The following is a 144179-nucleotide window of genomic DNA, read 5'->3' on the forward strand; positions in this document are numbered from 1 at the left end:
TTTGCGTTAACATCGATACTGTTGGATCTACATTTCTAGGCGTTTTTTTGAGGCACGTGGGCCTGCGTTTCTTGCATTCCCAATTCTTAATGCTAAGGCTTGCTGCTCTGGTTCACTGGGTGTCTGTCCTAACCACTGGTGCCCTGTGCAGTTGCGTCTACGCCAACGTATCCCGGACCACTCGGATTGTGCATCGGAGGTGGCTCTGCATAAATACCCAGCACACAGGTTCACTGCCCGAATCAAGCCCCGACAGCACGGCTGTGTTTGGAATAACATGCTAGCGTACGGTTACTGCAGCTGCAGTGTGTGGTATGGATACTGTGCAATGCACTTTAAATGGGATTAAATGTGACCCTGGACCACAGAAGTGTACATGCATGTCTTAAGTGTACATTTTTCTATATTGATAGTTATACATCATCTGAAAGCTGAATAAATAAGCTTTCCATTGATATATATATATATATATAAGACCTTATTTGGCTGAGGTACAGCTATTTGAAAATCTGAAATCTGACGGCATAGACAAATCTAAATACCGAGAAAATAATCTTTAAAGTTTTCCAAATTAAGTTCTTAGCATTGCATGTTACTGATCAAAAATTAAGTTCTGATATATTTATGGTAGGAAATTTACAAAATATCTTCATGGAACATGATCGTTACTTAATATCCTAATGATTTTTGGCATAAAAGAAAAATCGATAATTTTGACCCATACAGAGTTTTTTTTTTGGCTTTTGCAAAAAAAAATATAACCCAGCGACTTAAGACTGGTTTTGTGGTCCAGGGTCACAAATCTGAAAAACACCCATATCCAAGATGAACTGAATTAAACAATGTCATGAAATCACGTGAAAGATTAATTGCGGAATAATGCCTACCATTTCGCATACGCTAGCCTTCCATTCCGAACACAGCCTGAGGCTCGCGTTGAGTCCCTCTGATATGTTTTGTTTCAAACCAAGGTACTGCAGCTTCAAGTATTTTGCATTACATAGAATATTCTTTTTATAAATTAGTTAACGTATACATTTTTTCAATATTCAGACATATACTATCATATATACAGTACAATAAAATGCTCTCATTCTTTCATGACGATTTTTTTCTTCTTTTTTTCCTTTTTTTTTTTTCAAAGAGAATCCCTGAGATGTATGTCGACAGTCGCTAAGTTTCCACAAGCGCAAGCACAATGGGGTTGAAGACTGTGTGTGTGTGTGTGTGCGCGCGCGAGACATGCTTTTGGACGAAACAGCACTGCAAAGCCACGCAATTAGCCTGGTGAACTGAAAAGGAAACTCAAAAAATGGAGACGTGTTTTTGTTTTTCTCGTTTCTAACACTTCTTTAGTACACTGGTAACGTGTGACTGGTTCAGGAAGGAGTAAAGCTGAAGCCGTACGAGGTACTTGTCACTTAGGATGGAGGTGTTGTTTGGTTTAAAGCCATATTTCTTTTTCACTTTGAGGCTGTGAATGTTTAACAGAGAGATCTGGAGTGCTGTGTGGACTTTTCGCCACTGGACAACATATACTCAGTGTAAACCGAAACATCGTGACATACTCTCACACGCTTTCACACAAATAAAGGGGAAACGCACAAACTTCCACAACATGACAACGTTCCACTTTTTTTTACGGTTTTTTTTTTTTTTTTACGCAAACGTAAGTCTATACACATAATACCGGTGTGGTTTGTATTGTTTTTGTCGTTTCTTTTTTGACTTAAAAAGCATAGAAAGGCAGACTAACCGAAGCGCTCGCGCACGAGCATCATGAGTTTCTTTTTGCCTTTGTATATCTGTTTCAGGTTGTCTATGAACTGTGTGAACTGAATGTGTCCGTCGTGCGCCATGAGGAAAGTCTCTCTGGCTTTGCTGAGGAACTCGATGAACTCGCTGTAGTGCCGTGGGCTGATGTGCGTAAGCCGTGAGTGCGTTGTGTTGATGTAGGCCCCAATTGTAGCGTCCAAGAGCTGTCTTAGTGGGGCTTTGTCCAATGACATCAACTTCCCAGAGTTCCTGCGGCTGTGCAGGGCCACCATGCCGGGCGTGGTCAGCGTGCAACGCCGCAATATGTCCGACAGCACGGTGGCGCACTTAACACTCTTCACCACTAGTGGGATGATGGCAGCCAGCTCGTTCTTTCCCAGCGAGTGGCTGAGCGCACAAGCCCAAAGCACGTCGTTGATTGCAGGATGCGTGTCCTGGTTGTAGCTCAGGTTCAAATGCACCATCGCGAGCGTAGCTAGTTTGTAAGCGCGCATCGGGTAGCCGCGATGCTCCATGTAGCGTGCAATGGTGAACAGTTGCGTATAGCTCATGCCCGTGGTGGCTGCGTCCAGCACGATCTGGTAGGCCGTCTCGAAGGCGATGTGGTCCTTCTCGCAGAGTGTGAGGGCTGACAGCGCGCAGTTCTGAGGGTCCTTCATGGCGCACTGCAGGGCTAACGTCCGCGCGCTGCTTGCCAGGTTCTCCTGCTGATGGCAGTCCAGATGCAGCCGGACGATGGTGCTGTTGGACATGACCGTGGTGGCCACGATGCTTGTGGCTTCGGTGGGCGTGAAGAGGGTGAACCAGCTCTGCATGATGCTGTCCAGTGCGTAGACCCCTGCAGACACACGAGGAAGCAGATTATCACTCAACTTCCACAAAACAAATCTGTCCCCATTTACTGTCTTTATACATGTTCGAACTGTGCTCAATTTGTCAGAACACATCAGTTTCATCGAAAAGTCATAAATTATATTTTTATACACAAAATCTCATACTAATTAATTTGCCATTTCTAAATGATTTTGATTCATTTAAATAACGACAATTTAAATATATAATTTAATTTAACTGGCAGTATATAAATGATAGTAATAAAGAAATTTAAGTATTTTTTATAAATTATATCATTTTTACATTATTTTAGATTTTTTATGTATATATTTGACTTTTAAATACATTTTAGAATGTGTCTTATTAATATTAAATTAAATAAATATTAATGCGTTCATAATGATTTTAATGATTCATTTTTTATTATAATTTTTGCAATGGCTGTGGAACAATTATTATTTCATGGTTTAATTTAAGTAATTAAATTATATATATATAAAATAAATAAATCACTAATGGCATATATTATGGATATTTTACTTTGTTTTACTACCATATCATGGTAAAATCATTAAGTTGCAGTCTTGATTAGCTGCTTTTTTATTACTAGCCAAAACCACACAATAGTGATCGTTGAAGGCTAAAACTTACAAACTTATTAATACACTGAATTATTTATTGTACAGTCATTTTTAGTTTAAATTTCAATTGCTGCAATTTTATTTAAGCAGCAAGTCACTCATGGCTGTTTATTAGGTTATTCAACCCAGTTTGGCTACCATACCATGGTAAAATCATTGTAACAGCCTCGATTGCCTAAATGAGTTTTTGTAACTAGCGTCGGGTCTAATCTGGTAACAGTGAAAGCTGAAGGCTCAAACTTACCAACTTCTGTGGCACATGTGACTAGCCATCGTACCATCTCTCGCCGCCGCCAGTTCAGCGTTGAAAGCGTCATACGCATTACCTGCGATTTATTCGAAAAGAAAACATAAGGAAATGAGCAAAAACAGGTAAAGTTGAGATCACAGTGTGCTGATGGATGAAGAGGTGGATGAATACCTGAAGACCCAGCTCCAGAGAGACCTTCAGCAGAGTGATGTCCGGCAGACTGTCCATGAGCGTCGCTATCTTAAAGGCATCCTGCGCCAGTTTGAAGATATGAGACGAGGAGTGAATGTTCTTCTGTATGGACTCTAATACTGTCTCTAACTTTCGAGCATCACCTGCAAACAACACCGAATAATAATGCATGTTAAGATGTAAGAATGTTCTGTATGAATGTTTTCCAGACAGTAAAGCCATCAAACTATGAAATATAACACACAGAAGTATGCAAATTATGCATTGACCAAAAAAAAAAATTCTAATATATACATAATTTATGTATTTCATATATGTATTACATATGTATGTGTTTATGTATATAAGAATGCACCCCGAACTTAAACAAATCACGATACAGTTGGGGGTGGGAGGGTTTATATGAATACATCTCTGAGGGGAACTGACGGTCTTTAGAAAAGTTTAGATGGTATTTAAATTTTACCTCTGTATAATACATTTTTTTGTGTTCATTAGAGCAGTGCTGTTATATTTACAGCAGTAACCAAGGAAATGCTGTTCCAGAAGCGCCATCTGCTGTCAGACAGTGAATTTGCATTCTCTAAGCCCATCTGCTGTTTTTGTTTTGTGCAGAACCAGATATTTTATGTAGTATAGTTTCACAAAGCTAAGGTCAGACCATTCTGTTTTTGCTTCAAATTTCAAAATTAGATGAACAAGATTAGATTAAAAAACTGCTCGTGCTGCATTTATTCAGCATCTTTGTTTGGATCGTGATTAAAATGCAGTGGTTGCCTCTAATTTTAAATGGAAAAAGAGCCCAGACAAAGCCTTAGTTTGCTTGTATGAATATATTTCTTTTATTTGTATTATTTTATTTTATTTAGAATTTCAATCTAGTTTTGTTATTTGACATATTTGAGTTTCACAAAAAAGTGCAGCAATTTAAAAAGACAATTTGTCTTAAATCTCATTTTGTTATATGTAAAATATACTAATATATATAAATTGTTTATAAATAATATTTATGCATTCATGATTAAACATTGCTGTCAATATATTAATAATTGAATGAACATTAAGTTCATGAAATGATGGATCACAAAAGTGATGGAAATTGACATGACTGGCCATTTTTGTAAACCCTGCAAACAGTCACCAGTGACCTTGGAGAAACATCAAACACTCAGAAACCCTTTCACCCCGTCTACAGCACTGCATCACACACACACACAGCTGCATAATGAGCCGTGAGTCAGCACTAGCGCCAGACGCCCAACGTGAAGCAAGACGCTGAGAAAACCTTCAAACGCTCAGTTCTGGGACAGGATTTCTATTTATCGCCAGCATGTTGATTTCCTCTGATTTCAGCTTCTCTGCACTGCGGTGCGATTAGATCTTAAAAATAGTGCTGCGAATTTGCAACTTCTCCAAGGGTGTTGTTTCTCCAAACCGAGGAGACGGATGCAGGTTTGATTTTCCTGTCGGGGCTCGTTGTTTTGCAGTCTGCTAGCGGAAATGTGGTACACAGGCCTGCCATTAAAGCAAACATTGCTGTTGTCACAGTAATAGCGGCCTGCGTGTGAGTGATGGACGCGCTGGCGAATGCGACGCTCTAACCTTTGGCTGCAGTGAGCATGGTAGAGGCCAGCTCACACTGCTGGGACTCGATGTGGCTGAGGGTGAACCATCGTGGGTAACGATTGGGGACGACTGATACTATATGGTGAGGCCGGGACATGTCGCCCGAAGGAGCTGTGGATTCCAACACTGGTAACCTGCAGACAAAAAGAAAAAAAGACATACAGATCAACACCAGCGTTATTTTCCAAGTACAGTCAATCATCAATAAAACACAACAGTGGTATAAATTAGGGTTGTCAAAAATAGCGCGTTAACGACGTTAATTAGTTGTTTGTCGTTAATTACGTCAAATTTTTTAATGCATTTCACGCATGCGCAGTGTGACAAATTATTTAGGTCAGGAAAGTCTCGTCGATCTCTGAATTCTCAAGATAGTAAAAAAACAGCGGCGAGCGCTGCGACGAAAACAACGAAGAAGCTTAAGGTTTTACCCCAGTTACTCTCAAATACATTCATGCCAAGCTCAATAAACAGAGACGACTTTGGTAGTTGATACGCTGGAGCTTCTTCTTTTATAGCGTCCTGTGTTTCACACTGCGCATGCGCAGAACGCCTACATGCAATGCAGTGAAAATTACAGCTGTTTGGGAAAGCATTTGCATTTTTACTTAGTTTTACTGGCACTTGAAGCCTTCAGAAGGTGAAAATATCGATCCTAAAGTATTGTGGCAGAGCAAATGAACACCTCCCAAAAACAAGAGTGTCCAGAGTGCTGCTTATGTGATGGTGGCGCATGTTTGTGTTTCTGAGTTCATTCTTTCGAGTTTCTCTATTCATAATTTCATAGATATGTGGCTATATTTAACCACAGGTTCACCTAAAACTCTTACACTATCTGTAGTTAAATGCCATGGTTTGATATAGTGCTCAGGTAAATTTTGATTAAGTAAATGTTAAACTTTTGAAATTCAGAAAAAAAAAGAACCACATATTGATGAATCAATACATGAAAATTATGTATCTGTGTCCTGTTATTTATCTTTTGGTACGCATTTCAGAAAAAAAAAATGGTTAGGATTCAGGTGTAATTGCAAATAGTGATTAATCATGATTAATCCACTGAAAATTCGGATTAATTTGATTACAAATTTTAATCATTTGACAGCCCTAGTATAAATACATGTTGCATCTTTAGCCTAAAACTCTATTTTTCAGGCTTTTCCAACTAATGTGCATTCACAGACCGTACAAGAAAATAAATAAATAAATCTCAGGTATAGATTCATTAAAATGTGTTAATCAGTTTAAACTAATCATTACATGTGGACAATTGATTGGTGATTTTGAACATGAAGTGATCCAGCCATGGCTTCCTGTTTCACAGTAATATAAATAGGAGGGTAAACAAAGGCCAAATTCCCTTAAATCATCCATCACAATGAGAAAAACCAAAGAATATATTTCTGATGTGCAGCAAAACATAATTTAGCTTCACAAATTAGAAAGTGACTTTAAGAAAAGAGCTAGAGCAGTGAAAATTCCCGTTTCCGACATCAGGGCAATAATTAAGAGTTTCCAATCAACAGAAGATGTTACGAATCTGCCTGTTAGAGGACATGTGTGTCTATATCGTCCTAACGCACGGTGAGGAGGAGAGTTGGAGTGGCTAAAGACTTTCCAAGGACCACAGCTGGAGAATTGCGGAAAATAACCAGAAAACCTGAACAAGAAAAAAAAAAAAAATAATCAAACAGCACCTACACTACATGTTGTTTGGGAGGGCTTAAAGAAAAGAAACAAATCAAGAAAAGAAAACGCTCTTATCCAAAGACAATCCCAGCATACTCTGTTTTTCAGACATGACTGGAACTTACTTCTATGGTCAGACTGAAAATGTATGGTATGAACTAAAAAAATTAGCTTTTTAGCAACAAACACTCAAGATGGGTTTGGTGAACACTGGGTTAAAAAGTACCCCATGTGTACAATGAAATAAACTGCTGTATTTTTGATGTTGTGGGCCTATATTTCTGCTGGATGTCCTGGACATCTTGTTTAGACACATGGCATCTTTGTTTCCTGGATGAAGGAATGTTCTCTGATCTCTTGTCAGGTGTTCTCTAAACTCATCAGGCATTATAGGAGAACATTTAGATCTGTTAAATTGGCAAATGGAGGTTTCAAAGTATTGAATAAAAGGGTGCCAATAATTGTGTCCAATGTGTATTATGAGAAAACCATGTCATAATGATATTTCCCTCCATTTAAAAATTGTATTCTCCAATGAAAGGATAGATTTATGTGATTTTGTTTTTATAAAGATCAAAATGGTTAATGATGGAGATTTATTTTCACAGGATAATACTGAATATTTCACCTGCTCTAGAAGCACAGCAGTAGTTTCCTCAGGGAAAGGACAGCGTGTTCTTCTCAAGCAGAGGTTTTGCTGTATTGTTTTAGCCAGCTAACATGAGCCTGGAGGCGGCCCGTGGCCTTTACACGCTCCATTACTGACCATCCTGTTTGTCTGGACACTTACTGCACTTCTGAAATACTACAACAGGCGCATCCGACTGGATTCGACCACATATTAACCATGAATGATCTTCAGAGATCTTTCATACTCCAAATAGGAGTGCATTTTTGCTGTGCACTTACAGAATGGACATCCTCATTATGCACAGATGTCGAATATGACCTTGTAAATTGGCTGTTAGTTGCATGCTGGGGATCTTTGATGGGTTGCTGAGGCTACCCTGACTTTCTGATCATATGCTACTAAGAGTCATCTATCTGACCATGCATATTCATGTCAGAGCGGAATTTTGTCCTTTGCCTCCAGTGCAGTAGAAATAAGTCCAAGCATCATGTCCTGGCATGGAGCTAATTACCAAGCCATCTAACAAAGGGAATTGTATTAGGAGGAAATCAGCCCTCGTCTGAGCCAAAGCCATGGAGAGCAGTTATTTGGAGACCACGGTCTTTTTATAGAGAAAGTCAATACTGAGCCCGAAGCTCCTGCGCTGGTTACATTTACGAGGATTTTTGTTTGATACCATCGAGTTTATCCCCCCAGTAAACACAATCCAATCAAGATATAATACAATTCCAGACAGATTTGGTAACAGGGTTTTTTGTTTGTGTGTGTGTGTGAATCTAGGTTGGTCAAAAAAGGAAAATTAATAAAACATATGAGAGGAAATCCATGACAAGATGTCGATATAAATCTGTTGGACTGGCCTGAAGTTGAAAATCTTGCCAGAAACAGCCATAAAGCAACATATGATCAACGATAACACTGATATATTCACATCAAAATCTCCTGAGCCCACTGCGCTTAACTGCATTTAAACATCAATGCGATTGCATTGTGCAGCATTTTCACTTCCAGTGTGGATGGACAAATCATTGCATCACACCTACATATGACACAGTTTAAGAATTTCTGTTGCACATCGGCACTCTTTAATAAAACACGAGCAAAACAGAATTTCAGTGTAAATCATTCATAAAACATTCTTGCATAAATGTTCACAGGAGTTTCCATCAATAGATTTTTTTTTTATTCGCTGAGATGACTGGCTACTATTACCTTTCACTCGCATTTCTATTTTTGCACCAATTTTCCTGAAATTGACAATTTTGTTTGCTTGAACACATGGGATGGAATATTTGCTCAAGATCACAATTTTGCACATACATTAAATATGCAACCTGGATGGAAACATCCATATTTATGTATATAAGAACAAGCAGAACTCATTTCTGTGTTGATTTGTAAAGCTAAACATATTGTTGCTTTGAAATGGGTGTCTTCGATTTTGCGCATATATTAAATTTGCAACTTGAATGGAGACATACATATGGAAGTGGATGAGAAAATTTACATAAGAACAAGCAGAACTGATTTCAGTGTTAATAATTCATAAAACGAATCGCAAATTGTTGCTTCGAAATGAAAACACCAATTTACACACGATTCCAATTTTGCGCATATATAAAATTTGCAACTTGGAAACATCTCTACTTAGGTGAATGCAACAATTTATATAAGAACAACAGAACTGATTTCTGTGTTAGTTTGTAAAACTAAACACATTGTTGCTTTTAAACGAACATATAAATTTACTTTATCCAATTTTTAACATAAGAACACGTAGAACTGATTTTGGTGTTAATAATTTGTAAAACGAAGCATAAGTTGTTGCTTTGAAACAAATGTGTCAATTTACGCAAGAATAGTAGAACGAACGATTTTCATTCTGTTTGTGTTTCATGAATTTTATGTTGTGTGTGTGTATATGCTGACAAAGACTTAATTTAAATATTCAAAATATGTATTAAACAGGTTTTGTAAAGGCTCATGAATAACTGCTGCTGTTAATGTAAAACTGATGCCAACACACACATGGGGTTTGTACACAAACGGCCACAAACGCACACAGGGAGTTGAGGGGGGTGTGTGGGGTGAAAGGAGTGCTCTGCCTTACCTCTGCAGCCCAAATTAGACTCAACGACACATTTATTATTCACACTTTTTCAAAAACTCATTTTCAGTGGCCATGAATTATTTAGCAGTTTTCAAAGCAAAAGGCGCCTTTTGATTAAACTGTGCCCCAGATAACCTCACGCCCTACACACACACACACATCTGAGAAGCAGCGAAGACATAACCGTGCCTTCTCAGAGTGAGTGAAGACGGTAAAAACAAGATCCGCGAGGGGAAACTAAGCCACAGCCGTGGGTGTGTTCAATACTGTAGGTGGACGTGACAGTTTTGGCAGCAGAGTGTCGCCCGTGTGGCCTGTGGAAACTCACCGCATTGCTCTCAGTGCAATTTTGTACGCCAGTTCGGCATCGTGAGGTAGGAGGCATGTGAAGAGATACTTGGCATACGTGTGCATCGGAACGCTCTCTCTATAGATGAGCTCTCCCAAACCACTGTAGGGCCCACCTGCAAGACAAAAACAGCTGTTCAGATACACAAAAACATCCAGGAACAAAATCCCAGTTACAATTTTTGTTAGCCAATTTTTATATTTACTTAATGTCTCCCCTGATATTTGAACCCTATAAAGCCTACTATAATGAATATTTAATACACATATATACAGATTTCTTTATGTGTATATTTAAATATACATAAAACGCAAGACATCTAAATGATCAACATGATCAAACTTCACTTAAAAACATGCCTTCTGTCATCTGATTGAAGTAAAAGGCTTTTAACAACTGCACCAAGTTCCAAACTTTTGCTCAGCTGGGCCCTTTTTAATACAACTGAGGGGTTTTTTTGTTCCACTTTTGAGCTCCAATTTTTCACGATATCATGAAATCATGTCTGATTCTCAAATATGACACATCACAGATGCTTTAGATGTTTTTTAAAGGTTCAATAAACCATTGCATTTCAAATTTCAGCATTGCATTATTTTTCTATTATTTAATGTTTGCAGATTTAAGTTAATGACAAATTTAACATTCACATGTATTTGGTTCTTCAGTGTAGTCCTATGACATGAAAGTAGAGATTTGTTTTTCATTATGATTTAAATTACAGATTTATTTTAAGTTTACATTTTTATAACTGTAATTAAATATTAGCTTTGCATCAACTCATCAGTTTGGGAAACACCGATTTAAATGAACACAGTAATTTTAATTTATATGCACTTCTCAATTTATTTAGGTGTAAAACTTCTCTGGAATGTTTAAAACACATACAGACACATAAGATGTAGATAAAACCTAGAAAAAGTTATTTTGAACATTGTATTAGTTATTTCCATTCACCAATATTAACAGCAAGTCTGAAAATGCAAAAGTGTGAACAACTGACTTGAAGAAAGCTGTCGTACAACTTCAGAAGATACAGCACGTGCCCTCCTGAAGGTGTGAGATGTGGTTAGAAATGATCATATTTGTAGGTACAAACAGGGTGTAAGAGTGTGAGAAAGAAACACCTGCATGACACTTCAAAACTACGAAGTACTGTGGTGCTACCATGCTACCATAACTTTAACGGTGTTTGCATTCTACTTCAAATACTACTATGGTATTGTAAGTGTTTCTTTCCAACATAATAGTTTGTGCATACTGTAGGTCAAGAGTGAACACAGATAATATCTTCTCTGAAAAGCAACAAGTAACATTATCCATTTTCAGGTGAAATGCACAAAAAGCGAGTGCTGCATCGTGGGTAATCTGCTCACAGATCGTTTTATTAGACCCTCCCCCTCCTCATCCTCAAACCAGTTGAAAACCACACGCCCACTTTCAAGCATGTATGCTTTTTCACACTTGCCTACAATATCAACTGCAATGCTAGAAGCCATATGTGAGAGCTTAGCTTTCCCTGTCATTATATTATATTCATCTGAGAGGGCAGCGACCACAAGCCACTTCACAAATACACATGGCACTGGACATACAAACAGACACCGACAAACTAGCCAAAATAAACATTCATGAGAGGCATACATGCTGCACAGGCCGCTACCTAGGCAGCATCTGAACCAAAATAAAACCTCAAATGTGATGCTCTACATAGAGACTCACAAATAGTGCTCCTCATGTAAAGCTCATGAGACTTCACTAGTTAGCATATTGCTAAGCTAACTCTAAGAATAAAAACAAATTACACACAAACATTTTATAAAATTATATATATTAGTATAACTAAATATTGATGTATTTATCTCGACTAAGTAACCATCAATGATTCATGATCTCCACAAAGCTTGTTGCAAAGCATTTTGGGATTGCCGTATTTGCAGAGCATGATCATGCTGCCTCTTGTTTTGGTTAAATTATAAACACAGCACTGCATGTATACTTCAATCACAGAAAATGCATTCCCAAAATGCCTTTGGACAAGCTTGGAGGAAAAAATGAAATACAGGACATGTTTTGCCATTTTGCACATTGAAAATCTTCCCATATAGGCTAGTATACGTAGAGTGTTTGGTCAAACTCTGTTCAACTGAACTTTATCTGCTTATGTAGCCAGCTGACAGCAAGGCAGATCACTTGGGCTTGGAACAGAGCTACAGTCACTTCTTCCTGAATACACTAACTGAAAACACACACACTCACACACAACAGCTGAGCATGCTAACTTAACTATTACAGCTTGTGCTGGAAGGGGGTGATGTGCTATGGATGTCTCTCAGTGTGAGAATGCTCTTGTTTTGATAGATTTTCACATTTGGTTCCTCAAACCCTGTAGCCAATAGAATGCACGCCTTCTTGTTTATTGTGCCCCCGTCACGCTTTTGGCATATGCTGCGTGGAGGGATCCACACAGCGGGGCCAGTTTATCAGTTCTCTTCATTCTTTCAAAACAACCCAGTGGCGTTCAGAGGCGGCTCTGGTGGCAAAGACTGTTTCGTTTTACTCCCAACACCAGCCGCGAGTGAAACAAACAGCCTCGTCCACCACTGAGCGTCTTTACACATGCTGAACACCGCTCTGAGGGAAATGCAACTTAATGGAGTCTGAAACTTTGTTAAAAGAAAAAAATAAGAATGGTTCTTGACCCTGCAAAACATACCACCATGATGTTGAAGTTAATTTCGCAGCTAATATATTGCTTAAGGTTCTGAATGGTTTCTACAAAATTGCTATGCAGTTCTAGGTAGTTAAGAGTCAGTTGCTAAGGTATTCTTATGGTGCTTTTCCACTGCGTGGTACGGCTCAGTACGACACAGCATGGCTTGGCTCGGCACGTTTTGAGTTTCCACTGCAGTTTAGTATTGCTTTAGAGTGGGTGGGATTTTTCACATATCATTATAGTTGCGCCACCTCTACTGCCACAACTCCTAAAAACAAATTTTTCATTCCGTGTCGCTCGATTAAGCTCTCGCTGAATCCGCTCCTTGGCTATCAATTTTTTTGGTTGTTAAAAAAGGTCAACTCTTTCAAAACAGTTGCTTTCGATCTTTCGCTGGTTGTACTGATTTAAATTAGCAGTTCTATTGTGTTTGTGATGCAAGTTTAGTGATGCATGTAGTGATGATTCTCTCCGGTCAATCCGTGAACAAAAGAATTTACACATCACATTTTGGTAATGGTACCGTACCCAGTGGAAAACCCCCCAAAAGTGAACTGTACTGAGCCGTACCATGTAGTGGAAAAGCACCATTAGTGATACTAGGGCCTTGCAAAGTAAGCAACCATCTAACAAGGCCCAACCTTTGCATCTGACCATCATCCACCCAAAACACCCAACCAATGCCCTAGAAATTATTCAAAAACATTACAAATGGATTTTTATATTGGAAATGTTGCTAAGATAACTTCAACATCATGATGGTGAATTTTGCAGGGAAAGCATCCATGATGTTGTGATCCCTAGAAAGATTAGCTTAGCAACATGCTAACTTTCTCTAGTAAAAATGTAATTTGATTTTACTTTGTATTTTTCATGCTTATACAGTAGCACCAACTGAACCAGCTAATCAAGGTTTTCAAGAGTACTAGGAATTTTCAGTCAAGTGTGTTGAAGCAGTTTGTAGCTAAACTATGCAAGAAGGCAGCCCTCCGAGAGCAGAATTGGACACCCTTGGTATACAGTGCATGCTATTCTAGAGCAGATATTTAAAGACATGCTTCAGAAACTATTTGGCTAGATATTAAGCTGACGCATAAGGAAATCAGATGCACCTATTCCAGAATTGCTGGCCATGTCCAAATTGCTACCCCAGGCTCTTGCTTTCAGCCTCAGTTGATGAAAAACAAAAAGCATTGCTGTCATTCTCTCGCACTGTATACGTGCAAAATCGCCAAGACTTACCCTCTAACAGGAAGACGGCTTGCTTGCGGAAGATCTTGACCAGGGTGTCATCCAGGTCAACTTCCTGTAGCTTGGCGATCAGGTGCTCCTCGTTGCGGCACACCTTCTCTTGGGCGTAAAGTCCATCGGGCATGATTCTCTGCTGACCCAGTCCCATCAGGGCCGTTTCCACCGCCAGGGCCAAATATGATTCACCCTCCTCCAGGAAGCGGCGCGTGGATGGAAACAAGTGCATCTCGCTGTGCTTGCTCGAGCTCATTTTGCTGGCTGCAGAAGGCAAGAAAAAGAAAGTGCATAAGAAACTAGGAGGTGGTGACACCTCCAGAGTTAACCACTGTAGTGCGACCTCCCTCCCAGGCACTGGTTCTTAGACAGGTATTGTTGTATAATGAGGCACAAGAGAGGAACTGTGCCTGGACTCTGCCTGGTCTAATGAAGCAGCTCAGCCTGATAGGGCATCAGGCAAGGCATGCTCAATTAGGCTCCTCAGTGACTGAGGTAATACACTGTACCCTGGACTTACAAATGCATTGGATGGTTCATGCATCACATTCATTCTGTGAAAATGCTATTGGATATGACGAGGCCCAGGCTGTATTTAGAAACCAGGAGAGAGCAAGAAAGACAGGCTGAGGCCCTGCTCTCAACTCTTCACTGATCTCCAGCTATATGGCCTCCGACATGCAGCTCTGAGCCTCGCAAGCCTTCCTACCAACTCTGCGTCAAATCCAGCTTTTTAATTGGCTGCACTGGAGTCGATTGGAAAGGATGGTTTTTGTGCTGAGGATTAGCCCCTTAACCAATCAAAAGGCTACAATTAGTGAAGAGGGATCAACATCACAGCCAATTAAAAGACTGAAAATGGTATAAGGATTGATGCCTCAACCAGTCTTTCGGTTGGCTGTGATTTACTTGAACCAATTCGTTTAACTGGCTGAGAGGTTGATCCCTCAGCACCAAATCCAGCCTTATAAATAGGCTCAGAAGTCGATCCTTCGATCCAATCTTCTTACTGGTTGTGAGGAACAGAACCTTTTTCATGCAATTAAAAAGCTGGATTTGGTGCTGAGGAGGCAGCCCATCAGGACCAAACTGAGCCTTTTGATTAGCACCAAATTCAACCTTTTAATTTGATAAGAGGTCAATCCCTTAGGACCAAATAGAGCTTTTTAATCGGTTGGACAGTAGTTGATTGAAAAGGCTGGATTTTTTGCTGCGGATTGGCCATTCACCCAATCAAAATGCTGTTTTTAGAGCCAAGGGAATGACCTCTCAGCCAATTAAAAGGCTGGATATGTTGCTATGTATCGACTCCTAGACCAGTCTTTTGATTGGCTGTGATTTACTTTACATCAATTCCTTTAACTAGCTGAGAGGTTGACCCCTCAGCACAAGTCCAGTCATTTTATTAGCTGTGAGAAACCAATCCTTTACAGCCAATCAAAAGGCTGGATTTGGTGTTAGGGAGTCAGTCCCTTGGATCCAAATCCAAACTTATCCCTCATACTTTGATTGACTGTAAGCAACTGAACCTAAGAACCTAATCTACAAATCTGGTTGGCTGGGCATCATCAATCCCCCAGCACTAATTCTAGGCTTTTAATTTGCCCTAATGAGCTATCCCAGAGGTTTCTAAAGCCGAGTTTCCAACAAGCAAACACAAGGCCAAAATTTGGTGCAATTTGCATGAAGGCCTAAAGATATGCTTAGTTTAAAACAAAAGGACTTTTGCGCAAACCCCTCTCTTAAAACCTTGAGAAAACAGAAAATGGGCCATGTATTAAAAAACATCAATTAAAAACATCAACTTAATTTGTGTTCTGAAGATAAACAAAGGCCTTATGGATTACTTAAGATGACATATAGGTGCGTAATTAATGACAGAATTATGATTTTTGGGTGAGCTATCCCTTTTAACAGCAAAGTGAATCCAGAGCTCTCTGTCCTCGGTTAGACATTAATACCACTGGCGACTCATTTGAGGCTAATAATGAGAAGCATCATAATGTTTTAATGACGCCTCTTTGGACCTGTGCGGCTGGCTCCGGGAGGATTAAACGCCCTAATCAAAAAGGATCACAAAGAGGGAAGCTCGAGGCTTCACACCTTTTATTCTGCACACCATCAACCAAATCTTTTTCTTTCTCCTTCCCTAATAAACTCAAAGTTCAGAGCCAACCACAGCGAGAGAGATATAAAAGCCAGTGCTTTGGCTTAAGGAGTGCCTTGTCTACTCTTGGACTGACTGAATCTAAAGGTAGCCCTAGACAGCAAGCTGGGAGGTTAAGAGGGCTACATTGGGCAAAGTTCAGGCAAAGTTACAGCCTCTACATAATCCACAGATCCGGTATCATGCAAAATCCTATCCTCATCAAAATCCCTTTTGGACCAAGACTCCTAATCAGGTATAAGTTTGTTAAAGGAGCTGAATGTAGGATTGACACCGAGTGGTTGAACTAGGTATTGCATTCCAAATTAAAAATATTGGAGATTTTGGTTTTTGTTTTTTGTTTTTCACCCGATCCTCCTCAGACTTAACACACATGCAGGTTGCCAGATTGACGACACCAACACTTTAATTTTCCAGCTTCCATGACTGAAATTAAATATGTTGTGTTTCCCGCCAACTGGCAACCCGGGGTGCTGAAATACAATTAGGTAAACTGACAGTGGGCGGCTTTCACAAACCAAAATGGAGACATTTTCGGCCTGGAATTTTCAAACGAGAATAACTGACTGTAGCATTTTTTTTTTTTTCAGATAAACAAATGTTAACTTAGCATATTTCTTAAATATCTGCAAACATATTAAATTTTTATGCTTTAGTAAAGTCAAAAACTTGAACTTAGCACCTGTTAGGGGTTGTAGTGTGGATAGAACTTTGCACATACTCTAGACTAGTGGCTCAACGGTCTCTATCTCGAGTGGGCTTGCTCTAGATGGGTGAACACACCTACCCTTTCTTGTGCCAATCAGAATGGGCATGAACCCAAAAGCAACAATGATGTTTAATTGCAGCACCGTGTTCTCTGATTGTGATACAGTCATCTCTCCAATCAAAGCTCATGAATAAGAGATGGGAACTGAAAACATTAAAATTAAAAGTGCATTAAAAATGCAGCAGGGAAGAATAGACCTTTAGGCTCAGATAAAAGAGACTTATGCTTTACTCTTAATATATACCATATCTTTTTAATCAGAGTCTAAAGTAGTAGCATACGTGAGGTTAATTTGAGAGAGGGCTGATCGGTTCTACTACAGTGGTCTAAAACGTTGAAAACTCTTGTTGCAAATGGATGTCGTCGATACAGCAAAAACTCTATGTCTATGGTTTACAGACTGACTTTTCCTAAGTGGAGCACATGGCACATGAAATATTCTGTATATATATATATATATATATGTTTACATTAACAGTTTTAACTATAAATATTACAGAGGATGCTTAAGACGCCTAACGCTTTAACAAGGTGTTAATAAGACTTGACAGTTTTAGATAATTCATAAAAACACTCTGTAAATAACATGATTCATGCTGCGGCATCTCATGTCTATGTACCTGAGAAATCTAGGAACCCTCCCTGCAAAAGGTCTTCATCCCCGCGGCCCGTTTCCATCAGCGTGCTGAAGAGCGTTCCAATGGGGTCCAAAGGGTGGCCCACCCATCCCTCTGGATTAGTGATGGAGGTCACCCCTTTATGAAGCAGATCTAGAAAGAGATAAAATTGTGTGTTTTGGATGGTAAAAAGGGTGAGTCATTATTAATAAGTCATAATCTGGTTATTATTGAGTATTATTGAGTCATTAGTTTCACGTGAACCCCAGAATGCATCATGAAGAACTTTAATTCAAGATGAATCGAGAGAAATTATAAATATTTAGTTAAAGAAACAAATACATAACAGTGATAAAAATAGCACACAACCTACCGAGAGACAAAATCATATCTAGAGTCTGACAGTGTGTGGCGAACAATGGAAGACTGTGATTTCCTACAGCATTTGTCGCTTGTGCAAATCACTGCACTGGTGTTTTACATAAAGCCCAGAACCGGGCCACAGAGCTGCCTCATTTGAATAATATGAATTATGCGTGGGCACTTTCACCACAACAAGCAGTCATTTGCATTTAAATGCAATTGACCTGAGCCCTGCTGGGCATGAGTGGACATTCAGCTCTATTGAAGAGCACTGCTGCATGAAACCGTTACCTGCCCATTAGATACTGAGCACAGGGACACAGTACTGAAAAGATAATTGGGTGACAATGCTACCATTTTTGGCCTTTTCTGGCACTGGTAATGATACAGATAACAGAAAAAGAACAGGAAATTATAGAGAGAACATGTCAGATTTAAATCACATGTATAAGAGACAATGTGCAGCATCAAAGCACCTGTAAATCATTGTGTTCAATAAAAATTGTTGATTTCTAGGAAAAAGACTGGCTATTAGCAATGCAATGACGGTATATCCATTCTAAAAAATGGAAGCATTATGAGCTAAGTTGATCATAGAGACCGTTGGTGAATGTTGGCAAGTACATGTTAGTGCATCTGATTTGTCTCCTCCCACATACATCTACATTACCAGAAGATGCATGGAAAAGCATGCCACCATTGGTGCTAATGTAAAGATCATGCACTACTGCAATTTATAATCAAATGCTTTTCCCTACCAAATGTTCAATTTTAGCAGCAAGAAACCATTTCGACCAGCAATACAGCCCATTTGAGTTTAGAACTCACCTTTCTTGTGGTTTCGGAAGAGCTCCAGCTGTTTCTGCTGCTGCCGGCGCAGGGTGTTGACGATGGCGATGGCCAATCGCAGTGCTTCCCGTGGGTAACCGTGAGATCTCAGTGCATCTACCCTGGCGCAGGCCGTAGGGACGTGTTCTGTGATAGAAACCCCCCCCCCAAAAAATCCTTTAACAAACCTCAGATGGGCACAATAGAAACATATTCACACGCACGCAAAAAGCCAAGCAGGACAGAAAATAATAATGTCTTTCATATTATTAGAAATTCTTGTTCTCGCTCCCAATAAAGCTGCTATTCATTGTTTTTTTTTTTCTTAAACATTGCTGTGCTATTTTCCTTAATGCTTTAGCCTGCAGAACACAAAGAGGCGAGTCAAGCAAACGTCTTTTTCCGGTCGAGCCGCTCACCATGCCACAGGGGCCAGCCGCGAGAGTCAAAGAGCGAATTTTCAGTGTTGTCATGGTAACAGTAGTTGGTGTAGAGGTCGTCGTTGATAATGTGCTGTAAGTGGCTGTCTTGCCAGTGGAGATCGCATGCCTCGATGGCTCGTGTGAAAACCGTCCGGTGGGGCCGGGCGCCCAAATCTGAGGATGAAGAAGAGGAGGAGGAGGAGGAGGAGAAGGAGAGACAGGGAAAATGGTTAGGAAATTGCTCTGTCATTCTCAATGCGAGCTCTGAGAGCGAGGCCCCTGGGGGTCTGTCAGTCAGGGGCAAACAGTAAAACCTTTGGAATAAGTCTGTAGATTAGTGCAGCGAGCTGAACTGTCATTCACAGGTGCTGCAGATACCAACTTGACCGCTGCAAGGTGGCTTTACTCGGGCTGGGTGATATAGCTGTAATAATTATTACATTAAGCCTTTTGACCATATTCAATATGCACAAACTAAGTAAACAATGCCATGCAGAGACCCATTAACATTTTTGATTGATAACACAATTGAAACATTAAATCAGAAAAGTTTGGGGTCTTATTTGCAGAGGTCAGTCTCTTCTGCTCATCAAGGGCTGCAATGCATTTGATAAAAATACCGTTTTAAATAACTGCTTTTTATTTAAATATATTGTAAAGTGTAATTTATTCCTGTGATGCAAAGATGAATTTTCAGCATCATTATTCCAGTTTTCATTGTCACATGATCTTCCGAAATCATTCTAATATGCTAGTTTACTGCTCAAGAAACATTTTCTGATTATCAATGTTTTTTTTCAGTATTCTGTGATGAATAGAACGTTAAAAATAACAGCATCTATTTATTATAAGTAGTAACATCATAAATGCCTTCACTGTCACTTTTGATCAATTTAATGCATCCTTGCTGAATAAAGATATTAAATTCTTTCAACAATAAATACACATATTACTGACCCCAAACAGTCTAATAACATTTAAACAGCACATGAAGCACACTGAATTAATGAATCCATCGATTCATTCTTTTAATGTCAACGAAAACATACAATTTATTATAAGAATTTACTGTATCACCCAGCCTTAGTGCATCCCAGAAAAAAAACTCTAATTAAATCTATTCAACCTCTGTGCTAACCAGTCTAGAGCTCAAAATACCCATGCCTTAGGAAAAGGGGAAGTCATTTCTTTGCAATTACCTGTCTGGAGCATGAATATTTATAACAAAACACATCAAAAAAATCTCTGCAGACATTGTCGCCTCGGTATAAAAGACCTGACTAATCTAAAAGTTTCAATAGAGCTATTCCCCCCCCCGCCCGCCCCAGCCCTCGCTTTCGCCCAGAGTTATGATTAGCACAGCAAGGACAAAAGCCAGGGAGGAAGTACTGAACCGCTGTTATTAGGGGCATTCCATTAGTCACACAAAGCCTAATAAAAGGGGCGCACGGAGGCACGGTTGATTAAAACACCTCGTTTCTACCCCCACCGCCACGACACACACACACACACACACACGCATGCATGCTTACCTTGGTTGCCGTGTGCACCCTGAGGCAAGGCATTGGTTAAATTGGGCAGCTCGTTGCCATGGTTACCGTCCTCCAAGGGACACACGTCCACACTGTTCCACTTCTTGAGCTGCCTGAGCCAAGCGGCCTTCTGTTCCGGCTTACAGTGGGGGTTCAGCACGATACACATCCACAAGGCACCTGGGAAAGACAGGGAGCGTCAACACAAAGCAATATGGAGGGCTGCTTGGCGGTTTCTTAAGAAATAAATGATGTAGACCTCACCAAACAGCCTCCGAATCGGCCTGGGAGGTTGATACGGTACAAACAGACCGAGAGCTTCATTACGTCTGACAGACAAACAGATAAATAGGTCAGCTGACCGCTCCACTGAACGCTGTTACTTTTAACACACACACACAACCTCCAAGAGCTCGCCCAACTATGTCTTTTCTGCCCCACTTTAAATTTGATTGTAATCCTATAACCATGAGTCACTAATGACAGCAACTTCTCAGAATCAGCATCATATATTTTTGCTCATGCTTACTGAAATTGACAAGGAACAGAATGCAATTCTTTTGATTGGATGTACAGCTCTAAAATATGATTTTTGGATTTTTTTTCACATCCTGTGCATACACTGTTGACATATGTATTGTTGGGATTTAACTATCTATCCATCTATCTATGTATCTATCTGTGCGTTTATGTATGATGACATGTAATCTGGATTACATAATCGTAATCTGGAAAATGTAACTAGATTACATTACGCTGTAAAATACCCGTAATCAGACTACAATTTTTATTGATTACATGATTACATATTCACATGCAGATGAGTCAACATAATATTTAATGGTTTTATTAAGTGTTTAATTTTTAATGATGTCATTTCAAAATAATAAATAACCATTGAAATTGGTTTTCTTTCTCTTTGTATTTTTATATATGTAAAATATAATATTTTTCTCATCCGTTGACCAGCTTGTCAGTGGATTTAGGAATTGACAGGAGGAAAACCACTTCTAATTGGGCAAGCTGGCACTTTTATTGGCCGATAATCTCAAGTTAGTCTATAATAGCACAATATCTGTGCAAATGGCTGCTGCCAATCTTGATTCAATGAGAACAGCACTTCTGTTAACTGCAATAATCTAATGATGACAAGTCCAGTTGAAATGTTGGTTGATGAAAAAATAAAATAAATGATGGCAGCCAGCGACGTTTTTATACTCTATAAATACACCAAATGCTCACAATCCCTGATTAAAAAAATAAATAAAAATAAGTTAGATGACATCCATCAAGAAATACAGGCCTCTTTCAAGCCAAAGGTACAAAGAAGTTGGGCATAAAGCTCCGGATCGATATGTGTACGTTCCTCACAGGACAAAGCTGCAGAACGTCACCACCGAGCAGCCGTAACCCACGAGGTTCATCTCGCCTCTAATTCATCCCATTGGCTGCATTAGGCAGTGATGTATGGAGCCTGACGCGAGCGCCGTGCCATACGGGTTGTGTATGATGGTTTAATCACTCCCAGAGTGCTCCACAATGACATACTGAGAATACCTGCAAGAGCCAGCGGAGAGAACGAGAACCAGAGATGGAGGAAGGGCGGAGGAGAAAACAACGAGACAAGGGGAGAAGTGAAGCGAGCGGGAGAGACAAATGCATGGTGGCAGAAGAAGAATTAGATAGCGGCGAGAGAAAAGAGAGGAAGACAAAGGAGGAGAGAGAGAAGGAAAGCAGGAGGGAGAGATGTGAGGAAATCTGGAGGAGCACGGGAGACTTGTGGGGGGATGGGACCGAGTCTCGGCTCTTTGTTTGGGCATGAAGGACAACAGACGTGGAAGAGATGAGGAAACATGCACCACAGAACATGCAAACAAGACGCAGCGGTGTATCTGAAAAATGCAAATCTCAGAGACGTTAATTCCTCTCTATGACAAGAGAAGACTGGGGACAGAAGTCAGGGTGCAAATATAATATAATATAATATAATATAATATAATATAATATAATATAATATAATATAATATAATATAATATAATATAATATAATATAATATAATATAATATAATATAATATAATATAATATAATATAATATAATATAATATAATATAATAGGATTAGGGCTAGAAATCAATTGAATATTACAGAAAAACTAATTTTAATGAATTAATGATGCTTGGTTCATGAACATCAGCATTCTTCTGTGAAAAACTTAAATAATAAATAATGTAAAATAATAAGACGTCACATTCAATGTCCTTACAAACAACATCCCGACAACTTTTATAGCTTGATTTGTAAGTGAGTCGATTCTTTTGAATGAGTCATGGATCCAGTAAATGATTCACATCTGGAGTTCTATTTTAATAAATGCTACTAAACCAGTGCTTAGATTTGCTAAATTAAACTGATTCTAGATCAGACAAAAAAAAGTTAGTTCACCCATTTTCCAATCGCCCATAACTTGCCGATAACTAGCTAGTGAACATTCTTAGACGGCATCTTCAACACTTCCAGTGTAGGGAACCTCAAGTCGAAAGGTTGCTTATAAACATTGGTATAAACACGTATTAAGTGGAAATGAGAACTGGACGATTCCTTATTATTACCAATCTAGACAGGTAGTAATGAATCTGCTATGCGTAAGTCAGTAAATACCACAAACATCAGCAAATAAGATATAATAAAACATTTCAAAATATTTGTTATGGCTAAACCAAAGCTAAACTCGCACGTCCGGTCCAGTATCTCACGTCTGATTAAAAAGCAAAAAACAATTTTACAACAAGATCACAATAAGCAAAGTGACACATTAGGGTGGGGAGCATGCTACACGCTAATCAAGACGCCGCTGGCTATTTAGCCCGCCATTGTCTTAAACTTGCTGGCTACATGCCTTTGTGTTTGGACAATGTGAAGGATTAGCGCTCGCTAGTGTAATTATGTCAGCTGAGAGAAGTCGTGGCCTAATTTCCAGCCTCCTCCGTCATATGTAACCTAGATGAAAAGGAGTCGCTTTCAGCACACAGGCCCCTGTGCCCAGATTAATTAAAACAATATTGAGCTTCGCTGAATAAATTCATCCACACACGCACACAATCACATGCACACATACCTCCCCCTTCGCTCTGACCGTGTCTTTCACGGGCCTAATTTGAGCTTTCACTCTAAATCTCATCCCTGCTGTCAGCACGCCTGCCTCGAACCCAGAGCATCCCAGGGTTCCACTCTTTCAGAAACACACACGCATAAACATAGCGAATGCTCAAGAAATATGGGCTTTTCTATGGGGTCGACACCGAGCAGGGGTGTGTTTCCCAAAACCATAGTTGTTAACTAAGTTAGCAACTTTGTTGGTTGCAATGCAATTTCCCATTACCAACCAACTAAGATTCAGGTTAGCAACTATGGTTTTGGGAAACGCACCCCAGATCGACCAAAACAATAATAACACATACATTTTTTGTTGGAAAAATAAAATAAGTAAAATAATATATCAGAAACAATCATCATCATTGCATCTAATAATATATGAGGAGTAAATAATAGCAATGATAATATTAAGATGGACAATCTTCATCTTCAATTTAATATCAGATTATATACGAGTGCTAAGGTTTTTGCGGGGAAATAATTTATAATATATGATTAAAAGTAATAATATATTAGGAAATAATCATCATCAGTATATAATATTGGATAATACATTGGAAAAAAAATCAATCTTCTATATAGAATGTAATGTAAGATAATCCAATATAATATAATAGACGGCAAGGTTTTTGCAAATAAATAAAATCTGATTAATGAACTATGAATGCTAGGTTCTTGAATGTCGACACACTCTTCTATAATGCTTAATAAAATAATAAACCAATGTCGATGTCTTCACTGGTTGCACACAACAACAAACAAACGTCATCCACACAGCCAGTAGAGTTCGACTGGTGAGTGAATGACTCTTATGAGAGCATGAACATAGCAAACGCTCAAGCAGTGTGGGGCCAATGGAGAGCAGAGCGACTACCACTAGCAGCACCAAACCCAATCCTGAAAATAATGAATAAAAGCGATCCGAGACCTGCCTGATGCAAGCATGCCTTTGTTCCCCCAACAAAAGCGACTGGCTCGCAGCAAAGTGAAGGATGCTGGGAGGGGAGAGCGTATAAATCTGGGCTGTAATCTCTCTCTCACACTCAGTGGCAGCCGTCTTCCTCCGCTCCTCATCCTCAGCCTACCTGACCGCCGGTGTCAGATTAAGTGTCCGGGATTTAATGAAACGGTCTTCACATTATCGCGCCTGTCAGGGAGGAAGAGGAGGGGGCAGCCTTCATAACGAAGACTTCTCCAATTACGCCGGGGCTTAGAGGACCTGACAGGCGTAATGATTCATCTGAGAGAGGGAGAGAGAGAAGATGTGCCCCTCCGATCTCGCTCGCCTCCTCTATTTAATGAACCAGGGCCCCTCCACGGGTTCTTCAGGGGTGTAAGAACTCTGAAAATGGCGGCAGAGTTGAGGAGCTTGCCTGGAAAAAAAACACCTCCAGCGTTTATCTGGATCAAGTCTCAGCCTCGGTCCACACATCCACAGAAAGTTTGCCAAATCGCCCCAAAACACGAAAATAAAATCTTGAGAGCTTAACAAAGCTCCAGACAGATTGCCTTTATTGGCTAAGCAGCTCACAGAAATCAGGAAGCAAAAACTTTTCTATAAAATAGAAATAAAATAAAAAACATGAATGCAAATGATTTTTGTTGAGAACTTATAATAGTAATAATAATAATTATTATTATTATTAAAATTATAATATATATTATAATATAACGTATGCCCGAAGGGTTTTAAAAAGGTGTAATAATAATAATAATAATAATAATAATAATAATAATAATAATAATAATAATGTCCTTGTGGGCTGTTTTTGGCCAAAAGAAACCGTAAACCAGACCAGACGTGCAAATTAATCTCAAGTACACAATACATATTGCAAACTGAATTTCCCTTAAATCCTGTATGATGCAACATTATAAGCATTTAAGATTTGTGTTGGTTAGGAGCCTTCATCCAGGGACCACTCATTGAACAGCACACTTCCCTTTGACACACAAAGGGTCTCTCTTCCCCTTTCCTGCAGCCTTTCCTCATCCTCCGTCAAAAAAAATGTGAGACAGAAGGCCTCACTGCACACAAACACAGACTAATCTTGATCAGCCCCGTAAATTCTTCAGCTCGGACACAAACACATCAGCCCCTAAACTTTCAAACAGCGGACAGAAACATACTCTACACAAGTACTTTAACTTCTGCTCACCAAGGCTGCATTTATTTGATCATAAAATACAGTAAAAACAGAAATATTATAACACTTTAAAACAACCATTGTCTATTTTAATATATTGTAAAATGAAATGTATTCCTGTGATGCAAAGCTGAATTTTCACAATCATTACTCCAGTCTTCAGAATGTACAAAAGAAGAACAGAATTGATTTGAAATAGAAATCTTTTCTAACATTACAAAATGTCTTTTCTCTCACTTTTGATCAAGTGAATGCATCCTTGCTGAATAAAAGTCTTATTTTTTTTATTATGGTAATGAACATTATGCATTGCTTATTCTCTAACAGCAGATAAAGTACAAGTTTACTCTAATGCATGCAGCAGCACCAGTGCAAAAACACTGGGAAAAATCTCGCCTGCATCACATCATGAACTGCATTTGGCCACATTTCAACACATGAGATCAAGCATCGAGTATCTAGAAACGTTTGCGCTCACATACTAGCGTAGTTATCTCATCAAATGCTTGAACGTCCGATTTTCAGGTCCATTGGTCTAGTGCTTATCTCCCGCTCTGCTTCTGCGCTTGGCACCCAGGGACCTGGACGCCAGCAATTGTGCCCACTGCCGCCGAGTGCCAAGGCAAAATTGATGAAACATCACAGGATTTGAGAACTGGCAGGCTGACACGATGCAGTGAGCCAGTCACAATTAAAATGATTACACGTCCTTCCAATTTTCACCGCTTTCATTCCAATAGTGCTGATAGCAGGAGATTGAAATGGAAAGGTGGAAAAAGCATGATATATTCCTTATTTATACTATGCTAGGTGGAATAAATGGCAGTAAAACGACATTTGTTGTTGGCTCTGTGCATTTTGATCCAGTTACAGTAATTGAAGCAATGGAAGCAGGACGCAGCACTTCGGAAACGGCCTAAAGTGCGTCGCCGCTTTCTAGTGCTTAGGTCCGTTTGTGTGCTTACCACAGTATTTTTTAGACTGAAACACCCAAGAGGGTTTTAAGTGGGAAAAAAATATGCAATATTGATCAAGAGCAAAAGCTACGAATATGCAATCTGGCAACGGCAGCATCCTCTAAATGGCCGTCCTCAGAGACGCAGGTGGGTTTTAAACGAAGATCCGCACAGACGCTGAGTGCAGTGAAGATGGACTCGAAAAACACGGATAACCGAGAGAAACAACACAACCAACTGAGCCTGATCACTGCTGAACCACAACTTGCACGTTCCCATACAGATGTCACTTAAGACCTACATGCAACTAGCAAAATAAGTCTTACATGCAAAAAAAATAAATAAACATACAGCTGAAATTCTGCTGCTGAATGCAAAATGTTTGTTGTTTGTGTTGTTCTCACCTAACTCGTCCCACAGCTGCCGGTATTTGTCCGTCATGGTGGTTCCCTGCTGCCGCCAGAGAGCCAGCCGCGGGTCGGCCATGAACTGCTCTGTGATTAGCGTTAGCATGCGAGCGCCGTTCGAGTCCCGCATCTTCAGCATCTCCCGCACCTGAAGAACACATCCAAACACACACAAGATTTCAGCACATGCACCAAAAATGTCTCCAAACCGGATATGACTAACAATGAGAAGTCCTCCACGTTTAATGCTAATCTGCACTTTTGATGACAGAATATTTTATTCGATGCTTTGTTCAGATTTGAATCATGCAAAACACGCTACCATTTAGAAGTGCTTCATTAGATTGGGGATGTTATTTATTTTTATTTTTTTTACAAGAAGTCTCTTATCCTCACCAAGGCTGCATGCATATGATCACATTTTATTACAATTTAAAATAAATGAATTTCATTTTAATATCTTCTAAAATGTAATTTATTCTTGTGATGTGCAGCTGTATTTTCAACATCATTACTCCATTCTTTAGTGTCACATGATCCTTCAGAAATCATTCTGATATACTGAAGCACTGCTCAAGAAACAATTCTGATTACTATCATGTTATTTCTGTTTTTATTATGTTTAAAACAGATGTGCTGCCCAATACTTTGTGGAAATAGTAATACATTTTATTTTTCAGGATTCTTTAAATGAATAGAAACACCATTAATTTTTATAATATAACGAATGTCACTTTTGCACAATTTTAATGCATTTCTTTCACAGTAGTGTGGCTCCACCCACAGTGAAATCTCATTGGTCAAAAATGTAACAACTTGTGCATTAAACATGAAATGTTGTTTAACCGTCTGGGTATGATTTTGTAACATCTTGAAGTATTTTATTTCCAAAAAGAATATCTTTTATTCAAGGTTACGTCATGCATGAAGTATTTTGTTCTTCTGTTGTCCAGAAGAAAACGTTTAGAAATCAACAATTTGTTAATTTTTTCGGAAGTGAATGTCTACAGTCAACTGTTTGATTACCAACATCATCTTCTGAGCCGAAAAGAAACTCTGAGATGTCTGGAACAACATGAGGGTGAGTAAATGCTGACAGAAACTAGCTCTTCAAATCAGTGCTTCAGCCCACCTTGGAGAACAGGAGATTGAGCTGTTTGCCCGAGCCATGGTATCCCCCCTGGGACAGGAAGAGTTTGACCTGCTCCTGGACCTGCTCCTCGTCCAAATGCCAGCAGTTCTCATCATCCACGCTGGCTCCCGCCGTGGGGTCCGGGGCCCCTGGTTTACAAACATACAACCAAGTGATCAGTGAACATCATGGTGATGAGGTTTAAGTCGACCAAATGGGATTTTCGCTCAATAAAGTCCATAAAATGAGGAATTACAGTTTATAGTCATGGAAAAATCTAAACCAGAGATCATTTATCAGCCAAAATTCTTCAAAGCAATTAGTGCAATCAACACGGAGCCTTAATGCGATGCAGAAGAGTGACTGAGGAAACCCCCGAACGCCAAACAACGGCTGATGATTCAAGCGCCGTCAATAACGCTGAGGCTCTATAGTAAAGATTTATTAGAGGCCACATCAAACCAACTTCCTGCATTCCAGCCATGACCTCACACAGGCCCGGCCTGATGAAAGCACTTCCTTTCCCCCACCGTTCTGCAATGTGCTGTTTGCTTATGCGTTTTCCCCCCTATAATTGACACATCCGCTTTAGATTTCCCATTCCCGACAAAAGTGAAATATAATATGCCCATTGTGTGCCTAATGCCGAAACGATAAGAGAGATCAGAAGAGTCTTTCATTCCTTTTAGATTTATGTCATCAGAGTCTGGGACCATGATACTCAATCCAACAGCTCCAGAGCCTAGAAACAGATCTAATGCTAATGTACATGTGATTTACAATATCAGCCAACTCATTCTTGTTTTTTAAGGGTTCGATTATGGATTTTAGGATTTTGTTAGATATTTTCAAGTTCGGGGGATCTATTGAAGCGAAGCCTTCAGATGATCTCTTAATGTTTGTGATCCATATTTAGGAGCTAATTAATATTAACGACCATATTTCTCAGTGCTGTTGAGATGGAAAACTGGATAATCAATGGTCATTACTAAACAGAAATCTTAAAGGTGCAGTAGAAAAAAAAACACTCGTTTAATTTAAAGGATCAGAAAGAGGGGATGGGAAATTATTTATGTAAAATAGATCAATTAATTACTGAAGTAAAAAATGCAACTAAATAATAATGATAATGATAATGATAATGATAATAATAATAATAATAATAATAATAATAATAATAATAATAATAATAATAAATAAGGAATAACAAAAGCAAAAATGTATTAACCAAATTATAAATGTGGAATAGAATTACCACAAGAATAAAATAATGCTACAAAATAAAGAATATGGCCCCTCTGATGTTATATAAAAAAAGGACAATCTATTTTATACTCAACAAAAAAAAAGAAATATGATAAATTGTTCTGTATTTTATTTATTTGTATCTTTGTTTAACAAAAATGTATATAAAACTGCACTTAAAAATATCTATATTTTTTTTCAAACAAATACTACTGGAGTGCATTTTACAAGAAAATATTATTTCTGTCCTTCTACTTCAAAATTGTACATTTAATTCTTACTTGTGTTACTGAAATTTGTGTTGTGAAATTTAACTGTGAAAATAGTTTCATAATAATTCCTACACCATTTCAGGGTATGAAATAAATTAAATGTATTATTCTGAATAATATTCAAAGGATATTAAAAATATGTATTTTTAGATAAAAAACTATATATAAGGAATAGAATTATCTTAAGAAAAAAAATCAGAATATGGACACTCTGACATGATAAAACTAAATCTGTTTTAAACTCAACATGACAAAAATATATTTATTTCATATTCTGATTTATGTATTATATATATATATATATATATATATATATATATATATATATATATATATATATATATATATATATATATGTATATATATATTAAAATACAAATAATTTTTTTGAAATTTTCTTAAATACAGATAACAAATATTATATTATAAAAACTACAAAAGACAGCGAGCTTAGCCTGGTTCTGGTAGTTAGCGTTGTTAGACAGTAGGAATGTCAAGCAGTAATGCTCTTGATATGGAGGGTGCTTCAAGCGCGGTTCTTAGACGCAGCCGGAGCTCACCGTGCACTTGATTGATCTCTGAGTTCTGGGAGAGAATCTCATCGGCCAGTTTCTGGGCCGTGGGCAGCACTTCTGTGTGGTGGACGGTGATGAGATACTGCACAAACTTCTGCAACTGGTCCCTGTTCATCTGGAATAGAGTCTCTGAGATGGGGAGGTGAAGTTTGACCTGCTCAGGCCGCCGTACACGGTACAGGGACAGCGCCACCACATGGGCGCAGTAGAAGATGTCCTTGTTTCCACAGCCGCACGTTACGGAGGTGATCTTGCAGCGGTCGAAGCTAATAGCTACGCTGCACACCATCTCGGGTTCTGACGGTGTGGCCGGTTCTGTTACTGTGCCGCTCAGATGGAAACCTGAGAAACAGAGAGAGAAAGAGTTAATATTTTGGAAACGGTGTATGCTATATTTTTTTTCAACTGATCGGACAGTCCAAAAACATTGTATAAATATTTTCATCTATTTTCTCTAAGAGCTTTGATGATATGCTTAGCAAACGAATGATCAGGCTTTATTTTTCCAAACGGATAATTTTTTCTCTAGTCTAGTGGATTATCAAACAAACAAACAGAAAAAAAATAATTACAATTTAACTAAAATAAAAACAAAATAAATATTTAAATAAAAATACTTTGATTTGAAAACTAAACTCAAAGGCAAAATCGAAAAAAAAAAAAAAAAAAAAAAAAAAACAATAAAATAAATGTATAAAATGAACTAAAAAAAACTTGTAAAAATTAAAAGCAAAAAAATACAATTAAAATAAATAAAATCTAAATTAAATGTAAAAAATAAACTAAACAAATAAATCCCACTGACAGAAATGAATTCTTGAACATTTCAAAAATCAGAATCTTAAAATCTATCTGGCTGCATGATCAGACACCTAGCAACCCACTGGAACACCTTAGCAACCATCAAGCTTCAAATCTCTGTTTAAATTGCTCAAGTTATCAAAGTACATAATGGCAAATAAATTATTTAAACATTAAATGTCATTATAAAGTGAAATTGGATACAGGCTCACTGTAAAGAGAGAGAGAGAGAGAATGAGGAGGTTTCAGTCTCCTGTTGGTGAACAGATGTCTGTATATGTGTGTGTGTGTGTGTGTGTGTGTGTGTGTGTGTGTGTGTGTGGCGAGGGCAATGTGGGCGGAGCTGCTCTGTGACTGGCGTGTGCTACTACAAAGGCAGGACTACATAATACAGATGCTCATTTGAATACTTTTTGAAGTGTCAATCCAAAAGAGGCGGAGAATCGTACATTTAGTAGGAAGTAAAGCAGACATTAATGAGCGTGTCACAGCCGCCCAACGCCCAGGGAGTTTAAATGTGCCCGTCTACGACTGACTTCACTTCCTGCTCAGACTGTTTCCAATATTTAAACACTTAAAGCACCGTGTACTTCACATGTGCCTTTGTAATGAAAATAGAAGCAGTAGAAAAATGAAAACAATAGAACAGTTTATTCAAAAATGTATTCATAAAAACAAAGAAACATACAATAACCACATACAAGAACTAAAATAAAAAAATAACTAACTAGAAATAAATAAAATATCAATATTTAAAATATTCTCTTTTCAATTATCCCACTGCTTATAATTGTTACAAAAGTATACCTTAATAAATGTAGAAAGAATAACTTAAAGAAATTAAATAAATTAAAGTATTTATAAAAATTAACGCTAAATGAACAATTATAATTTTTTTATATAAAAAAAAAGTAAAACAACCAAAAATGACAAATAAAATCAATAACACTTTTAAAAATAAAAGTTATTTAAAAACTTGGAAAACTACCTATTTAAATAAAATATGAAAATATTTATAACATAAGTAAAAAAAAATAAGGAAACTAAACAAATTAACTAAAATTTCATAAACATTTATAAAATCTGAATCTAATAGAAATACATTTTTATTTATCACATATTACGTAATACATATATTTAAAAGAAACATTTACATAAAGCACCGTTCTTTATTAGTGTTTTAGTATTGTGACTATCCTACTATATACTATTACACATACATATAAAAACCATCAACCTGCCAGAAAATAAAACCATAAACTACTTCCATTTAATGGCTCGCTCTTTTCTAAAGGGTAAAAAGCCTCCTCACTCTTAAACAGCACATATCCTGTTAGCGGTGGGAACAGCCCACAACTGGTTCAAGAGAAAAAGAATGAATGTTCAAGTTTCACTTCCTTTCCCAAAGCGCTGACCCAGCAGTGTCCACCTATACGCCTTTCCACAACACTAAATATATTCGATCACTTGAGAAAAGCTTGAGCTTGTAGGATGTGGAGGAAGAAGACGCCAGAAGCGATTTCAAAACAGAGTTCAAGAAAAGCCTTTACAGAGGGCTGAACACAAAGGAACTGGCTGACGGTGCTCTAATCCAAGTTTTCACCAACAACACTTGCGTAAGACGCCGTTTTATCCTCTGTTTGCATGTGCAGGTTTGTGAGGAAACAAAACGACGCGGCTAATACACCCAGCTAGCGCGCTAACTACTCGCTTTGTGTCACGTTTGGACATGCATCATCAAACCCCGGTTAGTGTTTTAAGACGGTCTGATCCTAAATAAACACGTGACACACGTCTAGACTTCAAACCACCCTCTGCCTCAGGAAACAGCGCTTCTATTCATCTGCACGGGATGCAAACAAAAGCAGCCATGTTTCTTATATCACGCCGCAAATCAACTAATTACGCATGCGGTCTCAAGGTGGCCACTTCCAGTGCTGTGTTCATCACCAGACACAAACACTTTAAATCTCAGACGACAGGCTCAGCAGCGTGCTTCATAATCAAAATTATTTTCCTCTAAAACGCTCCCCGAGGACGGGGAAGGTAATAACGAAAGCAAGCGCAGATTTGGAAGCCAATATAAACGAAGGCAGAAGAGATTCTGCGATTCATCATGACCCAAATGAATCTGGAGCAGCACGTGGGCGACGATGTTGTGAATCGCTGCATTTACAGACGGACGCACCATTCTGGGGCACCTTACTTCATGAAATTAACAAATGTAGTTTTGATTTCGGGGTGAAATATGACCTGCAAGTTTCATGAGACTCGCCCATAGACAGACCCTGACGATACACACCAGCACACACACAAACACACACACTCTGAATGGTTTTCTTGGCATAGAGGCACTTCTGGAGACGGGAGAACTCTTTAACGAGCTAGCGGCGTCAGGAGAGGATGTCGTACGGGGAGAGTGCAGAGTCTCCAGAGTCCTGGTCTCACACGAGGAGCCGTGTCTCCAGGACGGTTCATCAGAACGGAGCCATCTGTTAGACCGGGTTAAAGGCTGCTGTGAGCCTCCTGCTGTTCTCTGACAGACGGATAAATCATTAGCTTCACCTCCACCAAACACCAGACTCTCCCTGCATCACACTGCTGAGAATGACATATCAGTGGAAGCTACTTAATTAAGATTCACTCAAGCAGTTGATTCTACAGCAAAGAATTTTAATGCTTTCATTTTTTTTTTTGAGTTTACAAATTTGTAAAATCCATATGAGAATGTAACACGACAAAAAAGTATATATAAAATTGTTAAAAATAAATACATTTCAAAATGTACATATTTATTTCAATAATATGTAAATATTATGCTCATGTAAGCATGAGGGGAAAAAAAGTTATTCTACAAAAATTTACATTTAAAAATTAAAATTTGAATCTAAATATTTTAATTACTTTTTTAAATACGTAAACTTGAGAAACATTTACATTTAAAAATATTTGCATAATTTAAAAATGACTTTTTTATATTTACATATTTTTGAGCTACATAAATTACATGTAAATGTTTTGAAATGTAAATTAATTTATATTAACATAGCATTAAATACAAGAAAAATATTTTTTAAACATTTACACATTTATATTTTTTCATATCTAATATATTTAAAGTAATTTTAACATTTACATATTCTTTTATATTTAAATATATACATGTAAATATGAAAAATATTAGAAATTATAAGAATATTATAGAATATTCTAAGAAATGTACAGTCAAAAATATTTTTATGCATAAGAGTACAGCATGTCACAGTACGCAGCATGTCAAGTATTTCAAGTGAAGATATTTTGTATTAGAATTAAACTAGGTACGCGATGCGATGGCGAAAGCAGCTTCAGTGTACCTTTCACATGCTACAATGACATTTATTGGGGTTTTTTGGCGAATCATTGTAGCTCATATTGTATATCATGCTTCTATAAGCCGGAGCTGGTGGATGCCCCTGTGAGTTATGTCAGCGCCCGTCCTGCAGGGGGATTTACTGTCCGGACAGATCATGTTTAAGGTAGACTTAATGGAATAGCTGGAGCAACAAGACAATTAGTATAACTTTAATTAAGACATTTTCTCTGTGGTCAGTTTTATTAAAGCACTTAGGTAAAACCCAGAGGAGTTCACACACTTCAGACTGGCACGGCAGGACAATCTATAGCTAATAAGCAGCTTGGGACGGCGGGAAATTACAACATGCTAGAAATGCTAACACAATGCTGCTACAAGAAGCGCAAATGAGCTGATTTGAGACTTTTGAACTTTGTCTGACTGCTGATAAGGTCAAGGTTTAGATTACGGATGGTGTGGCGGTTATCAGCTGGAGGATAGCTGCATACAGTATGGCCTTTTGCACTGTTGTGTTGTTTTTCTTTTATAACCATAGATACGGTAACCCCAAAATGAAAACAGTGTGTCATTCCAAACATGCATAACTTTCTTTTTTGCTAGAAGCATTCCAGGTCACAAAACAAAAACAAACCGAAATACATTAATAGTCCCGAAATAGGCTTTTTCTTAATGCAAAATACATATAAATTAATACAAACTAAATAAATAATTAATTTTGTTTAATTACTATAAACGTAAACAACTGTTTATGAAGAGTTCAGATGCAAATTTTCTTCTAACTCCTATATTTATGTTCAGCTATTTCACTTAATTGCATAGAAAGACCTATACATTGCAATTTGAGTAATTAATTACTGAACAAACATATGAGCCTGATAAAAAAAAAAAAATGCTAATTTTAGATGAAAATTACAGATGGCACTTAGAGGCTTTTGCATCAGAACTCTTCATTTACACACACACACACACACACACACACATATATACAAAATACAAATATATATATATTTACATAACTTTTTTTTTTTTGTACCTTGAAGATAAACAAAATAGGCATTATAAACCTTTTCGCATTTTGTTGTTGATGTCAAAAATTGCCAGAAATTCATTGGTCACTTGATATTATGAAATGATGACAATGTCATCATGTAAAGATTGTGAGACATGCCCACGTCCTGAAAAACCATGAATGAAACTACGCAAAAAAAATCTAAGAAAATACAATCAGGTTTTGGTTTCTTTGAACAACTATTACACAAAACAACAAATATTAAAATGCTCAGATCAGGGCTTATATGTACATCCATGCAACCAGCGAGGTTAAGACTCCATCAGAGGAGCTGATGCTACAGCGTCGAGGAGATCGATAACTCCTCGTTTCCTGGCCGACAGCGAGGCTAGTCACTCTCACACACCCTGACAAAGTAAATGAAGAAGAATGGCGGCTGGGGCTTTTTCCCACCCCTGAAAAACACAGTAGAAATGAGCGCAGACAGCCTCGCGCTTCCAGAGATCGACAAGTCTGAGAACTGTGCAAATCTCCACCGTAAATCCTCTCCTGTCCAACACCGGAGCGCTGCATCCCATACCGGCCTTCAGACAGACGCGCATCTAACCTTTCCCGCCCCAAAACAACCTTTCAAGTATTTGTGTCTCAAAACGTCCAATTAGCGCGGACCTACACATTTGAAAAGGCAGAGGAATGCAGTACAGCTACTAAACAAGATGACAAACATTTCACACATGCTTGTGTATGTGAACAGAACAATTCATATCGAAAACAACAACTTCACAACAAGATAAAAAAGGAAAGGCCTACATCTGTGTCACACCAATCACACTTTTCACAAGGAAACCCACAATGCATTGCTCAACATCGCTCGTGAGAACAAACAAGTGCTTTCCATTATGCTGGAAGATAGCGGAGCCAGGAAATGTTTGCTTTGGGGACAAAAACAGCGATTCGAAACACCCTGCTTCATGATGCAACGCTTGTTTTAGGGGTTTACCTTTGTAGGCCTGTATCTGGCCATCATCTTATTCCTGCAAGAACAAACTGAATCTAATGTGCTGTGTGTTGTCAGCCCACTGGCTGCTTTATAAAGCGCTTCGGTCATGAAGAGGAAAAACTTGAGAGTGTTGAGGATGGCAAACCAGTTTTTGAAAAGGAATAGTTCACCCAGAAATGAAGATTTGCTGAAAATGTGCTCAACCCTCAGGCCATCCAAGATCTAAAAGAGTTGTTATTGGTGAGAGATTTGGAGAAATGTAGCAACACATCACTGTCTCACCAATGGATGCTCTGCTGTGAATGGGTGCCGTTAGAATAGGAGTCCAAACAGCTGAGAAAAACATCAAATAATAATCCACTCTAGTCCATCAATTAAAGTCTTGTGAAGTGAAACGCTGCATGTTTATAAGAAACAAATCCATCATTAAGACGTTTTAATGACAAAACCTTGCTTCTACCTAAAATCTGAGCCCTCTTTTCATAATATTGCTTCCTCCATTAAAAAGTTTGTCTCGTCTGAATCAAGAGGGAAATATGGAAAGATCAAACACTGTTAACAAACCGTTCCTAAACAAATATGTGGGTGGATTTTGATGTGAAAAGACAAGGGGATGGACTTTTTAGCCAAAAACAAAGGTTTGAAGTACAAATGTCTTAATGATGGGTTTGTTTCTTACAAGCATGCAGCTTTTCACTTCACAAGACATTAACTGATGGACTAGAGTGGATCATAGTGATGTTTTTATCAGCTGTTTGGACTCTCATTCTGACGGCACCCATTCACTGCAGAGGATCCACCGGTGAGACAGTGATGGAATGAAACATTTCTCCAAATCTGTTCCCATGAAGAAACAAACTCCTCTATAGCTTGGATGACCTGAGTGAGTACATTTTCAGCACATTTTCATTTTTGGGTGAACTATTCCTTTAATCTAGAAAAAGGAGGGAAAAAAGGTTTTATGTTGTAAGCCATCAAATCAAAAACATAATTAAATGACACAGATTGATCAAAAGGCTAAAAATATGAGGAAAATACATTTCCATTCAAATTAAATTTGAATGATATTTCATTTAAATGCAGCTTTGAACTCTCTATAAAGAAAAAATGTCAGCGCTCTTTTTTCCTCAACCCAGCATGATTAGAAAACACGTGTGTTTCAGTATCTCATGCGTGAGTTATTAAACACTGACATTTCAACCCCTCCGCACCCTTACGTTCCCAAAGAAGCCAGTGTGTTTCAAAAGTAGACCATTTTAGCCCAACACTGCGATGTTGTCCCAGAAACCAAGTTAACCGTACTGAAAGCCTCTCTCCATTTCTACACAAACCAGTTTGTTTTTTTCTTCGGACCACCCAAACACACGGGAGCGGATCAAAAGCATTTTTAACACAGCAGTTAACGTCTGCTAAACCGGTCGATGGAGCGAATACTACCACGTCCCCTCAGAGCTCGCCACTTCAAGAAAAAATGAGATGTTAAAAATATCAATTCAAAGTCAAATAACAGCAGCCGAATATAGTATTTAACACTCCCAAAATGAAAGAGAGGAGCTGGAGACCTTGAGCTCCTTCCCTGCTTACAAATCAAATCATTAATCTCATGAGATGTCTGGAAAACATTAATGACTGCAATCGCAGCCCTATATCTTATATTCGAGAATACTTCAGCAAATTCAATTCCATAGCCAAATGCTTCTTTAATTGAGTTTGGAAAATCCCAGTGAAGTAAAAATAACCGACGTCCTCAGCTGTGAGTTATCTGGGAATAAACTGAATGAAAACATGCTAGATTGTCGCTGACATACATTTGGGATATTTTCTTCATCCTCCAGTGGACTGCAGCACGGTGTTGGGCTTTAACAGGAAAATGACATAGATACGCAAAAGACTAAAAATAATCTAACATGCATGTTCAAATTTGACATTTAATCTAATGTTAAGTCTAAAGCAATACTTTAGATATTCATAATAGATCTGTGATGATTATGATGAGAGTATAAAATATAATTGTATGTACAGTTTGATTAATGCATATAAACATCGATTTCTAAGTAACATCTATAGTATATAAAATGATTTCTTCTGCTATCAAAAACATTAAAAGTGGAAAAATATTGAGCAAAATAAATAGCATTTAAAAAAAAAAAATTCATTAAAATGTATTTTATTTATTGAGCGTCTCACATAGAAGATTTCTATTTCACATAAAAGCTTAAATGTTTTCTTAAATGCTTTCCATGCATCAAACCATCTAAAAAAAAAAAAAAAAAAAAAAAAAAAGTTTTCAACATTGATGATATGAAATGTTTTTGAGCAGCAAATCAGTATATCAGAATGATTTCTGAAGATCGTGTGACACTGAAGACTGGAGGAATGATGCTGAAAATACAGCTGCGCATCACAAGAATAAATTATATTTTATTTCACAATATTACTGTTTTTGCTGTATTTTACATCAAATAAATGCAGCGTTGGTGAACAGCAGAGACTTCTTTCAGAAGCACGGGCAAGCTTGTGAATCCATGGACACTGGCACAGCACGGTCAGTCAGATGTTATGAATGAATCCCCCTCTGACCCGCAGAGAGCTGCATTCTGGGTACTGGACTGGCTATATTGTCTCAGTGAAAGGCCGACTGAAAATAACCAGAAAATGGTCCTGGAATTACATCTGGCCTCCTGAAATCACTGACAATAGATACTACAGGGACTCGCCACAGCAACATTCAGCTATTTACCTTATGTTTACATCTAAAGTCAACATGAAATGCTGTTCATAACCCATTTCACTCCCATAATGCAATGCAAAATGCTTTTTTGCATTAGATTTTATGTTGACATGACAAAACCGCAGCATATACCTGCTTAACGATGAACAAAAGCACTACTCGGTGTGTTTCCACCTCCTGTGCTGATAGTCTGCAGTGTGTAAAAGTCTTGGTGTGTGGTCCGTCAGTAAACAGCGTGCCACAGGTCTTCTCCTCTCACCGCTTCTCCTAGCGGTGTTTCAACAACAATCAGCCTTTACCATGCCGCACGGTGTCCTTGTCCAGCAACCGGGTCTCCACCGCTCTGTTGGCTCAGCGGATCGCTTTCCCAAAACACATCAGAGAGGAGGAGCGGATAGTCGGCTGTACTCCAGAGGAACACACCCCTCCTCCACACACACACACACACATACGCAAAAGAAAAGAAACCGAGCCCACCGCAGTACACAGGTGGACCTCTGAAAGGGTGTGTGTGTGTGTTTGGGTCACGGTCCATTTATAATTCTATTGTTACTTTTTTCCAAATATATTTAAAGATTTTTGTATTCAATCTTTATTTTCAATCCAGAATAAACAATTTATCATTCACCAGTTGGTCACAATGCATTCTGGGCTCTTCTTAATTGTGAATCATATGCAATGCTATTTTTGACCAAAGCTCTAGAATTTAGCCTAGACTTCACATAGGGAGTCTGTCTAGGATGCCTAAAATTGGCGCCCAGGTGGGCCGTTCACTAGCTTTTGGTTATACGGACTACAGCTGCTGGAGCCAGAGACTCTCTAGGAATAAACAGGGTGGAAATGTGGCCGTCTAACCACCGTGCACACAGTCTGACGTGACTGGGCCGTATGAGTAATGTCAGCGCCGCGTCTGCCAGGCCACGACTATCCACCCGTCCGGCTCTCCTCACATCTGGACCCCTCCCTGCACATTAGGGTCCCAGCGGTGAGGGCCAAATGCCTTTTAAAAATAGGAAGGAGCCACGTAGGATGGGATGAACGGAGTTTACACCCCACACCACATAACATCAGTGATCGCTAGCTAGATGTGCATGAAGCTTTAGAGAGCATTTCTGCTCAACATACTACATGTTCAACGTGGTTTCTTTTATGATATAGAAGGATAAAGATCTGTAAAACTAAAATATTTAGTAGTAATTTAATAAAGAGGCTGAGGAATCATCTGAGGAAGACATAACCGTGATAAACAACTTTCAGTGGCTAAATTGCTTTTATATACTTGCTTATTAGCTATATTGTTTTTATAAATCATATATGAAAGATTTAAGTAACTGAATTGCATATAAAATGTCCTTTCATTTGGATTGGATTGCACAGTTTTAACAAACTAATCAACTTAATATGAAGCATATTTTTCAATCATACATAAATGAAACTAATACGATTTCTGCACTCAGAAAAAAAAAAATCACGGCATAATTTCAGTTTTTGCATCTATTTGATTTTATCTAAATAATCACAATTTTTTTTTTATTAATTTTATTTATTCAGTTATAAAGCATGTTTATATGAGCATGGTTACAATCCCATTAGTTAAAATATATCAGACAGAAACCAATTGGATTTAATGATGATAATTATAAATCTGGTTATTGTGCATTTAAAAATCTGTTTGTATGGCTGACAAATATGAATCACATTAAGTTCATTAGTTTATGTTTAAACTAATCTAAATGGATGGAAATTGTATATGCGTTTCAAAAATAGATTTTATAGGTAGGTCTAAAATGGTGTAAAACTGCAACACGATAAAAGAATAAAATAAAAAAAATTTATCTATGCATCCACCAAGCAATGCAGATCAGTCAGACATTTAGAAGCAGAATAATCTTTAACAAAACATGGCAACACAAGCTTTGTTAGTAAGTTTATATAAACACATACAAAAGCCTTTAAGGGCTGTAATGATGGGATGTAGCTACAAATTAAAGTCTTAACTTTCCTAGTCTCAAAACTAAATTTAGGCTTCACGAACCAAGCAGTTATTAGCCGAAAACAGTAGTGAAGATGTGCACACTTCAGCTAGCTTTTCACTTCCTCTTAGAGAAACCTCTTGGTTAGCATGCCTGGAATTTACACCCAGACTAACAGACTGGAAAACCTGACTAATAATCTACAAAAGAGGAAAGCAGACACACACAGAGGCCCGAGGATGAGAGGGGTTGAGAAATATGTAGTGGATGTGGAGAGAGCAGTGGGTGTTGCCAGTAAGCTCCTCCCACCTCCCCAGACAAACCCCGCCCCTGTTTTGCTGCACAGTCAGGTGACACAGAGGCCACACGGGATGTGCAGTCATTAGCAGCCACTCACAGACTAAGAACTGCCCACTACTTATCTGCCAAACACACACACACACACACACACACACACACACACTATTATGCCTCATTTGCAATAATTAAATTATTAAAACATTGCAGAGTTTATTTCCACCAACCAAAAAGTTATTAAACCTGTTATACTGTATTATGACCACTTTTTTTAAACAAATTTCAATACTGTGATATACCATATACCGTGATAAAAGCAGTAGCAATTAATCACAACATGAAAATTTGATACGGCATATCCCCAATATACACATACATATACACACAGATATAGATCAATCTTGAGTAAAATCTTTCACCTTTAAGCATCTGGTTTTAAAAAATATATACTTGTAGGTTAATATTTCTGTCCATTACTATGTATTGTTATAGTAGTGCACATAAGTGACCATTTGAATAAATAATATTGTATATATTAATTTATTTTGAATTATTTTCTCTCTCATCACAAAGCATTTTATTTATTAAATGGTTTCACATACACCTACAGATTAAAATGTATATGAATACATTTCAGTGTGATTGAGAAAATCATCATAATTCAATTGACAGAATGCGTCACAGCATTTTGCCATTGCGGCCTTTATTTTCATAAACACTCCAAAATAAAACTGCATTTTAAGAATAAAAAACATAATGCTGAAACGTTTCAAAATGAAGATGTCCTCAAAAGGAGTCAAATCTCTCTAACATCTGGGGGAAAATTCAAACTGAAAGTAGAGCCAAGTAAACCCACACACAAACGTGCCACAGACACTCCCCTGTGTGGCCCAGCCCCGAACCGTGCCTGGCCCCGAGCTGAACTGCTCAGCTCCTGCTGACGTCACAGGCACACGAGGGAGGAGAGAGAGAGAGAGAGAGAGAATTCCTAAACAGTAGACAAACCCACTGGTGGGAAGCTTAGAAAGCCCTCAGCTGTGGCGAAGAAAAAAAACCAAGGCTTGGCCGCACGCCAGACCTCTGAGCTCAGCATTTTGTAATGCACTTCCTTTTTGCTTAACAGCTTGCATAATAGCACCGGCCGCCTCAGCCGCCAACCTTTAACTCTTTGCATCCTGGTCACTATTTTGTGCACACACCGTGTGGAGGGTTAAAATGAATGCATGACGTGTGCTACACCAAAAACACTAAATAAACAAGCAGATCTCCTTCCCAGAACTCAAATACCCACGTCCTGCAGCTCTTGGAAACACAAAGTTCTTGCCCTACGCCTACTGCACTGCCATTTCAGATGTGAAAATATCCTGCTGGAGCTCGAAGCACCAGCAGACACAGCCTTAGACGGAGAAGAAGGGTACGTAATGGCGTTTGACATGAGTTTAGACATGCGACATCGGCAATGGGAAACTCGAGTGCTTCAGCTTTGTGCAGGTGGACACCTTTAAAGAGTCTAATCTAGTTCCTTTTGTGTGCGCGGGGAAGAATTTCAATTCAGCCATAAAACTACAGCATCTCATAAATGTTTATCCGCCTTTCATTGGTGCATTAATACAGCGCCAGCCGCCCGGATCTATAATATCCTCCATTGCTGGGAGAGAGACGTGCACACGGCTAAAATAAGGAGAGCAAATAACATGTCTGAAAAGGTGAAACTTCACTGCATCGCCCGCAAATAAGATTTAAATGTCACCCCTGAGGAGGAAGGTCCCCTTGCCTACAAATTGCACCTGGCAGCCTTGTGTCCCTGAACGTGGACGGGTTAGAAGAGTCTGCCTGTGTCCTGCACTTGTGTATTTGGGATCTTATTCTTAAATATCATTATAGTGAATATATTCACTTTTGTATTGACTATATAATTATTTTGTGTGTGTGTGTTTATATTATATACACAGACACACACACACACACGCACACACACACACACGTTTGTTTTTGTGAAAAGTGGGTTCATCCCATAGGCGTAATAGTTTTTATACTGTAGAAACTGTGTATTCTATGGCCCTACACCAACCCTACACCTAACCCTAACCCTCACAGGAAACTTTGTGCATTTTTACTTTCTCAAAAAAACTCATTCTGTATGATTTATAAGTGTTTTGAAAAATGGGGACATGGGTTATGTCCTCATAAGTCACCCTCTCCTTGTAATACCTGTGTCATACCCATGTCATTATACAGAGTTGTGTCCTGATATGTCACAAAACACACCCACACATGCACACACTAAACCCAAAAATATTACATCAAGTGATAAAATGTAAATTAGCTATTTAATTAGCAGAAAAGAATGATATAAACATGTCTTTGTTACAGTCTACATTATATTCCCACCCTGCTTTTTTTAATCACCACCATTTGCAGCTGAAAGGCTCGTATCAGTTGACAAAACTCAATAGTTCGCCCATTTCTGCCATTGTCTGTTTGCCTGTTGAAATGGATTGTAAACAGGTTCATCTTTCAATCGCTTTAGCAAACAAAATGGCACCACCACTTCACGGGACCATTGAGCCAAAACCAGCCAGAAGAAGCTGTAAAAGAGCCAAGGCACCATAAGGCACTTCCTCCCCCATTCAGAGCAGCGGTGGTGGCCGCGGCGCTCAAGAGATGGTTGACATGACTGTCTGGAGGGGGTCATTCTCAACTTGCTGTGACCAGACCTGTCTTTAACTGCAGGCCAAGGACACAATAGCATTCCCCACCTCCTTCAACAGCATCCCACCCCTCCTACAAGACCTCCAACTCCCCTCCCGGCCCTGCATTGTGTTCAACTGAATGTGCGGGGTTAGGTGTGTTAGGTGCTGTTAGTGTAAGGTAGCTGTAAGCCCCGCTTATAATAGAGAACCCAATCTCTGCCCCTGGAGGGGTCAAACTGAGGAGGGGGTGGGGTTTGGGTCAGTACGTAATTGTCAAGAAGAGTGAGTGTCTCTGCAACTAAAGATTCGACAACAATAGGCCTCCAATCCCTCTCCACGGCCCTTGGAGAACCACAAAAGGAGCCGCCAAGGCCTTCCAGCCCAAAATGCCAAAGACCTCCGAGACGACGACAACAATGAGAGATGGAGGAGCATGTGACGGGAGCTAGGGGAGCAACCGGGATATATGCAAGCAAGCAATCCACAAATTAGGTCAATGAGGATTTCCCCCTAAAGTAGGTCAATTGAAACACTGGTGAATTGGAGCCTGATGAAACAAATGGAGACAAGGGTGGATGTGTGTGCCACGTACATTCACCAGCTTGAATCTGAGGAGTTTAGGCCCTGATATACTTCAAACGAATTCAAAGAACAAAATCAGGCCAAAAATACGTTTCAGGAGTTTGAAACGGCTTTCCAAAGCAAACTTTTACCAAATTTTATGCAAATGTGGGGCTAAATTAGAAAAATGCTCATAAAGAAAACTCAATTGAGTGCTAGAGTTAAGTCATGCAAATAATGTGCAATGGAAGCACACTTACCGAATAAATTTCTCTATTCACAAGAACAAAAACTCACGTGACATTGCCTCAATGGATGATTTGACTGTAATTTTTGACTTTGATAAAGCATAAGGTTGCAGATATTTAGGAAATATATGTTAAATGTATGTCTGAAAAACAATGCTACTTGCCAGTTATTCTACTTTGAATTGTGAGGTCCCTGTTTGGACTCTGGGATGCTCACTCTCGCTCCGGAAGGTCTGTTTTTGTTTTGGTCTGTGTGACTCCGCCCACTGCCAATTTAATCCATAATATTTCAACACCTCGGGTTGCCAGTTGGTGGAAAACACACACTATGGAAGACAGCAAACAGACTGCATCCATCTACATATCTAATATCTGGCAGCAGTTTATTAGGAAGTTACAAATTTGTTTTCTTCAACTCACCGAATGGAAACGGTGCTTAATTTGCAAATATTTTATGCGATATTCCAATTTTTCGCATAAGTTAACTTTGCAACTTTGGATGAAAACATAGCTAGGGTCAAGTTCCATAGAAAATACAACTTCAGGTTATGTTTTGAAGCAGCTCTCCTGTGCATTCATGTTTTGATTGAACTGAAGATATGAACCAGTGAAGATTTCCTCAAAGAAGGCAGAGCCTAACTATTACATAATTGCCATGAACCAACGGTAGCTCGAAGATGTTTACCAGTTAGAGCAAACTTTTTACAAAAGGTTGCTTTGGTAAGCCATTTCAAACTCCCGAATGAACTTAATGTTGGCCAGATTTTGATAAAAATGACATCAACTTTACTGGCAGCAAACCGATAAAACCACTCAGAACTCGTCTCGGAGGGTGGTCCGGCGACATTTTGGGTCTAATTGCGACCATCATGACTCCACCAAACCATGCCAAGACTCATTTGGGAGGAAACTGGTTGGCTCCTCTTCAAACATTAGCTTTAAAATAAGAGAGCTCCATCTGGGCATGGGAATGATAGTTTTTTTTACTTTCAGCATCAGAAGACCGATGGTTGAGGCACAGAGGAGGATGCACTCTTTAAGATTGAGTTGACAGAATGACCAATCCGAATGGGGATTACCACGCTTACTGCAATTCACTAACTGCATTGTGGGTGGAGAGACAGGGTGGAGAAAGTGAGGTCAACGTACAATAATAAGGTCACAGTTTGAGTCTTCTCTTTCAAAACAAAGCTGACAGATTATTTAAACAACGGCGTACAGAAATTTAGGGAACTACAACATTTGTGTTCAAGTGTGTAAACTTGTAAAAAAGGCCAGTGGCATCTCTATCAGCTGCATAGAATCACTGACTAATGACTCTGCTTTAACCAGTGTTAATTCAGCCGTGACATGCATCGCTGAACTATTAAAGGCCTAGAGAGAGCCGCCAACATCAGAAATGAATGATGTTCAGATTCTTCAGCGATTAGTTAGCTAGCGATCAGGGATCACAGGGGTTATTATGGGATACAGAATCTCATCAGAAAACCAGAGGAATTTGCTGACGTCTCCATTCCCGTAAGACTGGTTATAAAGTCTGGGCTTGATTCAACAAGCATGCTGGTGACCACAAATGTGATGTTAACACATGCCAAGCTGGAATGAATCTCATTACAATCACCAAAACATTCATAACCAAATCGACTTTCTTACCGAAACTATAACTGCTGCCGTCTATTTTTATTGTTTTTATTACTGGAAAGCAAGTAGCATGACTGAACGCAACCACTTAGCATGTACATGACAGAGAATTTCAGTTTTAGAACTGAAATATGACAGTTTGCTCTAATCTCTACTTTAGTGCAACCAACACTTAGGCCTAAATGGAGGGAAAGTTCATGCACTCAGCTCTCTGAATAATAGATTCTAATATGTGCTTGTTACCCTACTGGCTTTCATGAGCAAAATGGATGGCAGCAAGTTATTAGCGGTTTTCTCTAAAGCAAGGATCGTGATTACTCTTGCTTATACTTAAGGTAGTAAAAACTTTTCAGTGTAACTCGTCCCTCACGGTTTGAATTATGGCCTTAATTCCACAACAAATGACATGTTGAATCATGCAGCTTGTTGAAGAGAGGTGTGCAATTACTTTTCTAAGCACGAAACAAAGAATAAAACAACCAAGAGATAAAATATAACAAACGAAAAAAAAAGAATAAAAACTAAATTAAAAAAGACTGATAAAACAGCTAAAAGAAAACCAAATAAAACAATATACAAATTCAATTCAAGTTTATTTGTATAGTGCTTTTTATAATACGAATCGTTACAATGTAACTTTACAGAAAATTATGTTTGTACAATTATTAGTAGTAGCTTATGTTGGTGACTGTCAGTTTGTGCACGTTTGACAGGATTTTTAGAAAAAATTAATACAAGACGTAGTCAGCTAGCCGATGAACATTATTAACATTATTAATTAATAATTATTATATGATGCAGTCACACTTGTAGCAATATTTGTTAGTTCTGTTTGTTCATTCAGGGTTCGTACAAACTACGAACACCAAAAAAAACAGAAGATAAAATAAAAACACAATAAAACGGAATGAAAAACAAATGAAACCAAACAAAACAATAAAACAAAATAAAACAGAATCAAATTAAAAAAAAACTATAAACAATAATAAAATAAATCTAGACTAAAACTGGTGGAGGGACTCAAGCATCACAAAGACTTGGGCCAGAAAACAATCACCTAGTAACCATCCAGAACACCCTAGCAACTGCATAGCAACGTCCTGGCAAGCACTCACAACCTCCTGGCATCCTGGCAGCGAGTTTTGCATTGGCATGCACATTTTCTTCTGTAAATGTAAAAAGCTAGCTCTCTTCAAATACCACTGGAACCTTTTCCCGACACGAAACGTTCACATCGCTCGCTCATCCCAAACAACCCCCCCAGCTAAAAAAAACAGGCTGCTCTCAAAACATAGTTCCACTAATTAGTTGCACATTGAAAGCATTCTGTCCGAGAGTGAATGCCCGGTCAGATATTGGTTTTAGCCTCTATGAAAATTCCCCTTTGTCCTGCGCATTTCCAACAGCAACAGCTAAGAGCAGTTAAAGCAGCGGGCATTCATCACAGAGGACAGCTGGCTAGTTCACAGTCATGGCGCTTTGACACACAGATCAGGCGCAATCCAAACACACACAGCACAGTCAGCCTTTTCAGTTCCCTCACCTTTAACTCCCAGAATTCCTGCTCAGAGAGTGGAGCCCCGCCACAATGGGGCCGCGGCGCAAAACGTCCTCCTCCGTGGCGAAATGCATTAGGTCTGTGTTTTCAATTAAGAAAGGACACCAGCGTGTAATGACTGGGACAGGGTGAAAGCTCACGTGCTCAGAGTCGGGACGAAGGGTCACAGATGGGAAGAGAGATGAGCAGATCCAGACCTGTACGGTAAACTACGCACTGTTAAGAACTGGGTTTGCATCACGATTTTACACGGACATGGAGTTGTGACCCATCACTGTACAAAGTGAAAAATTAAACATTATTATTATTTTTTTTTTTACAATTTCTAATTCTAAATGTGCTCACAGCAGTCAATTAATCTTTAACTAAATATGTTAGAATTTTGTGATTTATTTAGAATTAAAGTAAATTAAAAATAAAGCCCTACAAACTATAATTTTATATGCAACAATGGAATTTAAGCATCACAACATAAAATATACATTTTAATGTATGAAAAAATTATATTCTTTAAGGTAAATCTATTCTTCTAACATTTTAAGATTTAATATAGATTACATTTAATAGTCCTATTAATTTATTAGTGTTATTTAAGATTACATATATAAAAACATGCACCACACAAAAAATTACATTAATATGTATTTAAATGTTTAAAATTTTTTTACATAAATAAAATAATTATTATGTATATTTTCAAATATAATATGTATTTCAAATATTCCTTATTTCAATATTTAAAATATCCAAATTATTTTAAAAAATTCAATTTATTTTTAAAAATTCAATTTATATTTAATATACTTAAAATAAATATAAATATTATAAATAAAATTACATTAATGTATTTTAATACAATACATATATAATAAATATACAATAATTGAAAATAAATAATCAAATTCATATTTTAATACATTTATATAAATGAATAATGTATAGAAATAACATTAAAATGTAAATATTATAAATAATCCAACTGACATAACTAATACATGCATACATTTATTTAAATGTTATTAGTTATTAGTATATTAAATAGTGATATAAAACAGTTAAAGTTTTTTGCTTGCTAGCTTTCTGCATTTCATATTTTCTCCCTGCTGACCGTGGCCCCATCTGAACCATGAGTTGAGAACCAGTGCTGCAGATCACGCAGGGTCAGGCCTATTTTCCTGACGCACTCATATTTAGACTCTCTCTTGATGATAAGGGAGGAAAAACAGGGCTAAAACAGTTCCTCCGAGAGCCTGAATCTCCTTCCAGTCCGAAAGGAGCGGGGGAAGAGGGCCGAGAGGCAGTAACAGATAGAGATGAACCTAGAACATCACGTTATCAGGAGAACAGGGCCATCGGTGCCGCTGATGTACCGCAGGCTCTATCAGCACCACGACTGGTCATCTTACAGTTAAAAAGCCACATCTGACTGGCTGCAGCCATACGAAACCCTGCGCACACACTCGGGCATGTCAACAAACAGTGCGTTCGGCTCCAAGTTCTCACCGGGAGCGGGACAAAGCCTCCAAAGAGCCGGGAGAAACGGACACTCAACTGAATTTCAAAAGGATTTTTTTTTTCTCCTCTTCGTTTGATTCTCAAGGACACAAGCTTGAAGAGCAACTTGACAAGTAGTGCTTGAGTTTTTGGATCAGTGGAGACCAAGAGAGACAACTGAAAAGCAGAGAGAGAGAGACAGAGAGAGCGAAGGGGGAGGACAGAGGCAAGAGGGATGCATTAGAGCCATTTCACTGAATATGAAAGCAAACCTCCAACAGGCTTTAAAGAACACGGTTCTCTCAAGAGCACTACAATCTTTAACCCAAATACGTCTGGTTGCATTTCACACGCAAGTACACAAATTAATACGAGCACAAGCAAACGACATCTTAGTTTGCCACCCAGACTCTACAGTCGTCACAGACGTAACAACGTTTTAGACAACTAAACACAAACGACAAACATGTGGTAATGATCAGATGGGGGTGGATGGGTAATTAAATATAGGCACTGGCTATAAAAGCACATCGACGTGGTGCGAAGCCCCATTGATCAGACTCGGGCATATGGCTTTCAGCTTTGTTCCACTATAAACCAAAGCCCCAGTGTCTGTCTGCAACTTAAAATGAAAACATATTAAACAGGGCCGGCCTAGTCGGCCATCTTTTCTTTTTTTGTGAGGCTCTCGGAGACACTTTCAAGGGTTCAGTGAACTTCTTTCCTGACCTCCACTCTTCCCAACTTGATGATCTCCACTCCAGTCCTCTTGCAAACACAGAAGCGTCCAGTTCTAGGTTTTCATTAACCAAACCAAACACTTAAAGGGTTAATCAATGATGGGCGGAGCACGAGTACGAGTGAACAGCTAAACAAAACCACATTCAATACTGAAAGAGAGAGAAACTGCCCTCTGAAATGATTCTTTTGAAGGGAAATGTCAAAAGGATGTCTTCTGCCCTCAGACCTTTACCAACAGATCAGAGGAGAAAACCTCTATGCTCATGAACTTCACGAAGACACATCAGTCTGCCTCGCGTGGGACGACAGAGGAAGTGAAACATTATAAAATCTCGGATTACAACAGAAAACAAAAAAGGCTATGCGTGCCAGGACAGAAGTCACAATCTTCCTACTGAAATCATCTAAAACTGTATTTCACAACCTGGTTCCTGGAAGCACCTCAAACAACACACATTTGACTATATCAGACACCCCTATTTCAGGTTTTGGACCCTCTATTAGTGAGCTAATGAGCTGAAATACTGTGTTTGATTAAAGAAGATATCAAAAATCTTGCAGGGACCTACAGCAAAAAGCAGTAATTTAAGGAAATAATACAATTATAGAATAAAATTAATTAAAAAGAAAAAAAAGAGAAAAAAAGAAAAAAAAAAGCATATTTTGTTATTAATGTCATAAAAGCTCAAAAAAAAAAAAAAAAAAAAAAAAACACCATTTCTATTTTAGTTTGAAAAATAAAAAACAACAACGACAAAGCTTGATAAGTAGCCAACATTTTTACTTGACTTAAAAATAGTTTTTTTTTCTTTTTAAACATTGCATATTTGACCTATAGATAACATTGCTAACAGTTTTATTAATAATTTAAAATGTTATGTTACAATATTTAGAAATGCACTGAAATAGAAGGCTTTAAAATGCCAAATATATATTTTTTGACAATGAAAATATATATATATATATATATATATATATATATATATATATGGAAACAGAACCTATGCCTATATCAGACAATAGAAACGGAGGAAAAAGAAAAGCGCTTCAAATGCAAACACTGGCTGATAGTGATATTAGCTGGAAAGAGCTTGTGTTTACAGTTGTGCCTACAGATCTCGTTTGGGAATCAAGTTGTTTAAAGTCAATATTACAATAATCAACACTGACATATACATATTTACATTGTCTATAGAGCTGTCAATGTATTTAAACAACATTTTAAAAAAATATTAAATATTCAATTTATATTAAAATTAAAAAGAGCTAACCACCTCAAAAAGTACATAAAACATTGAAGGCCAGTGGTATTTAACAAGCCAGAGAGCATGCATGTTCATTAAAGCTATCTGTTAGCAATGCGCAGTTGGGGTAAAACCTGTCAACAGTCCGTCACTATAAAGTCAACTGCCCCGGAACATTTGAGAGCCGCCAGTGTTGCTCCACCTGCACAAATGAACACTTGCTGCTCAGAGACTGGGGGCAGGGCACAAACAGAGCAGTACGACCCTTGACCTCTTTAACTCCAACAGGTGTGCAGGCTCCATAAATAGGCAAGGAAAACAACAATCAAATTTGAATAAGAGTCTGTCACCTTGGCAGTCAAGAAAGTCTTATTCAACAGACCGTTTTCCAGCCTCCAGCTACTCAGCTGCACTTCCTGTTAACAGAAACTTTTCAAAGAGGTTTGCTCATAGCTGACTGGAAAGAGTTATTACGCCAGAAAAAGATTCTCAATTGGCACCACATGTGGCATCGGCTCATAGACAAAGGAAGGAGGTTATAAACAACGTCCGGTCCTTCTGGTTTGGTAGAAGAAAGAGCGGCCCGCCACATATGCTCCCACTTGGCCTGATCAAAAAGAGCCAGTTGTCATTTGTTTGTAGAGGTTAATGGCCAAAACCTGAGCTCGGATCCAGCAGGGAGATGGCGCACTCCTGTCTGAGGGGAAAGTGGAAGGTGGACTCATTCCATCTGGAAAAGTCCTCTTGCATAGCGGGAACCGGACCAACATGCAGCTGGAGCCATTGGGTAGAGTGGCATGGCGACAGGCTGTCACGCCAAGCCCTCATTGTGCCTGCTGGAACATGGCTAAGGAGATGGGTTTTGTGGCATAGCCTCCGCCACTGCTCATTTTAGCCACACGACCCATTTTTAAAGCTAACGAGCACACATGTCCTCAGCCTGCAACATCAACCCACATGAAATTCGAGACAAAGCCGGGCCTACAACTGCAGCACAAAGAAGGAATTCTGCTGCCAAGCTCCACCCCTCCACACCTCCTCCCCCGGATCGAGTGAGCGAGAGAGAAAGAGAGGGAGACAGAGCGAACAAGCCAGCCAAACAGCCATGTGCGTGTCAGACCTAATTCCCAGTGTGTGATCAGTCCTGAAGGCACATGCGGCCACTTCCCAGAAGGACGCCGCAGACAGCAAACAAAGACGTCCTGCACCCAGATCTTATCAGTATTGGTAATCCGCAAAGGTGCATTAACACAAACTGTGTTTTAGTGCGAGCAAACTGTTATAACCTATAAATTGTGACCAACGTGTCATTCAGAGCACAACACAAACAGATCCATTATTCTCTGTGTGTGTCGCGGAGACAGCTGAAGCCTGCCGAGATCCCCCAGGGTTTTGTGAGCAGCCTGCTTATGTTTTCTCTCCACAGCTGTGGTTCTGACTGGTGACCGTCATCTATTCGGTACAGAATTATTTCAATGTGAATAGCAGTCAAGCCAATGTCAGTTGAGTGAGTTACAGTTTTGTGACTAGTAAAAAAATGTCTTTGTTGAATACGAATTCAAGTTTCCAATTAGTAAATACCCAGAAAGGTAGCAGCTCACTGATTCGTCATGTTATCATAGCCAGTGTTAAGGTGCAACTACATTTACAGTTGTTTGGCAAAACTTTCCAAAATCCATTCATTTGAATAGAAATCCATGCAATTAAGAGTTTTGCATGAAGGCGAAAACATTCGCAGCGCAAATTCAACATATTGGCCAATAGACAGCTGCTTGTTTTGGAAGTGACTTCTGTGTGAACGGTACATCAATACACTACTAATAAACTTTTTCACCAAAATTTTGCAAATGTACCTAGTGCTTTGTTATTAAATATTCAACAAAAACCATTAAAGACCCCGTAAAATCTTCTTTGTGTTGACATACTTCCTACTTAAACAGGAAGTAGCATATCTTAACCATGAATCATAATTTGATATGCAGCAAAAAAAAGTTATTAATGAATATTTAGTATTTTTGTCTTATTTCCCGTCTATAACATCTAAAAATCTTTGATGAATCTTGTTTTTAATATGTATATATATAAAAACATATCCAAAAAAAAAAACACCCTTTAAAAACAAGATAAATTTACTTGAGAAACAAAACTGCATAATATTTTAAGACTTAGCTGGTCTCTTTAGTATAGTAATATTAATATCTTTAATACATTAAAATATAAACGAGGGTAAAATGTTGCCAGTGCAACAAGACAAAATACACTCTCTACAAATCTTAATATCTTATACAATGTTGCTTCAAATAAATGTATTTTGTTTTAAGGTTTATGTTTAATGCTTAAAAAATGCTTAAAACTCATAAATAAGTCATATTTTTGCATAGTATTTCAATGTAGACGGATGTTCGTATTCTTGTACTGGACAAAAAGTCCAAGATGATCAATAAAACTGACATAAATCAAAAGACACAAAAGTAGTTTTGCCATCATCAACACATCCTCCCATAGATCCTCTTCAGCAATAGAAAATTAGCACTTTCTGAGAATGTGAACAGCTTTGACGACATGTGAATGCAGCATAAAAACAAAACCAATGATCCAATGATTGAGAGGAAAAATAGGCCTTAGCCTTTCATAACCGCTTGCTACAAATCTCCAAAAGTTTATGTAAGTATTTCAGCCATTTTTTCTCCAAAGATGCAGGGCGCTGTGACACAATGCCCATTTAAAACTTTAACCTTGTCAGTGACAAACATGCCAAAACCTTAGTAATGCAAACACCACCCACGCCTGCTGGCAGCCAAGTGTGTGTGTGTGTGTGTGTGTGTGTGTGTGTACAATCAGCACAGCTGTGCTCCACTCAAGAACTTTTTAAAAGTGTGTCAAAGTCACAGCAGACTTACTGCAAAGGCCTGCCATGCCAGTGTAGCCGCCCGTCACAAAACCGCAGACCGATTTTCCTTAACATTAAACATATTACTTGTGTTTCTTAGAGAAGACGCTTACTGGGGAGTTCTTAAAGACTTCTGGTTTGGTGTTAAATGATTCCTTACCCAGAAAAACTCGTTTAGAGGATATGAGCCACTCCAAACCACGTTTAAACAGTTACTGACTCACTAGCTAGTTTTATGGGGGTACTGTGAACTCTTACGAGGCACAAAAGCAGGCTTGTAGTGGAGTCAAACACAAAGAATGACTTGTTCGCTTATCTTCCAGCATGTCTCGAACAATTCATTCACTTAACGTCAACTTAATGCGCCGATGACTTCACCTTTCATCCCAAACACAAAGACTAATCGTTCAGGTTAGGCAAGAGGCTCAAACTAAACAAAGGCTTACGGTGTCTTTTACAAGTAATTTTGCACAATTCCACCTTGTAGGAGTAAGTCAGATTACATGCTGGTGAACTGACGTTAAAAATAAATGCATTTCTAAACACTCCCAAGCTTTTGTTTTCTTTCTCCGGGTGTAATTTACAGACTGCTAACCCTTTTGGTTTGGCACGGGCGATTTGTCATGCCACACACTATTTCTGAATCCTATTCCTTTTTGTAGCTTCTCTTGCAGCTCACATATGGAATTACAATCATATTTACAGTTCACAACTAGCCTCTTTCCCCCCTGTTTTCAAGGCATTGTCAATAACCAGGTAAATATATGGATGGCACACAATTCTGACAGTGCTAAATATGTCATTTATGGCATATTATACCATCGGAAGGCGCTCAGCGGAGGAAGTCAGGCCCATCCATTCGTCTTGCTTATCTACCCATAAATCTCAGACGGTTTTGGGCTCTGCCAGTGAAATGACACACTCCTGCCTCCTGCGCTTCAGTAAGTAAAAATGATAAAGGCCTGTCAATAGTTTGCATACTCCGGCTCGGCAAGCAAATCGAGCCACCGCAGTGCCGCAGCGTTTCCATTTCCCCCGTCTGGCAGCCTCATTTCAAACCCTGATGGGAAAACATGTCCAACCACACACAGACGAAAACAATAAAACAATCACCTGCCGTAGAGAATCATCATTGCATCACATCTGTGACCCATTTCATCACATATTTTGATATTAGAACTATAAAAACATACGGAGTCCTAAACACTAAAAAAGTCTACATTTACTCCCAACTCAAAGTAAAACAAGAAATGATTATATCCGAGGGAATTCATTGGATAGTGAAAAAAAGTAAAACAAAAAAAAAAGTAAAACAAAACATGATTATATCCGAGGGAATTCATTGGATAGTGAATAATGTTAAAGTTTTAGTGTTACCTAAAATTGGTTTTCAGTTATTTGAAATTGAGCCAAATTTCACTTCACTTATACGCATAAAATTTTGTAAAATGTATTTAATCATAATAAAAAAAGGTCATTTTTATGATTGAATTTAATCAGATATTTTAATATTATACCCTTAACTGCAGCCTCAAAGTAGATACTAATCCCTAAACACCAAAAAGCCAACATTAAACGATGCTCACAACTCGTTTTACTTTTATAATCTAACAGGTTAGGGAGTAAAACAACATTTAGTGACAAATAACTTCTACAGGAATTCTTTGGATAACGAAAATGGTTCACAACAGCCAGTGTTGTATATCTTATGTCATTTTAAATAAGATTCAAATTAAACAATTTAAATATTAGATGAAAAACTTAAAAGTAGGATTTTTCATTTTAATAAATTACATTTAAGTACTAAAATGACAAACTAAAACTGAAATAAACTTAAAAGCTACAAAAAAAAAAAAAAAAAAAAATTATATATATATATATATATATATATATATATATATATATATATATATATATATATATATATATATATATATATATATATATATATATATATATATATATATATATATATATATAAATAAAAATTATGAACTACAAAAATGCTTAACACGAAAATAACACTGGCACCAGGGGAGAGAATGAAAAAGGGATTGTTGACACAGCTAATAAGGAAAGTAAGGAAAGGTTGTGATGACTGATGAATCATTCACAGAACTATAAACATGCATTAAGAAAGTAAATATGCCCAAATGTGATTCACGTTCAATCCGCTGCGACTCCCGACAAACAGTTCTTGCCAGGCGCTCACATCAAATAGCCTACGTTCATCTCGTGCTTCGTGTCACCGGTCCTGTGCTTTTTGATACATTTCAACCTGTTTGACTTCAAGATCTTCTTGTTCTCGCACCCACTGGCGCTCATTTCTCCACAGGGCGGCTGTAGGGTGAGACCGAGATGGGCGAGGCGTTCAATCAACAACAGCGATTCACACGGGGCACGAAGAGCCTGTGCGAGCATGTGCGGCCCCTGAAGGAGCCTGCGTTTGTTTTGTGTACCTAAAGACAGGCCATCTGAACGGGGGAGGTTAAACTCTCCGTGTCCTGTTCTTCATAGCTCATTAGAGCCGACGAGCAGACAGAAGGCAGGGGCGGAGGAGGAGGTGAGTGTGTGTAAGTGTATCCAGCACATGGGTCCCAGAAGGGGGAGCTGCAGCAGGAAATGGTGGATAAGTGGTGACCCAGGTTTGCTTTTGAAACTGATCGTCAGGAGCACAGCTGCTAGCTCTGCTCCGTGGTCAGGTTAACCACGCTTAGACAAAGAGAAGAAAAACAAGAGAAAAGGGAAATAACAGCCCCTCCATCACAGCCTGCTATATGATCATCAAACGTACTGCGCCAAGCTCCTCCTCCATACGCTCACAGCTGGGCTCTTCAAAGGGAGAATTCGCCCCCAAAGTAAAATCACGTGATTTCTTACTCGCCCTCAGACCTGTGTTCTTTTCTTTTTACTAAAGGAGATATTAAACTGCGCTTTTCCATAAAACAAAAGTAGTACTGCACGGCTCTAAAAATCAGGCATTAAACAAAACAAAACAAAAAATCAAGAAAGAATAGGTTTTGTTTTTCACTCACACCCAAAGCAGTTACTGTCAGTGAAATGATCACAGCTAATAGTTTTGGTGTATTCTGCTTTCCTGAAACCTGGCTAAAACCAAATGATTATTTTGGTTTAAATGAGTCGACTCCACCGAACTACTGTTATAAGCATGAGCCCCGTCAGACTGGTTGTGGTGTTGCAACAATATATAGTGATATTCTCAATGTTACCCAGAAAACAGGGTACAGGTTTAAATCATTATTAATACTTCTGTTTAATGTTACACTGACAGATATGCAAAATAAATCTATTGTGTCTCCACAAACTCATTGAACATAACCAAAACAATCCAAGGTTTTTAATTAGCACAGTGGCTAGATTAACAAATAAACAGACGCCACCATATCTAAATATTCCCTCACAGTTTAATAGTAATGACATTATGAATTTCTTCACTGAAATACAATAACAAATGTAGATTCTACAGCGCCTAATACTTCAGCTTCATTCAGTGCACCCAAAGATAAACTGATAAGCTTTACAACTATTGGACAGGAAGAGCCAAATAAACTTATCACTACATCTAAACTAACAACATGCCTATTAAATCCGGTTCCCACTAAATTACTGAAAGAGTTGTTACCTGTAGCAGAAGAACCACTTTTCAATATTATTAAGCCCATCTCAAATCTTCCATTTAAGTCTAAAAATTTTGTCTGCTCAATTGTGCTCCTTTTCCCCACCAAAAAAAATTCTCTATGAATAATCAGTCAGGTTTCAGGCCCCACCATAGCACAGAAACTGCACTTGCTAAAATTACAAATGACTTGCTTCTTGCGTCAGACCAAGGCTGCATCTCATTGCTAGTTTTACTTGATCTTAGTGCTGCGTTCAACACCATAGATCATGAATACCCATACAGTTTAGTAATCAATCGATGAGTATGTCAAGGACAAGCTTTAAGTTGGTTTAGATCCTACCTCTCCGATCGCTTCCTCTTTGTTTATTTAAATGGAGAGTCATCTCAGTTGTCACTAGTAAAATATGGAGTACCACAAGGATCTGTTCTAGGTCCTCTACTATTTTCAATATACATTTTTCCTCCCTTGTAATACTATTAGAAAATACAGAATTAGTTTGCTTTTTCATAATTTCCTCTACAGTCAAAAACCTGGTTGTTAAATTAGACAGCAAGTTGTCTTTTGAAAATCTTATTTCCCATGTTACAAAAACAGCATTCTTCCAACTTAAAAACACCAAGCTATGCTATGAAGCTATGCCAAGCTATGAAACCTTTTACCCGTTTGTGATGAAGAAAACCTAGTTCATGCATTCATGACCTCTAGACTGGACTATTGTAATGCATTGCTAGGTGTTTGTCCTGCATCTTCAATAAACAAGCTACCGGAAGTCCAAAATGCAACGGCTAGAGTCCTTACCAAGTCAATAAAATATGATCATAGTACCCCAAATTTATGGTCTCTGCACTGGGGTTCAGACACACTCTCTCTGTTTAAATCTAGATTGAAGATGCAACTCTTTGGCCAAGCATTCAAATAATGCATGTCATAATATTGTACTGCAGTTATATCTGATCAAATGCAAATTTGACATCCCTTGGTAACTAGGAATTACACAAGCTTCAGTCTGGATCCAGACAAAAACCTTAGTTGACTGAACACCGGAGAAGAGATGATGCAAACCCCTCATAGGACCTCAGATGATGCCAACCCTGAAACATCATAAACTAACAAATTTAGCTTTGCAAAGTTTGATTGCAACATATAATCATTGCTTTTAAGTGTTCATCTGTCTGAACACAACATTAACTGAATTTACTGTATATGAACCTCAATTTGTCAAACACCAAGCTACTACTATATATATTGTATAGAAACAATATGTAGAAACTTAATTTTCTGTAAAGCTGCTTTGAATAATTCAATTTCAATTCATGAAAACAGACAATGAATGAACCAAAACAAAGAATATGCATGACATTTTTTTCAGGTTTAATATACAATGCATGCTTGATGAACACTTACTGACCCCAAACGTCTGCTCAAACGACAAGTATAAATATGAGCATTTGTAAAATATATGCAGCAGAATTTGAGCCTATTCTTCACAAAAGAGGATCATATGTCATCAGAAGATAAGGAATATAGTGCATGGGTTCTATTAACTTCTTAATGTGCTTTATTTCATTATTGGATCCTGAGGATGAATAAATCGTCACAAAACTTTTTTGGGATGAAATATCCATTACTTGATGAAGCAGAACAGTTTTAGGGTCGATCTTTACAACGCTGAATATTTTGGTCCCTCTATAGACACCACATGTCAAAGCCTGCAGCACTTTACCAATCAAGAGGCCTCTAAACAGTTTTTGAGCAACCCAAAACACGCAAAATAGTGGCTTTATCATTCCAAAAGCACCAAAAGCACTCAAAACGCTCTTCGTCGCCTTCAAAGACACAAAAAGAGCGATGCACCAATCAAGCAGTGAGCACCAATCTAAAACTCCTTATGAGCAATAGTTAGCTATTAATGTGAGCTTAAAGGTCTCATTCATCACCGTGCCTTTTCCAGGTCTCAGCTCCGGCCTAGATAATGAAGACCGATCGGTTCCTCGCCGAAAAAGAAGAGGGTTCGTGACAAATAACCCAGAAGCCGTCCCTCATAGATCACCATATGGAGCGTGAGAGGTCACGAGATCCGACGGCCCGTTTCCCTGCGAGACTCACCCGGTTTGTGCGTCAGCACGCTTTGGGGTTTCAATCCAAATCCAGATCCGCTGCCAGTGTCTCACTGTAGCCTGTATTAGAGACAGGGCAGGCAATCTGGCTTTTGAGGTAATTCCTGCATTCGGGTCCAACGTGGCGACCACGGGAATACTGAGCCCCGACGTTTGAGCCTTTTTATAGGGCCTGGTGCCGTATGGACCTGTGGTGAGCCCTGATGTCTGCTGGAAACGCAGGCCAGGAGAACAGGCCAGGCATAGAGGCGTGTAATGGAAAACAAACAGAGCAGAGAAAGAGTCCTCGTATCCCTGCCCCCACAAACTCGCCTCCTCGCCCCACTCTTCCTCACCCTCGGTGAAGGTTAATGGTGCTGGAGGAATACAGATCAACGCAAGATGGATGAAGAGGTGCTGGAAAACTCTCCCGCAGGTCTGGAGTCTAGAGATTAACTAAATATTAACTAACAAAAAAACCCATACAGCTGCGGCCCTAAAAGCAATTAAAGACGCTCGCTCCTCCATCAAACACATCCCTATGAAACAAACCAGAGAATGGGCTAATGATATTTAGACTTCCCATGCTCCTTGTCCAAGTACATGTTGAAGGTTAGTACAGAAAAGCTCTTAAAGGGGAAGTGCATCTCTGCTGTGTTCAGAATATCATAATACTCTTACGGTTTCTGCAGGATATGCTATTTGGGTTCATTAAGGTTGCATTTATTTGATTAAAAATACAGTGAAAATTATAACATTACTAAAAAAAAAAAATGTACTATTTAAAAATAACCGTTTATGTAAAAAAAAAAATTGTAATTCTGTGATCAAAGGCGAATTTTCAGCATCGTTACTCCATTCTAATATTCTGATTTGAAACATTTCTAATTTATTAGCAATAATTAAGTGTTTTTGCCAGTAAAGACTACAAAAGACTCCCATTTCATATAAATGTGGTTTTGAACTTTTTCTATCAAAGAATCTTGAAAAAATAAATAAATAAATCATGGTTTTCACAAAAATATTATGCAGCAAAAACTGGCCATAAGAAACTTCTTTCAAAACCATCTTTATTTTTCCAAACATCTGCGCTTCTGTACCATAAGTTCCAATGATTTGATTAAACTGCAAAGAGACATTTTTACACAAACATGAAAGAAAAATGCTAAATACTTTTCAAGAGAAGAATCAGATGCTGAATTAAGTGGTAAAACATTACAATATGGTTAATGTTAGTTAATGCAACAGGTAACATGAAATAAAATGAGAAGCAATTATTAATCTAGATAATGTTAATATTTACTGTTTTTATCATTTCAAGCAGTGTAAATTATATTATAAATAAACATGAATCAATTATTCAAAAATACCATTAATAATATATTTTAATTAAAACAGTAAAAAAAAAAAACATTGTTAGTTCATGAGATCCACTACATTAACATATTGAATCAATGTCAAATATTGGCAAATAAACAGAATATAATGATGTTGTCATTTTATTATTGTTTTATTATTGCATAACTTGCTTGCTTAAAGATTCAAAGCCTCTTAAAGACAACTAAAGCAAACCTTTTGAAGAGCACGGCCTGGGGTTTATGTGCTTGAACTCTCTACTTCAGCTCAGTACAACTCAAGAATCACTGCCACATGAAGAAAAATTGATTCTGTACAAATAACATTGAATTTCACTTGCATTTAAAGCAATGCTGATAAACGCCTAATGAATGCACAGAGAAGCATGTCAACAGCTTCTTTCAAAACACTAAATGCATCGCTTATTGGCATGCATTTGAATGATCACCAATTATCTTCAGCTGAACGTATTGATTCAGACAATGAAGGGAAACAATGAGAGGCGAATGAGGGTGAGGTGTCTTCATTCAGGCCTGAACACGATCCAAAAACATCCCATGCCATACAAACACCTACAGCTTCCGTATTTTCACAGATGAGGGCTTAAGTGCTGCACGTCAGCACAGGAAATTCCATAAGGAGCAGAACGCACTATAACCCAGAAGATGACTAATAACTGATAGAGATTCAAAAAGGTATTCACTGGACAGTCAAACTTAATATGACAGCACCATATGCACAGATGGAGCACAGAGTGAATGCTGTGACACTAGGTCAAAGGTTCTTTTTTTCTGTCATTTAAAATTTTCATATTATTTCAAGATGTATACATTTATATTAATGTATTATAAAACAAACAAGTAACAATGCAAACTACCATAAATAAACAAATCAAAACAATTAACATTCTTCATTTTTTGTTCATGAAACCCAATGCATTAACAAATGTTAACATAATAAACCAATAAATAAATAAAATATTGTTAGTTGATGACCGGATATGCATCTTAAACTTCACTTGAACAATTTTACAAAATGGTTAATATTAGTTAAATGTAATATTTACATTAAATGAAAAGCATTTTTTTTAAATCTAGGTTTCTTATTTTTCCATTCACAATTACATTTCTAACTATAGGGTAAATAATAATGTTTTATTAACCAAGAAATGAATTAAAAACACCAAATACCACAAATTACTAAACTTTAAAAATAAAATAAGTTGCTTAAGCAACCCAATGCATTAAATATTGATAAAAAAGTAAAATATTAACCTAACTAAATGCATGAAAACAAAATTGCTAATTATTTGCCACATATCCATCTTAAACTTAAGAATGAAGACGTTGACTTTGCAATATGGTTAATGTTAGTTAATGCAATGGGTAACATGAAACAAATTAAACCACATTTATTAATCTAGGTTAAAGTCCACCCCCCCTCAATATTTTCCAATTATTTCAAGCTGCAAGAATAAACATTAATGTACTAGAAACAAATATGAGGTAATGCAAAATACCATAAATAAACATTACAAGCATATTTATTAATAGTTCTTCATTGTTGACTGGATTATGCATTTTAAACCGAAGTACAAACATATGCAAAAAATGGCATGCGGCATGTAAATGATAAAGATGTATTCATGCTTAACTTAAAAACTACTGATTTCAAATAGAACTTGATTTCAAATTGCATTAAAAAAAGATAGAGATTTCTCCAAAACAACAGTTTGGACCATGTTTGGCTGTTGGGGAGATCTAAGATAGCCATGTTATTCATTTAAAGAGGGCCCATGCGGGGCCTTGTGACCAAACTCCACCCGTCCAGGGCACTGGATGCGGCTCAACTATGTAGATGATGGAAGCGGAGCACATTCCAGTCAATCATGGTCTGAAATACATATGCAAGTGGCTACTGAGTAACATCTTACATTATACTACAAAATAATACAGGGAGAAACGAGAAGGGTGCCTATTAAATAATGATATTAGGGCAGTCTGTCATTGCTCAGTGATCCTGTCGAGAGGAAGCACTCCAAAGTCAAACTCCTTGATCCTCTCCAGATACTTGACCGTGATGCAGCTCTCAGGCTGAAGTACGCACAGATATTACCATACCGAGAGAAACACTACAATCCTCCAGAACAGGGTCAAACGCTACAGAAAATGACTGCCACATGCTTACTGGATGCACTTCATTTATCTCACAAAGGAGTTTGAGAAACATGAACTGCAAACTCCCTTTACCAAGGTAAAATCTCTACAACCTCGAGTAGCAATAAAAGCAATCCAAGATACCAAAGTTTAGTTGTAAAAAAAAATTTGGATCTAGATTGTGTAGTCACTGGTCTCCATTTGGCTCCATTTCACAACAATCTGAACACAGATCACCACAACTAAACTTAAGAGACTGAACTATTCACTTCATAAAACAAATAAACAAAAAATTTAATGTTTTGGCAGTTTTAGGGTATCTGCAAATTAATTCATACTGATTCTTGTAATGATTAATCATAGACATCCAATCAAAAGCTCACTGATAATGATCATAGTTATGCTTTCATTTTGAATTAAAACTAAACATTGTGGATTTTAACTTTTACAAGCAAGGAAAGATCACTAATTTCACCGGTTTATAATGCAAAACTATATTTCCGATCATTCTCAGTGCACTTAAGCACAAGGCATTGATTACACACCTAATGAATCTTTTTTTTTTGTACTATAAAAGCTTCATTGGGAAGTGAAAAGACAGATAGAAATATGGAGATGCCCAGCGAGCCCACTTTATTCCGACCAACATCACTTAAATGCACATCACATGCATTACTACAACATCTGAACTTCCCCGCAGAACGGATGAGCGCAGGAACTTGGTCAATGCCAGAATCCTCCATCTTTGCTTTGACAGACACGACAAATCAAGTCTGTCACGCATGTAAACATTTGAGTTCAACAGAGCATACCAACTAGGAAGACTAGCTTTCATTTGACGCCTGCAGATTTCTAGTTTGATTGAAATCGAGTGCTTTGGGTGGCAGCAGTAGTTTAGAATTTAACATTCAGGCTAAACTTCACCGTGAACTCAAAATGCGGTTCGTTATGATGTGATATTTCACAGTGTAGCTCTCCAAATCTCTGGAACAGAATTCCACAAGAATGAATTGCTGTTTTTTTTATTTATTTGACTGGTAATAAAGCTCTGCTAGACTTGCTCAAACAACCCTTTTAACTGAAGCACGTGACATGTGAAGAACACTACAGTCTCATTTCACAGCAGACCCTGCAGCAGAGAGCAGAGCTTATGCCCTCCACCACAACCTACATCAAAGGGCATTGTGGGTGGAGCGCTAACTTTCAATACATGGTGCAAATCTGTAGGCTTACTGTCAATCTGACTTCTCAAAGCTGCTGTGGAAAATGAAGCATTTACAGACAGACCATAAGATCTGATTTAATGCTGATCTAAAATAATATAAGAAAACCTCACATAACAACATGCAGCATTTCTGACTCATTATCTGCATTTGTAAAAGAACATTAGCTTATGCAATACTGCATTCAAATTTTTTTTTAAATACAATGATTTAGAATATATGCAACTGTTATTTAGTATTTTTAATCAAATTTTGAGCAGAAAATAACTTTTTTTAGTAAACAGAGATGTTAAATTATGACTGAAGTATCAAGTCAACCACATTGCATTGTGGGATACAGTAGAGTATTTTATGCAAGTAAGCTTACTATCATTCTATTTTTCTTTTATAATAGTATGTGAAACTGAACATAAATTGAAGTATGCATTTCAAATAGTAAACGGTGTAAGAAATAAACTTATTTTACATTTTAAATCCAATTTTGAGAAAAAACAACTGACTAAATTTAAACAGTCTCAATAAAAAAAGTAAAGAAAGAGGTTTAAAATCACAACTAATATCAAGTCAACCACATTGCATCACAACTATTGTATGCATACAAAAAATATGTGTATGTATACATTATATACTCTAGGAATTGAAGTACTATAGAACACTAAGCCCATTACCCATTAATTAATTTACATATTCCAACACTCAGTTTCCTCTAAACTGTAAAAAGATTCAAGTACCCTATGTTTTACAAGAAAGTACTTCAGTCTTTAAATTTCATTTGTAATTTAATGCTACTTGCTGTTTCTTTGCATTTATTTTTAAAATGTACTAGCAGTTTCAGTGAAATTAGATTCCACAGCAAATAGGTTTTCAAATATGTGAAAGTCTAGGATTCTTCCTTCAAAAATGTCTCAAGTGTGTGTACCAGCACTTTTGCAGACAAGTCACATCTTTCAGAGCATTATAAAGCAAGGCCCACTGACCTCGAATCTACCCAACTAGACTCTTTGATGCCTTTAAACACTCAGCAACGCTCTTGCACATGGTATTTCTGACGGCCCCAAAAGCAACAGCCTCATGCAAGATTTAAGTTGTACATCTTAAATTTGGCACTTCTGTGTATGAATGGCAGAAATGATAACGCAGACATAAGGCTTTTCTTTCCAATGGCTCCAGTAAGTTGAAACATACATTACAGCATGTGCAGCACCCGTTTTTTTATTCTTTACACACACACACACACACACACTTTCTGGTTTAATAAGGCTGATGGAACTGTGCCTCTTCTCTGATGAGAGATCAATAAACAAATCAGTTTATTCTGTCCCGTTATATCATTACGCCACTATGACACGGTCTTCTTCATCTGATCAATACACCTTGGGGACTCACATATGGTTCTGCCATTAACATCTACAATGCTAGAATTTGAAAAAAAAACCTCCAGCATTTCCGAGAACACGCCGCAAAACGTCCTGACTTGAGTTAGAATAATGGAAAATGACATCACTGGCTCGCTTTGAGATTTAACTGTCAAGTTATTACACCAACTGAAAGTACTGACATATACCATGTAGACCTGTGATCTTTGCAGCAGCGCGCCTCAGTATTGTTATTACACATCAAACGGCATGCATAACATGGTATTTGTGGTTAATTCCGATTGATCTTTAACAGCTGAGCATATTGGCAAACATATCACCAGCAAAAGGCAGATTATAAAGCTAATAGGATCACCGATCGGCAGCTTAATAAAGACATAACAGATGGAAAAGAAAGAAGGGGGTTGAACTTGAACCCTGTGACCTTTTGTGCTCTGCGTGATCAATACGACGCAAGCCACAGCAACAGAAGCATCAACACTGGTAATAAATATAGAACTTCTACTGGGTTTGCAATTGCCACCTAGAGCTATCACGTCTGCATTTCCACAGAAAACCGTGCAATAGTCCCGCAGGGTGCTTCAACCAAATTGTTCAGGAAAACACACACACACACACACACACAACCCGAGATCAGTGCTGCATGTACCATCTACACATCATGTAATACGATAAACATTCCCTGCATGCACTAAAAGAGGAGGGCTGCCCAGATGCCCTTGTTATGCAAATACAGAGTATCATGGCCAACTGCCAGCCGAGGGACGCCACGGCCATATTTATGAGAAATATATCGCTTTAATGCATCCCCTCCCCCTGCATATGACAGAAAGGAAAACAAATTCCTGCCCTGAATTCAGTCTCGGCTCGTTCGTCACGGTGAGCTCTACCTATCGGGGCTAATCCGGGTCTGCTGGAAGCAACCCCCCGGCCCTGCCTGCGTTGCAAGATTGCATCTTTTATTTATCGCCGCTTGGCTTTATTTTTGCAGAGCATTCCATACTGGGATGCAATCAGCCAAGAAACCCTCCCCGTGCAAGCAGGCTTGTCATTTCCCATCGCCGGAGCTCGGAATGAGGCGCACACAAAGGGAGAAAGCAGAATCAAAAGCAGAGAGCTCCACGTAGCCTGTTGGAAAAAGGGCAAGAGCCCTTGATCTTCCAAGACAGCCAGTCCGCTCGAGAGGCTCCGGGCAGGGAAGACACACATGGGCCAGTGTGTGCGTTTTCCTGAGAGCACAAACCCATTTTGGCTGAAGGGTGAGGGCACAGAGCCCAGCTGAGGCACCTCTTCTCTTACGGGCTATGGACATGGAGGAGGGGAGAATGGTCATGCAGAAATTACGTTCACTGATTGCATTACAATTCGAATTTTTTTAAAAAAAAAGGCACAAATGTGATTAAAATATTGAATTGTTTCCAAAGGGCGGAGAGGCATGGAGTCAATTGCGGGGCCTTTAAAAACCAAGGTGGATAAAGTTGCTATATGACAAAGCGTGTGAATCACTACATGCCAGAGTTGAATATCGCACTCGCAGCTACTTTGACAATTTCCAGGCGCACGCTGACATCACGAGGGCCTGCCGGAACGTATGCAAATTATTAGGGGACATTTAAAAAAAGAAATCGAGGCACTGCGTCTTTAAATCGCTATTCCTCCCACCCCTTTCCCAAATCTTTTCCATTTGACAAGCAGTGAAAGAAAATAAAAAGCCGCTTTTGTTTCCCTTCCTTTTGGAGGGTAAAAGAAAGCTGAAAAGACACAAACGAACATGAAAATGGGAACAAAGTGTCAATTTCAATAGGGATGCCTGACGGCTATTTGATATGCGCACCCACAAAATACAAAACCCACAGTGTTTTCGCTGCTAAAAACAAGCGTCAGAGTCTTGTTTGCAAAAACAACATATACTGGCGTATAATCCAGCTATTTTAGTTGACACGGCAACTCAACATCCAGCAGTTGGTCGACTTACTACGCCAATACCCCCCCCCCCCCCCAACGCTTTCACTTCAGAAAAATAAACACACCAGACAAGCTTCGGAAGGCTTGACATTTCAACCGTTTTACGACAAAACACACGATTACACCGTCGCTACACCGACTAAAGTGGAACTAAAAAACAAGTCCGAGGTGGAAGAACAACGAAAAGTCAAGTTAATGTGCTTTAAACACTGAATGGATCGAGCGACATCGAGCTCCACTTCCGCGCTGTTTATCTCACGCAGATACAAAAGCGCTACAATGTATTCAGAACGTTTCCCAGAACGCTCGGAATGTATCGATAAGCCGGAGCGCTGGGGGTCTGAGCACGAAACTAAACGACATCACCGGCACCCTGTCGGGAGATTTAAATCCGATGTATTCCATCCTTTGTTCGCCGTAAATTCAATAGTGCCTTTCATTTGACTCGTGTTCCTCTTTTAACCGACATTCGAAGGTTTTCTCTCGACTGTTTCTGCGTGAGGGTGACTGGAATCAATCGATTTAAACGTTTTCCAAGCCGCGGGTTTACATCCACACTCACCGACTTGTAATACGTTGTCCACACAGCCGCTCTCCAGCAATGCGATGCCGCGTCGGAACGGTAACCGCGTCTCGTCTACGTTCTCCCCGTTAGACGCGTTCTCCTCTCCGCCCGTGTTGAACGAGGAATACATGCAGATCTCCCGTTCGCTCCTCGGGAAAGACCAGTAAACGATCCGCCGCTGTACGGGCTCCGGGATGCGCTCGAAACGCTCCTCCACCCGTTGGAACGGCCACTTCTCCGCTACTTTCCGCGCTGCAATGTCCAGGAGCGATTCGGGGCTCTGGGTTTTGCTGGATCCCCCTTGGCCAGAACCCGAACCGCCGCATACTGTTCCACCGGCTCGCTGCCCCTGTCTACACGTCGTACTATACCCGGGTCGGCAGCAGAGCCGTTTAGCTGGGGGCTGCTGAACGCGCTCCGCCATGATCGCACTGCTTTAACGGCAAGGGCGGAAGTCGCCGTACTATATAAACGGGATAAGGAAAGGGAAAGGTTGCGACGCGCATCGATTGTTCGCCGTGTAAGGACAGCCTGAACTTATTTGGTCAAAAGGGCGGGGCTTCGGAGACTCTGCGTAGACAAAATAAGAAAGGGGCGTGGCTTGCGTGTCTGCAGCCGTGCTAAAAACGAATGGAAGGCGGAATTCTCGCGCGTCGGCGAATCCTTGCTGGAGTCATAAGTTCAACAGGAAGAGGCATGAGAGTTTGGAAACGCTCATGGTTTTGTCGCCATCCATAAACTAATGAAGGAAATATAGAAGTTGTAGGTATTAGCGGAAATTAAAAAAGCAGACATGTAACGTTACCGTAAATAAAGGACAGAGGATGGGTGGAGTCTCGAGCCTGCGTCCCACACAACCTGCCAAAATATACAAACATATATTATTATCCTCTATACAGCTCTATATATAGACCCAGTTATACTACGTGTACAAAATTATGCACAATACGCATGGTATTATAAACGTAGGGTTAATTATTAGTAAATTGTATTTGTCAAATTACATATAGATTATGTACACACGTATATTTGTGGGATTTATATTTTTTAAAACATTAATACATATGATATGTATATTATATATATTTATTTAAATACAAAGATATATATATATATATATATATATATATATATATGTGTGTGTGTGTGTGTGTGTGTGTGTGTGTGTAAAATCTATTCCTCCACCTATTTATAAATATATATTTGACTATAGGGATTTAAAAAACATTCAATATTATATACATAAGTACTTTTCTTAAACATATATTTGGATTTATTTAATTTAAATTATTTAACTAGTTTTTTTCTAAATGTTGTTGTACATCAAAAATAAAGTCAATAGTATAGTATGCATGGTATTATAAAGTAGTGTGTTCCCTGAGAATTGAACCCAGAACCTTCTGCATTGCTAATACAATGTTCTACCACTGAGCCACAGGAACACGCATACATACAACCATATACATATAATAGTTTGTTGTACACCAATTGGAAATCCTCTAAAATACAGGAAATGTGGGTTGCTGAGTCACAACACACAAAACTAATACACTCTTTTGCAACATATTCTTGTTGTGTTTTATTAATGCCATCCAAATATCCAAAAACAATAATCCTAAATTCTCATCCAAAGCTATAGTTACCTTTTATACCCAGATCGAAATGAAAATAACTGATATTGCTCATCCTTATAATGAATATTTCTTCTCGTGTTCAAATGTAGCTGCAAAATTCACCACAGTAATTTCATTTATCTTTAATGCTGCTTTGGTTTAAAGGCTTCTGCTAAACACTAAACAGTTCAATAAATGAGATCTTAAATGTACAGTGTACAGGGAAAAGGTTTGCTGCCATTTTAAATGGTTCAAACACATGCAGAGAAGAATTATTCTTCACAGATCCCGAAGGTGAATCCATGCAACTTTAATGCCACGTTTAAGGAGTCGATCCAGTGTCATTTTGTGCAAATCATGCCTGTATTTTATATTTCACCCATTTTAACTCATCTTTTGCTAGTCACACATTCCCATTAACTACAGTCCACGAAGTCTTTTCTCTTTTTCATTCCAGGTGATTCCTTGTACTACATCTGATCAAGAGACAGATCTGAAGACCACAGTTGGTGTCTGTGATAAAACTACAAAAGGAGAACTTACCACCTAATGAGAGAGAGCGCTAATTCAATTTCATGCAAGAGTCTCATCGGTGATATTAAAAAGTGTGGCCTTAGGGTAAGTTTAATTGATTGAGAAATGTGATGTAACTAATTGCAACTCATTGCTGGGATGCTGTAATCTCCAGCCGATCAATGCAATGTATTTCAGATTAGTGTCCGCACAATTTGATCTTCCCTCATCTGTCATTTCAGAGCTTTTAATGGACACATGCAGCGTGGCAGAGCGTTTAGTAGGCTGTATTTTTGATGAAAGCATTTCATATTTCTACAAATTTAGCACTTATCTTTCTTTTTTAATAAAGCAGTTTTTTCACTTAGTTTGCAGGAAAATGTGCACACTTCAGACCAAAACTTAAAGGTTTGTTTAGAAACCCGAACTGACTCAAATGATTCGCGATCCCGCTCCGAACGCCCAAACTGACTCAAATGATTCGCGATCTCCATAACTGACTCAAATGATTCGCCATCCCGCTCCGAACTCCCGAATTGATTCAAATTATTTGTGATCCCCAAAATGACTCAAATGATTTGCGAACCCGCTACGAACTACCAAACTGATTCAAATGTTTCGCGATCCCGCTCCGAACTCCCGATCTGACTCAAATGATTCGCGAACCCGCTTCGAACTCCCGAACTGATTCAAAATGATTCTTGAACCAGCTTTGAACTCCCGAACTGATTCAAATGATTTGCGATCCCCAAACTGACTCAAATGATTCGCGATCCCCATAACTGACTCAAATGATTCGCGATCCCGCTACGAACTCCCGAACTGATTCAAATGATTCGCGATCCCCAAACTGACTCAAATGATTCGCGATCCCCATAACTGACTCAAATGATTCGCGATCCCGCTACGAACTCCCGAACTGATTCAAATGATTCGCGATCCCCAAACTGACTCAAATGATTCGCGATCCCCATAACTGACTCAAATGATTCGCGATCCCGCTACGAACTCCCGAACTGATTCAAATAATTTGCGATCCCCAAACTGACTCAAATGATTCGCTATTCCGCTCCGAACTCCCGAACTGAATCAATCTGCCTAGGGCACCAACTCCCAGAGGGGGCACTATCCCAGTTGCTCTAAAAAAAAAAAAACTTCCTTCATTTTCCCATCCACGCTCGCGACCGCTCGCACCTCATGCGGCTAAATGTTCATAATTGATGGATGAATCCAACCCAGCGAAGAAAAAAGAAAACTAAAAGTAAAAAAAAAAAAATAATAGGGATGCACGATAATATCGGCACAATATCGGTATCGGCCGATAAAAGCTTAAAATGACCATTATCGGTATCGGCCGATATGAATATTTCTGCCGATGAGCCAAACCGATATTCTCCAAGCGAAATAATTGACCTGTTTTTCAGATGTGAATGTCTGTCTACATTTGTAAAATAATAAATTTATGGTAGAATCAGTACAGAAGAGATACATGGATTTCTCTTCAGTAAAATTAAAGTTTAAATATATCAGTATATATTTGTATATATATCGATATCGGTATCGGCATCGGCCAAAATTATTTTGAAAATATCGGCATATCGAATATCGGCCAAAATCCAATATCGTGCATCCCTAAAAAATAATAATAATAAAAAAAACAGACATAAAATTGGCTTGACATTGGACGTTGGACGAGTCTCAAATTTAGGGACCGTCTCTAAAGTTACATGCGAAATTGGTATACACTTTTCTAACGTCAGTAGCATTTGAGGAGAATGACTTATAGTCATAAAACAACTGTAATTGTTCATGTAGGTGTCAGCTATAATGCACAATTGAATTGAATGTTTTTATATTTCTTAAAATAATCTGTAAATCATATTTATGTATATATATATATATATAACTATTAAGGTTGATTATTTTTTGTCAGTTTTTACCTATTTCAAGTTAGTTATTTTAGTGCTTTAACCTATAATGAAAATTAGTAATGTTGCCTTTTCAACTAACTGAATAAAATAACTGAGATATAGATATTTATTATTACTATTATTATTTTCTTGATTGATTTACTTCTTAAACATTTAATTTAAACTTTATAGTTTATACATTTCATAAAAATAAAAAAAAACTATTAAGATAATACATTCCCATTTACATTGTGATGTCAGTAAACCATAAGACCACACAGGAACTTCCACAGAAAAGGTATTGAAAAGGTGAGAAGAAATGGGTCAAACAAATGAGCGATGCAGACTTATGCCGCGTTTCCACCGAAATTACCCGGAACATTTTTACCATGAACTTTTTTTCCCAGGAACTTTTTCCCCCCCAGACCTGTTGCTTTCTGCGTTTCCACCGCGGTGTAAAGTACCGGGAAGATTAGGCAAATGACTGGTGATGTAGGTCCGCGCTCAATACAAAGTACCGCTGATTTAAAAAAAGAAAAAAAAAGAAAGTACGCTGATTTTGGACGTGCATCATCGGTAGTTAGTTCAGACTTTGTGCATTTGACTGTTGAGTGTGATGTCCGCAACGACGCAAGGGTAAATCTATGAACAGCAGCGTACTTGATAACTTCAGTCAGCTCGTCTTGGCTACTGCAATTTTCCTTACTGTATATTTACAATAAAACGAAATAGGATATCAAATACCACTGCCTCCTTTGGTTTTCATTTAAGCATAATAACAGCTGCAAAAATGTACTTAGTTCATGGATATGTGTATATGCAGCCATTACAATGAAATGAAATATTATACAAATTTGCCTTTTTTATTTTCATTTTAACATATAGATAAATTGAATACAGACAAAAGAAAACCTGTTAGATTTACCCCGCAGCTGAATTATATTTTATGTTTAACCACTAAAGACACATCAGAGCCAGCGGCACATATCAGAAGGTCTATCCCAGGAGAGGCTGCTCTCTGCGGATACATGAGGACTGAGCTCCCGCTGATCGAGTGGAGCTCACCGTCTCTGAGATCGGCGAAACACATTTTTAAATAGGCGCTGTCTTTATAAATAAACCACAGATTTGAGTTTTAAACAACTACACTCTCCCCTGAAATACTTTTAAAATTACATTTCATGACACAATAACAGTAATATTTTAAAAATGTTGATCTGAATAAATGGTGGTTGAACTCAACCAATGCTGCGTGAACTCAACCAATCAGCATGTTTAGCGCCAAAGTACAGCCCCCGAAAGTTCCGGAACTTTGAAAAAGTACCACCTCGCCAGCAGGGACTTTCTGAGGGGCATTTTTTTACCCGGAACTTTATTTAGTTCCTGGTTCCTGCGGTGGAAACACACCAAGTACCAGGCCAAAGTCCCTAATTCCTGGGTAAATTTCCTGGTGGAAACGCGGCTTTAGCTGATAAACAGGTGAGTATTAACAAGATGAGGTCCACAGCGGTGAAGACACACCAGTAAGATGAAGACTGACGGATGGCGAATCGCAGCAGGTGAGTAGAGCAGGTTAGTTGTAGCCACAAGTCCAGACAATGGTGGAGTGCACTGTGATGGCTTTTGAGTGGGTGACTTGATGAGTGTAGGCAGGTGCAGTGAATCAGAATTCCGGAGATTGGGAAAGAGTGGGTGGAGCTGAAGGATCTGGCATGGCTGATGACTCTGTGACACTTCATTTATATCTTTTTTTAGCATGTTAATTCAGATATTATTATTATTAATTGACTATTATTTCTATTACATTATAATATTACATAAGAAATACATCTTTTGATGGATGTTTATCATTTTAGTAGTAGACATTTGTTTATTGTTATTACATTAAAATATTAAAAATAAATTTCAGTTTACATTTTGATTTGTGTATTTTAACTTTTTTTAATTGTAGTATTATAGCCTAATTATTTTAATATATTAATAATTTATACATTTAAATACTTAAATTAATTGTTTTATTGTTTTATTTCAAATTTTATTACATTGTAATAATATATACAAAACACATTTCAGTTTATATCTTGACTTGAGTATTTTTAGAATTTTAAATTTAGATTAGTGTTGCATTTGTTTCATTATTTATTTATTTGTTTGTTTGTGTTATCTTGTCTTCATATTTTATCACATCTAAAATCTAATTAGTTTGCCCATATAAAATTATTATCAATAAGCTATCCTTGCAAACCATGTGACATTCAGGTTTTGTTTTTTCTCTTGAAAAGTTCAGGTTACTCCGTCACAGAGGACAAACTTTTATTCATGCATATGGAATTCTGTCCTGGATAACTGCCCTCCTAATTAGGATAATTGATCAAAGGATCCGTGCAGGCTTGGCCAAAACAAATCTGTTTGATCTGACAACATTTTGGCATCATGTAAATGACAGCTGGCAAAACAGAGAGTCTGGGGATTTGGACCGCCCGAGTCGCCTGTACTCTGATCTTTCCCATGTTTTTAATTATACAGACACACATATATTTATCATAGCAAGACTGTTTTGCTGGTATTAAACTCTAACACTTTTGTTTCCCTGTAAAGTGTGTCGATGCATTTATGATGGAATTGCCTCTTCTGCTTTATGTCAGATTCAGCATGAAAAACAAAATTTCACAAGTGCAAGAATTATTATTTGAGGAATAAAACAAAACTAAGTCTGAGAACATTTATTAATTTGGCAAAAGCTTCTATCCAAAGTTTAAGTAATTAAAAGAATAGCTCAACTAACTAGATCATTGTTTTCTCATAAGCCTGTACTTGTGTTTATGTTTCTCTTTTTCATATATTGTTTATATGACTCATGTGCTGTGTTCTCCTGAAGTCGTAGGATAACTTGGTGTGTCATGATTAGATACAAGACTCAATGACATAAAACCTGGGACAACGTGTATGAAAATGATGCAAAAAAAGTAAAAGAATTAATAAAATTCAGAAGTGTCAAGAACTACATGTTCTTCAGGTAAAAACAACAGTTTTTGAGAAAAATAAATAAATACACATTTTTACATTAATATTACAAAATAATTTAATTTCGTGATTTATGTAATTTTTTATATAGCACATTTTAGCATTTGACTTTCATTAGAGTTTAATTTTAATATATTAGTAATAATTTTGTATATTCAAATACTTGCATTATTTTATTTGCATTATTTATTATTTTATGACATTATAGTATTAAATATATACATTTCTTGACTCGTGTATTTTTAGTATTTAATTGAAATTAGAGTTTAAATAATTTTAATATATTAATAATAATTTATAGTATTACTGATACAATTTATATTATTTTATTATTTGTATCATTTATTATTTTGTTACAATAAAATAATTATTTATTTGATTACACTTATAATCAGTGCTTTAAGTGGGCTGGTACACACCAGTACTCAGTACCGCCACTTCCAAATATAGCTCTTGAGCATACCACCACCTCTCTGTGCGCCCAGAATGTGCTTTTAGCATACTGGTACGTTCATTTGGACATCTGTTTTAATCCTTTGCCTGCACTGCTGCTTTTCAGAGCGCCCTTCACAATGCACACTTCCTAATTCTTCCTAGTTCGGAGTATGGAGCATGAATCGTTTGAACCAGTTTGGGAGTTCGGAGCGGGATCCCGAATCATTTGAGTCAGTTCGGGAGTTCGGAGCGGCTTCATGGATCATTTGAATCAGTTCGCGAAATCGGAGCGGGTTCGCGAATCATTTGAGTCAGTTCGTGAGTTCGTAGCGGGTTCGCGAATCATTTGAGTCAGTTTGGGAGTTCGGAGCGGGATCGCGAATCATTTGAGTCAGTTCGGGAGTTCGTAGCGGGTTCGCGAATCATTTGAGTCAGTTCGGGAGTTCGTAGCAGGTTCGCGAATCATTTGAGTCAGTTTGGGGATCGCGAATCATTTGAGTCAGTTTGGGAGTTCGGAACGGGATCGCAAATCATTTGAATCAGTTCGGGAGTTCAGAGCGGCTTCGCGGATCATTTGAATCAATTCGAGAGTTCGGAGCGGGTTCGCGAATCATTTGAGTCAGTTTTGGAGTTCGAAGCAGGATCGTGAATCATTTGAGTCAGTTCAGGAGGTCAGAGCGGGTTCGCAAATCTCTTTCTAAGGGGATTTTTTCAAAATCCTTTTGCACATTTTATTTATGTTCAGTAGTTCTTTCTAGCTCAAGCAAATCCACAAAACAATACAAGGATTTATTATTAAGGTTGCCTGTTGACTGCTGTATATAAAAGCCCTTCAATTGTTGTTACCTCAGGGGATGAGAGGAGTCATCAAAAAAACAGAAAATAATTTTTTTTGTGTGGCTATAATAGAGTACCGGCACCTCTTTTGGGCCACTTAAAGCACTGCTTATAATTATACATTTATATACTTAATTACTAAATACTTAATACATATGTTATTTATTAGCTTTATTACATTAAATTAATGATTTAAATCTTGATCTGTGTATTTTTAGAATCATTTTAGCTTCATTACTTTAATATATTAATAATGATAAATTTAAATACTTACATTATTTTATTTTATTTTACTTAGTTTTATCATTTTTATCACATTATTACATAAACAATACATTTCAGTTAACATCATGTTTTTTATTTGTTTTTTATTTTAGCATTTTAATTTTTAGGGTAGAGTTTAGTTATTTTAAAGCATATAGTGTAAAGCTGGTAATTCAGTCTTTGGTACTATTGCTCACAGCTGCTCTCAAAAAAGACAAGGGGACTAGAAAAACAAACTAATTTCCTGCAATACAATGCAAGCCGAAGCTTCTGAGAATTGTGGGTAGTCAAAAAGATTACGCATTGTTCCCAAATACCTGTGTGAATCTCATTAGCAGCAGGAATCCCTGCTGGTGCAGCGCAATCGGACCAGCGCTGTCATATCACTGTGCGCTCATCACGCTTGGGAGAAAATGTATGGGCCTCATTTTGAATATCTTTATTATTGTTTCATCTTGCCCTGCAGACAGGAATATGGAGCAGCTATAATGACACAAGCTCTTCTCCCCGCGTATGTGCCACTGTGAGGGGCAAGAGAGGACACTCGCTTATGCTCTTAGTCACACACACGTGCACACTTCATAAATTCATCTTTGCTTTTGCAATAACAGGAGATTGTTTTTTCACCAAATAACTTAAAAATGCTAATAATAATTCCTATACAGTGCTGAAAGTTAACAGACTTCGGTGATGTGATGCGGCTTGCAGACGGCTGGTTTATTCAGTCTGTCTGCTTCATGACCTGGGCTCTAGTTAGTCAAGTACAAACTCTATGTGCCATATTTCTAGAGAGAAGAGTGGTACCACCCCTGGAGGGATGAAGACCTTCTCTTATCAACAGGTCAGGTCTGCCCCAAAAACTTGTCCAATGAAACCTTTGTTATTCTGCGGGCATCACTAGACATCCAGCCACTTGAGTGACGACAGTCTGCTGTGTATCTCATCACCACGATGAGCAGGGAGAAGACCAGAGCATATTACAGTGTCATCAATCCACAAACATATTGGTTTAAAACTGTTTTGGCCTGTTTTTGATTGTAAACAGTGTTGGATCTATGCAGATTTATCTCCTGATTCAGTCAAGACAACACTGGATGATGGATGGATTTTTATGTTACAAACACAAAGCTTTTCACTTCAGCAGATGTTAACTGATGGACTGGAGTGGTGTGGGTTATTGTGATGTTTTTACCAGCTGTTTGGACTCACATTCTGACGGCACCCATTCATTGCAGAGCATCCATGATAAAAACAAAAAGGCACAAAACCGGTCACTGGGTTAGTTACATGCACCCTTTAGGAACACATAAAGTACAAAGGTGTATATGAATAGGTACCACCACAGCTTTTGTACCTTTTCTTTCTATAAGTGAACTCTTCACTAAAAGTTTTTTTGGGGGGGAAATCTTAAATAGTTCTTCTATGGCATTGCTGTGAAAACCTCCTTTTGGAGCCTTTTAGTTTCATAAGTGTAAGATGCATATCATCTGAACACTAGCACTAGTTTTAATTTTAAAAAATGTTTTTGCGGACTACTTTTATTATGCTTTTTTTTTTATCCTTTTGGACCTGGCTGCTCCAGTCCCCATCCACTTTCATCATACGGAAGAGCAATGTTCTGCTTTTGTGCTCCACAGAAGAAAGAAACTTGTACTTGTTTGGACATGATTGTGATTTAATAGAAGAATTTTCATGTTTTACTGAACTATTGCTTTAAGTTTAATATTTTGTCTGTTTTTATTTAAATAATGTGTTTTAGTTCTTTTCACTATAATCAAATATGTATGCATGTTCACAAAAGAAGCAATAATTTGGGCTGTTTTTACACGAGATTCCAGTGCAAACAGCGTCGCACAATGTATGTTTTCCATTCACAATGGCTGCCGCAGCTTTTCCCCTTTCTGTACGGAAAGCTTTTTCTATCTAACGCCTTTGTCCTAATAGTTACATGGCAATGAATAGTTCTTTTTATCATGCTCCTTTCCATTCTTAGGCTGGCTTTTTACATGGCCTGCTCCATCCCTGCACATTTAACCAAAAAATCTATTTAGCCCGAGTCATTTCTTTAACTTGCTGGAGACAGCCACGGCGAGAGATAACTAACGACACTTCTGCCAGCACCTAGGGATTCTTTTATGCCAGCCTCATTTGCATTCTGATTAGTATGCATGAAATTTCTCACTGAACTTTAATACCCTAACTGCTGCATAATACACTTTAATGAGCATAAAAGTGAGCTTGACAATTAAAACTCACATTAATCACTAAATGCTACACTCATGGAAGGGAGGGAAGGTGTTGTTGGGGTGTTGGGGAAGGGCTGAGAGGGTTTTGACGGGCGGCTGACGGTGGGAAGGGGGTGGAGAGAGAGAAAGATGGAGAATTACCAATGCAATGAAGAACCTGCGATCACTGCATCTCCACAGGCCGAGGAGGAACAGAGCTGAATCCACTTTATCTAAAGGATTTCCAAATTCTAGAATAAAGACTTCTAAGTAATGAATAACTCATCTCTTGATGCACTGCAAATGATGCCCTGAAAAACAGCATACTATATAAATCTGCTGACCAATTTTCATTGATTATGAGTATAACATGCTAGTTTACTGCAAAATATTCAGAGTTTACTGCAAAATATTCAGATAAATTATATCAGTTTTATTCACATTTATTCTATTTCCAATAGCTTAACATTTTTATGTTTAGATTTAAAGCTGCAGTAGGTAATTTTTGTAAAAAAAAAAATATTTTTTACATATTTGTTAAACCTGTCATTATGTCCTGACAGTAGAATATGAGACAGATAATCTGTGAAAAAATCAAGCTCCTCTGGCTCCTCCCAGTGTCCTATTGCCATTTGCAGTTACAGACCGCTCCCGGTAAGAAACAGCCAATCAGAGCTGCGGTCCGTAACTTTGTTTGTGTTCAAAATGTAGAAAAATGTATATAATAAGCGAGTACACCATGAATCCATTTTCCAAACCGTGTTTTTAGCTTGTCCTGAATCACTAGGGTACATCTATAATAAGTGTTTATATTCAGACTATTTTAGATTGCTTCTGGGGTACCGCGGAGGAGTAACCCAGTACCTTTGTGATTCTTCATAGACATAATAAGAGAGAAGTAGTTCCGGCTACAATGTTCTTCCGCAAGACGCTAGCAGTTCTGTTTATTAACCGCTAGAGCGTCTAAAGTTACCAACTGCAGCTTTAAATATAATAGCAAATTCAGTGTGCAAAGAAACTAATTTCAGATTTAAATTTAAATTACAATTTTTCAATTCCATTTCCACGGTAATGGTGATTCTGTGATTGGTTGTTTCTCTCTTCAGGATTATAAGTAATAATTCACTGTTTTTAATAATAATTTATCCTTGTGGAAAGTGAACTTGTATTTAATGTAATATTTCTTCTATACCTTTTGTTGCTCATATTTTTTGAGAATAAAGGCATTTTAATTACATTTGACATAAAAAGCAAAACTCTTTTCTTTCTAAAAGTCTATTAATTTTGCTAACTACATATAATTATATGATTATTTGCATGTTAATATTTTGATATTTTTGTCATTGTGGGATTATACAAGACACATCCCAGCTAACAATTTTTTGTTGCCAGAATGTTCTAGCAACATTGCTTTTTGGTTATAAAATACAACCTAAAAATAACCAATAGAGAATGTTCTGCATACAGTAGGTTCTCTCTAATATCTTCAGCACATTGCTAAAAATGTGCTGGGATTGATTCTGAATTACACCGAAGGAATCATTTGCCCATTCAGACAAAGACATACCTATGGGAATGTGCAACTTCACACCACTCATTTGCTGTGTGTTATGTTGTTTGATTTGAAACACTCAAATTTAACAATCCACTTGAGCCACCCTTTTGCATATACAGCTTGCGTGCTGCCAAAATGCACAGTGCATCCAGGCATGTTTTAGCACACGTGTGCACACATGCATACAGACGTGTGTTCTCACACATCAGATGAAATCCCAGCCCCCTTCCTGGAAATTAAGACTCAAACCACTGGGCAATACATGAGCACTCAGCTTGATACACATGGGCTGCATCACACACTCTCGTTCAGTCGCTCGTCCGTCTGGTGCAACCAAAACTACCCGCTCGGGCAGAACAGATCCTTTAAGCCTGTACATATATGGTACATACAGCTCGACGTGATTTTATGTGTGTGCATGCACTGTTTATGTGTGTGTATGCATGTGTGCTAGCAGTGCAATGTTTAAAACATAACCTCCATGCACAATTTATGATGATGCACCACGGCTCTGACAGCGCATGGCTTATTAGACCGCCGGACCCCGAGGCCCTGCTCTTAGGATACTCAGCTATAATGGACAAATGTGCTCCACAAATTTATGTATGTAAATGTAGGATGGGGGAGTCGCCTCCCGCCACAACGGCTCATGCAAATCTACACCAAGGATGAAAAAAAGGACAAAGGAGGGGCAAATATTCCTCGAAATGCCTGGACTATCCTGCACTGGCTGCTTTAATTAAAATATGAGCTTTGCTGTGAAATTCTGGTTTGACAAACATCAGACAAGGCCTATTTTTTTCGAGAGTTGTGTTTGATTTGATTAGTGCGGGCAATGTAATTTGTACTATATCTGGCAAAACCTCCTCAAATCTCATTAATTTAACCTTATCGGGACATACTGAACCATTACGCTTGATTTCAGAACCCTATCACTGTGAAATTTGTATAATTACTGACCTTAATTAAAAGTGAAATGGTACAGGCTGCAATCATTCACTATAGTGCACTTGACTGAAACAATGTAAAACTATTTTATTTATAAATTTGTTTTTACATTTTTGAAAGAAAATTGGGTGATATTTGCACTGTAAGCTCACTGCCACAATGTTTGAGTTTTGCTGTGTAGTTGCTAGGGTAATGTTAGATCAGATATCTATGATTATCTTGTCCTTAAATATGTGTTGTTATTGTTAACTAAAACTAAAGAGATTAACATTTTTTAAGTGACTGATATAAAACTGAGACAAAATTATACATAAAAAATGTATGAAAATAATAACCTTAAAATTAAAATTAGAAAATAAGGTAAGTCTAAAGTATTCAAATTACTAAAACAAAATATTTGAACAAAATGACAACTGCACAAAAAAATAAATAAACTTAAATTAAAATGAAAACTGTAAAACTAAAGATAAAATGTTTTAATATAAAATCATTTTAGAAATGTAAAATAAACCTGAGATAAAATTAAATAAAAATATTAGATGAAAAAATAAATAAAAACTAAATTTTTTTAAAAACTGGTTTAAATATCTAATACTAATATTTAAATCAGCTAAATAAAAATGAAAAACTACTAATAAAAATGACAAACATAACAAAAGTACAAAAAATAATAATAAACTCATAAATAACAAACAATAAATACAAATAATTCATGCATACATTAACTAAAAATCAAAACTGAAAATATAAAAAATAAAAGCTAATTTAAAATAAATACTGTAATACTATATAATAACAAAATATGAACAAAATAATAATGTATAAATATGAATATGTTAAATATGACTCATGTTCATTGGATTTTCTTCACCCCTTTTATTGTGAACTAAGCAAAATTAATAATTATATTTAATTAAAGTAAGTACATCATATATGTCAATTTCATGTCAAGATTTAATACTTACAGATTGGGGTTTGTTTGAAAGACTATCTAAAAGCACAAGCAATAGCAATAGTGATGCTTGACTTCATCATTAATGAATAAAACAGTTGTCATGATTTAATAACAACTGTTACTGATAACTGATATTGAATCAGTTGTGAGCGTTCATTTATGCATTGTTTTAAACAAAATTAGGATGACAAAGCATTGAGAGCTGTATTACATCTTGCTTGTTTGCTGTTTTACTATGCATTAGAACAGGACCTCAGTGAAAGCACAGAGCAGCTCCAGGCTCCGCCCCCTCCAGGCGGCGCCCTTCATGCTGTAAGTCACTGTCAGAGGGCGTTTGCACGACTAATTCAGCTGTAACGCTGCTTCACTCAGGGTGTGTCGATGACATGTGCTCTATTATTGGCTGTTTATTTAATCAAAACGCACTATAGCGCTTAAAGAAGCCATTGTTTTCTATCCGGCTGCATCAGTCTGGAGGTCTGGCGTTCTCCAGCTCTGTGGTTTCTCTTCTCCCGTGTCTGAGGATTGGTTCAGGAGCTGGGGGTGACAGGGTGTGGAGAGTGTGAATCTGCCAGGTTTGTGGGAGGCTGGGTGTGAACAAGCTGTCAGAATAACCATATTCATTATATTTTCCATAAAAGGAGCCTCCCCCACCCGCGTTTATGATTAGCTATTCTTTCATATCCTCCAAAGGGCTCAGGAAACCTCTACGGATCCAGCTAAAGATACAATAGGACTTCTAGCATTGTAAGAGCTTAGTTATATTCAGCAGTCTGAGCTGAAGGAATCATCATATTGCTATTGATTTTATATTTGAATATTAAACAAATTAAACAAACAGAATTGCAGAGTGTGTGCTATACAGACATGACTGAATACTGGCAACTCCAGGGTAACGCTAAAAAGTAACCCAGTGTAAGCTATTAGCTATGCACACTATAAACTGTCTTTTTAGGCAAGTAACTGATAAGGGTGTATTTAATGTGATCGCAATTGAAAAACAAATAATAAATAAAAAACATTGTATGTTGTTAATTATAATGGTTTCAGTTACACATTTATTCAAACAGGAAATAAGAAAGAGATAAAAAATAATTATTAAAGATACATTATCAAAGAATATTATCACTTCTTTCAGTCTAGTGCTAATTAAAATGTAATTATTTTTTTTGATTGTGCTAAAGCATAAAAAAAAAAAAACGAAAATGCAAGCGTCTCTGATTGACCAATGCGTTCCTAAGCTCAACAGAATCACGGGTGATTGGTTATTATGTGCAACACTGTAACAATTCAAAAAGAGATATATGATGTAGATCTAAATTTAATGCCACAATCCACACTTTTCATTTGTTTTTATTTTACTTTATTCACAAAAGCTGTACTGGATTCAGTTTAGCAGGGGCATTTTTGCCTAAGAGGGTTGCCTAAGCCCTATGGATACTGTCATATCTATAATAGACTATATTATATCTTAAGCATAAACGTATAACTGCTATTAATAAGAAACCACATAGCATCCACTCAGAACACCATATAACCACATATTACCATGCAAAATCACTCAGAAAATAACTTTCTGTGGATTCTATTTTTTTCATGCTATTTGCATGCTAATAATAGACAGCTTCCTAAAGACTTGAGTGAGAGGGTGCATGTGCTGCTCGGGCACCTGCACTCTGCCACCAATTTCCTTTGTGATAAGTGATGTAGCAATGGTCGTCATGGTTACAACCAGCCTATCTTTAGCCAGATAACATTTGAGGATGATGACTTCCTCCATATGCTGGATGTCTGTGGAGCAACTTTTACAAAAGTCTGCTGCATCTCTGCAGAATGTGATGCTTACTGCTTTTAATAAAGATTTAAATCTGATAAGCAAAATCTATTGAAAAATGTCTTCTTCTTATGAAAAAAGTATTGCATTCAATACAAAATTATTAACAGCCACCTAGTAACACCCTACTACCTTAATGCTAACCACTCATGATGACGATGATGTGATACTCCATTGAGTTTTATATTAGTTTTCATTCAGCAGCAGCAGCAACTGGCTCCAATGAGTATGAACAACTACAAACTACATACGACATCTTATAAAGACTCATGAGCCGATCTGAGGAAGCATTTAACTGAAAGCTGCGTCTTATTGTTCCTTATTTAAATTGGTAAAAATCATTTTTTTATGCCATGCTTTTAATTGTCAAACAATGAGCAAGTCTCAGAAATCACAGTTCAGCAAACAATAGAATTCTGCTCAAGCGTGTTTGACCTCAAGCGCTAAGACCTCCATCTAGTTTTAATAATTGAAGAGTGTATATTGTGTTAGGAGGTAATTCAGCTGTGCATTCTGCATTAAAGATATTCTCATTTAGGATTTTACTTTATTATCAAAGCGTCAGATTAAAACTGAAAGGATTGTGAATGCATAAATATTTAATGGTCTTCTTCCCAATTTTGCAGTGCAAACGGAGGCATTTGCACCCAAAAAGTGCTGGATTAATTTTTTTTTAATAATTAAGTTTTTTAATAATTAAGGCAGGGCTGTTTGGGGCGGTGCTGCTCAGACAATCTCATTTCAAATGAACTAAAGACTCTGTCTCAGTCTTTGAAGACAGCAGATGTTTAGTACAACACAAGGACATTCTTTTAATTCACAAACTCTTGCACAAGAAGTGCTGTTTTTAATGCATGATTTATCTCTACTTGTATTCCATGCACTTTCCACTCCCCTGAAGCATGTTAGGCTGTGATAGTATTAATGATGTTTGGAAATGACCAAATTAAAATTACACACTTCCAACTTCAGTACATGGTCACACGTTGGCGCCAAGTTTTGTTATGATTCCAAAATGAATTTGAATTTGCTTTTAAAAAACATCCAAAACTAAGGAATCTCTATGTCATTTTTAAATTTCTGCCATCTTTGAAATGTCATCAATAGATGCTTCTGGGCCTGATCAAGACTCGCTTTTGACGTTTTGGCTAGCAGCCAACCAGAACACCCTAGCAACTACACAACAGCAGGCCAGGTAATTCAGAATACCACTACTACATAGCAACACCTTCCAGCATGTTGCAATGGTAGCACAACTCATATACATATATATTAGTAGCACTGCAGAACCAGCCATGAGACTCCAAGCTGCTGAGCTTCTAAAGCAAATCTAGAAGTGAGTTTTGTGTTAAAGAGCACACGGAGCTCCTGCGGTCAGTCATATGTGCTGTGTGATCGTCTAGGACAGCATCCCGAGCCCACGTGTTTTTTTTTTTTCTTCTCTGTGTCTGTCTGTCAAGTTCTCCTCCCCGCAGGCGTCCACACTTGATGGCCTTTATGAAAATATCATAAATTCAATCAGGGCCTGCAAATTTCATGAGCCGTCCATCTTCCTCCTGAATTTCTTAACGGCGTGTCAAAACAATCTGCTGCGTGACGTCTGACAGTCCACACGGCCAGGAGAGAAATGTCTGGAAACCTCTCCATCTCCCCCTGCTCACCCACCCGCCCCAAAATCTGAATTTCATATCATGGAAATATTGAGATACATGCAGACAATGCATTGAGGCTCATAACCACATTCTGTCTGTCTGTGGAACTGGTTAGCTGCTCGTGCCTTTCAAATGTTGCCAATGTGCCACATTATTATTTTTGCATATATTTTTTTAATAAAATCTCATGTTAAATACTTATTTAATGCATATTCCATTAATGTCTACTTAGAAATCTGCCTAAAAGAAAAAAAGTACCAGATGGAAATACCTATAACTTTCTCTATACCATAGTGTTTAATCACATTTAATTAATTCATATATACTGTCGTTCAAAGGTGTGGGGTTGAACATTTTTCAAATGTTTTTTAAAGAAGTGTCTTATTTTCACTCAGTCTGCATTTATTTATTAAAAATAATATTTAAGAATAATATTGTGAAATATTATTACAATTTAGAATGACTAATCTATTGTAATATATGTTCAAATGTAATTTATTCCTGTGATGTAAAGCTCTATTTTCAGCATCATTACTCCATTCCCCAGTGTCACATGATCCTTCAGAATTTATTCTAATATGATAATTTGCTGCTCAAAAAACATTTCTGATTTTTATCAATATTGAACATATTTGTGTCCCTGCAGCACAAAAGCAGTCTTAAGTTGCTGGGGTATATTTGTAGAAAAAGCCAAAAATACATTCCATGGATCAAAATTACAGATTTTTCTTTTATGCCAAAAATAATTAGAATATTAATTAAAGATCATGTTTCATAAAGATATTTTGTACATTTCATACCATAAATATATTAAAACTTAATTTTTGATAGTAATATGCATTGCTAAGAACTTCATTTGGACAAATTTTAATGAAATTTTCTCCATATTTAGATTTGTTTGCACCTCAGATTGCAGATTTTCTAATAGTTGTATCTCGGCCAAATATTATCCTATCCTAACCAACCATACTTCAATGGAAAGCTATTTTTTTATATATTTTATTACCCCTATGACTGGTTCTGTGGACCAGGGTCACATTTACTATTTTGTGGAAACTGTAATAAAAAAAAAAAAAATATATATATATATATATATATATATATAAAATATATATAAAAATATATATGGAAACAATAGATATAGCAACATTTGTTTTAAATAGAAAACTTTGTAACATTATAAATGTCTTTACTGTCACTTTTGATCAATTTGAATGAATCTTCAATCAATAAAAGTATTAACTTCCTTGAAATTGAAAGGGACAAATCAATGTGCCATTCAAAGGTGTCAAAGTTTGGCACATTTAAACAGTATATTAAATTTATCTTATCTGGATTGTAAGATGTTAACTAAATCTAGATTTTAATGCTATAACACTGGTTTTTTAAGATCTGCAAGCATGATCTTTCTCTGTTCTCGTTCTTCCTTTAACATACTTCATATAATTTGTGCTCTCTTTCTCTCGTCTTAAAAGACCCGTAATATTAGTGGAGAAAGGCCTTGAGGGGCGTCAGAGTTAGGAAGGGTCCTCTGCGGCCAAACATTCTCTCCAGCTCAGCCAAATGAACCCATTAATATTTTAGATTAATGCAAATACCCACAAAAATGAGGAATAATTGCCTAAAATCAAAATTCAATTAATGTTTAACACAGACGCATCGTCTCTGTACAATACAGGAGGGAAAAAGCAAAACCTCAGAGAATCTTTTCAATAAACCTGCGCTGATAGAACAACATCTCATGTGGGACGAGAAACCTCTCAAAGTAATACATGGTGCCAGTAATGATCTGAACTCTCTAATGAAGGACTATCGTTTCAATCAGACATCAGAGAGGAGGAAAAAAAGTGTCTGGTTCCCAAAATACTGTTGTTGAAGATGATGGAAATGAGTTTTAGTGTGCCACGGATTTCAATTATATTTACAAAAAGCACCAACTAAGATTAATGACCAGTGGTTTACATCTAAAAGCCTAACAAATGTTGTAATGGTGATTCAGTTAGAAAATTCATTTGTGTAGGAACAATTTCCACTGCTCACACAAAGCCAAATGAAGACGACTGCAACTAAACAAACTACTGACTTAATGTTCATTGTCTGTCTGGGTTTCTTACAATTGGCGCTCTCTTGGCTCTGAAAGAAATGCAGAATTTCCCCAAATTTCCCCAGGGGACGACTGGCGGCCGACAATCTGGAGAGCGTTTCTCTGCGATATTTGCTTTCAGTTTGGGGTAGAAGGAGAACGCGCTGACACGGAGACATCTGTTGTTGTGTTAAAAACAAACCAGTGGTTCTTTTCCCTGATGCCTGACATGGTTAAGGTGTCCAAGGATTCTAAAGCATGCACCAAAAAAATATTAACATGAGACACTTTTTATATTCAGACATTTCGTGAAAATGTCAGTGTTTTCTTGTGCTAAACTTGCTAACACAATGCTACTCATAGTGGAAGTTAAAATAAATGTGATTTATAATGCTATTTAAAGAACAAGATAATGAGCAACTCTTTGTACTATTAAGTTCAGTGTTTTTTATGGATAAATAGCGCCCCTAGTGGTCAAGAGTCAGTACTGCTCACAAAATAGCAAGGGAGTTTTGGACACTCCTCATTTGATCACATTTTTTTTTTTTTTTTTTTTACACATTTTGTAATAATTTTAATCAAACTAAATCTTTATTATATTTGAGCTGCTTCTTTGTCTGGATTCCTGCTCTTCTCAGTCTAGACATTCATAGACTAACTTCACGAGATTCTGGGATGCCTTTCAACACTGTTGAAGGAGGAACAGCGAAACAGACCAACATCTCAAAATCGACAAGTGGATGAAGAAAACAAGGGGTTTTCCTGTTTCGTCAAATATCAGATTTCATAACATAGGCATGCACAATTAATCTGTCTTCAAAAATAAGTTTTTAGGATCTGGGAAACATAAAACTTTTGAGTTGTGGATCCTGCATCACTGTTGTGAGTGTTCAATTTCTGTATAAGCTTCTTTACATGCAAGCATCCGCAGTGAGAACTCTCTTTGGTCGAACACTGTTCATTCAGTCAAGCTCTTATTTCCAATAACCTTTTCAACATGGACATGCAGGTGGACAGAATGTCATGCAAAATGTGAAAGCTGCTCTAAATTCTAGATGAGTGGATCTCAAAAACAGACGGAGGCTGTCAGGTTCACACACACACACACACACACACACACACACACACACACACACACACACAATGTACAATACAGCTATTAAAAAAAGGGGGGGGGACTAAATAGTGTAATAGTATGGCAATATATTGAGTATTATTTTTTATATATTTTTTATTATTTTTAAATTATATTTAACATTAATATAACTTTGTAATGAATATTGTACTAAAAACTTTTAAAGTAATTTTGTCATTTAATGTTAGTGCTTTTGTCATTTTCTTGTTAATATTTCTACATAGTTTTAATTTTTTTGTAACTAGTATTTTGTTGTGCTTTTATCTTTTAAAATTATTATTATTTTAAAATCTTTCTATACAGTTTTAATTTATTTTTATTTCAGTTTTAATCATTTCTATTGTGCATATATTTATATTTTTAAAAACTAATACACATGACACATATTTGTATTTTTTAATAATTATTATATACAGTAGCTTTAATTTCATTTCAGTGTTAGCATTAGTCACTTTAATACTTAAACTTATTTAATTTAGCTGCCTATAGGCAACATTTCTAATTTTTTAAAAAAGTTTTTTTTCTCATATTTATTTTATTTCAATTACCGAAAAAGACTTATAATAGTTTTAGTTACCAGCAACAACATTTTGACTAATCACTGATGCAACATCACCTTACAGCAGCCAACCGCCCAGAACACTGCAGTAACAAACTTAGTGACACCCTAGCAATAAACCTTAGCAATCTTTCTATTTGTCTATCTACCTATGCAGTCCCATCATTCTCTCTTTCTCTGCAGTACAGTGGGATTGATCCGAATGGAAGTGGGTGGGTTTTGTGATGCGAACCTGTGGATGAGGTCATTCCTGTATGGCTGTGACCTCTTGATCTCCATCACAGACAGCAGATTCAGCCCTTTATCACACAGAGCAAAGTCCTTGACCGTCCTACAGAGAGAGGAGCACAACATGCCTTGATTAAAAGCCACTGCGACAAACCAACCTGTAGATCACTACAGGATCATACCACACGCGCTATTTATGGAGTATATATTATGTATACTTTGTGCATAGTATGCAAATGTCACGAGTACTTGCATATTTTTGTGCAACACCTTTATTTATTTATTTATATTGATTTGCCAAAATGTATAGCTGGAAGTCACTCTCTGAATTAAACTTGCAACTTACTGTGGTCATGTGACAGCAACACATTAGACTTCTGTTTGAAATGTTTAATATAATTTTTAAACAGTATGCTAGTATTCAATTACGCACTTATCTCGATTAATTCCCAGTGTGCAACGCGTGTTTTTAACCACTAGGTGATGCCATTGACCGCTGTATTGTATAACTAGACTCTGTTTAGCAGGGTTTCTCATTCCCAGCACTGACTGGAATCATTTTAAAAACTGTTACACGCTCTCTAACAAGAAACACACATGAACAGATCCATGAAAGCGAAACTGTGATTAAATATTTCAATTTCAGGTCTTATCTGAATCAGATTTTACATTTCTGCAAAATAATCCCTCATTCAAGCCTGAGCAAAGCCGAACTGACATAAATGAAATACAGCCAGTGATGGTTTGAACAGACAGAGTCACTGCTCTCCTTCTCTTAAATTAACCACTATGCAAGAGTTTAATGTAGTAATTATATATAGCTCGTTTAGATCATTATGTGTAAGAATATGAGCGACAACTCATATAAAACTTGCCACTAATGTGTTTGTTGTCAATGGAGGGTTCTGCTAAAGACCTCAAACACGTGATCTACGGCAATCCAACTGTTTTCAAATATGTTCAGCATTTCCTGCATATGAAGTTTGTTTACGCGATGAGTGTTGATTACATCCATTAACGTGATATGAAGATAACTTCTGGATATTTGGTTTATCAAACCTTTTGCTTTTGCTATCAGGTCGTCTCGTCTGGATCAGGAGAGAAATCTGCACAGATCAAGCGCTGTTTGCAAACCAAAACAGGGTTGAATTTTTTTGTTTTTATGAGAAAAACAGGACTATTTCCCGGGAGGAAGTGTTATTATGGATTAGTATTTTGGCCAGAAGCACCGGTTAAATTAAAACATCCTAATTATGGATTTGTTAATTGATGGATTACTTGTGGATTATTGTGATGTTTTTATCAGCTGTTTGGACTCTCATTCTGACGGCACCCATTCACTTCAGAGGATCCATTGGTGAGCAAGTGATGGAATGCTCTTCTAATACGCAAACAAACTAATATGCATCTTGTATCGACTGAGGTTGAGTAAATTTTCAACAAATTTAAATTTTTGGGTAAACTATTCCTTTGAGAGACCACTGCATCATTAAAACAGGCATAATTAACCTAATTATTACACAAACTACAAATATTAATCATGTTAGTGCAGCATCTATCTCAAAGTCCAACTGCAAACTAGCAAAGGAAACTGGTTCAGTGATGGAACTTGGAAGTAAGAAATTGTGATGTACTGAATGTTTTATATATTTGTAAACAAACATAATTTGTCACTAAAGTGAAGAACAATAAAACAAAGCAAAATGAATGAAACAGATGTAGGAGCTAAAAAAAGAGACATCTAGAAGCATCTGCTGTGATCCTCAGGGACTGATGCTGGACTCCAGAGACACGGATGCACCAGAACATGAATTTGTGTGTGTGTGTGCTATTTCATTACAAAAGACACAGGACAGGCTATTTATATTCATTAATTTTGAATAAGCTTCTTTTTTATTTTTAATTAACTAATTTTCTTTTATAATATCATTCATTATTATGTACTTTTGTCATTTTATTAGTTTTTTATTATTTCTACATAGCTTTATTTTTATCAGTTTTAGTTTCAGTAGTTTTAGTACTTCGTTAAACTTTTTTTAGATCTCAGTTGCAACATTTCCAATGTTTTTTTTTTTTCATTGAATATTTCTTTTTTATTTCAATGAAGCTTTATTTTAATAAAGAAAATGTGTCTATTAATTTCGAATTTTAATTTGATGATTAACATGTACAAACATTTCTAAATACTTTTGGAGCAGATAGTGAACAAGCATCATCAATTGTCCAGTATGCATGTGACGTTCTTCAATAGTATTTAAAAAGCATCCCAGGATACACCATGGTGTGATTTTGTTCCTTAAATGTTTGTTCAAGTCAATTTTAGGGTCTTTAAATTACAATTGTATTCATGCTATGTTAATATAGACCCTGAGATGATTAGATCAGATCAGAGTGTTTATACTGTTGAATAATGGCTCAGTCCAGATGACAGGAGGCACAGCTGCAGTCCATATCCATAGATCCAGGGATGTATAACCCCGAAAAAGGCTCATTAGAGGACATAGTGCATCTCTAACATGAGAAACTAGTACTGGGCAATGATGAATTCTGGGATATGTGGCTTCTCTGACTGTGATTCATTGTATATGGGCTGCACAGTTCTGTTTGTGCCTGAATGTCCCGTGGGTGCTGTGTTACAGGTGGATTGTGGGTAATACAGTCATTCTGAACACAGTGGGATCTCTACAGGGTTAATGGGACGTGTGCTGCTGTGGTTGCCAGGGCTGCAGGGTGCCTCTGTGAACTGCATGCTGGGTGTTTACTGAAAACGGCTGACCGGGGACACTTGGAGAAAGATGATTGTTTTGGGATGGATCTGACAACTCTTTGCCAGTCTGTTCTACAGAGGAAGAGTGATTATTATGCAATGCGATGGAAACATGGCCTGGAGTAGAACTACAGGAGTGTGGAGGATTTGGAAAAGACTTCAGAGCGCCAAAAAGGTCCAGCGAGTCATTCGCACACTCTCTTTCTGGTGCTTTTTGTCCGTAAAAGTCAGAGCTTCCGTGACCCAGATGATGAATATTCGCATCTCATTATCGGGTTGCCAAGCAACACAGAGTTTTGTTGCCACCCAGTGGTGTCACTTTGAGATGTAGGACCGTTTAACATGATGCCTCTGGCTGAAGTCTCTCTCAACAGAGCGTCTTCAACATATGAGAAGTTATCATTGGCCAGAATGTCACTGAGTTGGATGGGTTCCTCTTCCAGTAGCTGCAACAGAGCTGCTTCCTTTTCCTTCAGCTGCTCTTCAAGGACTACATCCATGTCTGGAGTCTGGCATGGCCTGGGAAGTGAAATCACATCGGATGCTGTTGGGAACATTGAGCAGGGCATGGCTGTCCATGAAGATGTCCTTCAGAGAGAAGTGAGACGCTGGCTCTGGGGGCTGGTTGTAGACGGAGTGGTCTTGACTCAGTAAGGAGCCCAGGAGGGAGTCGGGATGTACAGTGGTGCTGGAGGGATGATCCTGCAGTCCCGGGATCATCAGAGATATATATATATATATATATATATATATATATATATATATATATATATATATATATATATATAATCTTATTTATATATCATATCATTTATACGTGTATTATTTAATCAGCATGAAGAACAACATATCACTACCATAATGTAAACACATCATATTTATTTATGTTAATTTATTTAATTTTATTTTTATTTTTATTTATTTTTTGCATCAAAAATAATAATAACTGTACTGATAATAACTGATAATGATGGCTGGTACTATGGTCTATACCGTCCAAAGCTCCATGCTTTTACATGTTTAAAGTAAAATCAGGAACAAAAGCATTAAAACTGTTAGTAATGATAAAAATGGTTTCATAGTTTTTTAAAACTGGACAATAAAATAGTATACAAATGTTAAAAGCCGGGATACCATCTTCATCTAATACTGACGTAATCAAGTGTAACTGTTAACTAAAAATAAAACTGTTAAAATCTTTTTCTTTCATTGAAATAAAGCCGGAAAATAAAATATTACAGGAAACCTAACTGAAATAAAATATATGTAAATACGGTACTAAAATTACTTAAATTAAATCTGAAACGTATCTGTATCTATATAGAAACAAAAAATATATGAATGACAAAAGCATATAATAAAACTCAAATAAAAACTGAAAATATAATAAAAGCTTATTCAAAATATCAATAAACACTATAACAGTATATAAGTAATACTTAAATAACACTGAATTAGACTGATAATGTTAAAAAAGCTTTTAAAAGTAGCAAAAATAGAGAAACATTTAACTGTTAAATTGACCAAAAGACAGACCTATGTAAGATATAGTGAATAAACAGAGATACAGCAGGAGGAGAGCAGCTGATAGTCACTGTGAGTGTCAGAGGAAGTGAAGAGCAGTCACGTCAAGGGTTTGTGATGGCAGATGATGAAGTCGGGTTTGCCTGTCTTGAGCACCATTCTAGCGTTGAACTGGACCCAGATCCACACGCCGCTCTTACTCAAGAGCCTGAAGATGGAGAAACTTTCATCAGTGTAAACACAGAGACACGAACCTCAGAACATCAAAGTGTCCGGAACAACGGTGCACTAGTATGCGAGTGAAATCTTACTGCGTAAGTGTTTGTCATGTCAGCAGCGTGGATGAACTGATATCCAGATCCTCTCATGCTCAGCTCCTGCTCAGTGTAACCCAGAACCACCTTCCCCCTGGAAGACACAAGAACAAGCGGTTGACAGTGACACATACCCTCCAAAATGAAGTCAGTGCGGATCCTCACCTGGTGTCCGTGCCTAATGCCGTAAAATCCAGTTTGTGTTAGGTCTGGAAGAAGAGGGTCTTGGTCCTGATTTCTAGGAGAGCGGGGGCTGAACGGGGGTGGCGATGGCAAACTGGGTGAGCTCCGAGACACCCGACGATTCGCCCTCTGTGGTCCGGTCTTGTCTGTGAAGATATTTCAGCTGTCCCTGAAAATTGAGCGCCTGTGTGCAAAAAACACAGCTGTGTTGAACAATTTGAAATAAAAAAAAGTTCAGTTTTCATTTTTTTCTAATCTTTTTCTATGAATTTGTATCCTTCGGGTTTTTTTCTCCATTTAATTATGTTGTAATAGTGAAACTAAATTACAGTAATCAAAAAGCATGTCTAATTAGCTAAAAGCATGAAACTCATACAATTTTATAACAATTTATTAAAGGTTCTTTTTAGGGCCCAAAGAAATCCATCAAATATTTTTTTTTTTTACAATAATTGGGCCCTATGAAATGTTTTTCACATTTTTAGACTATAGCTCTTTTCATGGCAAAATCAATGCATTTCAAAAGAAACAAATAGTAGTAACATACATTAGTAACGAAAAACAACCAATTCACATCAGTATAAAAAACTTTAAGATTTTTCTTTTCAATATTTGATACAAAAAATTAAGATAATTTAAGAACATTTTTAAAAACGAATTGTTCTTGGTAAAACTATATATATTTTTTACATCCATTAGAGGACTTTCTGAGTGAAAACACTGTCTATTGGCATGTTCCAAATTCCATTACATTCCACTTTATACATTAAACTCCTTTTTTATTATATTACTGAATTACAATTCCTACGTGTAGTTCTGTGCATCTCACCAGGAAGCTGGAAGAGTTGTTCAGAAGGCTGCGGAGACGACAGCAGAAGCTCCTCTCCAGGAAGGACGCGTTCTTGGAGGAATCCTCTCACTGCCCGCTGGCCCTGCAATTAAACACGACATTTACATAAATCACTTTTACATCATCAACAGGTTCATTCTGCTGATGATTGCAAGTTCTGTTAATAGCTGCCACAAATCTCTACTTTGAATTCTTCTGAATGCATCTAAAATATATCACCAAAATTATTTTTAGATCATTTTAAAAATGCATAATACACTTGCCTTAATTCCCTGTTTAGGATTATATGTTAGGATGGAATATTTTAGGTTACTGTTGAAAAATTTGTGCACAGTAATATTTTTGAATGATTTTGACACACCAAAGCTGCATTTATTTGATTTACTTGGTCACTTAAAAAAAAAAAAACAGATTAAAATTTTAATATGTTGTAATAAGTTCTAAAATTAATAACTGGAAATTAATTAAAAAAATCTACCTGAACTAAAATTAAAACTGAAATAAAATAAATTTAAAATACCATTAAAATTGACATAAGCACATAACAAAATTGCTACACAAGAATTAAAAACTGTAAATATACAAATAAAATTTTTTTTTCCCTTTTAACCAAAGCTACAGTAGTATCCAAATTATGCTAAAATAATACTGTTATCATTGTTTGAAACAGCATTTTCAGAATTCTTTTATTAACTGAACATTCAAAAGAACATTAATTTGAAATAGAAATCTTCTGAAACATTATTAATGTCTATATTGTCATTTTTATCAATTTATTTCAACTTTGATTAGTAAAAGTATTTATATATATTTTTTATTTTCATCTTACTTACATTGTTTTATAAGTATGCATGTGACAAAGAGAATGTGCAATGTAATGTTTACGTCTAGTTTAACCCAGAACATTCTTTTAAACTGAAATACACCGTGTGTGATTACAATGAAGGTCATTCAGTACATACTGACACCATCCATCAATAGTGGACTCGGGTAACTGGCATCTGAACGTGACCCGGTCATCGATGTGGAGCAGATCAAACACGCTCTGATGAACCACGTCAGACTGTGAGAAGAACGTTTGCATTGTTAGTTGGGGCTCAGTTACATCTATACATTAAAACTATTCTTTTTAACAGCTTGGTCACCTGATGGAAACCCAGGAAGTCCTGAATGGTGTGAGAGGCATAGAAGATGGAGCCTTCTGTGGACACGACCAGTCCAAAACCATTCAGGGCCTGTGGAGAAAGTGGCAGAGACCTGTCACTAGACAGTGAGAGCAGGCCACGTATCATAGACAATTCATTCTGTCATTTGCCTTCCATATGTATTTTGAACATTCTTCCTTAATGTAGCTGAAATAAAGACAAAAAATAATAATGCATGATAAATTCAAGAACTTTTGATATGGTCCTAAAAAATAAAGATCCTAAAAATTGCTTTTTGCAGCCATAGAAGAACTGTTTTTGTTTCCTAAAATAATTCTTAAAATCTTAGTATGAAGACCATGTTACAAATGGAAAGGAACCACAGATGCCAATCAAAAAAAAAAAGTTTTTTTTACAAAAACTTGAAACGAAATTAAAATGAAAACAGAATTGAGTTTATAAATATGTAAATAAACACATTCCGGGGTTTGGACCTGAAACCTGATACATTACGCTCGAGTCAGTTTTTATTTTCTTCTCTTTTTTTGCCCATTGTTTCTTGTAGTTTTCATTAGAATACAATATATATAAATATATATATATATTATTGTATATAATATATAAATATATATATATATATATATATATATATATATATATATATATATATATATATTGGGGTTTTTATATATTGGGGTCTAAAATAGTGTTTCGGTCGGTAAAATACACATTTTTTTACATAACATTCGCATTCCAGTGGCTTAATATCACCTTATTTGGGTCTCTTCAACCCGCGGTGTTAAAGTATTCCAAATACAAACAACAAACTGGCGCAAAGGCTACCCAAAACTCGCCCCATCGAGTTTCGATTGGGGCTCCCCTGATTCTCATGAACTCAAATATATGCCCAGCTTTTGAGTGTCGCGATGCCATTGTATAACAGACCAGCATCACTCCAAACCAGAAAATACCAAAATGCAAATAAATGTATCCCGTATGTCACACACGAGTTCATCCAGAAACCAAAGAGTGCGCAATGAGCGTGACCCTGACTCAGAAGAGAGCTGTCAGGAATAAAGAACAGCTTCATATTTCCAGACTATGGGTGAGTGTCTGTAGGACAGTAGGAGGAGTGCTTGTGGAATAGCAAATAAAGAGAGTTCCCTGCATCACATAGAGATCAAGAAAACCTAGTGTTTGGAGCGCTCTAGTGGACATAATGGGACAGGTCGGGGATAAACTACATCAACTGTTGTACTGTTGCTCACACTCAGGGTCAAAGGTTTGAGCTAGAAAACTCACTCAGCACACCATAGCAGCCATATTGAATTCCGTATTATGGAAAAAAAAAAATATATATATATATATTATTTGAGTCAATGGCTACCGTCAACTATTTGGCTACAAACATTCTTCAAAATAACTTCTTTAATGGTCAGAACTCATACAGGTTTGGAGCAACTTCAGAGTGAACAAATAATGACAGATTTTCATTTTTGGGAGAAATATCCCTTTAATATGCAGCACAAAGCTTTATGAAATTTTATATAATTCAATATTTGGAATAATATACAATATGTATATAGCAGAATTAATCTGTTAGGAAAGGAAAAAATGATTGAGTCTAAAAACTATGAATTTAAGTAGCTTATCGCTGCCTAAACCATTATAAACCAATCTTGATATCATTCTGAGGTGTTAGACGTTGATAAGATCATCTATGAAAAAGAAATCTATGGTATGTAACAACACTGTATTTATCTGATGCTCCTCTGATGATTCACATCCTAAATTACTCCGTGTTCTGATCGCTTATATATACAATACACTCTTAGAAAAAATGGTTCATTGGGGTTCTATATAGAACCACAGGGTTCTTTACTCAACTCAAAAGAACCTTTTATGCTAAAAAGATTCTATAATGAACAAAGGTTTGCACAAAGGTTGTTTAGGCTATTATTCATATATTACATTATTCTGCAACATTTTGTAATTAAATTCTTGTTTGTAGTAACTGATTTTTGGAGAAAAAAAACTGAAATGGCACTCGTGTGATATTGATTACATAAAATGACATAAATATATACATTTTCTAACCCCCATATCTTGAATTTTGAGATCATTCACATGCATTCATAAATGCATTTGAATACACCGAATAATGCAGTGAAAGAATGCACTCAAAATGCAAATGCGCCACGTGCACTAGTATGACTTCATCATGTAACTTTACATTAGCCTAGATGCATGCACTTTTTAAGCATGATTTGTTTAGTTTTGAATACACTTGATACTGTTAAAATGAACATCATTAAAACAAAAAATACGAGTTCACATATCACACTTAAACACGCGTGGAAAACATAATTAGAACTAGCTACTAAATTAGTTAAAAATGCCTATCCATATACAGCTATGATTCGCGAACCCCAAACTGACTCAAATGATTTGCGATTCCGCTCCGAACTCACAAACTGACTCAAATAATTCGCGATCCCACTCCGAGCGCCCGAACAGACTCAAATGATTCGCGAACCCGCTCCGAACTCCCGAACTGATTAAAATAATTAATGCTCCGAACTCCCAAACTGACTCAAATGATTCACGCTCAAAAAAGCCAAACTGACTCAAATGATTCATGCTCCGAACTCCCAAACTGACTCAAATGATTTGCGAACTCGCTCAGAACTCCCGAACTGATTCAAATGATCCGCGATCCCGCTCCGAACTCCCGAACTGACTCAAATGATTCGCGAACTTGCTGCGAACTGATTCAAATAATGCGCAAACCTGATTTGAACTCCAGAACTGACCCAAATGATTTGCGATCCCGCTCCGACGTCAGGCACGCCATTCTAAACTAATGGAAAATCGACGCAATTGATTGCCTTACCTAACATTGAATCGACGTTGATTTTCAAGTCAGTTGAAACGACGTCAGAGAATCAATACTTTTTCAACCTAAAATCGATCTAATTGGTTTGCTTACCTAACGTTGAAACAACGTTGATTTCATTTGAGTAAAACTACTTTACTATTAACATTTTCTGCCTGTTTTAAAAATCTCCCATACTTACTACTAAATTAATTAGCCTGCATAAGTAAAACTTTATTAAACCACCTCAGATGTCAGTCTATTGTTCGTTATCTGGCTCGGCTCTGTGTTCATCTTCAGTTCTCTCTCCACAGCAGTTCAGTCAATGTACTGTTTGAGTACATGAAATACTCCGGGATATTGGTTTGTTTGAACTCAGAGGGAGTGTCAGCCACATTAAAAAAGAAACTTTCAATGTAAACCAGCGGCGAGGAGCGGCGAGGCACGACTTGGCCTTTGAGAGCGTCGAGCAGAGTTTAAATCAAGGCAACTTTATGGTAATGAGCTATGACGCGGTTGGGCAGCAATCAATCGGAACGTAAAAGTCATCCGCTTGAGAGGATTCCAGAGGACGCAGCTCCGATCACATTAGTTCCCAAGCAAAATAGAGGACAGGTTGATTATTGCTGTTTCGCGTTTGCAGTAATCTATGATGTGTCCCTGTTTGCGTACAGGGACATAAGAAAATAATTCAAAGTGATACGTGGACCAAGGTGTCTGAGATCGTTCATTTTAAGTAAAGGATCTTAATATTTCGTCCACAACAACATTTAATGAGATCAACTTTTAACGTTAACCTCCTTGTGGTTAGTCTGCATAAGATCAACAAGTCTGTTTGCTTTGCGGCAACTTTTAATACAAAATAAGAATTCGGTCTACATGACTACGTCAGAGCATCTGAGCGCTCACGAATCTTTCTGCAGCGTCGTGAACAGAACAGCAAGGGCGATTTTTCACGCTCTCGACGCTGCTGGTGTGAGCGCGCAGTTAGATGTTTAACAGTGAATGTTATTGATTTAGATCAAAGCTCTAATAATGTTGTTTCAGCAGAACTTGGCTCACATGAACAGTAATCACTACAACGGTAACACTAGAAATGCATAACACATTACCTTCAGAAATGATTCAGAAGATTCATTATTCAACGCATTATTACACAGAACATAATTTTAAATATAATTATATTCATAAAAGACTGTTAAAACATCCCAAAACAGCACCCAAACCTTGCAAAGACCTACCTCTTTAATTATTCAAATACAACAGCCTATGGCAAGTCTCCAGCAGCAGACCTTTCAATATGTTATTTTTGTGTTAGTAGTTTTATTAATTCAAATTACAATATGCAGTTTGTGTTTAAGTATATGTATATGTATATATAAATAATGCAATTCATTTAGTTAAGCATACAGTATTGTATTGTTTATACGCAATTCCTTTGCGCAGCTGAGCTGCGCGTTGCATGCGATCTCAGAATAAATTTTTGGCGGTTTTGGAAATGTTAAAAGACAATAAACAGAGACGTTGAGATCAAACGGTGAAGTATTTTATTTGAATAATTAAACAAAACAAGATTATTGTGGTCTATTTTAGTTATAGCCTAATATGAGTTTATGTTATGGTCTGTCTCAGATCATTAAAAAAAGTGTGCCCCCTATGAAAATTAAATGCCCCCCCATTTGGTTTGTTCTGGCGACGGCCCTGTATTGAGTGAAAACAAGCATTTCACCCCCCCTTTAAACTGTGTTCCGAAGATAAAAGGAGGTCTTACATGTTTGGAACAGCATAAGGGTGAGTTATTAATGACATAATTTTCATTTTTGGGTGAACTAACCCTTTAAGTTACCGTTGTTCACTGGGTGTGCCAATGCAACTTTCTAATGCAGTTGATCTATAACGTTTTATACCAAGTACCACCTCAGAAAATATTTGGCTCTCCAAGTACCACCACAATGACCAATATTAAAATTACAGTAGCGTAGTAGGCCTAATTATTCAGATAACGCTACTGCTCTACACAGTTAAAAACGATGCAGTTTTATCTCTAATAAGAATATTTATTGTTTTCAGCCACTTTAACATTGTAAATACACAGTTTGACCATTATCACTGCACTGTGCTTACAAGTAAAAAAAATAAAATAAAAAAATACCTTCACAGAACATAACAGTAGTAGTCAGCTATCCATGCAAGGAAGTCAGTGTGGTGTACTGTAGGTACAGCTGTCCAGGCCAACATCTGATGTGCTGATCTCTTCAACAGTCATCCCAGGAAACCTTCAATAAAAACAAAATCCATCATACATTACCAATATAACAGGGCTGTACAATCCTGTTCCTGGAGATCTACCTACCTGCAGAATTCAGATCTGACCCTGACCCTGATCCAACACACACGTCTGTAACTGTCAACTGCTTTCACTGACGTGCTGTGAAGTAGATTTGCTGACAAGTCCCTCCCTGAAAGTACATTGATAACACTGTATTTTCGTAGATGATCGTTTAATAAAGTCTCAACATTACTGTAACGGCATAAAAACTTCACAATCTCAGGAAGGAGGAGGCGGGAACCGGCAGACAATCAAACAAAGCTTCAATAATAAAATAAAGACAAAACATCGTGCCAGCCCCTCGCAGACGACTGTCACGCACAAACACAAAATAAAGTCCAGGCCTGGTCCTCTCTCGTCCTTTACTGTCATCGCTCCTCTTTTGTATCCCTCCGATCTCCTATGTGGGATGCAAGACCGTTGAGTGGAGCAGGTGTTCCTCATGCCGCGATGCCGCTCCAAACCCCCGAACTGACTCAAATGAGTCACGCTCCGAACTCCCGAACTGACCCAAATTATTCACGCTCCGAACTGCCGAACTGACTCATATGATTCATGCTCCGAACTCCCAAACTGACTCAAATGATTCGCGAACCCGCTTTGAACTCTCGAACTGACTCTGATTCGCGATCCCGCTCCGAACTCCCGAATTGACTCAAATGATTCGCGAACGCGCTCTGAACTCCCGAACTGACTCTGATTCGCGATCCCGCTCCGAACTCCCAAACTGACTCAAATGATTCGCGAACCCGCTTTGAACTCTCGAACTGACTCTGATTCGCGATCCCGCTCCGAACTCCCAAACTGACTCAAATGATTCGCGAACCCGCTTTGAACTCTCGAACTGACTCTGATTCGCGTTCCCGCTCCGAACTCCCGAACTGACTCAAATGATTCGCGAACGCGCTCCGAACTCTCGAACTGATTCAAATGATCTGCGATCCCGCTCTGCAAGTAACTAATTAAAAGCTATATTCACTGAATAAATATATAAAAAAAAAATGACGAAATTTGTTTGACTTATTTTCAGTGGGTCACAAAATAAGATGCAAGGCAGAACCTTAACTCTCAGATGGTCTTTGGGGTCTTTTTGACCCAAAATGACTTTTGCTCAAATTTAAAAAAATGTTCCCTTTGTGAAACCTGCTACGGCTCTCAACACTTTCTAGATCTACAAAAAAAAAAAAAAAAAAAAAAAAATAAATTAATTGGAATGATATCTGTTTTTATGTTAGCATGACAAAATTGGCACAAATAAAGTGGCACACTTCCACCAATGCAAAAAACATCCACAATGCTAAATTATATTGCTCACAACACACGTACACACACACACACACATATAGAGAAATACATTTTTGAGACTATAGAAACTGTTCTCTTATCATTTGTGAAATAAAATCATCCAAAATGCAGAACCAACACAAATATAAAGTGGTGACACTGACACCGACAATGTGTACACACACACACACACACACACACACACACACACACACACTTGTGAGGATATAAAACAACTGCTCTCTTACAATTATTTAAAAAAAATCATGCAAAATGCAGAACCACCAAAGAGGGAGAGAGAGTGAGTGAGAGAGAGATGACAGGATGAGACAAAACAATTTAGCACGCACACACACACAAACCTGCTCCAACCCCATCTACAGAAGTCATGCGGTTTACCATGCTTACTGCCTGCAATGCATTGTAATGTAACATTATTGAAAAACAGGAAAAAAATACTAAACTTTGACAAAAAAATTTTTTTTTGTAATAATTGTGATTTTATAATATTTAGATATGAATCCAACTGAATCCAACTTGTGAAAAGATATCTTTCAGGTAGTCAAATAGCAAATAGCACATAGTGGAGCTCTATAGCCATCTAGTGGTTAAAGTGATTTTTTTTATTATTTTAAAACTGCATTTTCCAAAAAATTGGTATAAATGTTACATTAAATCATTTAAAATGATCCATGTTATCCCCATGAATGAAAGTTAGAAATCTGGGTCTTTTATAAAGTGAATTTTACATCAAATGCTATTTTTTTGTAAAAAGCCTATTTAAATAAATATTTATTTATTTATAGAAATTTTTAAGATATAATAAATCCTCCAAAAACTGCACAGATGTTGAGTAAAAACATTAACAAACAGAGTAAAATTGCATTTGTAAAAAAAAAATAAATAAAAAAAAAAACTATTATCTTGTTACAAAATTAAATGTTATTGTCCGGGGTCAATTTTCCATTCAATTTTCTCTAATTTTTAATAATAATAATAATAATAATAGTAAACAAATAACTTATGTGTAGTGTGCTAAACTAAAGCCCCTTTCACAATGACCGGTAAACCCCCCCCCCCCCCCCCCCCCCCCAAAACAGTTAGTTCCTCAATATCCGTTCTGAAGCTGACGTCGTTTGCAAGCTTAAGTGAAACAAAACACGTCACATCATAATGTCATGTGTCTTATTGGATCTTTATGGTTTGTGTGTGAATGCACACAGATTCCGGAAAATCACTGGCAGTGTGAATAAACCAAAATCTACCGATCTGGGAACAATTGCCAGGACACATTACCCGTGTATTATCTAGAATCTCAGTGTGAAGGGCTAAACCAGGGTTGCCAGGTCCCAGAAATATTTCCAGCCCAATGACAACTCAAAACCCGCCCAAATAGAATGAAAACTAGCCCAATTTTTCAGTGTCCAATCAGATTAGACAACGGCTGGATTCCCACAAAGGGCCTTAAAATAAATGTATATAAGTTTAAGTTTAAAGTATTCGCCTTTTGTCTTACCCAAATTCTTTGCACACACTTTTTTTAAAATACAGAATACACTATTATATATATATATATATATATATATATATATAATACACTATTCTATCATCATTTGGAACACTTCGAATCCACTCCTTTAATCCTTTCTCTGTCTCCCATTCTTTGCGATACTTCTTTCCATACATACCTGACATTTTAGAATGCTGCTTGTTCATCCACAGACAACCGAACCAACGCTTCTGACTACAACGCTCTCATGATGTGAGTGACGTGATGATGATGCTTGATTTGTGATGTCAAAGCACATGTGGCGCGCACTCAAGTATTAATACTACTCGCAAGTATTAATTCCCGGGGGATCAACACCAACTAATAAAAGGTTCACTTTTATCTTTGTCCACAATTTTTTTTTTTTTTTTTTTTGCGGCCACAGTACATCATAAATGTAGCCCAAAAAACCGCAACCCGCAACTCCGTATTTTTTCCCGCAACTCCTTTTCTAAAATAGCCCAATTGTGCGGAAAACCGCTACCCTGGCAACCATGGGCTAAACTGAGCACTTGTATAGACCCTTTGCAAACACGTGACTACAACCACGTGACGACGCCATGACGGACGGCAGAATCACCGGAAGCACAAGCTAAATAGTAGTGGTCGAGCGGGAAGTTTCAATCTGTTTAAAATAAAGTAAAAAAACCCCGCGGACAATCAAACAAAACTTTAATAATAAAATATCGTGCCAGCCCCTCGCAAACAACTGTCACGCACAAACACAAAATAAAGTCTAGGCCTGGTCCTTTCTCATCCTGTCATTGCTCCTCTTTTGTATCCCTCCGATCTCCTCCGTGGGAAGCGAGACCGTTAAGTGGAGCAGGAGTTCCTCATGCCGCCTCCGTGATGCCCGAACTGATTCAAATGATTCGCGATCCCGCTCCGAGCGCCCGAACAGACTCAAATGATTCGCGAACTCCCGAACTGATTAAAATGATTCACGCTCCGAACTCCCGAACTGGCCCAAATGATTCACGCTCCAAACTGCCAAACTGACTCAAATGATTCGCGAACCCACTGACTCAAATGGACTCTCGAACTGACTCCGATTCGCGATCCCGCTCCGAACTCCCGAATTTACTCAAATGATTCGCGAACTCGCTCTGAACTCCTGAACTGATTCAAATGATTCGCGGTCCCGCTCTGAACTCCCGAACTGACTCAAATGATTCGCGAACGCGCTCCGAACTCTCGAACTGATTCAAATGATTCACGAACGCGCTCCGAACTCTCGAACTGATTCAAATGATCCGCTGACTAAAATGATTCGCGATCCCGCTCCGACGTCAGGCAAGCCATTCAAAACTAACGGAAAATCGACGAAATTGGTTGCCTTACCTACCGTTGAATAGACGTTGATTTCATTTGGGTAAAACTACTTTACCATTAACATTTTCTGCTTGTTTTTAAAATCTCACATACTTACTACTAAATAAATTAGCCTGTATAAGTAACACTTTATTAAACACATAATTCAGTCACAATTTCTTTATTATACAGTTTATACACACTTACAAATACATGTGTAGAGGACAAACCTAAGTCAAGATAAAAGCTGTTATACACAAATAAACACACAAATAGGTATAAAGTACATTATAGGCTAATAGAAATTGTGTCAAGTAACAAATTAAAAGCTATATTCACTGAATAAATATATAAAAAAAATGACCAAATGTGTTTGACTTATTTTCAGTGGGTCACAAAAGAAGATGCAAGGCAGAACCTTAAAAAAACTGACAGCCTCAGTCACAGTTCACTATCATTGACTACGTTTACATGCTGTTAAAATTCGGGTTATGGTCGGGTTAAAGTCACTATTTGGGTTTCTGAAACATTCGGGATAACCTGTTTACATGCGTGAGCAGAGAGAGTTACTCCTGTATACATGGAATGTGTAATCAGTCGCCAATATCCCGATGTAAACAGCGACGCACGGTTAGCGTCTGGACGTAATACACAATATGCGTCATTTCCAATTCTTCTTACTGTATTCAAAGACTCAAAAGACCAAGATTCCTTGCGAATAGAACATGCACAGAACACACATTTTGATGGGGATATGCCGAAACGCGTTTACAAGACCAAATATTCGGGTTTTTAAAAACCGGGATATGAGCAAATCCGGGTTTTTGCCGGTGTTTACATGGCCGTGCGCGACCGGGTTATTGCTAATATCCCGGTTTTGAACGGGTTATTGGCTGCATGTAAACGTAGTCATTGCTTTTCTAAGAATACTTATATATATATACACACATATAAAAAATAATGGTGACTGGGTTGTCACTCTTTGCTTTTGTGTTCCACAAAATAAAAGACATATGAGTGAGATGATGATTTATAAAGAAGACAGAGGTACATAGATCAATCAGTTTTCATTTGCAATCAAAACTTGAGTTGTTTGTAATATCAGGGATGTGACCTAATCAGGTCCGGTTTGATCATGTTACACAAACACGAGTTTCACAATTAGACAAAATTAATTTTTAATTTTTAGTGTATTTTTTATTTATATATATGTCCTATTATTCCATTATTAAGTTCTCTCAAGTTTGGGGGTATTTTCTTTTTATCATGTGCCTTAAAAATATTATCTTTTGTATATTTTCATATAAAATGGAAACATTTGATGTAAAACATGTATTTCTTTTCTTTTTATTACATATATAAAATGTAAACAAAAAATGCCTTGTGTTATTTAGCATGTGCTATTTAAATAATTCGCTTTTAAAAACTCTTTGGATCTACACAAAACATGCAAATGATTTTTGGATTCAAAATGTCAATTTTTACTTAAAGGGGACAAGTTTGCAGCCCCTGAATATTCAGTTGTTAATGTCCCCTTGATATATTTGCATACAGTACATTTACTGTACAATCGAGACACTTTGTACATTATTATAACAAAATTGAGCACTTGTGACATTGGAATTTGTATTTGTAGAGAATATTTCAATAAATCATCAAGAAAATGTTTTTGGAGTTGCAAGCTTGTATTTGTTTCTTTCTCTCTCACAAACACAACAAAGCCTTCTCAAAATCTTTACTACAGGAACTTAATACACAATCTTTATTGTTAACCATATTGATGAGAAATGTGATGTATATGAAAAATCCATAGGGTAATTCAATTCAGTTTTGTTCTATAATGTTGTAATCGTATTTTTCTACACACACACACACACACACACACACACACACACACACACACACACACACACACACACAAACTACACGTAGTCCTACACATGGACGCTCTTTTCAAACAGAAGCTTGTAACACACATGATATCTGCCACATCATATAATGACTACTACAAATTACAAATTATATATAATTTTATTTCAAATAAAGGGAAAATGAAAAGTGAGTTTAATCCAAGCATCTCTAATTTCGCGGTGTTGCCATTTAAACATGTTAATTACAAAAACAAAACGTTCTTTGTACTGTCTCTGGAAAAATCAACAGTGATTGATCAGCCTTTATTTATATACAGTATTGTAGACCTTATTACCTAGGCGAAACTAAATTTGCTGAAATATAGGCTACAGTAAGAGCGCCTGCATGGTTGTCCATCAGATGCCTGTCAAAGTTGAGTTCGTTACTATAGCAACAGTAAAACTGTCATGTCGTTATAACGAGAAAACAAACTTTCGATATGTCGAGATAACGAGAAAAATAAGTCGTTATAACGAGAAAACAAACTTTCGATATGTCGAGATAACGAGAAAAATAAGTCGTTATAACGAGAAAACAAACTTTCGATATGTCGAGATAACGAGAAAATTAAGTCGTTATAACGAGAAAACAAAAAGGAAAAAAAATTATAATGCATGGCCGCTTAGAACTTCCGTATAAATCCTATTCTACAAATTAAAAAATTCACAATCTGTACCACTATGTGGTAAATGGGGTATCAACATACACTGGTGCTGATGTCAAAGCTCTTAAAAGTCTGGATGATTACCAGTTCTTTGTAAGGTAACGTAACCTGTTTTTAGAGGACCTGGTCGTTCGCGGCCACCCACTTAAGTTACCGTTGTTCACTGGGTGTGCCAATGCAACTTTCTAATGCAGTTGATCTATAACGTTTTATACCAAGTACCACCTCAGAAAATATTTGGCTCTCCAAGTACCACCACAATGACCAATATTAAAATTACAGTAGCGTAGTAGGCTTAATTATTCAGATAACGTTACTTCTCTGCACAGTTAAAAAAAACCATGCAATTTTATTCCTAATAAGAATATTTATTGTTTTCAGCCACTTTAACATTGTAAATACACAGTTTGACCATTATCACTGCACTGTGCTTACAAGTAAAAAAATTAAAAATAAATGTATTACATGAACGAACACGAACTCGTTTGGCTTGCCGTCCGTCCTACAGCAAAGCTCTTCTGCCGTCCGTCATGGCGTTCACAATTCACGCAAGTAGAGGGTGACATCACGTGCAAAGGGTCTATACAGTTGTTCTCTTATTTGTAGAATAGGGTTTGTGCACCTCAGAATATGAAATGGTGTAACTGTTGTGTTGTGTTTGCTGGAGAGTATTAGTAAAAAAAAACACATAATGTTAGTACTAAAAAAATGTATCTGTGACTTTCAATTTACAAATATGCATGTGTGACTATTCATTACAACATTTCCACCGTCACAGGTGCTCAGGTTTGCTATAATAATACCTTCACAGAACATAACAGTAGTAGTCAGCTATCCATGCAAGGAAGTCAGTGTGGTGTACTGTAGGTACAGCTGTTTTTTACATTGATAACACTGTATTTTCTGTATTTTCGTAGATGATCGTTTAATAAAGTCACAATATCACTGTAATGGCATAAAAACTCACAATCTCAGGAAGGAGGAGGCGGGAACCGGCGGACAATCAAACAAAGATTTAATAATAAAATAAAGACAAAACATCGTGCCAGCCCCTCGCAGACGACTGTCAAGCACAAACACAAAATAAAGTCCAGGCCTGGTCCTCTCTCGTCCTTTACTGTCATCGCTCCTCTTTTGTATCCCTCTAAACTCCTCCGTGGGATGCGAGACCGTTGAGTGGAGCAGATGTTGTCTAGGGTTCGGTATCATATGAATTTTATTGATTCCGATTCTTAACGATTCCTAGTTTAGATTCCAATAAGATAAAAAAATCCAATATAAAAAAAAAATGAAGTCAAACATTTAGATTAGTTAAACAGTTTTAACATAATTTTGAGACTTTGTCCATGTTTAGCATGGGAATCCAACTCTTTAACAGTGTAAAAAACTCAGTATGCATGAAATAGCATTTCACCCCCCAACCCCTTTAAATATATTCAGTCAAGGTCAGTGAATGGTTTTCTTTTGTTCTTTGATTAACATTAATGACAGGCAACGCGATTATTAGGCTGTTGTCTCTTTAAGCAAAAGCACTGTACATGTGTGTTTTCTTTCTCATCTGTTTATGTTCTTGAAGACAAAAACGACTGTGTTTATGATGATATACTGATGTAGTTTTCTGTATGTTGGTCGACAAATATGAAAGAAGTCAGTTTCGACTCTGAACAACCTTTTTTACAGTGGAAATACTCTGAACAGTCCAAGAACGGACACAAACCGGGAACCAGCAGCACAACCGCTTCTCCGCTGCACACAAACAGGGCGAAAATTCTTTCCGTTCCTGCATTAAATCATTTTTAAACAAATTGGAATTCGAACGCTGGAATCGTTAAGCAGAATCGAAATGCACGCGTCTTATCGAATACCCGGTTCTTGGAAATTTCAAAACCCATCCCTACTAATTTCCCAATCACTCCACCGGCCTCGCTCCGTTCCCAAGGCTTTTGGCCCCACCCCACTCATCACAATTATTTTTTTAATGATCTCAGTAATAACATTGTTAAATAAAATTAGCATTGCTAACAGGCGAGTGCTTATGTTCATTTGCAGTCATTTACATTTGTATCATAAAAACATAGGAGTACAAGCAGAAAATGTAGGTGCACACCTTAAATCAGCCTGCAATATTACCTTTTAGGGCAATGATTACAATATAAGGATTATTTAGCAGCTTTGCATGTTCATCTATAGTTTCCATCATCTGAAATCTTTGTGACGTCTGGCATCTTCTGAAGTCTCCATACACGAGGCTGGAGAAACAGGAAAACAAAAGGAGAAAGATTAGCATAGCTGTTCATATTTCACACAAAATATTATTTATTTCATCACATTTAAAACAAGTGAAACATTATGAGATGTTTTCTTTGTGGATACATGTTTAAATGTAATTGAACATTCACAGTGAGCTTGATTGACAGGTGATCTGACCTATCATAATGCCAATACTGCAGAGGGGTTACCAGGATGTTATGTTTGGGGGGGCATTTGGCTTGTTTGGGGGGGCAACATAGACAATTGAAAATATTGGCACAAAATTAAGCTATATTACACACAATCTTTTTTAATGCATATCTTTTTCTAATCCAGGAACCCAGAGATAGGCACAGGGCCCCTATTAGACTATAGGGCTGTCACATAAAAGTTAAAACCAGGTCAACAGATATGACAGATTCATATATATAACAGATCACGGTGTTTGCCTGATAATGACTGACAGGTGTTTGCTTGTGAGAAGACGTGTTACACAAGTAGGTTACCGAGAAGGACAAGAGAGTTCTTTAAATGAATCTTCACGTTTGTATAGACAGGAGGTTAATTAATTTGTTTCTTCTTTTAAGCTTGTCCAGAAGTAGATGCTACTTTTAGGGCTGAAATGCTTCGTGAATTACTCTTAGTAAAACACATTAGCAGTCATTATTTGCAGGAGTTTCTCTTAAATTCGCCAGTTAGGAGCTACTTGTAGCCTCTTATAAGTTTCTTTGTGAATGCAGGTAAAACATTTTTTTTATATGCTCATTTGAACAGTATGAGAACATTATTTGAATGTTATTCTGTGGTTGTAAGTGGCTTTGGATAAAAGTGTCTGCTAAATGAATAAATGTAAACACGTAGGCCTAGAAATATATTAGGCTACAGGGTGTCAAGAGATTTAGAGAGTTGAAATAAAAGCTATTTTTGTAAACCTATAACAATTTCAAGAATGATATGATTAGCAGAGGCAACATAACTTTTTTTAAATATAGTTTTATTTTTTTATTTATTATTAGTGGTGCTTGCCATAGGCAAATATTATTATTATTTTATGGGGGGTTGGAGTCTGTATGGGTTTGGTCTCCCTCAGGGGTGGGTGATGTAATAAAAATCGAACAAATTTTTTTTTTTTAAGAAATACCATGATTTTATCATGATATTTGTCATGTTGGTTTTTCTATTTTGCAAGCTGTTTGAGCATCACAGCCAAACTAATTTCCCTATTTAAAGCCTTTTAAGGCAACAAAATATGAAAGAGTGTGGCCGATATTTAGGCCAAAGTGCATGGATTAAAATCTTTGTCATTATTTTATCTTTGTTATTAAAAAATGAGAACAAAAAATAAACATTACAAATACAGATATTATACAAATAAAGTGCTTAATTTTCAGGTACAAGGGGTGTATTTAGCAGGAGCATTAAAAAAATGTAATGAACAAATATACAAATAAAAACTATATACACTGATTCCTATTAAAGCAACTGAATTAAAGTTTTTCAGTCAAGAGTATAGAGTATTGATTTTTCTCTGTGTGTTTGTTGTTTCATTAACATATAAGTCACCCAAAAATGTAAATAGTGAAGAAAAAAAATCTGAATGAGTTTCCTTCTTCTACTAAACATAAACTCTATTTTGAAGAAGGTGGAAAATCAAACAGTTGCTGGTTCACAGTGACATCCAGAGTAATTCCCCCCCTACTATAAAAGTCAATGTGGACCAGCAACTGTTTGGTTATCCTAATTTTTCAAAATATCTTATTTTGCTTTCAGCACAAGAAAGAAGTTAATATAGGTTTTGGACAACATGTGAGTGTATAAACAATGACAGAAATAAAATTTTAGGGTGATTTATCCCTTTAATTCACACGGCAGCATGTAGCCTTCTGGCCCTTTAAGACCTGCGCGCCTCTAATATTCAGACCTGTTTCTTTCAGTTGTTTACTTTCATTTTAAACATATGAGTCTATACATAAACCTTGTGTGTTTTGACAGTATTAGCACAAAACATAACTTAGTAATCAGGCACAGTTCGAAGGGCTTTTTCGTTTTCGGGCCGCGCGTTGTGCTCAGAAAAAAACACGTCAGAAAAGGACACGAATTAAACGTTTAAATAAATAGTAAGGATTTAAACAGATGCAAAAAAATGTGAATGAGTTAACTGTGATGTTAATGTATGTTGCAGTATATTAATCCCGCTGGGCCAGAACTGCAGCTGATAGAATGTGCGCAGCACACAATGCAACGATATTTCTTCGAAAGCAGATTGTGGAGACATTTTTATCACCCACAACCAAAACTATTAACATCCTACCCTCGGCAGAAATCGAGGACAAAATCAGGCTGTTCAGCTGTCAATGCACTTCGATCCCATACGCTGTTTTGGGTTGGCAAATCTAATTTTTTGCCACACTTCTGGACACGCCACATTTCTATTAGCATTCTGTTCTCACATGATGCACTTTTTCTGAGCGCGTACCCCCGAAGCGCGCGCAATGTCAAACAGCGCCAAACTGGATTTTTGTTGGATCAGACCCATCTGCAAGCTATGAAAAAAATATGCACAAAACAATCCACTGTAAAGTTTTAATTTATCATCAGAGCGACAGATCATTTCTCAGGGGAGGCAGGGCTTATCCTAGGGGAGGCATTGCCTCCCCCAGCCTCCCCCTAGACACGCCCCTGCAATACTGCCATCTTGCCTGACAAACAAATTACTGACACAGGAAAGTAATACGTACACTACGTATGCTGTCCGCGATCAACCATGATGAGAGGGAACCCGGCATGTTTGATGGGGAAACTGTTCAAAAGCTATTGCCCAGCTGTTCAGTTCAGACACAGAAGATGAGGACTTTCATGGATCTGTGGGAGAAGATTGATAAAAAATAATGTGAGTGTATTGTTAAATAGTAGAATAAAGTTAAACTAAACTCACCGTTTTGAGACTGCACCTTATAATACGGTGCGCCTTATGGTGCAGAAAATACGGTAAACAGGAGAGTAGATTTACTTTGGTGGTCTTAAACTTGAAAAATTTTGTATAAGGACGTGAGACATCTTTTATTTTGCTTCAATTAAATATGAATCAATCAGTTCATGTGCGCTGCTTGAACTGAGGCACTACAGCGATCTGTAGCACATTAAAACAGCACAAACCACTATTTATTGTTTGAATAAAAATTAAAAATAAAAACAAAAAAATAGGGGCCAAATTTGAAAGCTGAAAACTTGTTTCATACCAGAAGTGACCTTCTCTGTATTCTTCTGTCAGTGTGCTGTCAGTTTCCTCTTTGGTCCACGATCTATTTTTCGCTGTGTGAGAACAAGGTGTGTACTGTGAGAGCAGCATGGCTTGTCAGACATAGCAACAGTATTTAAGGAGGGTGGGTTTTTTGCGAAGGGTCAGTTGATTGCTATGATCAAAGCTGATTTTTCATCATCATCACTTCAGTCTTTAGAATCATATGATCCTCCAGAAATCATTATAATATGCTACTTTTTGCCAAAGAAACACTTCTGATAAATATGAATGTTAAAAAAACAGCTCAGTTTTACATTTTTGTGTAAACCGTTTATAACAGCATAGAGTTTATTTATTTATTTTAAAGCTTGATTGTTATATAGACCCCAAACTTCTAAATGGTAACGTACACTACAAAAAAAATATTATTTTTATTCAGCAAGGACACATTAAATTAATCAAAAGTTAGTGTCAAGAAGAAATTTATATTTATCAAAGAATTCTCTCTCTCTTTCTCTCTCTCTCTCTATATAAATTCATATATTGAGCAGCATAACTGTGCTCAACATTGTTAATAATCAGAAATGTTTCTGAGCAGTAAATCATCATATTAGAATGATTTCTGAAGATCATGTGACACTGAAGACTGGAGGAATGATGCTAAATACAGCTGCACATCACAGAAATAAATTACATTTCACCGAAAACTGCTATTTTAAATTGTAATATTATTTCAGAAATTGGTAAGGATAGCATTAGTGTATGTTTGGGGTAAACCTGCTAGTTGGAAAGGAGGCTGGCTCAGACTCTGGGATTCAGAAGGCCGTCAAGCACTAGAATCTAGAAATATAACAAGCAATCTCACACAGAGCCAACAATATTCACTATACAACGACAGTTTTATCACAAGGAACCAAGCTACTAGAAATGTTGAAAGGAGAAATAATATGTATTTTATAAATATCCTGTACAGTTTTTATCAATATTTGTTTATCATTAGACGAGATCAAAATGCGTTTCTTTGAACTGTGACGCTGATGTAATGACGTCACTGATTAACGTTAGTGTATATTTAGGTTAAATAAAAAATCCTATCTTCAATCATCCATTGAAAAATGACCAGCAAATCTTTTACAGAACTGTCAATGCCTCTCATCTACACATAAATGTGTTATTAAAATCCCAAACTCTTCATAAAAGCTCAGTCTATGGAGTTAGCATACGTTACCTCCTCTGATAACGGTTAAGATGTTCACGGACTTGTTCGAAAACACTAAACCATTTCTATGAAGTAAATTCAACAGATGCGGGTCAAATACACACACGATGTCAGGAACAGTATTTTCACTTATTTGTGCAATTTTAATTTACTTAACTTACCGAAAGCAGTGAAAACAGCAGCAAGAAACAGAGCGTTGGCAGCTCCCTCCGCTAGTGTTTGAATCTGAATGAATGCTACTCAGTGTTCAGTGCACGCTCATTAGAAAAACGCAGAATTTATAGAAATACTCAACCCCCGATTAACTGTTAGCCCCTTACAAAATCTGCTTGTGTGTGTGTATACTATGAGACCTAATAGTTGACTTGACCCTCTAACACTTGCACTCTCTATTTGTTTTCTCATCGCTTATTTCCATAAAAAAAGAGAAAGAAAAAAAAATTCCACTTCAGACTTTAAGTAACTTAGCCTATAATATTCAGTGGCAGACGGACAACCCACGAGGCTATATAAAATAAAGAATAAATTACATTTAGTTACTCTTTTTCTTTCTGTGAGAGTGCACGCGCAGATCTCCGATGAGCCGACGTTATGATTTCGATTTCGATCAGATGCGTAGGGTTGAATCGATGCTTTATTTTCCACTAAATAACGTTCTGATGTTCCAACCAAATAGTGAACGTTGATTCGACATTGAAATTTGATCGACGACCGATACTGACCTTTACAACCGAAAATCGACGTCTGCTTGCTATCTGGGGAACTGATTCAAATGATTCGCGATCCCGCTCCGAACTCCCGAACTGACTCAAATGATTCGCGAACTCGCTTTGAACTCCCGAACTGAATCAAATGATTCGTAAGCCCGCTCTGAACTCCCAATACTAACTCAAACGAATCACGCTCTGAACTCCCGAACTGATTAAAATGATTCACGCTCTGAAATCCCGAACTGACTCAAATTATTCATGCTCCGAACTGCCAAACTGACTCAAATGATTCATGCTCCGAACTCCCAAACTGACTCAAATGATTCGTGAATCCGCTTTGAACTCGAGATCTGACTCAAATGATTCGGGATCCCACTCCGAACTCCCGAACTGACTCAAATGATTCGCGAACTCGCTCCGAACTCCTGAACTGATTCAAATGTTTCACTATCCCCAAATGATTCTGGAAAAATGAGCGCGTGTCGCTTCCATTATGAGCGCGCATACCTTGCGCCTACATTTTAAATAACTAACTTGAGCGTGCAATAGCCTTGTTTGCTGGTCTTTAATTTCATTCTTTGTCATTTATGTGAAATTATGTACCACAACATTTTTTCTTTATGGATTAAAATTGTTTATCTGTTGAACACCAAACATAAACAAAAAGAAGTAGCCTAATAAACTCATTATTTTCATTAATTTTACAAAGTAAACAATTTGTTTGCATTTGCGCGAGCATATTCAGGAAGCCTGTCTCGCGAGTGCAGTAAGTGTATGTACACTGAGTTCGGAGTGGATTGCGAATCATTTCAACCTTTTAGGGGTTCCAAATACCACCTGATAGAACCTTTTAAGGTTCTATATAGAACCTTTTCTTCTAAGAGTGTAGCTTTACTGTAGTTTATCCTTTGTTTGGTCATTTTTATACACTTCTAAAAATGTAATGTGGAAAAAGAAATTACTCATTGCTGATTTGTTATGACCGAACCTATGGCATTTGATAAGTATTTAAGTGAAAATGCTCAGTTTTCCAAATATTTAATATAATATAATAATCATAATAACCAAGAGCAAGTTTATCTAAAAAATATGAATGGCTATAAATTACTTTCAGTGATGTATCATATCATTATTTAGCATAGTATTAACATTTTTCACTTTTTTTTTTTGATGTCACAACCGCCTTTGTTTATTTTAAGTGTTTGCAATAACTACAATGCATTTTTGTAAGTTTTCAGTAAAGTACTTTACCACACTGAATGTCTATCCCTGAGAGATGTAAAGTACACAGAAATACATGTGCTTATTTTATTTGTATTATCATTTTACTGTATACCAGTGGAATGATCAAATTGGAGCATAGAAAAAAACAGTCAGAAAACTGAACACTTCATTAATAGCATTCATAAACTCTGCACTGAAACCTTGTCCAAAAATTATATTATACTTTGATTTAATCCAAAGATTTTATTATACACTGAAAAAATATTGTTGTGGAAAGAATTGTAATTTTGAAAGTGCTAGTAAATTTCACCAATAATTGCAAAGAAATGGCAAGTAACACACTGAATTAAACATAAAGTTTGGAGAAAGACTGAAATGGTATTTTTTTTGGGGGGGGGGGGGGGTCAACCTTTGAAGACCCAGGGACTGATTAATAAATGTCATGGAAATGAAAATAAATTGTATATATTCTATAATATTATTTGTATAATTGCCTATTTCTATGTGTTGATAATCTCCAGGAACCCCAGATTGAAAACGCTGATTCTAGATGATAAGGCAATAGTTTGAGGGCATAGAAGCGGGACACAGTCACGTACAGTAGTGATGACTCTGGCTCTGTCCTGCCGGAGCTCGACTAGCCGGTTTCACTGAGTAACACAGAACAGCAACACCCAAGTTTCTGTAATAACTTCATTCAGATGAGCCCTTCACAATGGAATTTATCTACTTTATCACAACATTTTTTGTATTGCTGTCATTTCAGAAGTGAACAAACTTGACCTGAGATAAGAAATGTTCCATCAACAACTGTGTTAGGCTGTATTTAGTTCTTAGGTTTAGCTATACAGCTCTTTGGAGACAAAATGTTCTTGATGTCACATTATAGAGTATTTAGATCTGTTCTAGGTATCATCTTTGAAACATGAAGCCCTCCTGGGTTCTTTAAACTTTGTTCCTGACTGGTAATGCATTACTTCATTTTCATAAATACAAATCTAACTTGTACATTTTAAGGAATTTCTTCACCTTTAGAATCTGATTTTACTGTGTTAAATGTCACTGAATTACTCTTTGGAAAAAATGAAGCCTCTGAGTCAAATATTTTTAATTGTATTATAACAGTGAAATCCAAATATATTGTTTATGAAACAAAATTTTCACTTTTAGCATGCATGGAAATTTGAGAAAGAATTTACAAGAGTTAAAGTGAAAACTGCTGGTCTTAATAAAAGCATAACTTTGCAGAATAGAACGTTCATCCACGAAATGCAACATCCATGTGCCATTGAAAAAAGCCACTCATATTTCAGATGAACTTGAATTAACTTCACATTTCTCTCACTTTTGTACAAATTTACAAAATACATTAGAATGCAAGGTCAACATTATAAATTCCTTATAGATTTTACATTTTACAACACTTAAGATATTTGGTGCTTTTTAAAACATGAATTCACCGGAAAACTATCATCTGTAGCTTCATTTTTCAGTGAAATCATCATCATAATCATAATTTACGCTCTCGGAGTTAAAAACCATCAGACTTTGGTTATCTCCAAAAGACAAATTAAGAATGAAATTAAAAACCTGAAAGCTTTCTTTCCTTCCTGTTACAGTCCATGAAACAGAAACTTAGAAGATCCAAAAAAAGTAATAAAGGCATCATAAAAACCAAAATTAAATCTTGTGTTTCAAACATGAAACAAAGTCGTATGGGTTTTGAACAACATGAAAGGTGACTGATTGCATTTTTGAGTGAACTATCTCTATGTCTCTATGTCCTTTTTTTCTTCCAAGCAGGGCTGCCTTCTTGTACTTGCAGAGCTTATCACCTTCTCCAAAGTGTTGTGTGAGAGATTTTGAGAAAAATAATTGGAATTAGTTATAAATATGTAAGAAAGTGAGCATTTGAAATACCACCATCTGTGACATCAATGATTTATCACAACGGCATCCTTTTGGTATGAAAAACCAGATCTGTCTGGACTGAGATGCTTGTCACGGCTAAGGTATGTTCATGCCAGGGTTTCACATGCTGTTGTGTTGCTCAACATTTTCATAAAAAAAACATGCTTATGTGTGCATTCTTGAAATCCTGACATTTCTTGTATTCATTCTGCATTTGCAGCAGTTTAATAGAAGCATTCCTTTACAATGATCATTTTACAAAACGTGTGTTTTCATAAAGCACATACTCTTAATGATGACAAACATCATGAAGCAATATAGAAACACTGGGATAACTGAGCCTGTATTTTCACTTCTTTTCTCGTTATCATACACCCTGCTTTTTCCACTCGTAGCTTATTATTATTTTTCACACCCAACAGTTTACGACTCTTCTATTGTGCAATAATGACTCTGAAGGCGACAGAAGCCCTCTGCTCATTCAGGCATCTAATAGTCTTCACTGATGGGGTGACCCAGCCCTGAAACTGAAACCAGGGTGATGGAAGTCAACAGCACTACACACACAAACATTACACCTCAAAATAACAATAGAAAATAAATAAATGATGCATAATGGGGAAAAAAAAGCCTGTTTTTTTTTTTGCTACATTCTCCCTTATTACTGCAATGTTTTATTCTGCATTTCTCATTGTACTTGAATGTTAAAAAGCTATTTTTTGAAAATGTTATATTATATATTTAATATTATAAATAATAAGTATTAAATACCAAATATATATATATATATATATATATATATATATATTATTACTATAAAAAAATTCTGAATTCCGTTTTTTAAGCTTAATTCTAGTATCAGACATATTATCAGTTGGGTAAAATCGGGGGCATGTTGTCAAAAGGTCAACGTGAGTCTTTTTCTCCTGGGTAATAGAAGTCTATTATCTTGACCTTATATAAAATAATTTAGGTTTTGGCTCTTGGCCTTCAGGGATGAAAACATCCTAAGAAATATATTAATAGAAATATCACAAGTACGACAACTATCTCCGATTTTCTGTTGATTCTAGGGTGAAAAATGAAAAACGCATTTTTTCCCGTTAAGTTAGCCTTGAAAACATATTTTGCACATCGTCCACTATTTCCCAAATTAAGCCACACACCTGCTGTTGACTTTTGTACAGAGTTCCGCTCATATTTTCATCCAGGTCACCGTGGAAACGCCAATGAGCGCGCGCCTGAAAGTTTCGACCTAAATTCCGGAAGTTTCATAGGACGGAACCTCCATATATAAATAACTGTGGGAGGAGCCACGCGTACAGGTGTATAAGTTCTGCAGCTTTAAACGAGTCATGCAGTTGATACCAGTGAGCTAGCTACCCAAGTGACCGAGTGACCGAGGGATAGCGTGGAAGGAGCACAACCTCGGGTTTTAAGGTTTGAGTTTCTGCTTTTTATTGGGAGTCGCTCCAGGATGCGTATTAATTCGATTTCAGGATTTTTCGTTCAAGTACACATGGCTGTTTGGGAATACGTTTTGCGCTGTTCAAAGGTTTAGATGTGTTGTTTTGATTTCAAATGCTAAAAATCAGTGCAATCATCTGGAGTCTACTGGGGTTTCACGTCTTTCCAGTTGTGTTTGGGAGTGGTTTGGATGGTTCGGCTCTTTGGGAGTGGCATCAATGGCATGTTTGCTCCATGTGAAAATTTGGGAAATTCTTTATAATTCCTTTTGATGAAATTGACATTGCACAAGCTTGAATTTGAATTTTGAACACCCACCAAGCTTGATTTGTAACCTTGTTTGAATGGAATAGAGGAAAGCTATGCTACATTAAAGCTAGAAAGCATTAACATTTTGGTTTACAAATAAGTGTATTTAAATATCTCCTTAATAATTTGCTCTCCCTTTTTTCCCCACCAGAAGAGAAACCTAAAGACTCCTTAGATATGGCTTTCAACACACTGACCTCAAGAGCTGTTCTGTTCTATGATGAGTGGATTAAGGAAGCAGGTGAGTTTGTACCATCAACGTGTTTTTGTAAGGAGTCTGTAATTGGCTGGAAAATAAGACTTATTTTGCCTCACTTGTAGATCCACGAACCGGAAACTGGCTGCTTATGGCATCCCCTTTCCCTCAAACATTCATAATCGCTGCCTACATCTACTTCGTGACATCCCTGGGGCCTCGGCTGATGGAAAACCGTAAGCCCTTTGACCTCAAGCGTCCAATGATCATCTATAACTTCAGCATTGTGGCGTTTTCCCTCTACCTGATTTACGAGGTTCGTTAACATATTGCATCATGAGTTTCTAGGGGTTTTGTTTCTCTCTATTGTTGTATGTTTATTAGAACGTGTCGTCTTTCTCTTACAGTTTCTCATGTCTGGTTGGGCGAATGGCTACACCTATGGGTGTGACCTCGTGGATTACAGCAGTTCTCCTCAGGCTCTCAGGGTATGTGATTGGAGCACATTCTTGTAACCATGCATGTTGACAGTGTCAATGACGCGTGCAATAATTTGACACTTCCTTTGCCATCTTGTTTCCTTGTAGATGGCATGGACCTGCTGGCTGTACTATTTCTCCAAGTTTATTGAGATGCTTGACACTGTAAGTGGGCTTCTTTTCGTGTCCAGAACAAGAAAATGTAAGCCTTTATAATGGACGATCAATGCTAAATGTGTTCCTTGTCTTCATAGATTTTCTTTGTCCTGAGGAAAAAGAACAGCCAGGTTACTTTCCTTCACGTCTACCATCACTCAATCATGCCCTTCACCTGGTGGTTTGGGGTCAGATTCGCCGCAGGTAAAGTATTATGAGACTGACACTTCAAGGGATCATTCACCCAAAAATAAAAATAGTCTTGAGCTTCATTCCAAACTCCTAACTCTTGTTAATCTTAAAAACTGAGAGGTTTCTGCCTCCACTGAAAGGCCAGACAACCCAAACTTGAATCCAAAAAGGACAAATGCATTAATTTAGACTTTTTGAACCGCTTGACTCACATGGATTTGTTTTACAACACTTTTAAGACCTTTTCAGATCTCGCAAGTTTTTGTTGCATTGACTTTCAATAGAGGGACCAAAAACTCAATATTTTTGACCGGTAACCATATAAAAAGTCATATGTTCTAAACCCATGAGGGTGAGTTAATGACAAATTTGTAGGTTTTGGGCAAACAATCCCTTTAATTCTCCCAGAATAAGTGCATTAACTCCCCTATATGTATGCTTAAAATAGTTCTTATAACTTGTTAAATATAGTACTACACTAGTTTTAGTCTTCTGAAGCATGACTTGAAGGTGCTTGACAGCTGTGGTCTTCCACTTTAATTGTATGCAAAGCATAAATTGTCTATGCAGCAAAATTGTTCTCACTTTTTGGGTTAATTATCCATTATCTTGGGTATTAATGGTGCATTTTGCTGTCTTAGGTGGCCTGGGAACCTTCCATGCCCTGCTGAACTGTGTCGTCCATGTCATAATGTACACCTACTATGCTCTCTCTGCCCTTGGACCTGCCTACCAGAAGTACCTATGGTGGAAAAAGTATATGACCACCATCCAGCTGGTAAGTTACAAGCTTCTCTACCCATCTCCAATGTCCTTTTGTTGAAATCCAGGCTTTTGACATCTGAATTGGTTCTAACTCAGTCCTTCTGTTTATGTCAGATTCAGTTTGTGCTGATCACCGCTCACATTGGGCAGTTCTTCTTTATGAAGGACTGTCCTTACCAGTTTCCCGTGTTTCTCTACGTCATCGGTTCATATGGGTTGATCTTCCTGGTCCTGTTCCTCAACTTCTACTATCACGCCTACACCAAGGGCAAGAGGTTACCCAAGGTTTTTCAGAATGGAAACTACCTCCTCAAGAAATATGAGTGATCTTTCCATTTAGCCACCTAAAAGTGAAGCTCTCACCTATTAAGTGGGGATTATTCCTTTTTATTTCATCTGTTCAAGTTCCACTTCCCTGTTTTATGTTAAAACTAATGTGGAATACACCCACCTTATATCACTGGATTTAAGACATCCCAACTTTGCACACTGGTGTTTCACTAGAGATGCTGTCCTCATTTTTGTTGTCTTCACTTAAGGCTTTGAAATGAGTTTGGGGTGTGAAGTACAGTATTTTCATCCTATATCCTCTCATTTACTTGTAAATATTGAATTTCTTAGCTTTGGAGTATGATTGAGCTGCTGGCCAAATCTCAAAAGGTTATGAGAGCAAAGGTGATTTGAAGTTTGTTCCTAAAAGAGTTTTTGAAGGTTATGTTTTAGTTGTGACTAAATGAGCCTGAAGCCTTTTTACCCTCGAGGAATGCTTGACTGATCTACCTGGATATGCTCGAACCTAAAAGTTTACCGCGTACTGCAGAAGTGACATCATCTGAAGTTATTTTGTCAGTGATTTATGTTGTGTGATTTATTTATTCTTTAATGTTGCTGTTTTCTTAATGTGGTATTTTTTAAAAAAAATTATATTGATCTGTAGGAATGACCTGTTATGCTTTTATGTGCTAAGGAAATGCAAGACCAGAACAATGTTACAGGATTTTTTTTTTTCCCCCTGGTTTTTGTCTTTTTAAATGACTTCCTATTCTGTGAAAAAGAAATTGTTTTATAGTGAAACAAAATAAATTATTTGTCACTATCTCTTGGTTTTCTTGTGCTTTCATTACGAGTACACAAGTTCAGACAGCGCAATTAAACTACACTTCCCATACTGCACTTGGGCAGCTACGATAAGGCGATGCCCATATTTGGAAAATCTGTGGCATCCTGTGACTGTGTGCCAATCACATTATTGGCAGGAACCTGTCGGTTGAGTGAAGTAAAAAGTGTGGAGATGTTTACGGAGATGAATGCAGTAAATGGATAAATGACAATAAAAATGAATAGGGGTAAAATGATTTGATTTAAGATCAGTGTTTATACGTGCTGATTTGGTGTTTACTTCAGTTCACTTTAGTAGTTCTATAATAAAATGTAATCCTGGACCTGGCTTAATTCAAGCCCTGTCTGTGAAACCAGGCCCTAAATCCGTGGGGAACATTGTTTTCCGTCAGAATGCTTTGAAATGCGTCAGTGTTTAGGTTTATTATAATTCTGCCTCTAATATTTACAATGTTGTTTTTTTGGTCGGTGATTGATTGTTTAAACTAGTCAAGGTAACCACTAGAATGCCATTATTTTGTCCATGGCTTTAGTTTGGTTGAACCGAGACAAATTGAACAGAAAATAGCTTACCTAAGTTCACCCTAAATTCAGCAAACATCTAGAAAACGCATCTTTTAGATGGACTAGGGGAAAATTCCTGGGTAACAAAAGTTCACCATAGTAACTGCTCTTTAATATTTAATATACGACTTTGGAATCAGGATCAAAGATGAAAAGGGGTTTTTAAAATAACATATAGAAGGTTAATAAAGTTTAAAAAAAAAATTCTGTACATTAAAATGTATCATCCTTAAATTCATATTTTCTTAGAAAAAAAAACAAAAAACAAAAAAAGATAATACATTTTTCATACACCCCCCCCCCCAGAGCTAATTGTCATTTAAAATCCTTCAAACCACTAGGTTTTACCCAAGAGTTTTTTTAATCATTTAAAATATAATAAAAGTATTTAGTATGATCACTTGTGTATTTTAATGTATTTTATGTTTTATGTATTTTAACCAGTAGGCTACAGGTCTGAATATGTTGTTTCATGGCCTATCTGCCTAAACTGAATGACGATGGAACAGGATTTCATCCATATTTTGACATTTTGTTTTCATAGAAGTTACTTGAAACAATAAAGTAGACACTTGCATTTAATATGCTTTATATATTACACAACAGCGTTACACTTTAAATTCAGTGTGTGTGTGTGTGTTGCATTACATTCTAATAATTTTTTTTTTTTACGAATAAATGATTTCAATGTTTCAGATTTCAGAGGTCACCGCTCACTACCCAGAATCCCACACTGGGACGATTATGAGGAGATCCCAATGAAGCCTCTTATGGTGCATTTGGCTGTGAAACAAGTTTGGAAACATTACAATATCTAATGATTTCAAAGAAGTCTCTTATGCTCACCAAGGCCACATGTATGTATCTATATAACAGTAAAAACAAGTAGCTCATCTGTTATGGGCAGTCCTGGCCTAATGGTTAGAGGGTTGGACTTTTAACCCAAAGGCCATGGGTTCGAGTCTCAGGTGCGGGGAGTGAATAACCTGGGCTCTCTTCCACCTTCAATACCATGACCCTTGAGGAAGGTGCTGAACCCCCAACTATTTCCCTTGGTGCTGCAGCAATATGGCTGGGTTGGATGGGTTAAATGAAGAGCATTAATTATGGGACACAATACTTGGCAAAAATTTCACTTTATTTATTTACAACATTTTTTCATGTGTGTAGTTGACTTGGTTATTTTTTCCCTTTTGTGATGATTTTTATGCCCTCCAGGGGTCAGAAGTGTTTTGTTTTCTGTGTTTGTGTCGTCTTAATACCTGTGATCAGATCCCCTACACCTGTTGCCTCATTAGGGCGGTGGGATTTAAAGTGGCGGTCCAGTTGCGCTCCCCTTTGTTCTGTTATCTGTTTTCCCGTCTATTTTCTCCCGCACCTTATATTAGGATATTGTCTTTGAATAAATTCCCCTATTGAACCATGCCGTTTGTGTTATGGCTTTGAGCCTAACATAATTAATTCAATAAGGGAATTTATGATTATAATAAGAAATATTTTTGAGCAGAAAATCATCGTATTAGAATGATTTCTGAAGGATCATGTGACACTGAAGACTGGAGTAATGATGCTAAAAATACAGCTTTTTATCATAGGAATAAATTATATTTTACAATATATTCAAATAGAAAATGGTTATTTCAAATTGTAATAATGTTTCACAATATTACTGTATTTTTTTTATCAAATATCCAGTCTTGGTGAGTATAAGAGACTTATCATAATGTTTTCAGACTTTTGACAAGGGCTGTGTTTTTTTTCTTACATATTTTGATTTTGAGAATTCCGAGTCGTGGAATAAGAGGCACAGCATCGCCATCGGTGTAGTTCCTGAATGCCGTTTAATCCGGAGGAGAGAATTAACCCCGAAACACGTGGACCATATGACAGTCAATGACACTAACACAGTAAGTATCAACAGAGAAGCTTTTTTTATGGTTTTAAGATTAACTCTCGTATTAGTTTACAGATTGTTTTGGGTCTCCAGTCTCTGGACGGGCTTTTAGATGCTGAACCTATGAGCCCCAAGCACATCTTTCACAATGTGTTTAATAAGCAGGGGATTGTTGTGCTGAAGAACAAAGCAGGCATGCAGGGGTTATATTTTAACACATGAAATGTTCTTAAAAAATAAAATAAAAATTAAGTGCATTTTGCTTAAAATAAGTAAAATTATCTGCCAGTGGGGTAAGTAAAATACTCTTGTTTTAAGAATATTTTACCTATCCCACTAGCAGATAATTTGACTTGTTTTAAGCAAAATGCACTTAATTTAGTTTTTTTTTCTTCTTGAAAACAAGACTAAATATCTTAAGTAATTTGGCTAATAAAAGTATCTTGATTTAAGAATTTTAAGATTTTTGATGAAAAAACAGACAAAAATACTAAGTAAGATAAGACATTTTTACATTTTGAGATTATTAGGATGACCGAAAACAGCCTGAATAAATAGTTCCCTGTTTTCAAATGTCTCTGAATGAAATCTGAGCAAATATTGAGAATAAATAAATAAAAATGTATTTACATGACATACATACATACAGTACTAAAATGTTGAGGTGAGTTAGTTCGTCCTTTTTTCATTCAGCAAGGATGGATTAAATTTACCAAAGGTAAATCACAAAAATATGTAGCAGCACAATTGTTTTCAACATTGATAATAAAAATGTTTCTTGAGCAGCAAATCAGTATATTAGAATGATTTCTGAAGGATCACGTGACACTGAAGACTGAAGTAATGATGCTGAAAATACAGCTGTGCATCACAGGAATAATGACATTTTAATATAGAAAATGTTAATATTTCACAGGATAAGAGACTATATGAAGATATCATATAATACATACTATTACAGAAGTCTATATATATATATATATATATATATATATATATATATATATATATATATATATATATATATATATATACACAGGCATCAGCTATTGAGAAACACAGTTAAACACCAATACCTAGGTTAAAGGATTATTAATTATTATACCTAATAATTAAAAAAAATATGTGAAAAATAATCTGATGGCTAAAGTGTGTGCAAACCCCTCTCTCCCGCCTCTGAATGACACCATAGGAGCTCGTACCCTGGTAATTCACTCACCTCCTCAGACAGATATTCTCTATACATGTTAAACATTTGGCAAATATATAAATAACTGATAGTCCTTAAATGGTTTGGTTAATTTAGAATTCAGCTCAGCTTTCGGTAGATTTGATGAGCAGCTTTGACACGGTCTGTCTCTTGTGGGTGCCTTCGCTCCCTGTGCAGATGGTCCAGACCTTCCCGCGGTGCATTCTGGGATCTGCGGATGAGGTGGACTTGGACGAGCTGTTGGCCACCAAGCTGGGTCCGTTTATGATTAATAATCACCCAAAAAAAAAAAAAAAATTGCAAAAAATGTACTCTCCTTCAGGTCATCCAAGATGCTGATGAGTTTGTTTCTTCTTCAGAACAGATTTGGAGAGGTTTAGCATTGCATTACTTGCACACCAATGCATCCTCTGCAGTGAATGGGTGCCGTCAGAATGAGAGTCCAAACAGCTGATGAAACCATCACAATATCTGTGTGTTTGTAAGAGTTGTAAGCCATAATAAAGCCTCCTCCAAGGAAAAAGTCCATCTCCTGTTGTCATCTCACATCAAAATCCACCATGTTATGGACCATTTTCACTTGTAAGAGGTGCTTTATCTGTGCCTATTTCTCTCCTGATTCAGACAAGATGACTTTCTCAGAAAGCAATATTATGGACTCATATTCTCTAAATATGTTCCTATGAACAAACAAACTGCTCTACATCTTAGTTGGCCTGAGGGTGAGGAGATTTTCAGCAGCTTTTTCTCTTTTGGTTATTTTAAGAAATGAAAATGTGAAATTTAAGAAGCTTTTATCGGTTATGAAGTGAATGAGCGTTGAACATCTCTTTCTCACCCCACATTCTGATCTCCTCGCATGTTATGGTTTCTTCAAGATGACAAACACAGACACGTCCATGGCGTCTCCACCTCACTTGTTCTGCAGACAGATCAGCAGAGAGGAGTTTGACCTGAAGAGGGTCTCTGGACCTCAAAGAGCCGTCGTGGAACTATTGGAGAACATCATACAAGACAAGAACATGTCCATCAAAGACAAGAAGAAGAAGCTGGAGCAGGTAAGAATAGATCCATTTTATATTATTTTGGGCTGTTTGTCACATGGTGTGCATTACTACAGGAAAATTTTGAAATGTAATTATTACTGTAGACTTATAATGATGTGCTTGAATGGAGATCTGTTGTCTTTATAGAGCTTGATTTGTTTTACCCTGAACATTTCTTTAAATGTCACATGTTCAGTAACTCAGCCGCAACTTTGAAATCGTTTCCCCTGTGTGATATTATTTTTCTTAGCTGTCAGTTCCAGAGATCTCACCCTGACATCTACCGTAGACGCTTTCCCACCTCTGAAAGCGAGGCGGTGGTTTTCCCAGAGAGACCCCAGATACTCAAAGCTCAGCTGATGTACCTCACGCTGAAGAAACCCTTCCAAGCCTTCCAGAGGAGCTGGAGCTTTCAGGTTTAATGCAGCGCTCAGAGCGGTCAGTTTGACTCTAAGGCGACAGTGTTAAGTATTATTATCAAGGAGAGATGTTACTGAATATTAAAGGTTGCATTCTGCCAGGACATCCTGAATCTAAATAACACTAAATTCACCTCATCAGTGATCAGATGGATTAAATAAAGTATAATGCTGTGCATTGGAGCCCTCTACAAGCAAAACCATTGTTTTTTTCATGGACTAGTCAACTTTGTGATTTTTGGCTATTTTGCTTTCTTAACATGCTTACTTTCAGACTAGTGCAAAGAAAACATCTAAAATACACATTTAAGTATTTGCTTTATCATACTTGATCTATTTGCATCTGTAGATTTCAATTAAAGAACATATCTGTATTAATGTTTTTTCCCTTTGTTTCTGGCTGTTTGACAGTATTTTCTGATTTATGGAGTGATAAATTAAAGCAATAAACCCTAAGAAGCCGTGGTGTAAAATGAATTTATAACAGCTAAGGGTGTCTGAAACCTCCTTAGCTGTTATAAATTCGCTGTAAACCATGGCTTATTGGGGCTTATTGCTTTTATAAAACGGTTATTCCATATCCATAGTAAGGTTTCACAGAATAAAACAGAACAAAAAAAGTGTAATGATATTAATAAAAACAGTATTATTCCACCAAACAATAATGTAGTTCCTCAGAAACAATAATGTGCTTCCAACAAAGAGGTTGCCGAGCAACACACAGAAGTAAACAAAGGTCTATGTTTGCAGTGTAATTCACCATAGACATATAAATACATAGACGCCTCATTGGCCACTCGACCGCACGTCAACGTCGCCGCCATATTGGAGCGGGCAACTCATATAACTCTCACATCAGGACAGAAGAAAACGTACCTGACTCATCGACAGATTGGACACCTACAAACCGTCACACGATAATAAAAACAGATCAGTGAAAGCTGGGACTTTATAAGAATTCAAAGTTTAAATGAATTCTTATTACTTTTTAACTTATATTGCCACTTATATAATAAACTAAATTATGTTATGAACACAATATACAGAGTGAGCACTTTGACTGTCTAGATTAATGATGGAGCTAAAGCTTCTCTCTTTAATTTCACTACCGTACTTATTTATAAAGATTAAGTGTGGTAACACTTTAGAATACTAGTCCTTTAGTTAAAGCTAGTTAATTCATTAACGAACACGAACAAACAATGAACAAACTGTGAACTTATTCTATGTATTCTTTTTTTTTTCCCTTTTAGCCATTTGCAAACAGGACAAGGACAGCCTTAAGGAAAGCTGTTCTCTGCATTTCCAAGAGACAAGACTATACCTCCCTAGACTAATGTTGTGTTTGTACTAAACCCAGAGCAGCCCTGAATGAATCGACAGAATGACCCAGCTCATATTCTAAAGCAATTAATCGTTTGAAAGCATTATTTATACCAGAAAACAAGACAGAAATACTAAGGAAGAAGATTCCTCACTGCTTCACATCAGCAATAATCTGGGGAAGAAAAAATTATTACACTCTGTATTCCAGTGCTAATATATGAACATCATGAAACCAAGACATTTGCAGGAGATGCATAATGACCTCAGATATTAATTTTTTATTATCTACTCAATATATAAATTTTTAGATTTTTATTGGTTAATTCTTAAAACGGGGAAAACAAATTCTGCCAAAGGTGAAAACTATTGTTTTTCTTAGCCGCTGACAGATATTTGTTCTTGTGTTAAACATGAACTCATTTATATTTCAGTAAATGCTTTTTGATTTAAGGATGTTCAGATATATGAGCTGAAAAACAAGATGAAGAGCATCATTCTCTGTGGTGAAGAAGAACACCATGACCTTCATCAAATTAAAATCTCCGACTGGTGTCCGAGTCGAACGGTGGCGGGTAAAAGAAAAGAGTAAAAAATAAACCCTGGACAATCTTCCTAAAACATACGTCTACAGGCAAAAGTAAAATGATATAGATAAATCGTGTAAGCTACTACTAAATATTGTAGTAACTTAATTTTCTGTAAAGTTGCTTTGCAATGATTTGTAAAGTAAAAAGCATTATAAATTAAATGAAAACAGTACTAAAATTAAAGTAGTAACTTTTTACTAAAAAGTTGAAATGCTAAAATTATTAAAACTGACAAACATAAAGGCTAAAAAAAAAAAAAAATTCCTAAACCTCAAACTGCAACCATGAGGGTAAAAGCTATGCTATGTGTCACTCTAGTAAGTGCTGTAACAGTTTATAAAGACCTTGATGTTTTTTGGATGCCAGAACCGCGTGTGTGTGTGTGTGTGTTTACATGGATGTTCCCGTGTTTGGCTCCTGGGATGATCTGAATCCTCTCAAAATCCCTCCTCAGGATGATGATGTCACAGCCAGAGTAGTATGCCTGTCCCACGATCCCCGGACAAAACAACACACACTGACACTGATAATCACAGAGAGTTCTACATATTATCTGAATGTAATGTTTTGCTACATTTTTTTTTTTAATCGAGGAATCAAAGTTTTAAGTGTTTTCATTTACGGTTAATAATCTCTGCCGCTGCTGTTACACTCACGAACAGCTTGAATCATCTGGACTTTTTGAGTCAAATATTTTGGCAATTTTTTTAGCATTTTTATTTTATATTATTTCTTAACACCTCAGACAATATCTGCCTTCATTTTGCATGCATCTTGTTTATTCTCGCTTATAAACTTATTGTTGCTCTTTTTGTTGTGTTGTTTTTTAACCTCATTTGTAAGTCGCTTTGGATAAAAGCGTCTGCTAAATGTAAATGTAAACTTATCAAATTATGGCTTCGTTCCTCATATTAATATATCGAAAGATTCAACTCAAACAAACACTTGTATGATGCAGTATTAGAATTAAAATTTAATTTGGGGTCCTGAAATACCCTGAACAGTGCACAGAGGTTAAGATGACCATTGCTACAAAAATAAAATATAAAAATTGAAACTCATCCTACTGATGCTATGGATTGTGGGATTACGAACAGGCTATTAACAAAAAATCTGTCTCTAAACCTCTTTTCTCTTTATTAAAAGTTGATCTAGACAAATAAATGATAGAATCAAATGTTTTGCAAATCCGCTCGAAAGACCTGATCTCAAATGATTTGCGAAACGCACTTCGGAGTTCCGATCTGAATCAGATGTTTGCGAACTCCGAAGCCCCGAAATGATTCGTGAAACGCGATTCGGAGTTCCGATCTGAATCAAATATTGTGCGAACTCGCTCCGAAGCCCCAATCAAATGATTCGCGGAACGCGTTTCGGAGTCGCGATCTGAATCAAATGTCTAGTGAACGCACTCCGAAGCCCCAATCAAATGATTCGTGAAACGTGCATCGGAGCCCCGATCTGAATAAAATGTTTTGCGAAATCGCTCCGAATCCCAGATCACATGATTCGCAAAACGCGCTTCGGAGTCCCGAACTGAATCAAATGTTTGCGAACTCGCTCCGAAGCCCAGATCAAATGATCCGTGAAACGCGATTTGGAGTCCCGATCTGAATCAAATGTTTTGCGAAATAGCTCCGATGCCTCAGATTGTGGTTAATCTTGCAGATCATGACTTATATCTACTCTTCCTCTCCCTGCAGTTTGGTAATATAAAGATTCCTCTTTTGAACTCCTCTTCTGTGGGTTTTATTGTTCTTGGTCTGAATTTGGGCTCCCGGGGTCTCAAAAAAGAAACATTTTCAATCTCCAAGGTACATTCAAATTACATTACATGAATATCTTACAGTTATACAGATTTGTAAACCGAAAAAAATCAACGAAATCAACAAGTGAGACAAATGTGAGCTTTCAATTAATAATTTTCCAAACCTAGGTAAATAACTGGAGGCAAAGTTTTTTTTTAACTGCACGTAGATCACAAACCTCTGAAATCGGTTGATAAATGTGAACGTTATCGTGTTTTTGTTCAGTAAAAACCGCAGCTCCCCCGTTTACTTTCATTTGTTTTAAGGCAGTCTTGCCCTCACTAACATGGCGGACGCGTTGACGTATCGCTGCAACGGCTCAAAGCGGCCAATGAGGCGTCTAGATATTTATGTGTATGTAATTTACAACCATAGACATATGAATACCTAGACGCCTCATTGGCCGATTTGAGCCGTTGCCGCGATACGTCAACGCGTCCGCCATGTTGGTGAGGGCAAGACTGCCTTAAAACAAATGAAAGTAAACGGGGGAGCTGCGGTTTTTACTGAATAAAAAACCCATAACGTTCTCACTTACCAACCAATTTCAGAGGTTAAAAAACAGTAAAAAAAAAACTTTGCCTCCAGTTGTTTAGTTAGGTTTGGAAAATGATTAATTGAAAGCTCACATTTGTCTCACTTGATGATTTCGTTGATTTTTTCGGTTTACAAATCTGCTAATTTAGTATAACTGTGACATATTCATGTAATGTAATTTGAATGTACATTACATGATATGTAGTTGTTTTATTGCTTTCTCTGTGTTCAAACGCAACATTTTTTTTTTCTCTCTTTTTTGTGTCTCAGGTCAGAACACAGCTCATTCCCTTTGAAGTACTGGGATAAAACCTAAATAATACATCTTTAAACACTAATAATTTACTATCGTTGAGAAAATTTAATAAAACAAGTAAATACAAATCAGAATTCTGCTTTTCATTTTGATAGCACTTTAGCCTACAGAAGAATACAACAAATAATAACACATGTAACTGATGAGGCTATGGATCCAGTGAAAATGAAAATATGCACTGACACAGTGCACAGTAGAAATATAGTAAATGTGATGTTATATGAAAAAGTAAATGTATTACAACTTAAAGTAAAGTGAATAATATGAAAAGCGAGTACAACGGTACAATAACATATGAGATATAATAGATTTATTAAATTCTATGTATAATATGAATAATAAATAACTGAACAACAATAGGTTAATAATAGCAAGAAGAATATGTAATATAAAGGGTGGAATAATACAGAATAGATAAAAATGAAGAATAAATTAAGAGTAAAATAAAAAAAATTGAAATGTAATTTTAAAATACTAATTATTAATCAAATTAAGACACAACTAATGACACAACACAAAAATATTGTGGACATGAGTTCCAAATTGTGTTTAATTAATGAGCTCCTTAAGTATAATATATACATGTACTCACACACACACACACACACACACATATATAAATATACATATATAGAAAATCCTCTGAATCAATATCAGCTCAAGAAACACATTTTATTTAAGTTTTCAGTTCTGCCTTTCTCTGGGAATAGAGTGGTTTATTTGTGAAGACAAAACCTGACTAATAATATTAATTCCCCGCCGCTTGCCTCAAGATTTTCTATTTTATTCAATTAATGAGTCAAATAATGTAAAATACTTGACGATGCTTGACATTTTGTTCTATAATGCACATTAAGCACACTCATGCAGAAAACACACATTTTGAAACAGTGGTTTGTTTTTCCATGTATCTTGGGCGGCACTTCGGAGCCTGTTCGCGACTCGGTTGATTCAGATCGGCAATTCGGAGCCTGTTCGCGACTCGGTTGATTCAGATCGGCAATTCGGAGCCTGTTCGCGACTCGGTTGATTCAGATCGGCAATTCGGAGCCTGTTCGCGACTCGGTTGATTCAGATCGGCACTTCGGAGCCTGTTCGCGACTCGGTTGATTCAGATCGGCACTTCGGAGCCTGTTCGCGACTCGGTTGATTCAGATCGGCACTTCGGAGCCTGTTCGCGACTCGGTTGATTCAGATCGGCACTTCGGAGTCTGTTCGCGACTCGGTTGATTCAGATCGGCACTTCGGAGCCTGTTCGCGACTCGGTTGATTCAGATCGGCACTTCGGAGTCTGTTCGCGACTCGGTTGATTCAGATCGGCAATTCGGAGCCTGTTTGCCACTCGGTTTATTCAGATCGGCACTTCGGAGCCTGTTCGCGACTCGGTTGATTCAGATCGGCACTTAGGAGCCTGTTCGCGACTCGGTTGATTCAGATCGGCAATTCGGTTCGCGACTCTGTTGATTCAGATCGGCACTTCGGAGCATGTTTGCGACTCGGTTGATTCAGATCGGCAATTCGGAGCCTGTTCGCGACTCGGTTGATTCAGATCGGCACTTCAGAGTCTGTTTTTATTATCGTGTGATGGTTTGTAGGTGTCCAATCTGTCGATGAGTCAGGGGCATGTTCAATTTCAAAACGGTGCGCAACGTTTTGCTACGGTTTCCGTGATGAACGTCATGTTTCCTGGAACCGGCGTGCACCGGTGTGCAACGGGGTTTGAGATGCGTTTTCTCTTGTTTGGTGGGTGTGTCAGAACTGCAGTCCAATCAGCAGCAACATGTAGGCTATATAAAGCACGCGGTATTAAAGTGAACTCGCACAATGTCTTCAAGGAAAATAATGTACAAATGTGGTCGTTGCAGCTCGGTATACGCAACAACTGAGGATATTAGAAGACATGTTTGTCGTAAGTTATATTGTAAAAATATAGGATATCAACATAATGATGTAGGCCTAGTTGTTTATATTTTTAGCTTCATTGCAAGTGTATGACATTTGGTATAGAAAAAAACAGTGGTAATTAAGTGCTTTTCCTAAAAATGAGAAGGAAAATACAGGGTATTAAAACCGTATGAACTACAAATAAAGTCAGTATGTGAGGCTTAATAGATGTGTTTTAGTCTGAATTAGGTAAGGAAACACAAAGAATGGCCTTCTCAGCTGCCATAGTTGCAACTCTTGCGTCATCAGAACAGTGTGTTCAACGCATCACCGTTTCTGTTTAAAAAACGTTGTGCAACGTATGTTTTCTTCTGTCCTGATGTGAGAGTTATGAGAGTTGCCCGCTCCAATATGGCGGCGACGTTGACGTGCGGTCGAGCGGCCAATGAGGCGTCTAGGTATTTATATGTATATGTTTACAACAGCTTCGAATGCGGCTCGGCCAATCAGAATCAAGGAACGAAACTATCTGTTTAATAACGAAAAATCCAAAATCCCTTCTATAAAAACCTTTAACTCATATGTCAGCATAATGAAATCCGAATTATAAACTTTATCCTGGCTTCATCCAATGTCTAGTTCCAGTTTTGGAAGTTGCTAATGCAAATTAGTGCATATGTAATTTGATAATACTTAATATATCTATTAGTTTAAATATTTTCCCTATCCACCTGTCCTGTGTAAGAATGGGTCTGAAAATAATGACAAAAAAGATTTATCTAACAAATAACATTTCATTATGATCAGAAACGCACCCGGAGGGCCTCCATAGTGCTTGATTGATGTAAATAATCTGCAACATTTACAATCAGTTGCGCTCTATTTTTAAGGAGCTGTAAATGGTTTAGTTTTACTTCCAGCTACAGGTGTCGTCTAACAGCTGTTAAGTTCTCAGTTCTGCTAGATCATGCTGTCACTCACTGATAATAAGCCAGAGGAAATATATGCCGGTCACCAGAAAATAGCTTTTGAAAACTCCGATATTATACTTTGACTAGATTAATAAGTTCTGTCAGTGTCTCAGTAACCACTGATGAACTACAGGCTACAGTTTATTTATTTCTTTCGCTGTGTCTTTCTACTTCAATGTTCTCTGTTTTACCTGGTTTGTAGGTTTGATTGTTATACTCTTGTCCATGTTTCTTTAGTTCTTCTGTTTTTTTCTTTATTTGTATTGTATTTGGTTTTAAAGTAGGCCTAGTTCTAGTTTGTCATGATTGAACACGTCACGTAGCATTAAAGAAAACCTTTACATTTTATCACTTGACTATTTATAACTGATTGTGATTAACCCTGTCATGGTACTCTAAGCAAAATCACACTGTTTAAATCTTCACTGGTATTTTCTGTGAACTGGATTCTTCTGGCAGCTTTTACGTGTTTTCATGTGTTTCCAAAATAATGGATTTTCAAATTCAATGTCAGTGTCATTCTGTATGACTTTGCACACTGTTATAAACCGTATTTTTGTCCTGAGGTGTATTTCAGCTTTCTTACTCAAGAGGTCAGTAAAGAACTACTGATCAATCTCCTTTAGAAAAACATTATTGGAAACCTGCTGGATTTTCACTACAACCAGTGCACGATGGAAACGTAAAGAAAAATTATAACAATAATTTTAAAAATTCATCGGTTTTCCTTTTTCCCTTTCATTGTTCTTTTTTTATTAGTATCTTATAAGCATTTTGCATGTAAAAATAACGTTACAATGCTTTGGTAATATTATACTCGAATTGTCGTGCCAGCAAAGCTCAACTGACCTGAACTGATAGAGACGTTTCAGAAGGTCATTGCAATGACGTGTCCAACATTGTTCATTCTTGTGTGCACAATGGCATATGATCTCATAGGAACCTGCAGCTTTAAACCGGTTAATATTACTAGACACATCTTTCAAGTCTCCTATAATACACCTCAAACACACTCATGTTCTCCTGTGGTGTGGCATTTAAACAGCAACAAAGCGACTTGCTGCCAAAGACATGGAAATTAAACCCTAATAGCTTAATACTTTATCTTGCGTGCACATCCTCATGTATTTACAGTAGTCAGAAGCATAATGCATGATAAATCCCCATGCAATTGTACTCTAGCTACAAATAAATCAAATTAAACTCACAAATGATGAACATAATTATCCATGTGATTTCACACAGTATATTTCTTACTTCATGAGCCAGTCATCTGACATAAACACATGCATGCGGTGAGTTCTCTATGATGCAGGTTAGAGTTGAATCAGAAACGTCCCAGCATGCCTTGGGCTCCCCTGGTCTATTTCAGGTAATCAAATGCTGCCGGCACGCAGGTTTCTGCATTAATTACGTCTCTTTAAGCGGCCTGTTCAAAGGCAGTGAATCATCCACAGAGTTTTTGAAGGTCACTTTCCTTTCTAGCTGGTGATCAATATCTAAAGCCTCTGGGCTCCATCCAGGTTCAGCTCGGCCAGAGACAAGAGAGAGACGCTGGAGTTTAAATATAGAAGAGCATGTGATAAAAAGTTCCATATAGAACCAGTGTAATCAAAAGAACCCTAAGGTTCTGTGCAGCCAGGTCAAAAGGTCAAAAAGTTCCTTTAAATGTCATTATGACATTTCATGAATTTTTATTTTAGCAGCGAGTATACAGTATGTTGAATGATTTTATTTAAAAGGTTTATCTAAATGGCTTATAAGCATTACAATAAAACATCATGATGTAGTATATAAAATACATTTTTTATGACTCTTACTAGAGACACTGATCAATGTTATTTTAGTATTGGATTGATTAAGGGCAAATTTACAGTAGTATCACTACTGTTAGATATTTAGTAACTATATAAACTATAGATACTATAGTTAAAGTTTTAGAAATTATTATGTGTTTTTTTCAGTTAAATATGAATGAAAATGAGAAATATTGCCTTGGCAACGAGCTGAAAAAAAGTTTAATTTTATTACTTTTATATATATGTATATATTTCAGTTCAGGGTTTATAACGATTAAAGTATTTTTGTTAATTAAATATGAAATAAAATAAGGGAACATTTCTATTTTTTATTCTATATTTCGTTTAAGTCAAAATTCCTATAAATAAATGAATGAATGAATGAATGAATAAGTAAATAAATAAAAACAAAAATTAAATTAAACAAATAGTAATAACAAACTAGAAAAAAAATTACAAAATATCATAACTAAATTACTAATTTAACTGAAAAAAAAAATAGAAATTGAAATTATATAAATAAAATCAATTCAAAATATTACGTATAAATGCAATAAAAAATTATAATAATAGTATTTTAATAACTAAAATAACACTGAGTTTGTTATTTTAGTTAATGATAATAACTCTATAGAAACACATTCAATATGTAAACACACTGATATATAATGCAATAGATAATAAATGTACAATATGAGAGTAAAAGTTAAACAATGTTCAAAAGTACCTAAATGACACTCAATATAAAATGTATAAATGTAAATACATTTTCTGTAAGAGTTCTTTATTTTTTTATATATGTATATGGTTTTAGGAGATTCTACATTCAGTGTATTTTTCCAGTATTGTACAGTTAATTTTTTAATGTAAGTCTCAATATTAAATAAATGAGTCTGAAAATAAACATTACGGTATATTCAAATCCTATGTAATATATACAGTACACACACACACACACACACACACACACATATATATATATATATATATATATATATATATATATATATATATATATATATATATATATATATATATATATATATATATATATATATACCATAGCAATACTTCTAACTGCTTTTGCAGCCAGTTTATTAGGATTTCATGCTTGAGTAATTCATCCTGAAATCGCAAATAATTGAAAAATATATTTTTGTATATCATCATCTTGAATTGCTCTTGTATGTGTGAACTCAGGCTGAACTTGTTGCATGACCTGCACAATAACACTGCATGTATCATACCATGTTCAGTATTAGTAGGCCTATCAGTGAGTATATTGATCAATATTTGCACCAAACTGGAGTTTTGCCAGCCATTCATCACACTAAGTTCAATGATTCAGTCTGACAAACAAAAGCACTTCTGGGCTGTACAACAATCAATGCTGTCTGCAGGCAAACTGAATCTATTAATAAAGAATCATTTTGAGTCTACTTAACGAAGACTGCTGCTATTGTAACATTCAGGTGGGCTGTGATTATATGCTCCAAAATATACACATTTATCATGGAAAAGCAGGCGCAGTTATGCAATCATCTATTGTAGTGAGGATATTGTTGTGCCATTTCTCATACAGCTTATTTACCATTAGATTAGGATGCCTGTCAGACATCTCTGCATGGATTAAAGAACATCACCTACAGCTCAACCTGACAAAGACAGAGCTTCTTGTCTTCCCTGCCACTCCAACTCTACAGCATGATGTCACCATCCAGCTACTGTAGGTTCTTCTACAGTTACCCCATCAACTTTGGTCAGAAATCTTGGTGTCTCTGATGACCAGCTGACATTCAAAGACCACATTGCAAAAACATTGCTGGACTTCTGGAATGCTCTTCTGGCTGGACTTCCATCAAGCACAATAAACTCTACAAATTATACAGAATGCAGCGGGATGACTGGTCTTCAAGGAGCCCAAAAGAGCCGATGTTACACCTCTCTTTATATCTGTGCATTGGCTACCAGTTGCGGCACACATTAAGTTCAAGATGCTTGCATATAGAACAGCCTCCACTTCCCCTCACTATTACGAATCTACATCCCCTCCAGAAGCCTGAGATCCACTAGTGAGCAACTCCTCTTGGTACTATCACAGAGAGGCTGTCATGATTCTGTCACCACTTCCTGTTAGACTTTTATTTTGGCAACTAGCATCCAGCTTCCTGTTCCTGGCCTCGTAACTCCTCTTTTATTTCCCTCATTGTTTTCACCTGTCTCCTTAACTATACAAGCCAGTCTTGCTCTTACCTCCTTGCCAGGTTGTTTCATGAGTTTATTGGTGAACATTGCAGCCAGTTCCTGAATCAGATCCTTGAAGCCTGGGTGAACTCTACCCTGCCTGGAACCTGAAATTTCTCTCTCTGCCTGAACCTTTATCAAAAGGTAGTAATTTTGATTGACTAGTAAATTTACTGCTCTGGATTTGGATTGTGGAATTGTTTTTGATATGGGATTGGAAGAGGATAAAACAAACTTCTCTGTTTGGTCTCTACTCCTCTCACTTCTCAGGACACAGTGGACTTTGTCTCTGCATGTCGCGTGGTAGACCAGGGTTCGATTCCAAAGCAGATCACCCCATCCATCTCAGAAGACCAACAAAATCCTTTTAGCTATACTGATCCAGACAATATCTGTAAGCAGATTCATTCAGTTCCTGCTTGGAATCACTTGGCTAACTTGCTAACCTCCAGACCTTCCTCTGAACTTCTACTCCCATTGCTTAGTCAACCGTAGCCACCTTCTGGCCTGGGGTGTGTTTCCAGAAACCATACTTGCTAACCTGTTAGCAACTTAGTTGGTTGGCAATGGCATTGCAACCAACAAAGTTGCTAACTTAGCAACTATGGTTTTGGGAAACGCACCCCAGGCCAGCATAGGACCTGCCAGCATCCTGAACGTTAATATTAAAGAACGTTAATATTAAAGAAACTGAAAATAAATTTCCAAAAGACTTATTCACTTGTGTGTGTCTGTAATTTTGGGTCCAGGAGTATTTCCCTCACAGAGGCTCAAAGTCACTTTCCAGAACTTTCTTGTTCACCATTCCTGGCTGGTGGAATGATCTTCCCATCGCTATTCGCAATGCTGAATCCCTTACAGTTTTCAAGTGACAGCTGAAAACGAACTCTTCCAATGCAACGATTTCATTCTAAATGTTTTGTTTCTAGCTTTTCTTGTACGTACTTGAACAATGCCTGAAACTTGGTATTTTGAGCAATTCCTGTGTCCGTTTTCCTCTTAAGTAGAATCCCTTTATGTATTCCCCAATTGTAAGTTGCTTTGGATAAAAGCATCTTCAAAATGACTAAATGTAGCCTAAAATATAAAGAGCTTAGTGCTAATGAAAGATTCCTCTGGATGAATGCATAGATATGACAGTGTATATTAAATCAGAAAATTAGATTATGCCAATACATTACAAATGAGGATAAGGAAACATTTTGGTGGCACTGTCTTGAAGTGTTTTGAAAATTTAATTCAAAAGTCTGATGGCATTGACGTCAAACCTGATGTGACGCATCCACAGGCGCGAGTGAGATTTGAGAGCTAAAGTAGAGGGATAGTTTACAGCAGGTTATCTATTACTAGGCACTGAGCTGCACAACTGGTCCTTCAGAAATCTTCTGTTGTGTTGTCAGAACCATAAAAACACACGTTATAGCCAATAACTTTAATAGGAAAAAGAAAGTTGTAGTTTTTCCTGAAGCTGGCACTCAGCCATTCAGAAAGCCGGACCGCATTCATATCTTATATTTTTTGTCTACACTATTGAGTTTATGGAGTTACATTTGAATTGTACAGCTTGTTGAACATTTTATGTGTGTAAAGATTGTTTTTGTATAGAGCACTTAACAATTGAACATTGAAAAAATGCAATTAAATATATAAAAACAAAAAAAATATATATTCATTTTTTGTGTGTGTGTTGAAAAAAAAAATCCTCACTTGTTGAGTTTGGCACTGTACTTTCACAGCTGGAAGTGAGGTAATCATGGTCCCGATGATGAGTAGATCAAGAGGAGAATGGAAGAGACACAGCAGCTGTTTTAGGATGCGGTCTACACCTTTCAGTGGAAATTAGCAAGCAGTGGCTTAGTTGACTCAGTGTATTAATTGCCAGTTTAATTACTTCAACAATGAATCGATGCATGTCAGACCCTTTCATGATTCTGTAATTCAGTAGAGGATGGAAAATGATCATGTTATACCTAATTATAACTTTTTTTTTATGTAAGAAACCTTGACTAACGCTAGTAGACTTATTAAAAGCTACAAATTGATTAATATGATATTTTTCATGATATTCTTGGTGACTTTGGCACATCTTGTGCGTGGACAGCGGCCATGATCATTGAGATTGTTTGGGTGGGACACAGGAAATAGTTTTTTGATCACGTTATCCATTCAAAACAAACCTGACGTGCCATACTTTAGCAGATGAGACTTGCAACCAACTGCAACTGCATCATACTCTTAAGAGAAGCCATTAAGGTCAAGGCCGTAGAAGCAATATTCAAATTAGTACTTAATATGTAACTGATTCCTGATCTATTACATTGGTCTTGCATGATAGTTTACAATAATTGCTTTTGACATTATACTGTACTTGCATATCTTTAAGCCATTTGGCTCTTAGGAGGCAGATCTCTGCCCATAATTTACAGAGCTGTTATTCTGAATTTGTAGCTTACTGAAGAGTTGGAGGGGAAATGACTATATTGATGGTACACGGCACATATCACATTTTCTCACGCCTTTCCCAACCCTTTGTGAGCTACAAGCACGTAAAAACAACACCCACTGGCACTCAAAGCACGTCACTGTTTTCTTTGGGATAA

At 37.2% G+C, this 144179-nt stretch overlaps 3 protein-coding genes, 4 long non-coding RNA genes and 1 pseudogene across 7 annotated transcripts; 2 read left to right on the plus strand and 6 right to left on the minus strand.

Annotated features, from left to right (window-relative positions):
- Window positions 1-1085: 1085 nt before the first annotated feature.
- Window positions 1086-69800, minus strand: LOC113054719 (zinc finger SWIM domain-containing protein 6-like). Its single transcript, XM_026220464.1, has 14 exons — window positions 69258-69800; window positions 30632-30988; window positions 28555-28703; window positions 27420-27570; window positions 20758-20937; window positions 19223-19399; window positions 18804-18950; window positions 17616-17765; window positions 14057-14323; window positions 10078-10213; window positions 5296-5453; window positions 3673-3836; window positions 3496-3577; window positions 1086-2614 (listed from the first exon to the last, which is right to left on the minus strand). The coding sequence occupies exons 1-14, from the start codon at window positions 69682-69684 to the stop codon at window positions 1752-1754; spliced, it is 3408 nt and encodes a 1135-aa protein (XP_026076249.1). The 5' UTR covers window positions 69685-69800; the 3' UTR covers window positions 1086-1751.
- Window positions 69801-95541: 25741 nt separating this feature from the next.
- Window positions 95542-97752, minus strand: LOC113053941 (aryl hydrocarbon receptor-like; annotated as a pseudogene).
- Window positions 97753-97819: 67 nt separating this feature from the next.
- LOC113054866 (uncharacterized) lies at window positions 97820-103562 on the minus strand. The gene is made up of 3 exons (XR_003277450.1): window positions 103042-103562; window positions 102841-102964; window positions 97820-97903 (listed from the first exon to the last, which is right to left on the minus strand). It is a non-coding gene; the product is annotated as an uncharacterized LOC113054866 (long non-coding RNA).
- Window positions 103563-111768: 8206 nt separating this feature from the next.
- Window positions 111769-115432, minus strand: LOC113054867 (uncharacterized). The gene is made up of 3 exons (XR_003277451.1): window positions 115226-115432; window positions 114725-114848; window positions 111769-111985 (listed from the first exon to the last, which is right to left on the minus strand). It is a non-coding gene; the product is annotated as an uncharacterized LOC113054867 (long non-coding RNA).
- A 527-nt stretch (window positions 115433-115959) lies between these two features.
- On the minus strand, window positions 115960-116659 carry LOC113054868 (uncharacterized). The gene is made up of 3 exons (XR_003277452.1): window positions 116608-116659; window positions 116456-116511; window positions 115960-116067 (listed from the first exon to the last, which is right to left on the minus strand). It is a non-coding gene; the product is annotated as an uncharacterized LOC113054868 (long non-coding RNA).
- A 4953-nt stretch (window positions 116660-121612) lies between these two features.
- Window positions 121613-124862, plus strand: LOC113054720 (elongation of very long chain fatty acids protein 7). The gene is made up of 8 exons (XM_026220465.1): window positions 121613-121731; window positions 122219-122308; window positions 122389-122579; window positions 122671-122751; window positions 122851-122907; window positions 122997-123102; window positions 123732-123868; window positions 123970-124862. The coding sequence occupies exons 2-8, from the start codon at window positions 122245-122247 to the stop codon at window positions 124180-124182; spliced, it is 849 nt and encodes a 282-aa protein (XP_026076250.1). The 5' UTR covers window positions 121613-121731; window positions 122219-122244; the 3' UTR covers window positions 124183-124862.
- A 3666-nt stretch (window positions 124863-128528) lies between these two features.
- LOC113054870 (uncharacterized) lies at window positions 128529-134066 on the minus strand. Its single transcript, XR_003277453.1, has 3 exons — window positions 134007-134066; window positions 129481-129634; window positions 128529-128894 (listed from the first exon to the last, which is right to left on the minus strand). It is a non-coding gene; the product is annotated as an uncharacterized LOC113054870 (long non-coding RNA).
- Window positions 129045-130566, plus strand: LOC113054869 (DEP domain-containing protein 1B-like). Its single transcript, XM_026220647.1, has 2 exons — window positions 129045-129700; window positions 129946-130566. The coding sequence occupies exons 1-2, from the start codon at window positions 129455-129457 to the stop codon at window positions 130108-130110; spliced, it is 411 nt and encodes a 136-aa protein (XP_026076432.1). The 5' UTR covers window positions 129045-129454; the 3' UTR covers window positions 130111-130566.
- Window positions 134067-144179: the final 10113 nt, after the last annotated feature.

This window comes from Carassius auratus, chromosome 35 (genome assembly GCF_003368295.1).
Source record: "Carassius auratus strain Wakin chromosome 35, ASM336829v1, whole genome shotgun sequence".
In the NCBI taxonomy this organism is placed as follows: domain Eukaryota; kingdom Metazoa; phylum Chordata; class Actinopteri; order Cypriniformes; family Cyprinidae; genus Carassius; species Carassius auratus.

Coding starts and splice junctions, on each gene's coding strand:
- LOC113054719 (XM_026220464.1), bottom strand. CDS start 69,684: ATGGCGGAGCGCGTTCAGCAGCCCCCAGCTAAACGGCTCTGCTGCCGA. Junction 30,989..69,257: donor GGACAACGTATTACAAGTCG/GTGAGTGTGGAT, acceptor TCTGTTTCTCAG/GTTTCCATCTGAGCGGCACA. Junction 20,938..27,419: donor GCAGCTGTGGGACGAGTTAG/GTGAGAACAACA, acceptor TGTCTTTCCCAG/GTGCCTTGTGGATGTGTATC.
- LOC113054720 (XM_026220465.1), top strand. CDS start 122,245: ATGGCTTTCAACACACTGACCTCAAGAGCTGTTCTGTTCTATGATGAG. Junction 122,752..122,850: donor GTTCTCCTCAGGCTCTCAGG/GTATGTGATTGG, acceptor GTTTCCTTGTAG/ATGGCATGGACCTGCTGGCT. Junction 122,908..122,996: donor TTATTGAGATGCTTGACACT/GTAAGTGGGCTT, acceptor TTGTCTTCATAG/ATTTTCTTTGTCCTGAGGAA.
- LOC113054869 (XM_026220647.1), top strand. CDS start 129,455: ATGAGCGTTGAACATCTCTTTCTCACCCCACATTCTGATCTCCTCGCA. Junction 129,701..129,945: donor AGAAGAAGAAGCTGGAGCAG/GTAAGAATAGAT, acceptor CTTAGCTGTCAG/TTCCAGAGATCTCACCCTGA.